At 48.4% G+C, this 143,790-nt stretch overlaps 4 protein-coding genes and 1 long non-coding RNA gene across 51 annotated transcripts; all 5 read left to right on the forward strand.

Moving 5' to 3' along the window:
* The first annotated feature begins 30,166 nt into the window (after positions 1-30,166).
* LOC122391813 (28 kDa heat- and acid-stable phosphoprotein-like) lies at positions 30,167-39,967 on the forward strand. 3 transcript variants are annotated; one of them, XR_006258412.1, is made up of 5 exons: positions 30,167-30,254; positions 35,554-35,726; positions 35,979-36,109; positions 37,079-37,230; positions 39,719-39,967. XR_006258412.1 is itself a non-coding variant. In XM_043386107.1 (5 exons), exons 1-5 carry the CDS (start codon positions 35,188-35,190, stop codon positions 39,757-39,759), a joined length of 507 nt encoding a protein of 168 aa, XP_043242042.1. In that variant the 5' UTR covers positions 34,850-35,187; the 3' UTR covers positions 39,760-39,967. The 3 variants fall into 3 exon arrangements, 2 of the variants coding, with proteins under 2 accessions (XP_043242042.1, XP_043242043.1); XM_043386107.1 differs by lacking the exon at positions 30,167-30,254 and adding an exon at positions 34,850-35,197; XM_043386108.1 differs by lacking the exon at positions 30,167-30,254 and adding an exon at positions 34,885-35,197 and having other exon boundaries at positions 35,982-36,109.
* Positions 31,276-33,193, forward strand: LOC122391812 (PTS-dependent dihydroxyacetone kinase 1, dihydroxyacetone-binding subunit DhaK-like). Its single transcript, XM_043386106.1, has one exon. The coding sequence runs from the start codon at positions 31,380-31,382 to the stop codon at positions 33,108-33,110; it is 1,731 nt and encodes a 576-aa protein (XP_043242041.1). The 5' UTR covers positions 31,276-31,379; the 3' UTR covers positions 33,111-33,193.
* A 9,365-nt stretch (positions 39,968-49,332) lies between the features above and the next one.
* Positions 49,333-66,873, forward strand: LOC122391804 (transient receptor potential cation channel protein painless-like). Of its 2 annotated transcripts, XM_043386056.1 has the most exons (3): positions 49,333-49,441; positions 50,024-50,126; positions 63,211-66,873. In XM_043386056.1, exon 3 carries the CDS (start codon positions 63,216-63,218, stop codon positions 65,853-65,855), a length of 2,640 nt encoding a protein of 879 aa, XP_043241991.1. In that variant the 5' UTR covers positions 49,333-49,441; positions 50,024-50,126; positions 63,211-63,215; the 3' UTR covers positions 65,856-66,873. The 2 variants fall into 2 exon arrangements, with proteins under 2 accessions (XP_043241991.1, XP_043241992.1); XM_043386057.1 differs by lacking the exon at positions 49,333-49,441 and having other exon boundaries at positions 49,780-50,126.
* Positions 66,874-74,246: 7,373 nt separating this feature from the next.
* Positions 74,247-80,354, forward strand: LOC122391805. The gene is made up of 3 exons (XR_006258410.1): positions 74,247-74,519; positions 78,625-78,746; positions 79,479-80,354. It is a non-coding gene; the product is annotated as an uncharacterized LOC122391805 (long non-coding RNA).
* Positions 80,355-92,666: 12,312 nt separating this feature from the next.
* Positions 92,667-136,105, forward strand: LOC122391806 (zinc finger protein 454-like). 44 transcript variants are annotated; one of them, XM_043386059.1, is made up of 14 exons: positions 92,767-92,879; positions 96,862-96,984; positions 97,349-98,009; positions 105,759-105,913; positions 107,994-108,089; positions 113,202-113,297; positions 113,826-113,921; positions 114,986-115,081; positions 125,402-125,497; positions 130,116-130,250; positions 131,563-131,664; positions 131,960-132,169; positions 132,783-132,961; positions 133,343-136,105. In XM_043386059.1, exons 1-14 carry the CDS (start codon positions 92,840-92,842, stop codon positions 133,808-133,810), a joined length of 2,553 nt encoding a protein of 850 aa, XP_043241994.1. In that variant the 5' UTR covers positions 92,767-92,839; the 3' UTR covers positions 133,811-136,105. The 44 variants fall into 44 exon arrangements, with proteins under 44 accessions (XP_043242017.1, XP_043242028.1, XP_043242008.1 ...); XM_043386058.1 differs by having other exon boundaries at positions 131,960-132,168; positions 132,779-132,961; XM_043386061.1 differs by having other exon boundaries at positions 105,786-105,913.
* The last annotated feature ends 7,685 nt before the right edge of the window (positions 136,106-143,790 follow it).

Consider the following 143,790-nt stretch of genomic DNA (forward strand, 5'->3'; position numbering starts at 1 on the left):
ATTATCAAAGACAGAAAGATTCCGGAAGAATGCAGCAGAGGGATGCAAAAGCGCAAAGCGCTTGAGTTTGAGCATCACTCTGGAAGAAGAAAATACAAACAAACAGACAAAAACATACCAGATGAGATCCTAAACTTAAGATACAGAAAACATTTGATAGGCAAAACTCAAAGTATACGAGTTGGCTGTCGCCGCCACGACAGACACCGAGCAGTAAAGCAGTGTGCGCGAGCCACCGCACGGTCAGCCCGGAGCGCCACGTCCAACCGCAGCCTGACAACCTAGATCAAGGTGGTATCTTGGTGTTGAATTTAGTGTTCTGTAAACCGGTTTGATGATAAAATGAATTTTTGAAAGAGATGTGCGACCACGCAGCCGCTCTCATCGTCCAGAGTTTCACCGTGAATAAGGAAGTCAAGTTTTTGCTTAGGAGAAATTTCATTTAGCTCAATACCTATTTGATAAGAAATAGTTTGAAACATTTCTAGCCTTAGTGGTTCGTAGAGTGCACAGTCAAGGATATAATGCCGAACGTTCTCGTTTGGAAAGCCACAAGCACACATTGATGTTTCACTTTTTTGAATTTGGAAGAGATGAGAGTTCAGGTGACTCATTCCGGTTCTTAGTCTTGTGTGTAAAATATTTCCCAATTTAGACCCAGTTTCATAAAATTTTGGAGGCTTGGTCACCCCCAGCCGCTCAGAAATGGTCTTTTTGAAGGATGTTCGTGGCAGGGATCGGATGGTTTCGGGGAGATCATTCCAGTGTTTAGCCGTTAATGGAAAAAATGAATTATGGTACGAAGTGGTCCGGCTAGGTGTCGTTGTATGTATACTGGCATTCCTTAAGACTCGTCCGGTGTTTTCAGCGCGTGTGTGAGGCATTGTATTTTTAATATATTGTGGTGTGTACTCTTCGTGGCTGTTGAATGTGTGATAAAGTGTTATTCTATGCATGCGTCTTCTCGTCGATAGTCTATCCCACCCTAAGTCGAGTAAAAGCTTGTCAGTCGGTGTTCTAAATAAGGTTGCTGTCACGAGTCTTGCCGCTCTGTTTTGTAGTCTCTCGAGTCGCATGGCGTCGTGTGTCGTGATATGTCCGTCGTATACTGTGTCGCAATAGTCGAAGTGTGGTCTGATATACGTCTTATAAATTTGGTCGAGAATGGGCCTGGGTACGTACTGTGCAATTGGATATAGTGGGCTTAGTGATTGGTTGACCTTTTTACAAATTTTGTTGATGTGATGGTGAAAATGTAGGTCATTGGAGAATGTTAATCCCAGATGAGTATGGTTTTCATGAATGGGTATGGGATTCCTACCAAATGTGAGACGTGGTGCTGTGAAATTATTTCTACGTGAAAATGTTTGCTGGACTGTCTTTGTTGTGTTGAATGTAATTGCCCATTTTCTGCCATATTTATATATTTCGTCAAGGTCGCGTTGAAGTGAAAGTTCTACACTGAAAACTAAAATGATTCCGCGGGGGTGATATTAGGAGAATGGTCTAAAACGAAACCCCAATTATTCCCGTAATATACTTCAAGTAGCACCTTTTTGGCCTTAGATACCCCCAATATCCCAACATTATTACCCTAATATGCCTGTTGGATGGCTAAGTGGAATCAAAATGATTATCTGGTTATGCCTCCATTATTCTTACGAAATGCCTAGTGTATTCCCCCTGATTCTCCTCTATGCCCCTTTGATGCCCCCTAGCATAGTTCGGATGCTCCGTCTAAGCCCGATCTATGCTCCTTTGATGCTATCTATATACCCCATTGATGCTCCTTTGATGCTTGCTATAAACCCCATTGATGCTCCTTTGATGCTCTCTATATACCCCATTGATGCTCCTTTGATGCTCTCTACATACCCCATTGATGCTCTCTATATATCCCATCGATGCTAATTTGATGCTCTCTATACACCACATTGATGCTCCTTTGATGCTCTCTATATACCCCATTGATGCTTCGTTCCGCAGTGGCGGATCAAGGGATGGGCTCGCGGGGTCATGCTATTCCTCGTGAGATCCCCATGAGATACATAGCGCACTGATTTCTTTACCCACACAAAGGTAAGAGACGCCATTTATGTAACCACCTTCGCCCTTCCTCTGAATTTCCTGGATCCGCCCATGCCATCGACGCTCAGCCACACCAACAGCAACCACGATACGCTTGTGTGTATAAGAAAAACGTACTGTATTGATTGGAAAGACAACTGCCTCTGCATTCATTTCAAAATCACAGCTTAGTTGCCAAGAGACATTCAATTTGTACTATCCATATTAAACATACGTCACGCACACGCCTCATATAACAAATGCCATATCACATGTTGAGATCCAGGCTGTAAAAAACACATGACACACGAGAAGCGCCACTGGCTCTTCTACGATGACCGTTCCCTCTTACGAAGGAGTCGCAAAACAACCGGTGCCCCTTCAAATGGCGTGGTTTTCCCACCTTTGCTACGCAACGAAAGTTGAGCGTGTGGCTCCTACGAGTTCCCCCTCCCTGACCTCAAGAAAGTCCGACAACGTAGCCCAGGGGCTGCCACACTGCCACAGGATGTCAACAGGCCCGCCCATGCCGCTTGTGACCCCTTTCCCTGTGGGGCGGGCCATCACGTCCGTCTCCATCATCTCCGTCCATCACTCCGTCTCCACTCCGCCCCTGGGCTTACCTCACTGCGCGGGCACACTATGCTATCAGCACCGACAGATTTTTCAGCGCGTCCGCCGTGGCTGTTGACTCTGCCGGCAGCCCCATGATGTCGTGGACGATGAACCACATCGTGGAGCGCGATGCACGGGACACTTTCTGGTTGAAGACGTAGTGGGCGACCCCGAAGAGAAGGAGTGCCTCTTCAAGGCACTGGGCGCTGGCCACCACTGTTTCTTCGACCACGATGTCGAAACTCGTCTCCCGCTCGTGTATCAGGGGACGTGTCATCGTCGCCGCTGGCACCTCCATGACGACCGTTCCCACCCTCAATAAGGCTCAATTCCAGCCTAAAAATGGCACCACTCGCAACCACACAGCACCCAACACCGCTCTTCACTGATCACCGGAAATGGCGGAGAAAAATGGCGGACCTTTGGCGCGTTCCTGATGCTTCCAACGAAGAATCATTGAGGAATAATATGGTTCTACTCGGGTAATATCAAGAGTATTTTGAAAGAATCAGGCAAAGGAAGCATAACAGAAGAATATGAAAGCATCTCAAGGGAATATGAGCCTCCGTGTGATTCCGGCAAGATACCCTCTGGGCAATGAAAGGGTATATTGCAAGAATAGATAGAGAATCATAAAGGCGTAACTACCAGTATAACGCCTTTTGGGGCGACTAACGGAGCGAGCGAGAGGGTGGGCCTTGCACGTGCGAAATTGCGAGGGGGTACCTCCAACTGACTTGTGCACGGCACCCTACTAACTGGTCTCTAGCGATGTGCCAAATTTGGGCACAATCGGCCCAGCCGTTCTCGAGATCTGGAAGCGGCACCCTGCACGTGCGCACGTGCAAGATGGGTCCCAACTGACTTGTGCACGGCACCCTACTAACCGGTCCCTAACCGTGTACCAAATTTGAGCGCAATCGGTCCAGCCGTTCTCGAGATCTGGAAACGACCCCTGCACGTGCGCACGTGCAGCAGCACCCCAACTCTGGCACATGTATATGCAGTGCCTAGTGGGTGCCTACCTACATGCCAACTTTCAGCGCAATCGGCCAAGTAGTTACCGAGATATTGCAACAATTACAAAACTGACACCTCTTCGTTTTGCACGTGGCACGTGCATAAGGGGTCACCCACATGCATCGGGAATAGTCCAATACTTGGTAGAAGGAATGAAGCTACCCTACAAAAATTACCGCGTGTAAATCGGTCAAGTGGTTGCTGAGATATAAGCCTCGCAAAAGCGTGACCACGGCCGGCCGCTCATACTCAGAAATTTCCGTTAATCTAAGGAAAGACTACGCTCGCTTCGCTCGCTCCGTAATCAGCGACTGGGGTATCAACAGCATCTTATACGCACGGAATCATGCAGACTCATTTGGGGTATCAATGGCATAATATGGTTCTCACAGGGTGATATCAAGAGCTTATTAAGAGAATCAATAATTCATGGAGGACGAGGGAATATCATGGGAATATGAAGCCAATTGCGATTCCATGAATATACCCCACAGGTATAATGAAGAGATCAAAAGGGAATAATTGGGGTATAGACTTCAATGATCAGGGCATCAGGAGATTCATTTTGGTTTTCAGTGTACGTCGTGGAGGTCTGTCGTTGAGTGGGATGCGTGAAGAGATGTGTCGTCTGCGAAAAGTAAAATTTCATTGTCGATGTTTTGTTGAATTCCGTTAAGATGCATTAAGGCTAAGAGAGGTCCGAGTACAGAGCCTTGAGGACAGCCAGCGTTAACAATTTGTTGGTTCGAAAAGGTGTTGTTTATTTGCACTCGTTGTCGTCTGTCACTGAGGTAGGAAGTCAACCATTTTAACAGTGAGTCAGTTATGCCAAAGTCATGTTTGCATTTGTATAATAGTCCTTGGTGCCAGATCTTGTCAAAATATTTTGATATGTCTAGGTAAATTACTGTGAAGTCATGTCCTGAGTCGAGTGATTTGTGCATGTTATGGGTCAAATAAAGTAATTGTTGTTCCGTGCTGTGCTTTTTCCGGTATCCACTCTGTTTGTCAGTCAATAATAAGTGTTCTGTTAAATGATCATAAATGCGTTTGTGGACAATTTTTTCAAAAACTTTTGAAAGGGAAGATAAAAGACTGATGGGTCGGTAACAGGTATAATCAGATGGTGATCCATTATTTTTATATATGGGTTTCACACCTACTCTAAAAATTTCATGATCCTGACCCAAAAGACCTTTGACCTGTGACCTGATTCTCGAGACCATGTTCGGCCGGAATCGCGATTTGGCGTATGTCAGCTCACATTATCCGCGCGTTTCCAGTCTTTTTGTGATTGTAGACGTCCAAACATGTGAAATGATGTTCTTCCCATGCATCACGGTGGGTGTGAACTGTGAAGATAACCTGAAGATCAGGTCAGGTCATGGACCTTTTATGACCTCGGTTCACTTTTTCGAGTTTTACATGTTTCTAGGGTAGTTTATAGGGCTGATTTCGAATTTAGCATCCATTTGAACGTTTACGAAGTAGTTTTAGTGCTTTCGTGACATGCTACGACGCCGTCAGTGGTAGTTGACACCTAGGTACTATGGATAGCCGGTAGGATGCCTAATGGTTGACCTGACCTGACCTGACCCGATCTGGCCTAAATGCATGAAGAAATCATCTGTGATCAAAACTAACATCAGATATTTGTTATCAGCACCCCGAAAAACCCGATAACACCTTCACTTTACGCAGTTCTAGCAGGTCCCGATTTTTCCGACTTTTGGAATATTGACCTGACCTGGAAGGTCAACCAATGAAGTAGGATCTTAAAATTGGGTATCATCGGCTTCCTCTCGTCACGGGCAACACCCTCGTTTTTTCCGCGAAGCTCTAGCTCGATCAGGGGCCGAACGGCAGGGGGTCCGACCGACCCCCTCCCCCTCCCCCTAGACATTAGAAGCTGGAAAACGCTGCACACATTCGAGGGCTAATATTGTCAATATTGACTACCGCAAAAAGTATAAGCGGCCAACTTAGCCATTTTCTAAGATATCGGGCTAAAATTTTTGACAGTGGGTCATCGGTTCGGTATGTGTTCAATCACATGCTCCATTTCCCTTTTTTAGCACAAATGTAAGTTTTGAAGACCATCACTGATCACAGTAGCAAATGCTTCGAAAGATGGATAGTAGGCAACATATCCTGAATTTGCCGTGCTGCATGGGAAGTAGGGTTGATGAAAAAGGGGTTTTTGGTTCAGATTATTGTGGGTGCAGAATACATTGTCTGCACCCACTGGATAAATATTGTGGGTGCAGCTGCACCCTTGCACCCATGGTTCCTACGCTTATGAGGAGCGCGATGTAAAGACGGAACCGTTCCGCCCCGGCACAGTCTACAATTCAGGCGGCGCGTAACGGCTAGCGCCGGCCGCCGCGCCGCCGCGCCGCCGCCGCGGCAGGATGTTTGACTTTACACCGCTATTTCTAGAAAAGTTGTGAGCCGATTTTCTTATTTCTGGCACGGTAAGATCCGCAATTCAATTCTGGACAAGTAGCCAAAATTTCACATTAATATTATGTTTGCGGCGCGAGTTATTGGCGAAAAACAGGAGGGGTGGGCGAAATCCGCCCCCCCCCCCCTTCCACTGCGCGTGTTAACCCTCGCCCGCACATGGGGGGTGGTTGCCACCCCCACCCCCCAGGTAGTCTTTCTGCTCTGCACTCAACATTTTTAGAGCTAGAAGGCTGATTTTTCGTATAGCTGCTCCTTTATCCTTTCTTGATGTCCACTGAAAATTTCAAGTTTCTGTGATTTTTGGTTTCGGAGATATGACCTTGTTTGTCAGGTCATGTCATGACCCAAATGGCCAATTCTCAACATATTGCGTTTGCCATGGGCCTTATGAGCTTTTGACACCCTGATTTCGGCCTTTTTTGCCAGTCTTACCTCCCACCTATCATGGAACATGTTGTTCGACGATGTACAGGGGTCAAGGTCAGGGTCAAGGTCAACCTAGGTCATCTAAGATAATTGCGTTTTAGGCAAGCTGAATTTACTTTTTTGAAGTTTTTTGGCTGCATTTTTGGTAAAAGCTTCTCAGATCATGATTTCATGTAATATGGACCCAAAAACAATCGGTGCATACATCAGTATACACACAGACACACACAGACATACAAACACATATAATTGACCTTGACCTAACTTGACCTGAAATGACCTCAGCAGCAAAATTCTGGTCGGATAGTGTGACAAAGAGGTTCTAGCTGGCTTGGCACCAGAAAACAGCATCGTCATCGGTATTTGATAAGCAGCACACTTGATATCCAACGGTGACCCAAAACAGCAACATTTTTTAGTTTGACCTTTTGACCTGACCTGGAAGGTCAATGACTGACCTGAGAAGGTAAAACTGGGTATCATTGGATTCGTCTCTTCCCAAAGAATCTTTTTGGTCTTTACCGCTAAGCTCTATCTCCAACAGGAACGAAATGGCGCGGGGGGGGGGTGGCAACCCCCCCCCCATGTGCGTTCTAGGATGGGAAAATGGCATGTGCGGGCGATGGTTAAATGATATTTTGCTTGACAGTCGGGAAACTGCATATCCTGCGATGCTGAGTCACAGTAAACCCTCGCGGGCCCGGGGGTGTTTTTCGCCCCCACCCCCTGGGGAACATTTGCCTAGCCCCCTTGATGACGTCACAGGGTCGATTTTACTAGACCCCTTCGGCAAACTTCGGCGTCACAGACGCAAACTTCAAATAGCTGTTAAAAATAGAGTTTTAGAGATAAAGACAAATTACGAACACGGTTGTGTAGCATTTGACCTAGAGAAAAATAGAAAAATAGTTCTGGTAACCTGAGGACAGAGGTCAGGTCAACGACCCCGAAATGTGGTTTTAGTTTTTTGTAAATAACTTCGACAAAAATGGACGTAGAGTTTCGGCAGTGGTACCATCGCATTCGTCTTGTCAAGCCGCGTCGAATGATATATATTTTGTTTGGAAAAGGTCAAGTTTTATGTTGACCTCATGTGACCTCGAATGACCTTTGGTTGACCTTGACACATGAAAGGTCGCCTATGATGGATTTGTACCCGTTGATCACGAATCTGGCATCTATTTTCCTCTAAGCCTTCATTTAGAGCTTCCGGATGACAAAATTGTCTTATTTATTATTACTAACTTGAATCAGTGAAATCTTCTGTGACCTTGACCTTTGAGTAGCCTTGTATCGTAAGATGAACCACAAATAGGGAACTGATAAGCCTCAAAACATTTCAAAACATCTTGGAAGCTAGCACGCAAGATATACGAAAAAGTGCAAAATTTGAGGTGAATTTTGAGCGTGACCTTAACATTGACTTTTGATTTTGAGCACGGTTTCGGAATTCTAAGATTCTCTTCTGTCGTTTGACACACCAATTTTGCCGGTTTGATGCATCCTGCCGTCCTCTAGAACGCTTACTTTGAGATCACTACACATGTGCCGGTTTTTGCCTTTGACCTTGACCTCTGACCTTGAAAATTGACCTGAGGTCAAAAATTGTAGGTGCTTTAGAATCTTCTCGTAAGGACCTTTCGTTTAGTATCGCTTTTGTTTCCGTAACTCCCTTATTTACGGAGTTAGACAGGGGGGGGGGGCGAAAAACGCCCTCCCCGGGCTGCGTAGGTTGGGATTATATTGGGATGTATAGGTATAAGATATGTATACCTATTGTTTACTAACGTTATTTGTGTGCCATATGAATATGGTGTTTGCCTTATGTAATTAAGGCGGTGTTTGTTTGGTGCTTCTTAACCAGGATTTCCTGGAACAGCTGAGCGTTCGACCCTGAACTCTCGCTTACATAAATATTCGTCATATCAAGGGAATTTTTCGCTAGCAATCTTGTCATCAATTCACGTTTGTGGGATTACAGCATGTGTGATAAGTTGTAAAACATTTCGCTCTTAATTTACGAAAGCTCTTCTAGCATCGAGGGAGTGGTGAAAAGTAAATATAAGACATACTTCATCATAATAATATGATGCTTTGCCCAGACATCAGGCTAATATCGCTATAATTCGACACGATGCGTCGCCATGATTGATCAGTGGTCTTTGATCAGAGTTCATAAGCGTAACTGGCTTTATCCGGAGTAAGCTAGCACAGTCCGGATTTATCTGGCTTCATACTCTCTCCGATCTTTGGTCCCAGCGGCATAGACTGACATCATCCGCCATTGAATTCGCTCAAGTGGGCCCTGTGAACAAGATACGATTATGAAGTGTCTCCCGAAGTGTCAAGATCAACTACCAGCATGGCTACTCACACTCATCTTCTCGAGAAGCTCAGATTTCCCGTTTCGAATCCGACAACCACCAGAGAATAGCCATTAGGTAACTGTGTTACTGGGTTTATTCGTAAGGAAGTCTCAATGTTTGGGCTGTAGCCTTTTTCCCCAAAATAAATCATTCACTTACAAATGTGGCATTGATTAGTTGATAATGACTCTGATATAAAAGATGGCAATTTTTTTTTTCTTTTAGCTGGAAACGATAATGGAGCTGGTTATCTGACCTAGCTTTGTCATTATTTCCCACAATTTGAAATGAAGGTATATACGTAAATGGACAATGGTGACCAGTTTCATCATATATGAGCGATAATTTTGCTTTCATGCCTTCCGAAAGTGAAAACTAAAAAGTTAGCTGGGAGCGTTAACTACTAGGCACCCAAACGTTATGCACCTGTTGTCGGATGGACAGATCTAATCTGCGTAAACAGCTGCTCCGGCTCGGAACTGCCACGGGCACGGCGCGGCGGTGCAACCACCTGCGAGGTCGCACTAGGCTATAGCACGTCGGGATATAGGAGTGGCAAGGAAACAGCCCCTGTCACTGCGCTGAAATGTTTGATGAGCCACTGAATACAATTGACGGAAATCGTATGCGTATTACGTACGTGATTCAGGCAAGTTGAATCAACTTTAGCAAGATATGTATCACCTCTCTTACCGGACACATCGGTTTTCTCTTGACGCACCGGCCGAGTGTCAAGACGGGGGTGCGACAGCCCTCCTCGCCGTTACGCTCATATATGAACTTCGCAGAAACTAAAAAGCGAGTGCGCCCTCATGCAGAGACGCAGCGATGGTAGATACTCTTCTGAAAGGTCACACCGATGACCTGTGAGGTCGGGTCAAAGGTCATGAGGCAAGTGTCCTGTTTTGGTCAAAAGGTGGAATGCTGTATGCCCATTTATTTTAGCAATTTAGCATTGATAAGAGCAATTCGAGACTGTAGTTATTTTAGCCAATGCCACATACAGCGTATCCACCAGTATGTATGGTGGTGGACGGTGGTAACTACTTACTGTCGGAATAGCCGGCGATACGCCTACTCGCTGACCTGACCTGACCTGACCTGACCTGACCTGACCTGACCCAACCTACCCAGACGTACAAATACATCACTTTGTCATAAAGATGTACAATGCGATATAAGCACCCAAGGCCAAAATACACTGCAAACCTCACTTCAAATAAGGTTCTGGTATAGTCATTGTCATGACATGGAAGGTCGAGAAAGACGTAGGATCATTAAATGGATAGCATCGACTTAGTTTCATTTTGAAAAGTACGGTCGTTTTTTTTTTTTAGAGACTCTGCGGAGTCAATCAGTGGCCGAATAGCTTGGGGGTCTGATCAACCCTCCCATAGATTACCGCTGTGAAATGGTCAATACGGGCGGGTAAGTACTATGTAGATTTGCCTCGTTAGTTATGCCTTTTTCATTGTTCTTTTTATGTTTTCCTCAACATTAACCCTCGCACCGACGGGGGGGCGGATATCCGCCCCCCTCCTGAGGTTTTTCGCGAATAGCGGGAAAACCGCGGCGCGTAGCGCCGCGAAATTTAGTATGACTATAACCTCATCAATTTTACACATGGTGTGCAAGTTTGAACCTCCTACCTTTTAAGGTCAGGTCCCCAGGTCACTTTGAATGACCCAACCTCAAGTCACTATTTTGCAACTTTGTCACCGTGCCAGAGCTACAGTAGATGTCGGAGGCCTTTGAAAGTCGCAGGATATTATTAGGTCCTTAGTAGCTACAATTTGTATATCTCGGAATTTTGATATCGGTGACCTAAGGTCAGGTCAATTTCGCGACCTCCCCATTTTAAGTCAATGGGGGGAAAATCAACTCCCTGTTTTTACCACTAAAACGGGTCGGAATGGCCCCATATACCATACATGACTTCATATACGATCAACCTTCACTACCTTGAGGTCTGTTTTGCTGTTGGGCAGCTGTGAGGTCATGTGACGTCATCAAAGGTCACCAAAGGTTTTTGGCCAATAACTCCGTACAGGAACAAGATACAGACGCGTGGATGGTCTCATTGTGTTCAGCTCGTCAAGACGCATCGAATGATATACATGATGACCTCGAGGTCACGTGACCTGAGGTCAACCTTTGACCTTGACCTTTCGAGGTCAACATATATATCATTCGATGCGGATTGACGAGAGGATCACGATGATGCCCTTAGTTTGTTCCTATCTTGACTAATTCGAAAGTTATTCGAGAAAAACTCTCCATATCTAGCGCCGCCATTTTGACTTTTTTTACCCCTGTGACGTCATCTTTGACCTGACCTGAAAATGACCTTAGTAAAAATTGTAGATCTTGGCCGTGCGTATCCGATGCCGTTTACCGCTTGTCGCTATCTTGCTTCGTTCTCGAAATCTCAGGGGGGGCGGTCATCCGCCCCCCCCCCCCGTCGGTGCGAAGTTGGCGCAGACCCCCGTCGCACTATGGGGATTTTGTCGTTCCTAGCACGAATTTATTCATATCGCGCCCTACACTGCTCTTGATAACTTTATTTCACCTTCAAATGGTTCGACTAATGGTGCCTGCTCCCCGACAGCTTGGTTGTCTCCCCTGCTCCACCCCATCCCCTCCCCCGCCCCGCCCCATTGACTTAGCGTAGAGGCGTTTCCGGCTAGCAATACAGCGTGGGCATGGAAGCGTTTAGAAGAAGTTAATCGGGCTACAATTGTTTTAGAAACATATATTTGTCATGCCTACAGCCTATAACCAATGCTCATGGTCAGTCATCATAGAAGGAGATCTCGGGCTCCACCCTTGCATCTAGGTAAAGGGGGTTGTTATGTTGGATGGACCCCTAGGTCTTTGCGAATATCTCACATAAAAACGGTAGATCGCAACGAACCTTTTTGTACCCTCAAGTTAATCAGTTTTAAACCTAACTTCAAAATTGCATGACCCTGACCCAAATAGCCTTTGATCTGGACCTGTTTCTCGAGACCATTTGAGGCTAGAATGGTGATAAAGCGGGGTATATGCGCACAGCATACGGATGCTTCTAAAAAAATCAGATTGGAAACGCAGCAATACGTGAAATGCGTTTCGGTTTGTGCAATGGATTTTGGTGGGTGTTAAAGTCATGTGAAGGTCAGGTCAAGATCTTTGACCTTAGATGATCGCGGTGGACTTTTTTTTAGTGATACGACTTGCATGACAATTTTGGGAGACTATTACGAACTAAGCATTTAATTGAACATTTGGGATGGGAGCCAGTTCTGGTGCTAATGCAACTGTTGCGTATCTGTCAGTGGTGTTTATCGCCTTCTTAGGATAGACGGCGGAACACCTGATATTAACCTGGCCTGCTAACCGTTACCCTTTTAGCTTAAATCAAAACTTTTCAATAGTTGGCGCTCGATAAGGTGAATTTCGAAGGCAGGAACCAGTAAAGACAGGATTGTGCGGCATCGTCGTATTATTTAAAAACAACCTTCATGGATAAAATCAAAACAAACGTAACTTAAATACAAACTAAAATCAAACAAATGTACTTAGCAGACATTTTTGGAACCATACATACACTTATAAAATGCGTGAGTCGCCAGGTCGGCAGTCCACGGTGCTCGCTCAGTGCAGAATGTTCCGTCGTTGACTGGCCGATGAACGACGCCCCTGGCTTGTGGCACTGCGATGCTTTAGTCACTGCTGTCACTGTCGCTGTCAGTGCAGTCCTCGCTGTTGCTGCTGCTGCTGCTGCTTCTGCTGCTGCTGCTGCTGCTGCTGCTTCTGCTGCTGCTGCTGCTCACTGCCGTCACTGCCCCGCCTTGACCGGGCCCAGGTGGCCGTGGTTCAGAGAGCAGTGCACGGGTCTCCGGCAGAAGCCGTCCTTGTTTGGCTGCATGTTTGCGCCGCCTGCTGCTGAGCTCCAGGCTACTCATCAGCGGGTCACTGCTCACGAGCATGAATCCGAAGAGGTCGGACATGCTGTGGAGGCGGCTGTCCTTGCGAGTGTGCTTCAAGCGAAACTTCCGTAGCTGCTTGTGGCTCGACTCCAGCGCCTCCTCCGACATGCACCCGATGGGCAGGAGACACCAGCTGGTGACCGTGGCCGAGTGGATCAGGAGCTTGTGCAGCGTGACAGGCATGCTGTACCAGCTGTACAGCTCCACGTACATCAGGGCGGTCTGCCTGCAGAAGCTGGCCAGTGCGTCTGGGTTGACTGCGTGTCGACCGCTCACGGCCTGCAATATCACATGCAGCCGCCGAATCAGGTCCCGATCGAGGCCCGTGCAGGCAGCGACGTCCTCGGCAGCTTGAAAGAAGCGCCGGGCGGTGTTCCCGTCGTTTGAATTGCCTACACCGCCGCCCCTTGGCTCGTCCACTCGAAGGCCAGTCTTTTCCCTCAAGCTGTCGTGGACTCGTTGTTTGGCTTCCTTCAGCTGCTGTTTTTCTTCCGGGGATGCCGCTGTCTTCTTTCTCAGCTGGAGACGGTATGCGATCCGTAGCAGCGCCTCCATGATCCGAATCCAACAGTGGAGGCTGCTGATGCCGTACTCTATGTTTGTCTCAGGTCGGGCTGATACAACGTCCAGATCGTTCATGATGCTGGGCGTGGCGGCGCAGATGCTGCAGGCCTGCGTTGATGAAGTGCTGGTGACAGCGTTGATGCATTTGCCGTCAACCATCATCATGTGCAGAACGTACTTCACGACAGCTGAGGCAGTCCGCAGCGGTTGTAGCCCAGCGATCTCCTCCCTCATGCGGCTTGTCGTCTCCGTGATCACTGCCGGCGTCTCCTTGCTGAAGCTGATAGAGATGGGCCGGCAGAAACGAGGAGAACCTGGCGTCAAGTTCTCCCACACGATTGTGCCGCTCTCCGTCTCCAGCCGTAGCGGCACCACGCAGACAACAAACATATTGCTGTCGTGTTGGACGCCGCTCTGCTTGTACTGGCTGTGGGAGGAGGAGCCGTCCATTCCCCACTTGCAGGTCAGCTTTAGATCGGGGCGGCTCTCCTCTTCGACCGAGCTGAGTTGGGAGACCACCACCTCCTGTAGCTGTAACAGTCGGTTTGCTGTGTGGTCCAGCAGCGCCTGCAGATCGACGCTGGCTCGGTCCGGTACCACGGTGATAGCAGCAGCGGGTGGCAGGCAAACGGACTTGGCTCTGGCAACCGCTTTGTAGGGCGGGTACAGCTTACTTCCTTTTTTCTTGGCCGACTGTTGCAGCTGAGTGTATTGCGCTTTTGTAAGGTCCAAATCTACGACGAGCGACAGGGCCTCTTGAACGGTGTATGGCTCCGGAGATGTGGACTGTGACGCGAGCTGCGCTGCCAGTTGTGGGCCCCGGCTGGGAGAGCCGGCCTCCGCAACGAGCTTGGCCGCCTTCCGGCGTCCCTCCTGATGGAGAACGGAGGCCGCGGAGAACACCAGCTCCCGGCTACTGTGCCGCTTCCGCAGCACGGCTGTGGCTTTCAGCTTCGCGCGGTGCTTCTGCGCAGAAAATGGGAGACTGGGCCGTCCCGTGCCGCGCGACGTGGCTGCCTCTGCCTGGCATACGGGCCGTGACAGGCACACCGTCTCTTCTAGCCAGTCAGCATTCTCCTTCATGAACCACCTCTTGGTGCGATTGCAGCTGACCCAGCGCCGCCTGATCGCATTGGCTACCTGGCTCACATCTCGCACCGAATCCTCTGGCGCCTCCTGGCCAGTCAACGCAACCAACTGGTCACAAAAGCGTCGAACATCTTGAGGACAACATTTACCAATGCCTCTGCCCTCCAGTAAGGCTCTGGAAAGGGTCAGCCGTTTAAAACACATGCTGAACGCCTCACTAAGCTCGTCGGGTCACATCACGTTGTTTACAACATGGCGGTGGATAGTGGTGGGCGGGTCAGGTCAGGTCAGGTCAGGTCACGTTGTCAAGTAGCCACTTAAATATGGATACGAAGTATGTACAATTTATAAAAAAATATCTTAACATGTAAAAACTATTTGTGTTATGTAAAAACTATTTGTGTTATGTAAAAACTATTTGGAGCTTATCTCTAAAGGTCAACACATGATGTCACCCCTCCCCTCCCTCCCCCCAGCCCGTACTGACCGGGAACCCGCCGCAATCAGCTGACCGCCGCGCCGCGGCGCTGGGCAGCGGGGCGCTGGGAGCTACGCGACATCTTCTGCTTTGATGTCTTGTAGTAAAGGTTTCGGCAAATTTCGGCAAAAAATGAAAGTTGATTCCAATGCAGAATTTATTGGATAATATTTTGGTATGTGTTTCCACACGTACCACCGCGTATCAAACTTTGTAAGACTATGATTTGCTGAGTCAAGTCTCTGAGACAAGAAGCATGTGAACATTCTCCGTATTTCATTCAAAATTCATATCTTCATATTATTTTTCGAGCTTGTCATGCATATGACCATATTCCTTACGAAGCACCGATGATAAAGACATATCGCAACATGAAGATGGTGCTCGACAAGACGAATGACCGAGCGTTTCGTTGTCATGTAATTTTTCGCCTTATTCGGGGAGCACGGTGCTTGTCAGAGCAACCCTTCACTTTGTGATGCATTTTGAGATATAAGTAATAATTTTTAAAGCGATTTAAGGTCGAATTCGGATCCGCTGGACAATTCTACGTACAAAAGGTATGAAGAAAGTCGAAATTAAAATACTTGTTTTTGCCACTTAATTCGTGCTAGGATCGCATAAGTCCCTACGGTGCGTCGGTGCGCGGGTTAACCTGACTAAAACTTTTTTCCATTTTCATAACAACATCAACGCATCGAACCCACAATTAAATTGGACGCACTGAATTAATATAATATGTGAAACTCCAGTGACAGTTCCCTCTTCAACTGTCACTAGCAGTTGGTCGTCGTTCCACACTGTGGGTCAGCCAGAAGGGGACGCCGCGGGCTGCGGTGGGGCTGGACCGGCAGAGGTAATCGCCGTGCTCTGCTCTGGTTGGATGGTATATTACCTACTACACAATACACACACAAAACACGCGCTGGTCACAGGCGGGTGGTCTCCGGAGCGGTGGTGACGCCACTGTATTTACTGCCGGGCGCGTGATTGGGCAGCGGGCTGGAACTGAGGTTGGTGTCGTCCTGTGTGGTGTGTGTTACCTGCACTGTTCACTCGACTGTGATAAAGTATTGAACTGTGTACCTACATTTCCATTTACAATGAATGAGACAAACTTGACCGCGAATTACAATGGCACAGCATAGACCCTAAAAAATATGAAATATGCGTGACTTAGTACGTCACTAGCAACATCACAGTAAATGCAGTAACAACTAACAATGCAGCGCGCATGTATGACAAGTTGTCTGTTGTTTTGATGTCGAGAGAGTGAAGGGCACCGTGGCTGCATCGTGGCTCGGGCATGTCAGTCTCGTGTTGAGGTAGCTTCGTGAGGCATTTTCCGTGATGCAATCTCGACGCCTCGTGACTTTGTCCGTGGTTTGGTCCCGTAGTGAGGAATGATATGATGAGAAAACAATCAGATCACGGAGCGGTTGTTGTCTTGACGACAGAAAAATGATGGAGCGTGGATTTGTTTATCGTGAGTGCAAGCACACAAACAACGGAAGATGGTAACAGTGACTGGGGAGTGAAAATATGCACCACGGCACACACTCACTCTGGAATGATGTCATCTACGTCATCGTGCCACGTCATACACGTCATCGTGCCACGTCAGTATCAGCGGCCAGGCGGTCTGCTCCGCATGACGGGAGGGTCCGACCGAGCTCGTCACGTGGGGTCACCAGTCCAACACGGGTCCGCTGGGTGCACGATCACGTGATCAGACCCATGGGAGTTCTGAATCGCTGCCTTCATTGTGAGAACACGTCAACAAGACAAGTGAGCAAATAAGTTGACGAGTTTCTTTTATGGCATAGACCTCATGGAAAATTATTTATTACACTATTGTGTCACAGAATTTTGTTGTGGCTGAGTGTCTGTTGGCCAGATCTGGTTATCTAGGTAATCTTAGAAAGCACTGATACGCTACACACTTTACACCATTCCTACATGCCGGGGTATGACTTAAGCACAGCACGAGCCGGGCAGTAAAACTATGACCAAGAAACTGTCGGTGTCAAAATGCCATGTTATTTGATAGGCCGGGCAGGAAACAAAAGTTTACTGCCCGGGTTTACTGCCCAGGGCAATGACCTCTAAACTACAGTTTATCACATTAGCCCAGAGGTATAATTGACAGGGAATGTATAATTGACATAATTATTGCATGATATTTGCCGCGCAAAATAAGAAAACTAACATTTTTTGGTAAAAAAATATCTGCTCTGCTTATCAAGGGTTTTGAAATATTTTGTATTGGTTACAAAGTCGAAATTATGGTAAGATATGCGCCTATCGAAATCCGTTATCGCTTGTTGTCTTATCTTCGTTTGATATGTCCACTGATACCTTGGGCCTAAGTTATTGCGTTATTATTTGAAAGTTGTAGTCCTTTCCTCGAAACAAACATAAAATATGGATAATATAATGTATTTCACGAAAGTTTAGCCATAGAGCATCAACAAAGTACGATTACATAAATAAAGAAGATTCTTACAAGAGCACTGGAAAATTCACGTTTAATCACTAGGAATATTATACCTTCTTCTTGTTTTTATGTCGTGGCAAATTATTCATGTATTATGTTCTTCGGATATCCAGTTGTTGTGCTATTCTGAGTTGATATTTTCAGACGCGATTCTTTTTGAAGTAGGGTATTTTGATGCATTTTCTTCTATAAATTTCCTTTAAAGCTTTATCCACAGCAGTAGCGCAATCACTGTTAGGAAATTATAGACAAAACAATTGCATAAAAGTGTCACTAAAACCAGTCGAAACTACTTAGCACGTATGCGGCATGTAGGAAAAATCTTACTGACCTCAGCCGACCTCAGCCGTACGAAATTATTTGGAAACTCGGCTTGCAAAATTTGACTCCGGCCCTCGTGCTTCGCACTCGGGCCTACGTCAATTTTGCAAACCTCGTTTCCAAATAATTTCGCCGGCCCGGTCAGTAATATATAATCTTACATCTCGCTTGGTTTTACAATCTCTATGCCAAGACCTGCTGTCGCTTTTGACCAGTTTGTTGCAGCATTTCCTGTTTTCTGGCATTTTCAAGGCCACTTCACTTAGGCATGTTGTCTTCCCAAGATAAGCGTTTTACATGACAATATCCGCTGTATGATGGAGAGTTTCCAGACAGACGTGTATCATCTCGAATCTCATGAAATGTGAAACAGTGTTATGTCATGTCACATAATGTTACGACACAGGGGAATTAGCTCAGCTCTGCATTTCCAATCATCATTTTTGCCTGATATTTCGGAGACAGACACACCTAGCATACGGTATGTCTTATAATCGTGGCTCATGAGATAAACAAAGAGGGTGTGCCTAACTCATATGCGACGTACCCACGGTTTACTGACGTCTCTGACATGTTGCACTAAAGATCCGATGTTTATGTCCACAAAGGCAGTCACTGTCACTGTCAGTTCAGGTCAGTAAGTGAATTGCTGAAGCTTTGAATGAGCCGCTAGATCGAGTTATACATTGCCAACACTATTTTGGGTATGTAAGTGTGATATTATGGTGAGCTTGCCACAAAAGCACAAGATAAACCAACGGGCCATCCTGTAACGTTTTTTTTTTTTTACACTTCACATCAATTCCGCGCTCCAGCGTTGAAGGCATGCCGACAGCGGCGAATGACGTGCGGCAGAAACTGCGGCAGGTCAGGCAGAACGATGCAAAAAGCCGCTCCTCGACTCTGAGACCGTCTCTTCCCCTTCCTTCCTAGTTCCTGAGTGTCACAGCCGCACGTGCAACAGATGGTCCCGTGCATCGCGTGACCCGGTCACACACTCGGCACCAGACACAGTGGTAAGGTTGACCGCAAGCTTCTCAGGTTCCCCATCACACTGTATCTTCTGTAGTTGTTTGAGTTTGTGGGTGTAACGACACAGGATGGGCTGTTTGTGTGCTTGGTGGCGTTTAATGTGTGGCGTAAAATGAGAAAGAATCTGAATCCGTGTGTAAAATCGATGGACAGGACCGACCTGGTCCGCCTAGAATTGATCGTTATCAATTCTGGGAACAGGGTTAGTCCAGTTGTAATGAACATGTCACGGTCTGTTTCGATGATTATTGATGAACTTTGCTAATATTGGTAATAAGTTTGCGATGTTTCCCATTCACCGGAAGCACATCAGTGACATATTTTAGTGGTTGATAACCAGCTTGCTCGTTCAAGCTCTTTTGTACGGATTCAATTCATCACCTTTACCTCTAGGTAACCATAGGTATATTTTCTTCTACATACATGTATAGGCGTTCAATAGGTCTGTACAAGTATAGTATAAAATACATGATCATTGGAAGAATTTAGGCTAATGTAGGCAAAGGGCACCACTTATGTTGCAATCATTCTCTAAGCACGTTACTGACACATGCACGTCCATTAACCCGCGAGTTGCTGGGGGGGGGGGCGTTAAACGCCCCCACTTTTTTCGCCGGGCCATAGCATAAAAATGGCGCGCCGCAGGCGCGCCAAATTTTGGGTACCTGTAGGGAATTGATTGAAGTTTATTGTGACAAAGTTTCAAAAAAATCGGTCGGAAAATTTTTGAGATATCGAGGTTTTAGTGACGTCATGATTTCTGAGTTTTCGACCAAAAACGGCATATGTTCAAAAAATCATATAAAATCACAGAATAGACATACAGACATGCCGTAAACGCCATTAGACTGCCAATACCATGATCAATCAAATGGCTATCTTCGATTATTGATTATTGTTCCGCATTTTCCAAAATCTTGAACTGAATCTTGGCAATTTTTCGTGACTACTTCACGACCATGATACATGAATTTCTTAAATTGAAGTGTTTGAGCCAAACACGTACACATATGATAAAATGAATGTCACCATCGTGTTCTACGCCCCAAATTACCTATAAAACATGTGTCACAGGCTGCGAATATCAGTTTTGATTTTCAGGGATATGTGCCTACCCGGTTGACCTGACCTTGACCCTGACCTATGCTTGACTGACCCCTATATGGAGCTGACACTCTTGTAGGCTTTATAGGGTGGATTGTGCACCGTTTTGACAGAGTTTATGGCGAGAGGCGCCCATTGCGAAGTCCTGAAGTCCATGCTACTGAAAGCCCGATTTCAGGTGTTTGACCTGACCTTGACCCGACCTGTGACCTCAAAATTCAACTTTAAAGTACTCATCTGAAGCGTCTCGTCGCGCTCTTTCGTTTGCCGCCTCGTGCGTTTCGCTGCGCCTATTGGTTCTCGAGTTATCGGCTGGGGGCGTTTAACGCCCCCCCCCCCAGCAAACGGTGGGTGGCGAAATACCCCAGCAACTGCCGGGTTAAACATGCCTTGGGTTCAATGGCTGTTGAACTCCTGAACCGAATGACCTTCTGAACCTTGCTAGTCGCATGTGCGTGTCAGATACCCGCCCTATTACGTGACGTATTGTTTTCACACTTCATTGAGCAGCTGGCAATCTATTGCACTTTGGACTTTGCACATTGCGATGCGCATGTGCCGCGCTACTTCCGTCAAATTATTGACTCAGACACTCTTGATCTCCGTATTAGATTCCTCGAGATGATGTGATCATCTCACGTGTTGGTGTGTGCCCTGCGGTGCCCTGGTGACCCGCGGGTCACCGGGAGTGTCACGCACGTGGCGATAGGCCCTGAGGTGTGAAGGTGAAGTGTCTGTTGACAGTCGTGGTCGCTCTCAAATCTGAGCACAGGTCAGGGCGATCAGAGGTGAGTCAGACGTGAGTACGATTGTGTTTGTGTGCACAATGCACGTGGCCACTTCAGCGAGAAGTGAGAATGGTCTCAGCAACAGGTTTAGGTACGGTAGCAAACACGTATATTTAGATTCAATGATTAGTGACGTCAACTTGGGAAAACCAGAATTCTGAGCTTGGGATCAGCTCAAAGCCAGCGTTTTTAATGAATTCATGTACGGAATACTTTTCTTAAAACGCTGTATAGGCAAACAAGGTAATCTAGTTCAATTGCCTTATTCGTAATTACTTGACGCATGATAAATCAATGTGACAAATTGTCGTCGCCGTACGTGTCTTTGTATGCTGCCATCACCATGCCCCGTGCGATAGGTGTTTTCCCGATAGTGATCGATCTAACCAAGAAGAATGGCTATTGTCCGTCCACCCCGCGTCGATCAATCTCTATCACCTATTGCTATTTACTAGTGATGTCAATTACGGAAAATCGGAATAGTTACCTACCGATACCAAACCAAATACCAAACAAAACCACGGGAAAATACCGAAACCAAACCAACTTGGCAAAATGAGGAAAATACCAACTTTTTACCGATTTCTTAACTTCTTATACATTCGTGAGGGTTTATGATACCAACAAAATACCAAACACATTACGATTGAAATACCAAATACCAAGTTGGTATCGGTTTGGTATCGGTATGTACAGTGGGTCTATTTAAGATCTCCAGAGCCACCACGTGGCGCTACGGTCGGGGTAGGGCGAGTCCAAATCCCGAGGGAAGTGAGGTCACCGGTCATTGTGGGGGAAGGAGGGAGGGGGAGTGACGCGGTATCACGGCGCATGGGGCGTGCGTAGCGCCGGGAGTGGGCCGCCCAGGGCCGCCCGCCACTGCACTGCGCCGAGGCTGAGGGGAGGGGATGATGGTTGCGGGTGCGTTTACTCCGGTATGGTGGTATCCTGTTCATGTGGAACCAGCAAGAATGCGACTGAAGGGAATCATTATCTCAAACAAACGGGCAAGCCTGAGGCAGCGTCAGTTCCAGCCAAAATGTTGAACAATGATAAGCAATTGAAATCTAGGACGCATTCATAGCATGCAACTATTCAGTCGATAGTTGCATGATGCTTTTCATGATGAATGATGAGGCTGTTCTAAACTGTTATTTGAGTTAGATATTTTTCATTTGGCACGATAGTTTTGGCGGGTTTTATCGGGCCGAAAAGAATCAGAAAAGAAAAGATTTGAAATGACTCCAGAAAAATGTCCAAAAATATTTTCTTAATAATGAAACATTGCTAAACATTTATAAGCGATAATTTTGCCTTTTTTTAGAGGATATTGGGGAAAGATATTCGGGAAAGATGTCATCGTGCTTATCTGTGTTGCAGTAGAAGGAAAGGTTTTGGTTCGTGTCTAGATAAAACCAGACCCGGGAGTGGAGCTCGAACTCACGACATCGCATTCAGCTTACAGGTTACCCAACCTCAACGCTACGAGCACCTTCGCCCTGCGCACTGCGCAGCTTGCTCAGTGTTTCGGCTAGAGTTCGGCCATAAGTGTATGACGTCTGTCAATGTCAAGAGGCGAAACCGTAAGGTAAATGTCCGTCCCGGTAGCTCGGTCGGTAGAGCGTTGGACTCCATATGCCATGTGGTGAGAGCGCACGTCCCGGTTGCAAAAGTCCGGGTTCGAAACGCGACGTGTGTTTGACGTTTTTGAGCCTCCTGACGGGTATGGTTGTGGTTGGTGGCAGGCCGCTGCCAGGCGAAGTCAGTGAGGGGACCCGCGGCCGTGCGCGGCTATGTGCGCACGTTAAAATTTGGACTCTAATTCTGCCATAGACCAGGAATTGTTTGATCGGAGGGTAGAGGGCAGGGTCAACGCAACAAGCTCAGCTTAGCGGGGACCCTGTCCTTGTGATTCCTTTCATTCAACAGGTTCGGGCCAAATTTAATATTAAAAAGGGGGAGCCGAACCAGGTTGGGCCGGGTTGAACCCTGTTGGACCGGTGTCTTACACGCAATCATGGTCAGACAAAACAGAGGTTAATTTCGGTTCAAATATTTTCATTAACTGATCTGATTGTTTTTAGCTTACACGTATATTAACTTTTAGCTTTTTTAACTCGAGACTTCATGCACAAAAATGTGGCATTCGTCTACTTTTCCTCATTTTCTCTTAGCGATTTGATTTGACCAAGGCCCATCTTACCAGTAAAAAAATCACCTGCGATCTTGCGAACGATACGATCTTTCTATTGCTTGAATTATATTCAATGAAAATTTCAGGAGACATAAATAATATAAATCCTTATAGCAACTGGGCTCCCGGAGCATTCGCTAGCATTGCATTGCCAGCTGCATAACCAACATCACATTTGCATTACTTTGGGTTCACCATAGTTGACAGTAGATAAACCGGCCACAGCAAACCCATGCCTCATTACCCTTTCCTTCCAAGCAGCCAACTGCCAAGCTAACCGGCCGCCCGGCCCACCACCGCGATATGGAACAACGCTGGAGTGCGCCATTTGCCTGCGGCAGTGCCCCACCGCGCCGGGGCTGTTTGACAGGTCACCCGCACCGTGACCTCGCTACCCGCCCCGCCCCCCCCCCCCGCCCCTCCCCACCTCCCCACCGGGCTCAGCTCGGTAGTGACCTCTCCTTGAATCTCACATGGACTCGACTGAGGCTCAACGCCATCTAGTTTCGTCTGGAGATCCTTACTAGATCCACTGTACCTATACCAAAAAGTTAGTATCCGATTGACATCTCTACTATTTACCAACGTCCTGTCTTCTGCTCTGTCAACATTCTCCAAATAACAAGTATCGGCAGGCCGGCACAGGGATGGCCGGTGGTGGCTCCGCTACACATCACGACTGTCCGACGTGATACAGCCGTGTCGCCCGGCTGCTCACCCCTCCCTCTACCCCCTTCCTCCGGTCGTGACCCTGCGCAAAAACAGCCCCCACCCAGACCGGCGGACGGGCGGGAGGCGGGTAGCAACAGGACCTGACCGACACAGGGGCGGGGAGGAGGGGATAGCTCCACGGTCGGTCGATTGAGCCCCAGACAGGGCTATAGATCGGTCCCTATATCGGAGCAATGCCTATGTAAGGATGATAGGTATAAATATGTTTGAGCGTGCTTGTGCAGTTGTGCGGTTTGGTATGTTGGAAAGACATCGTCTGGTCATCTGCCAGTGATGACGCTAGAGCCAGTGCAACGGCGCAAAGAGCACGGCCCACTGACTAAGACTCAAGAGATGCAAATGTGATCGATTTCATTTTATATCATTTAATATTTAGTTTTTCTATTCATCGTTTATCGATCTCAATTATTTTTGTTTTCTTATCTTATTTCAACCATATTAGCAAAGGTCGTTTTTTTTTCTATCCAGAGTCCACGCTCCCGCTCTGTAACAGGTTCTTTTTTCTATATGAACGTCCGCACACGATTGCCGACAGTCCCACTTGGCCTGACTGGGAGCGCATCCGGCTGAAGATTGGCCCTGGGGCTCCGGCTACAGAATTACCAAGTGCAATCTACAGAGGTGATTTTAGACCCCTATCGCCTGTCCTTTCCATTCGGTTTCTCCAAAAGTATGGCTGAACGAGCCATCAAATTTTGCAAGCCCCCAAAGGTATTATTTTTTGACATTACGCAGCGAATTGTGGAAGCGGCTAAGAGGAAAGGCGGAATGGCGTCTCAAATGTGCGTAGTGTGGTGTAGTGACAAAAACTGTCACCTCTCGTGTTTTTTCTGAATCCGGAGGCAGGGGGGTTTCTGGAAAGTCAATTATGATCCATGTATCATTACAGACCCGGTCACGGATCTAGTTAACCGCAGTGAAGATCCGACATCCTTATTGCTTCTCAGCTCTCCCAATACAATACCTATATCAGTGTCTGGAGTCCCAATGTGACCCGAAAACACGGATGTCTAGCGCCAAAGAAAGACTAAAGTCATCCGCCGCCTGAACAGGTATCAGCGCTTGAACGCTTTCCGGCTCAATCAATGGTTGCAGAAGCTGTAGGTTTTGTATCGCATCTGTTCACCACACCGACAGTTCATTAGCGGTAAAACTCACACCACCGAGCAGGTATTGGTTTCAGTAGCAATAGTCGTTACGTAACAGTCCATCGGATACAGCCTGCCTGTCTAAACAGGGAGACATGTTTAGCTTTTTACGACACTGACAGCTGTTGTCGACTGTGTCTGTGTCATGGTTCTTTTCGCTGCCTGTGCCCAACGACAGAAGAAAGTGACTAAAGTTAGCAACAGCTCGCCTGGCTGCATAAATGCTGATGATGGAGCGGTTTCATATGGTTAGGTATAGTTTAGCTTTGATGTAAAACGTTGTGCCCGCAACTTTCAAATATATGAATAGTGTAACATGTCACATGAAATAGACTTGCTCTATATGAAGTGCCGTGGTTTGGGAAGGAGATACTAATGGCACTGATGTGTTAGTGTCAAAATGCTGGCAGTCATGCTATAATGCTAATATCTGGTTTTATCTTGTATTGCTGCTATTCTGCCCACTGCGCTCAGTGTCCGGTCGGAGAAGTGATAAGGCAGTGTAGAAATGCGTAGAAGTCAAGAGGTCAAAATTCAAACAGTATTCCTTATGAGAAGTATCTGAGTCCTGAGATGACTCATTCGACTTGATTCCGTTCAAAGTGACGTGGTCGGCGCTGGACGGCAGACAGATTATCCTAATTCATACAAACATTAAAAACGACAAACCTACATATGTTACAGCGGCCTATACATTTCAAATCTCCAAACAACAGGAAACGAAGTATTCGTGGGGATTTGGGATTTATGAGGTGGGACAATTTACTCGGAAAGCACGCCCTCTTTGAGCAGCGTCTAATGTAGTCAGTGATAGGGATCTGACACACGTATTTTCTGGGACGATTCGGGAGTGCCAGCCCACAGATACGCTTGTGAGAATTTCAAGCGTAAGCCATGGATTTTCGCTTACGAGTATGCGGTAACCGTGATATCCGTGAAATAAGTCAACAATTTATGTAAATGTTCTGAGAACAAAGTCATCATAAGGGAAACTTTTCAATTTTTCAATGGCGTTAAAAACTCGTATAAGCATAGGAAAGAACCCAACAACCTGATGTCTGATCTAATGATGCAACTTCGCTGATGCAATGGGTAGGTAGCTACCCATTGCATGAAGTGCTACAGTGCTGGAGCGCAGTGCTGCAGTGCTATGGGTATATAAGAAACATTAGGGTACAAATTTAAGTTCCGGGATTCTTATTGCACCGATTGTGATACGGGAGTGTTGGGTTGCAGATTTTTAATGCCAGCTATTTACCATAGTTGTCACTATGGTAAATGGATGAAAACGCAGTCTCTGGCTTGACCTCTGTGACGTCACCAGCTGCATCTAGGTCAATGAACTTGGGGTCACCTAGCAGTTCCCAGGTGGAGCGGAGCTATTTCGAAAATCGGTCGGCAGCTCTACAAGATCTTAGCAGGGCCGAAACGCCCCCCCCCCCCCCTCCTTACGGATTACAGGGTTCGGCAATAGCCGCCTATACGTAGACGGAACACGAATAAAGAATCGGTATAGGCGCACGTCGCACCGTTAGGGGCTACTGTTCGCTACTCAGTGCAGAGGGGCGCCAAAACTGGCACGAGGGGCGCCATCAAAAGCCCATGGGGTATAGCCTGCGGCTAGGGTCTATAGCAACAGTGAGAGATAGGTATTGGCTAGAGTGGCGCTTCAACTACCTCAAGGGTCACGTTGATACACGGATTGGGCGCCGCCCTATCGTGCGAGGGTCGGTCGCCATTATTAGCAAAAGAGAAGATATAAGACATAAGCGGTTAATAGTTATAGTCAGAGTCCAGAGAGGTGTCAACTTTGGTTTCAAGGGTGTTTTTGAGGTACCAAAGGGGAACCCTAATTAGCTAAGTGTGTCGCTTTTACAACAAGGTTGATATAAGGCTCGAAAGTTGCCTTTATAAATCGGTGGGTTTCTTTGCCCCTGTGCGTGTTTCAGGCCCTGAGGCGCCTACCAAAAGTTGGGTTGGGTTGGGGTGGGGGTGGGAGGGGGGGCAAACGGGAGTGTTAGGGTGGTAGTTTCATAAATATGCAAGATATTACAACAAAAATTACCCGACGTTTCGTTTATTATAACTTTTTCAAGGGTAATGGCGCCCCTCGTGCCAGTTAGGGTGGTAGATTGTTTTAGATGGGAGGGGCAGTGGGCACCACCTACCCAAAAAGTATACAAAGTTACGCCCCTCTAGAAGAAGGTCACGACTGGCCGATCCGTCCAGGATGCCCGAAATTCACCGCCCGAAATCTACGAATATTTACCTTTTTCTAGAAAAAAATAGCAATTCGAAGAATGACAAGTTTGATTTCAACTGCTTAAGGGTGCGTAATGAATCGAAATCTGAGGAGTTTTGTCCCTTTGGAGAAACTTTTCGGGGTCCTCAGTCCTCCCTCAGCATCCAACACCGCCTTTCTGAATCCGGCAGCAAATCGCCAGTCTGCTTTGAGCTCTTGAAAAAGTTTCCCGTGTTCTCCCGTCAGCTTCTGCAGGCTCGGTCAATGGCTCCGTTCCTTGACGGTTGGCTTGGCGAATGGCGGCCCATCGATTCCGACGTGGAACTGTTCATAAACCGTCAGGCGTCAGAATGTGATTCCTCCACGGCGGCGGTATAGATAGAAAGTGGCGGTATTCTGGGGCGCTCCAGTCGCTCAAAGTAGGGAGAAGGTGACAGGTGTAGGTGCTTTTTTATTGGTCGGGGGTCCCAGTCCCACCATACTCAGTGGGCACTGGGCGTCCGACGGTCCCGTATATGTAGCAGCTCTGCAGCTCCCACTTCCCAGTCTCCGGCCGTGCCCAATCGTGGCGTCAGCCTCAGCCCTGACACCAGATAGCAGACATGTTACCAATTTGCGAGAGCGGCGGGCAGTGGAAAGAGGCATTGCGTTGCTGTTGCAGCTTGCAAGGGTAGGGGGCATTGCGTAGCAAGAGTAGGGCCAACTCGTCAGCTCCACTCCTGAATCTAATGCATGTTGAAGATTCTAAAGGCCTTCCTTCAGACCCCTGATTTGCCCTTCCTAGTTTAGACTAAAGAGTAAAGGAAGGGCAAATCCCCTGAAAATCTGTTCATCCAAGGTCATGTTCGTAACTTCCTGGCTCTCTGCGTACTTTAAAATGTAGGAAAATACTTCACGTGAAAAGAAAATCCTTCACGTGTATTCAATATGCCCATTGCCCGCGATGCCTGCTGGCGATGCCTGCTTGCCTGCTGGCTTATTCCATGGAGGCCAAAACCGATCGTTTTATGCATGCCTTTTCTGGGCCTCGTTCTCCTCTAAATGCGTGTAGGTAGCAATTTTATTCAAGGGACGATTGAAAGTGCCTCCGATTGGTTTTCAGCGCAGGTGGGATATGGCCGTTGAATGTGAAGCAGTCGATAAGGAACGTCGAGGGAACGGTCATTGGGTACGTCTGTCTACGTATGTGAAAGGCAGCAGTAGAAAACAAGGAAGGGAGGCGTTTGGTGAGAGGTTTCAAATGCTCTATGCATAAGAAAAGTTCATTTGATTATATGACACCGTTCTTTTTATCGCGATACGTGAGCAACGCATGAGACGATCACTGTTCAGAGTTGTAGCGTTACAGAATGGGCCGACAGGCTGAGAAGGGCTACTTCCGCGAAAGGATATTCTGGAATTTGAATTGAAAGGCATTTAGTTTTGAAAGCATCCGTACTTATTAGCACGATACTGACTCATTTAAAATTTCACCTTTTCCCACCGTACGCAGGATTCTGGAGACTGTCGGGCGGAAGTTAGTGGCTAAAAGCTTTAGTTCTTAATTATATAGAGAACAATCATTTCTTTTAAGACTTTGTAACATCTAACTCACTAGAAACAATCTGTACCTACGCCTGTACGGGCATCAAAAAAAATGTTATATTTAACATGTTAGATCCACTACAATATTTTAGCTGCCCTAACTTGTAAATATAACGTATGCGTCATTATTGAAAAAGTGCAAAAGCATAGTATTCTATAGCTGACAAATATTCTGCGTCTGTCAGCCAAAACTGGCCAATCAGAGGCCTTGTTTGTTATTCCTGGGTGGGATTAAAAAGGGACCCTCCCACCTTCAAAAAAGTTTATGAATTGGCATGAAAGTGATGTCGCTCGGTTCAGAAAGAGCGAAAACGAATATCTACCAAATTTCACCGAAAAATATTCACCGGTTTTCAAGATATTAGACTTTTACTTTTGTTTACTTTTTGGGATCTCTGCTGTTCCTAACGACTTTATTTGAAAGTGCAGCGGCATTTGTTGCGCGCAAAGCAGCATATACCACCGCGTGCTGCAAAACGTTTTAGTCAAACATTTAAAAATCGTTAGATATCTGCGCTGACGTCACACATTCAGAGGGGTATTCCTATGCATTAGCCCCTCTGAATCAAAATGCTGCAATTTTGAAATTCAATATTTCCGATTTAAGGCATTTCTCGATGTTGTGAGTGCCGAAACCGGTAATTGTGAGCCAGGGACCCCATTTTGGCTATCTCAACTCAAATCTAATGTTAAGGTGGGAGGGTCCCTTTAATAAACATGTGTTCACGACGTCGGTTTATGTGGTTTACATAAACTGCCCTCGGGGCACGTTCCCGGCTGTGACGTCACACGGCGTTTACGTTTACGAAACACGAGTGTTTACTTAAACAGTGACAACTAATAAGCAGTTGAGAAGACACTGTAAAAGGTGCAAAGAAAGGATAATCTGATGGAAATATGTCCCATAACATGACATATTGCAAGAATAAGGACAGTTTTCATCACAGAATACCCACGACGCTAGACGCTGGTTAGCAGAGAACGATGCTCAAAATAGGTCTTAATTACAATGAAATAATAAAACCTCCCATTCCAGTCCTCTGCAACCCATGCAGGGTTATGTTGAAACTCATTTACCCACCTACCAGACCCCTGAGGCCTGAACTGTCCGAATTCAATTTTCCTAACTCACAAAACTCGCCTCACGAGTTTGCCGCACATCGCCATCATTGTCACATAAACGCGTTTACGCGCCATGTTGATGCTCTAAAGCATCAACCGCATAAACGGTTTACGGCGGAGGTCTGACGTCATTGACAAGATTTGACGTCAGGATCAGGTCGACGCTGATTGGTCCTTCAAAAAATAAACATGTTTACGGTTTATTAAACGGGATAAACCGACGTCGTGAACAGCCCTCGCTGCCCGCAACGCCCGCAAAAGTAATTGACAAAAACGGCGCTACTGCGACAAAATCACTGAAGCGTTTTTTTTCTATGGGGGTATACGTGTTATGAATTTTTTTACTGTTTTTATATTATTCGATAGTTTTGTACGAAAAAAGGTAAATTTACTCAGAGATACGAGATTCCTAGAGAACAAGAGCCAATGTAGGTACCCAATATTTTTCATGCCTAATGTAGGTAAGCTAATCTTGCCCTAGTCAACTGATGAGAAAATGATCAGAACATAACCAAACCTTACCTAACCTGACCTACTGATGTTTGCCTACTGGGGGAAAAGGAAAAAGTGACTTGCATGAATAGATTGCAAGCAATGGTAAGTCAAATATTTTTAGGTTAAGTGGTTATGCATCAGGCTTCAGGCCTTCGGCCTGAAGCCAGATACACAACCACTTAACCTAAAAATATTTGACTTACCATTGCCTGTAATCTCTCCTATGGCATTGCCTTCGGCACTGCACCGCTCCACCTCAATTATTTTGACATCACTTTCTTTACAATTTATTATCATCCGTAATTTCGCTCAACCTTGGTTGGACCATTTGCAGCGGGTGCGCCGCGTAGACACGTGCAGTTCCGGTCGGAGGTGGGGCCGTTGGTGGTGATACTGGTGATACTAGTGTACTGGTGCTTTTAAATTGGTTTCTAGAAGGAATAAGTATCAGAAATGAAATCAGGAGGTCTTAGAGTATCGTGTGAATGACTTATTTACCCCACTGTTTTGCGGGCCTAAAGTAAATAAATACCAAGAATGTCCTCTTTCCTTTGATGTATTTATTTTGTGAATTTCTCCAGTTTTTAGGGGTTGCAACTGCAAAAGGTAGTTCAAGTTTACCCCTGAAGTCGGTAGTAAGCTGGTTTTAAAACTGATTATTTTTTGGCACGTCCACCACCTGAATAGTGGCTACTGGCTCCAGCTGAAGATGTCAAGTTTCGGATAAGCTATGCATGTTGATTTTATTTAAATGAGATAATTAGTCAATTGGTGATGTGATTTGTCATTAAAATTCACACAAAAATGGAATTATGCTTGAGGAGAGGGTGGAGTTAGGCTTGGATTTGTAGGAAAGCTTACTATTTCTATTTAAAACAAGATTCACTGTTACCTTGGTTATTCAGTGTCTAACAATTGTTGGGATGCATTGATCGCTACTGCATTGGATTTGCTTGAAGCTTTTGTTATGTACTTATTGTAAGCCTGCTTGCCTTGAGTCATGTGATCATTTTCTCCCATTTTATGTTTCCACAGCTGTGTTGATCCGCAGTGTCACCATGGCCACTGTTCAGCTGCTGAACTCCCCATCCCAGTGTGTGGATGATGCACTGGAGGGCCTGCTGGCCACCCAGCCAGGCCTTGCGTGGCTCCGCGGCCACCGTGTCATCGTGCGCCGTGACCTGGCGCGGTGGCGAGCCGGCTGCGCGCACCCACACCGCTTCTCGGTGGTGTCCGGCGGCGGATCGGGCCACGAGCCCGCGCACGCCGGTCTGGTGGGACCCGGCCTGCTGACGGCCGCCGTCTGCGGGGATGTGTTCGCCTCACCGCCCGTGTCCGCCATCCTGGCGACTCTGCGCGCCGTGGCGGCCCCTGCCGGAGTGTTGCTCATCGTCATGAACTACACCGGCGATCGGCTCAACTTTGGACTGGCGGCGGAGCGGGCGCGCGCAGAGGGCGTGCCGGTGGAGATGGTGGTGGTGGGTGAGGACAGCGCGCTCACCGGACGCGACCGCTCGGCCGGACGGCGCGGCCTGGCCGGCACCATCTTCATCGAGAAACTGGCCGGCGCGTGTGCCGAGGAGGGCCGCCGGCCGCTGGCGGAGGTGGCCGCGCTGCTGCGCGCGGTGGTTCACCAGGTGGCCACCATCTCCGTCAGTCTGTCTGCGTGTGTGAAGCCGGGCGTCGGGCCGTCGTTTGACCTTCCGTCTGGCTCCATGGAGATCGGTGTGGGGATCCACGGGGAGGCGGGCGTGGGCCGCGTGCCGGCCGTCACCGCCGACCGCGCCGTCGCCATGATGCTGGATCACCTGACCAGCGCAGAGTCCCCGGTCTCTCTCCGGCTCTCCGGCAAGGTAGCGCTGCTGGTCAACAGTCTGGGCGGCCTCTCGGACGTCGAGCTGCGCGTGGTGACGACTGCCGCGGTGACGGAGCTGCGGCGGCGCGGCGTGGAGGTGGTCCGCTGCCGCGCCGGCCGCCTCATCACCTCCCTGGCTATGTCCGGTGTGTCGCTGACCGTGCTGAACGTCTGTGACCCGGAACTGGGGGACAGCGTCCCTCCTGTCACCGCTGAGCAGCTGCTCGAGTGGCTGGATGCGTCCGCCTCGGCGCCTGGGTGGAGGTATTCTGCCGCTCCCCGAGACTTTCACCATCTGCCGCGTGTGGTGTTCCCACGAGCGCCGCAGTCGACAGAAGGAGACGGTGGTAGTGCTCAGGACGACTGCGTCGCTCGCCGACTCTCGCGGTGCGTCGAGTTTGCCGCACGTGCGTTGCTGGCCTGCTCCGGCCAGATGGAGCGTCTGGAGTCGGGTGGTGGGGACTCCAGTGACAGCAGCGCCCTATACGGCGGTCAGATGGCAGCTCTGTGCCGCTCCGTGCTGGACGCGCTCCCCGATCTACCTTTATCACGACCGAGTGATCTGCTGTCCTCCCTCAGCGAACTCTGTGAGCGCTCCGCAGGTCTGCCTGGAGAGGAATACTCGCTGGCGCTGGCGGCCGCAGCAGCCGCCATCTCCGAGACCCCAGACGACTGGGTGGGGGCGCTGCGGCGCGGTACAGAGGCCCTGAGGAACTGGTCACCGGTACCACCAGGTCAGCGGTGGACTCTGGACGCCCTGCAGCCGGCACTAGACGCCGCTGAGCGGACCGGCACCGCGGAGGCTGCGGCAGAGGCGGCGCAGCTGGCCGCGGAGCAGACGGCCGCTCGGACTGCCTCCGGCCGACCGGCGCCGGCCGCTCATGCGGTGGGTGTGTGGGTGCGCGCGGTGGCCGAGGCGCTCAAACTGCACTGAGGAACTGCACGGGAGGGGCACGTTTATGGAAAACATAAAGAGAATCAGTAGCATAGAGAGAATCATTATCAGAATGGCATGTGGATTGTGGAATATAGGTGCCAAGGGGAGTTTGATAGTGGCTTATCGGGACATCGTTAATGCGCAAGTACACTTGCGCATTTGCGCAACTTTGCGCAACGGGACATCGTTAACGCGCAATTTTAGTTGCGCACTTGCGCAACTAAAATATATTTTAGTTGCTGCTAGTCGCTGTGGCCAGTCAAGGTGTCCGTAATGAATCTGCGATTCATTTCCAAATGTGCCTTGCGTTGCGGTCGGGAATTGCGAGAAGTTCTGTCACAATTTGAACTCGCTGTGCCAAACTATCGATGAGCTAATGCCATCAGCCTGATATGGGCTGTGAATTGTGATGAGGGTCGATGTGGGACAATGTCGATGCATGTTTGAACAGTAGCATCGTCCATCGAACGAGGCTCCCGGCTAGCGAAAGGTCTGGGAATGGAAATATGTCACGGTAATGCTACATCGCTGGTTCGCTTGTATGCCAATGTCGACGAATGCGTAAGACGCAGGCCTACGCATTCGGTGATGCTGTAGTTGCTAGTAATGAGCACGGCTGTACGGTCTTCAATGATGGTCTGCCTTGGGTACAGTCTGTCTTAAAAGTACCGCGCAAAGTGACGGTGGATCCATCAACCCTAACCGAGGAAGGGCCTGTGTTAATTTGAAAGTCACCGAATCAATTGACCTGGGGAATGGACGAGGATATCCATTGTTTCGGTGACTCAAATCCAGCAGTCCTTCCTCGGTCAGGCTTGATGGATCCACTGTTACTTTGCGCGGTACTTTTAAGACAGACTGTACATTCGTGGTAGGTCCTTGTGCTGAAATATCAGTAGTCGGGTGATGCACCTGTACCTATGTTCATGCTTGGCTAGCAAAACGCGTAAGGGGGCCACCTTCGAACGAAGCCACCCGCAAAAGTGGGATCTACGTTGTAAAGATGTGCGGCTCACCGGTTTCACCTTTCGGTTAGGTTTGCTGAGAACTGACAACTGAATAAATGTATGTCGAATGAGCAGCACTGTCTGGCTCAATGGAAGGCACTGCAGCGAAAGAATCACCAGTCGATGCGCTATGTCGGTGCTAACTGTTGCATGGCTGAGGCAGGCTGAAGGAAGTTTACCTGTTGATGTGCTGATTGCTTATAAGTGTGATGCTATTTTAGGGCGCCAGGACGTCGGAGTTACACGATTGCACCTCTGAGGCTGATGTTTCCAGTCGGTTACGTAATATACGATCGAACGGGGTCATTATTCATCGTATTTTTGATATTATGAGGTCAAAGTAATCAATTAACCGCAGCCATAAGTATTTAGCTGCCTCGATCCCAACTGGACCTTGAAAGTCGTGTTCACGTAAAAGAAAGAAAGCTTCCATATTTGTGCTTGTGGCTCCCTAGTCTATCCGCTCTTTTGGCAGACATGCCTTTTAGTTCGCCAAGAAACCAATATTTGTTTTGGTATTTACTTTTTTAATTTTGGTTTGAGCATTTGGGTAACTCGTCGACTATACCTAACTATTTTTTACCCTCAAGAGTACGTTGAAGCCAGATGGCATTCTAATCATCCATAAATTCTTGCAAAAATTGGGGAAAAGTTGGCCGAAAGTTGCGAAATGTGCGCAGATCCTGGCTACAGCCATGTTACAGCTCTGGGCTATTTGGCAGCCATTGACGTCACAGTTTATTATCTTCATCCTTGAGTGAGTGGTGTGATCATTCTTTAGACGATCTTTGACGATTATTGTTATTCCGCGATTCCTTGCATTGTATTTGCCACATTTGCATTGCATGCTAAAATATACCTATCTATCGCATTGGTTGTGTTATTTTGTGAATTTTCCTTTGAACCATTTGTTTATGGTCAAAGCAAGGCAATAATAATTAGACTTATTTTTGCGACATCATATAGTAGCTTGTGTGAACTGATAGTGGCCAAACTGTTCACATCAACATATTGCTCAGTGGTGGAAAAGTCACATAATCAGACTATTTTTAAGAAATAATTTCGTCATGCCTAAGGGTTAGTAAAATACGAAAAGCATTGAGATTTAAAGCAGTAATTGGATGGCCACACATCTGACTGATACGCTATCATACTATCGGATTCTTTACCCATAATCTGTATGTTGATGTTGTTCTAGAATGCTTGATTTTTGATATCAGGGTGCATGTTTTTTCAGCTGGTACACCCAGATTTTATGTAATTTTGGTGCTCGAGGTGATCATGATGTGGTTTTAAGCGAGACCTTTCCAGTTATGAGTTATCTATGCTCACCAGTGAACTATACCTGCATTCCCTGTTCCCATTATTGTTCCGTACAAATAAGACACTCTCAGTGAGACATTCTGACTAATGAGACACTGTCCTCCCCACAGGAAAGCATAAGGGGAAGCACCGGGTGTTCACCAATCCTGAGCAGCTGGCAGAGGAGCAGAAGAGGGAGGAGCGAGAGCGGGAGTGGCGCCAGAAGAGGGGAGAGGAGTCGGAGTCAGAGTCCGGCTCAGGCTCTGGCTCAGAGTCAGACTCATCTAGTGAGGAGGAGCAGAAGGTAGACATCACCAATAATGTCTCTTCAGTATTTATATTGATTGATCAAAATTGTCTTGCATCACATCTGTATTAACCAAATCATAATCTCATTCCAGATGTTGTTCACGGTCATGTCATGACTAATCATGACACCATGGCCAAACGTTGTGTAAATGTATCCTATTGGCAATCTCTCCAGCCGTTTACAGTATTTCCTTCCAACTTATCAGTTTCTTCTGACTTGTTAGCTAACAGAGGACCATTTTTTCAGCAGCAGGCAGCCAAGCCAAAAGGTCCTGCAGTCTCAGTTGAGAACCCAAACCGTGTGCAGCAGCGTAACAAAAAGCTCTCACAGCTGAATGTAGAAGAGAAGGCGCCCCAGCAACTGTCACGCCGCGAGAGGTGAGCACAGGGACAGTGATCTGGAAGGCATGGGGGGGGGGGAGTTATGGACAGGTCACCTAACTGTGACCTGCTGGAGCTAAAGCAAGCAGGATGCCCACATGCTGTGAGACTTACTGAGGTAACGTGTGATGGAACCATTTGCAGTGATATGTCCTGTACATTTTCTGCGATTTTTTTAGTGAAAATAATAGCCTGCTCCAGTGTTCATGTCAAGTGATGGAGATTTGCCCCCGGATTCGGAGTCTCCCGGACGAAAACATTCTACGTCGTCCGGCCAATGCCGTTTAAAGTCGGCGGGGGCTGGGCTGTGGTTATCGAACGGGATTGGCCGGACGTAACGTCCGATTTCCTGCAGACATGAACATACAATTTCACGTCCGATTTCCCGCAGACATGGACATACAATTTCATCCCTCGCTGGCGCATTACGAAACGCCGGTGACTGACAAAGGCATACAAAATTCACTCCATTGTGCTTGAAATTCGTGAAGAAATGCACTAACTTTTGCAAGCTTCAGGTCGTCATCTGCCAAGGGACCGTGGACACAGGCGTGTGGAGTTGTAAAACGCCGAATTTCCCGAAAGTTTGTCTCTGAAATGCGAATACTCTGTCGAATATTGGCCTAAAATGAACTACCCATGTGCCGTTTGCTTGCTCATGTTGATACCAAGGCTTGTGTCGTGTTTTTATGTGAGTCGTTACACTTGACATTGAAGTGTTGCATCGCCTGACGTGGAGGCGACGACTCGGAAGCGATTGTTCCAGGCGTTTCAGAGTCTGGCTGCGACATGTTCGTAACTTCTCTGTCTTGGTTTGATTCTCCACTGTGGACTTTTCCCTCATCGTGCACGTATCAGATGTCATGTGCGGCTAGTCCAAGGCTCTGTAAAGTCCGTTTCAGCTGGAATACCCTTGTGTACGCCCGGTGCCCGCTCTCTTACCCCCCGACCCCACGCCATCGACAGGGAAGCCATTGAAAAGGAGAAGGCGCGGCAGCACTATCAGAAACTGCACGCCCAGGGTAAGACGGCCGAGGCGCAGGCCGACCTGGCACGGTTGGCTATCATCCGAAAACAGAGGGAGGAGGCGGCCAAAAAGCGCGAGGAAGAGAAGAAAGGTGAGTGTTTATTTAGGTTATGATGGGATGGTGTATTAAAGGTAGTGTGCCACCTTTGAAAGATTTCCCATTTTATTTTTCCTAGGATAAGAAGCTTCTGTTTTTACCTAATATCGCAAAAAAAAATCAAAAATGGGCCTGGAATAGTGCCTTTTTCGCCTAAAAGTTTTTCGGTTTTTAGATATGTATAACAACTGTAGTGGGCTCACCTGCAAACAGGCGTCGGGCAACAATCGCGAATGCGGCGCTTTTGTGACAATAAGCAAAGGTCATTATAGTGTTACGACCATACGACGTACGGGAATGAGTTATCAGCTGTCTAATCGTAGACAACACAATGTCGAGCCTTAAACTGTAAGCCCGTATTGGTATTGTTTCTTTTATTTGGCTGTCGAACATTATTTATGGTTTGAAATATGATTTTATGTAAAATAATTGATATGAAAAAGCCGTCTTATAAGTTATGACCCCATTTCACCACACGCAAGTGGCAGAAATGACAATGATCAGCTGACGCATTTTTCTTGGCCGAAGTCAGAGCGCGCGGCCCGACGCACCACGCGTATTTGGAAATTCCGACCTCGACGAGCATCAGAAGCCACCTTACAGGCGTGTTCGAAACCGCAGGAGATGATGATGAACGGGTTTATCGAAACTTGATTGGATGAGCATATCGGTAATAGCGATTTCAGTGTGTGCATTTATTGTTCATAGTGGTGTGAAATGTGGTTGGGGTACGACCGACAACCCGTCGGGGCGAATTTCGCACTGGGGTACTCAAAATTTGAAGAATTTAAGACGTTTCCATGAGTTTTGAAGGTAGGGATAAGTTCTAAAAATCCGGTTCTCCTTATCTGGGCCATTAACTCCATACGGTCCAAGAAAGCTGGCACACTACCTTTAAATAGGGAGATTGGAGCTGCGGTCTGAGATTGATTGTTGTGTTTCAAGGGACGAAACTATTATGAAATGTGCTGCTGTGACCTGATGTTTATGCTTTTTTAGGGACCTATGGCTGTTTCGGGCTGTGTTACATGGACTGGACTGCTCCTAGCTTCAACCGATAGCATTAAAGGGACCCTCCCACCAGGGTTGTGCCTGACTCATGAGTCGAGTCAGAAATTTGACTCAACTCTGACTCAAATGAGTCAGATTTGAGTCGAGTCGGATAAATTGTTGAGCTGTTGAGTTGAGTCAGAGTTGAGTCGGACAAAAATATTAAGGCGTTGAGTTGAGTCAGAGTTGAGTCAGTAAAATGACTTTTGACATTGAGTTGAGTCAAACATTTAGAAACATGAGTCAGCTGACTCAACTTTCCAGAAACAAGCTTTTCATCCCCCCCCCCGCTTAACAACTTCGCCCTGGCTCTGCTGCCGGACTTTTTCACCCCCCCCCCCCCCGCTCAACAGCTTTTTTATCTGAGTCAATTTTGAGTCAACTCACTTGACTCAACAAAAAAATTTGAGTCAAGTTTGAGTCGACTCATATTTTCATTGAGCCGCTTGAGTCATGAGTCGAGTCAAGGGAAAAAATCAGCTCCTTGTTTGAGTCAGAGTTGAGTCAGGGCTTTCTGAAGTTGAATGATGAGTCAAGTCGGCAAATTTTTTTGAGTCGAGCACAACCCTGCCTCCCACCTTCAAAAAAGTTTATGAATTGGCATGAAAGTGATGTCGCTCGGTTCAGAAAGAGCGAAAACGAATATCTACCAAATTTCACCGAAAAATATTCACCAGTTTTCAAGATATTAGACTTATACTTTTGTTTACTTTTTTGAGATCTCCGCTGTTTCTAGCGACTTTATTTTAGAAGTGCGGCGTTTGCGGCAGATGTTGCGCGCAAATAGCATATACCACCGCGTGCTAGAAAACGTTTTAGTCAAACATTTAAAAATCGTTAGATATATGCGCTGACGTCACACATTCAGAGGAGTATTCCTAAGCATTAGCCCCTCTGAATCAAAATGCTGCAATTTTGAAATTCAATATTTCTGATTTAAGGCATTTCTCGATGTTGTGAGTGCCGAAACCGGTAATTGTGAGCCAGGGACCCCATTTTGGCTATCTCAACTCAAATCTAATGTTAAGCTGGGAGGGTCCCTTTAACTAGCTTTCGCCGATGTCTTACTTTATGTGACGCTTTACTTTAAAGGTTTCCGGGCTTTTTCCTCTTTCAGTATCTGGGCGCAATGTCATCATAGTATGCTCATTTTTAAGACAATTTTTCCAGGTGCTTACCGAGCACAATATGAAATACAATATTTTTGCGGTAAGAAATTATTGGCCAGACGCTGGAGCTGCCAAAATTCGCGTGACAACTTCGATAATGAACTTGGAGCCAGAGTCCTTTTAAAGGAAAAAAAACTATAGCTGTATCTCAGCCCATGAATCCCCATCTCATTCATATCACCGGAATTCGAGCACGATGGACAATGACCCCGCATTTCTCTTCTACGACCGTGACGCTCACGCCCGCTTCCTTCCACCCACAGCCAAGGAGGCAGCTAAGGAGGCCGGCAGGTCCAAGCGGTAGCCGGCGGCTCGGCGTGCGCCCCGCCGTTCCCGTTCGGTCCTTCGTTATGTCGTTGGATCGTGTCGCTTCATCAGGCGAGGCCGCCGGGCGCCCCGCTGCATTCGCTCTCGCCCTTTCGCTCGCGTTTCTGATGGTTTCACATTATTAATACTAGGCCGTGATGGCGTTTAAGCGTTTCGAGCGATAATACACGAGTTTGAACCGGTGAGTTTTGTGTTTTGCGCTAGTGATATGTGAGGTATTTGTGATGCTAAGCGAGTTCATTTGTATTGCTTCGATGTTCGAATTCAACTATGGATTATTTTTTAGCTTAGGATGATTGCCGGAGTATCTATTTAGCAAAGGATGAGAATGTGCAATAAGCATTAGAAATTAGCCGTTGATCGTATCGCATTTTATATAGTGAGTGCCACGCAATGGCGAGCAAATAATTGTGGTGAGCCAGTAGCCATTTATTGAAGGATGCAGGTATCTGAGATCAGTTTCGTGGATTGAAGGAATGCAGTGAGACCACTGAACATTTGAGCATCACTTCTTTTACGATCTTCCAGCATGGTTGGTGGACTGAGCACATTGTAGAGGGCAGCAGTGCACGGTCGCCGCCGGTTATTATGTAGGTGACGCTCCAGCACTTCAACTTGGGGCATTGGCTGAGGAGAATACCCCTCGGTCAACATTACGGCGGTTATAGGTTTGCAGGATTTCAATATGTAGTGTCTTTATCTGAGGTCACTGGTGCTGGAATTTGAAAGGAAATGTATCAAAGGGATCCCAAATGGGGCGTGCCAACTTCGGCGGTGCTTCATGCCTCTGTTCTTTACGCGACCAGTTTCTTCAGACACGTCTGCTACGGTACCTGCTCACTAAACGGGCAAACCATTCACTGAGAAACTGAGAAAACCAACATGCGACACACAGCTGACCCGGCCGACTCCCCAGCACCCTCCCCCGCCCCCAGCCCCTTTTTGGGTCAACCGTACAGGGCTGGGCCGGGCGCACCAAACCGCGCGACCAACTTCCGTTCAGTCCGTCCCGCCGCATGACACTACAACGAACCGACCGAGCCGACAAAATCAGCCGAATGAAACGGCGAATCGCTACTGAATGAGCGACCGCGCCGTGAGAACGAACAGTCGAATCTGAATGACACGCTCCGCACCGCTGAAAGCTCTCGACAGGAGAGGCCTTGTCAGCGTCTTTCGGCGCTGATTTTCGTTCCTCAGGACGGTGAGCCGATGTCAGGTAGGTCACGGGACTGTTGTGAGAAGTGAGTAGTGAGTGGTGTCGTGACTGAGGTCTTTCTTCCGAGTGGAGGATGCATTGTTGGTGGTTGGCTGGCCGGGGCTGAGCGAGGGAGAGCATGGCGAAAGAGGAAAGAAGGCAGTAGGAGGACGGTGGACGGTGGGCGGTGGTTGGTAGATTGGACGGTGGACGGTGGTTGGTAGGTTGGAATGTGGACGGTGTACGGTGAACGGTGGACAGTGGTTGGTGGATTGGACGGTGGACGGTGGACGGTAGTTGGTAGATTGGAATGTGGGCGATGGACGGTGGACGGTGGTTGGTAGGTTGGAATGTGGGCGGTGGACGGTGGTTGGTAGATTGGAATGTGGGCGATGGACGGTGGACGGTGGTTGGTAGATTGGAATGTGGGCGATGGACGGTGGACGGAGGACGGCTAGTAGACGGTGGATGGTATCATGGTGGGCGATGGACTGTGAACGGTGGATTGTGGACTGGATGGTGCGCGGTGCGCACTGGACGGTAGACCTGGGCGGTGGGCAAAGGGTGGTGGATTGCTGGGAACAAGAGAAAGATGCTATTTTGACTACCTGGCCGTTGAGTCAAAATCTACTTTTTGGCACTTGACCCGACTCATTTTCGTTTACTTTGTAATTATTTCAGTCACGTCACAGCGCTTTCATATCCAAGGTACGTACCTACTTCCCAGCATAGACCGTCGTGATTCATCACACATCATCCAGGAATGCGTTTCACGCGTAAACAGCCATTTAGTCGAATTCGTAACGCCTGACCGAATACATCCCGAAATGATGAGCAATTATCACTCACTCGCTCGTCCTTGGTCTTACGAAGGCCCATGACGTGGGCACGGGAAAATTAGTTATATTCATTGTTCACCGAGGAACGATGATTCTCGCCGTAGCGTTAGGTATTACCGACTTCGATCATGTCTTGCGGAACTATTCGTCAAAAGCAAAACTCGATTATTTGGTTACTAACCTTACCTGTAAGGTTACCGATTGTCGTGAGTGTGACCCTCGCCGGACTTATCGGTCTTCCACATATGTGCCGGCCGCAGGAAGCCTAGCGGCCCGTACCCGAGCCATTTCATTTCGACCCTGATTATTCTAGCCCGCGACCTGGTGGGGGGGGGGCTATTTTTTGCCCCCCCCCCTCTCCAGACTTTTCGATATATCTCCAGAACCGCTGCGCCGATCGTCATCAAACTTTCAGTACCCTCCCGGACATCAATTCTACACATTGTGACCAATTTTTTTCCAAAAGCTATGATAGGTTGGCCGGAAATGACGTCAGAGTGACGTCATGCTCTGCCGTTTTCGACCCAAAAAAGGGTTTCGCAGGAAGAGCTGTCAGGCCTATAGCTTTGCAAATACAGAAAAATGATAAGAACATAAAAGCTGTAGAATTGACAGGGCTACAAAATTGCTATCTCGGATTTCTGAATGTTTTTGATTTTTACCCCCAAAATCAAAAAATAGATTTTTGTGATATAATAGTCGAAAAATCCCAAAAGTTTTTGAATTTCGCAAAACCGGAGTATATGTGATAGTCCTTACCACCTTCCATCCGCATACCAAATTTTAGATTGATACCTCTTTTTTTAGAAGTTATAGCGAAAAAAACTGTTCAAAATTGATGACGTCAAATTTTCAAACTCAATTTTTAGCAATTCTAGACCCCGTAGCGCAAAACAAAGACCACCATTAGACTCCCCGTGACGAGCTGCATCGAATCAATACTCATTTTATGCAAAACTATCAACTTTAAAATTTGACCTTTTTTGGCCTGACCTTGACCTGATGTTGACCTGACCTTCACCAGAAAGTAACCTAAGCCGTACCTGATAGTCTTATAACCAACACCATTGAGTTGAAAATGAAAAATTGGCCATAAAACATGCATCACACAACCTAAGTAAAGTTGGGTTCATGTGACCTGACCTGTGACCCTTGGTGACCTGACCTGTGACCTGACCTGGTATTGTCAGTGACCTCTAATAGCAACATATCTACTAGGCAACTGACGCCCTATCGCTGATTCTCGACAAAATGCGTTTTCCTCGGTGTTGTAGCGCATTCCCTAGTAGACCCGTGAACGGTGAAACATTTCATCTTTGACCTGACCTGTGACGTCATCGGTGACCCCGAGGTCAATGAAATTTGCTTTCCTTCGACAAATTTGACAGGCCTTTCGAACCCCGTTTGAATTTTGCGGATCCGTCCAGTAGTTTCGGAGATAGAAGGGGGGCAAAAAATAGCCCCCCCCCCCACCAGGTCGCGTTATAAACAGACCCCACCAGGGCGCGGGCTAGAGGCCAGAAAAAAAAAAACGATCGTGAGCGCCGTTATAAGGCGTAGCGACTGGTATATCCTACCCGATTTTATTATCTCGGCTCAACCGTCTTCAATAGCCTATGAAATCAGGTCAAAGAACCTAAGGTAACTAGAGTCCGGTTTTGACTAAATAACTTTGCAAAACTATGGTCGAAATACCTCGATTTTGGTACCGATATGTTCATCATACTTATCCACGTCAATTAATAAACGTTTAACCCTCGCCGGACCTATTAGCCCGCGTCCCATGCGGGGGTGGCCAAAACGTAATATAGGTAATAAAAAGGATCCTATCATAAATTTTTCAAATCAATTTTACAGTACGTAGGTAGGTATTTGAGATCGCACAGCAATATGAATAGAACCATCGTGTTCCTGAGCTCCAACTGCATCTAATTCGATATACATCTTTCTGGTTGAGAAATGTTAACTTTAAAATTTAACCTTTTTGACCTGAAAGTGACCTGACCTTAGCTATATTAACCCGCGCCGGGCCGGTGCTCTGAGATTCCGCGCCGGGCCGCGGGGGGGTGTTTGAACACCCCCCCCCCCCTTCTAACTCGGCTCCTGGGCCACGTAGCGACACGCGGTAAGCGGCAGTCGAAAGAACGTCAAAAATAAGGACGGAAAGACTTCGGTCATTTTTTGGGTCAGGTCAAAGGTCAGGTCACCAGAGGTCACCAAAGATAAAAAGTTGACTATTTCAACATTTTGGAAACTGCCAACGGCTATCTCGGGAACCGATAGAGCTACAGCGCCGCAAAAAAGCGCATTCGATAGCCCTTTTACAGACCTTTCTGATTAATGTTCCAGATTTGACCTCAGGTCAACGGTTTAGCCTCCAGAGGGCAAAAACTCCAAAAATAGCCGTTTTTACGAAAAACGTTTTTTCGGCAATAACTTTTGATTCAAAAGAGTTATGAGATTACTTTTGCCAGCATCGTGTTCCTCTTGTCGAGACGCGTCGAATGAACTATAATTTGACCTTGAAAGGGCAACTTGAAAATTTGACCTCAGGTCAAGGTCATGACCTGACCGGAAAAGGTCATGTTGCATATCAGTCGATCTGCAACGTCGAGCCGAACACATCTAAGGCATTTTCAGCGCTCTAGCACGCCTCTATCAGAAATTATCATAGAAAAACTGTTAGATTCTGTTCGTGACCTGAGATGACCTCGGGGACATAACGAGGGGTCACAGTTGCCATTTTCTGGTTCAGTGTGTCTATTTTACCTACATCTCGATGTTTGAGAGTGTCTAGAATAGCGTTCGTGCAAAACAGACGCTTTTCAATTTTCTCCCATTGACTTATAATGGAGAGGCCGCAAAATTGACCTGACCTTAGGTCACCGATATCAAAATTCCGAGATAAACATTTTATAGATATTTACTTTAATGAAAAACAATATTAAATTATTATCTGTATTCAATGTAAACGCGTTTCGATTATTTCTTTATCAATACATTGATACAATACAGATAATGAAAACACACGATTCAATGTCAATGTCTTTTTCATTATCTGTATTGTATCAATGTATTGATAAAGAAATAATCGAAACGCGTTTACATTGAATACAGATAAGAATTTAATATTGTTTTTCATTAAAGTAAACATTTGTCAAAATGAACAATATACAATTTTATAGATAGTGTTGCTTTTATCAATCGCTGAAAGTTTCAAGGCAATCGTTCAGTCGGTGTAGCTATGACGAGCATTCTTATTTTTTTCTGAGGTGAGGTCACTTGGCGTGACCTGGTGACCTGACCTAAGGTGACCTGGGTCTGAAATTTTCACAACATGTGCGGAAAAGATGCACGAACCGGTGTGCCAAAAACGGCGGCGCTCCGCGCCGCCGTTTTTGAGATATCTGCGAAAAACCGCAAGGGGGGTGTTCAAACACCCCCCCCGGCCCGGCGCGGGTTAAGTTAAAAATGGCCTCAAATGACACGAGTGACACCGGATTCGAAATATATGGCCTAAATGGATCATAAAACATGTGTCACGTGACCGATGCATGATATAAGATTTCCGTGACCTGTGATGACCTGACCCTGACCTGAAAATCAAAGCACAAGTTTCGTACCCTCAGGGTATCTAAAGCATCTATTAACGAGTGTGTAAACCAAGATTGAGTCTGATTTGACTTGTAAGCCGGCGGCCAGAGCCCAAAATGTGAACAAGCCAAACATCGTTAATTTTTACTTTGACCTGACCTGTGACGGCATCGATGGCCTCGAGATCGATGAAATTAAGTTTCAACTGGCAGTTTTCCGGGGCTATCAGACACCGTTTGAATTTTGACAATCGGTCAGTAGTTTCGGGGTTAGGAGGGGGCTATGAATAGCCCCCCCCCGTGAGGCGCGTTATACTCAGACCCCAGTGGGGCGCGGGTTAGTTCCAAGGGACTGGGAACGACCCCCCTAGCTGTTTCGCCCCCCAATTTAGCTACAGAGCCTTGCAGAAAAAGAGCGTGTGGGCCGTTACGAGGCGCCAAAACTGGTACCTACCCGATTTTAAGCTCGAGTTAGCCGGTGACCTCTGAGGTCAGGTCAAGTACCAAAAGGTATGGAATCGGTTTTTCGATGACAACTTATCAAAAATAAATATCGCAGAGCAGCGATTTTGGCACCATCATCGTCTTCTCTATGTCAGGCGCGTCGAATGATTTACTTATTGCTTAGGTGAGGTCAACTTAGGGTGTTGACCTCGGTTCAAGGTCAGGTCAGACCCACCCAGGTCACAAAAATGGTCGAGGCCTCTGCAGGTGTTATCGAGTTCATTAGTGGGCTCATTGGTGTCGAGTTTTCGCTAGTTCAATTTTATCGGGAGTTATTAGCCGTTTTCACGACGGGCTATCCGGCGAATGCACCTAATTTGACCAAATCTGCACCTAATCTCTTTTACAGCGAATATCTTTATTTTATGAATTTATTTCAGTGTTTTAATCGATGACACTCTCTGATAGTATGACAAAGCAGGCATATACGCAATTAGCGCGACCCTAGCTGATAGCTACTAAGAGATACACTGAACCTAATTTCACCAAATCTGCACCTAATCTGCACAAAATGTGCGCCAAATGTGTACCAGATGACCGTCGTGAAAACGGCTAATAACGAGGTCACGCGACTGACCTGACCTAAGGTGAAGTTAATTAAGGAAGAAATGAAATGGGTATACCTACAAGCTATGAGGTCTCTGAAGGATAACAGGTCCTGTAAGTTCATCTTCCTGTGAAAGCTCCTCTGACTTTGAGGAATGAGGGCATTGCGAAGCAGCGACATTTTAGAACCGTGCAGACCGTGCACTATGACCGTGCACTTATGACGTCGTAGGTTAGTGACCTGACCGCAAACTTCGACAATTTTCGACAAACCGGCGCATAGCTCAGGAAGGGACAGAACAACAGCGCCGTAGAAAAGCGCATTGGATAGCTCTTTTAGCGCTCTTTCGCTAACACGGTGTCAGATTTGACCTTAGATCAACGGTTTAGCCTTCAGGAGCATAAGCTACCAAAACAGACGTTTTTTTTACGGAAAAGGTTTTTCTGTCATAGCTTTTGATTCAAATCTTGTACAATGTTACTTTTACTAGCATATTGTTCCTCTCGTGGTGACGCATCGAATGAACTATAATTTGACCTCTGGTCGAGGTCATGACCTGACCGTGAAAGGTCGTGCTGCATATCAGTCGATCCGTATCGTCGAGTTGAACACAATTGCGGTGTTTGCATCGCCTAGCATGCCTCTATCAAAAGTATTAGCGAAAAACTGTTACATGTTTTTCGTAATCTGAGTGTCCTCAGGAACATTGCCATTTTCTGGCTCAGTGTGTCATGTTTACTTGCAACTCGATGTCTCCTAGTATTTAGAATGACTTTCGTCCGAAAAGCCGCCTTTCAATTTTCTCCCATTGACTTACAATGGAGAGGTCACAAAGTTGACCTGACACTAGGTCACCAAAACCCCAATTATGTGAAATACATACATGTTTTACGCATTCTCGCCCTTATGAATTGCTTAAAGTTTTAAAGCGATCCGTCACTCGGTGTAGCTTTAGCAAGCATTGGAACTCATTGTTAGGTGAGGTCACTTGAACTGACCTGATAAGTGATTACCTGACTTTGAGAGATCTTGGTCAAGATAATAACGAAATGTGCAGAAAAGAGGTATGATAACCCGCGAGTTGCTGGGGGGGGCGTTAAACGCCCCCACTTTTTTCGCCGGGCCATAGCATAAAAACGGCGCGCCGCAGGCGCGCCAAATTTTGGGTACCTGTAGGGAATTGATTGAAGTTTATTGTGACAAAGTTTCAAAAAAATCGGTCGGAACATTTTTGAGATATCGAGGTTTTAGTGACGTCATGATTTTTGAATTTTCGACCAAAAACGGCGTATGTTCAAAAAATCATATAAAATCACAGAATAGACATACAGACATGCCGTGAACGCCATTAGACTGCCAATACCATGAACAATCAAATGGCTATCTTCGATTATTGATTATCGTTCCGCATTTTCCAAAATCTTGAACTGAATCTTGACAATTTCTCGTGACTACTTCACGACTATGATACATGCATTTCTTAAATTAAACTTTTTTAGCTAAACACGTACACATATGATAAAATGAATGTCACCATCGTGTTCTACGCCCCAAATTACCCATAAAACATGTGTCACGGGCTGCGAATATCAGTTTTGATTTTCGGGGATATGTGCCTACCCGGTTGACCTGACCTTGACCCTGACCTATGCTTGACTGACCCCTACATGGAGCTGACACTCTTGTAGGCCTTATACGATGGATTGTGTACCATTTTGACAGAGTTTATGACGAGAGGCGCCCATTGCGAAGTCCTGAAGTCCATGCTACTGAAAGGCCGATTTCAGGTGTTTGACCTGACCTTGACCCGACCTGTGACCTCAAAACTCAACTTTAAAGTACTCATCTGAAGCGTCTCGTCGCGCTCTTTCGTTTGCCGCCTCGTGCGTTTCGCTGCGCCTATTGGTTCTCGAGTTATCGGCTGGGGGCGTTTAACGCCCCCCCCCCCCCCCCCCAGCAAACGGTGGGTGGCGAAATACCCCAGCAACTGCCGGGATAAGGTTTACCAAAAACAGCCACCGATTTTTAGATATTCCCGAGAAAGCGCGGCGCGAGTTAACGCTCTTTCTTAATTCTGGATATATTTTCTGTATAGGTACTGATCTCAGATATGACCTAAGATCTACGGTTTAGCCTCTAGAACGCAGAAACTGCCAATTTTGGCGTTTTTACGAAAAACGTTTTTTTCAATAAGACTCAAACCACGCATATTTATTTTACGAGTGCAGTGTTCCTCTCATCGAGACACATCGAACGAACCGTGATGTGACCTAAAAAGGTCAACTTTAAAATGTGACCCTAAGGTCAAGGTCATGACCTGAATGGAGAAGGTCATGTCTGATATCAGTCGATCTGTGCCGTCGAGCTGAACCCAGCTAGGGTGTTTTCACAGTCTAGCATCGGTCTCTATTGTTTTGCTAGAAGCTGTGGAGACCCATGACCTCTGGGGCATAAAGAAAGGTCACGGGTGTAGTTTTCCGATTCAATGTGTCATTTTTATCTGCTACCGGATGTTTGATCAAGAGTGTTTAGCGTGACGTTCCTCCAAAAGAGACGCATTTCCATTATCTCCCGTTGACTTAGAGGTCGCAAAATTGACCTGACCTTAGGTCTGCAATATCGAAATTCAGAGATGAATTTTCGCTGCTATAGTTACTCTCATCAATCGCAGAAAGCGTTCACAATCAAAAGTGGATCACCCGCATCTCACACTTCTCCCCACCCATGTACGGAGTCCATCCTGGACCTCCGACAGGCTGTCCCACGTCCCCGGTCCCAGTTCCCACCGTCCCACCGCCGGGTCGGCCGTCCCCGACCCGGGCGGCTGGGTTCCCAGCGGTTCGCGCCCTCCGCTGGCCTCCGCCCGACCGTCTGCTGCCGCGGCGCGGCGGCCGCCGGCCGAGAGCGGTGCAGTGATTGCGGTGAGCTGGCGGCGAGCGGATCTGTGAGAGAGGGCCGGCGAGAGGACAGAGAACCAGGTGAGAATTGGAGGACAGTGGTCGGTTAGGACAGTGGGGTTGTTAGGTCGTAGGATAGAGGACTGTCTCGTTCAATGGGGGCAGATGGAGAGGAGAGGGTCACACCTCGGTTGTGCGCACTCACAGGTGGTTTTGGAGGCGTGGGAGCGGTCCCACGGTCGGAGCCATAACTGGGTTACCTCCACCTCTGTGTGTGCGTGTGTGGGTCTCCCCCTGTCAGGCACTGTCGATTCGCCGTGCTGTGCGACAGAGGGTGTCAGTCGGTGCCAGGGGCGGCGGCCCGCGCCGGCGCACAGTGGCGCATTGATTTCCAGTGCGGGCGGAGCCAACATGGCGGCCAGTTGGTGAGCTCAGCTGGACAGCGTGGCCACGCCGCCGGTCACCGCTGATCGGGCCAGCTGTCCGGGTATTTTGGACTTTTCTGGAGGCCCCGGGGACCCCTGTCACCCCTGGGGACCGCCTGAGGGGCCTCAGGGTCCAAAAAGTGCTGCTAGAGGCGTTTTCTAAGGAAAAGCTGGTCTTTAATGGCCTTGGAGTTGGGTTTAAATGCCCGGATTGACCGGAGGCTATTTGTGACGTCAGCATCTGGAGAGGCGGGACCAGTCCGGGGCGCGCCAAAAGACGGCTCGGCGGCGCGGGAAGCGACGACGGCGACGCCTGGTGGAAGACGTCTGATTTTGAGCACGTGAGTTCGGTTGGGAGGGGTTTTTGAGGTCGGGTGTTTTGAAAATTTGTACCGCCGAGATGAAACATTGACTCTCTGCACTCAGCGAGCTTTACATTAGTCATGTCAAACGGCTCTGTGTGTGGTTCTTTGACGTCTTCTCGTGTGTAATGTGATTTTGTACGAAGCTATCGTGATGTGTAAATGCAATTTATTTTCGGAGCTTAGAATATTTTGAGCGTTTTGACCATTTGAAGTGATTTTCAGTCAAATCTCTTCAAATAACATGATTATCTACACTTAAAACGGCACTTCTTTTACTAGTTTCCCTGAGACATCAACGGGCCCTGCGTGTTTCAATCAGCTTGACGGCTCTTTTCTTCAATCTGGAGTGAATTTTAAGCTTTTTAAGCACAAGGCAGCGTTCCAGCTTGTCAAACAGTCCAAATTTGATCGACTTCTGTTAGTTTTTGTCCTAGAAATTGCACTTTTCCCACGCCTGTCGCGCGATTCTCACGAGTCCGATTGGCGTGTTTTGCGGCACAGTCTATCTCATTCTCCGCAGGCGGCTGCTGGTAAGATTGGCCGACCAGGCGGCGGCAGGGAACTCGGCAGAAACGGCGGCATGTGCTCAAACACAGGCATCGTTAGGGGGTTTAGAGGCTAAAATTAAAGACTTTGATTCTCATTGAACGACGTATTTGTTGAAATGATACGAATTTATCGAACAACGACTTCCTTTGCTGTTTTAGTTGACCCAGTATGAAGTTCTGGTGCTGTCACTTAGAGCATTTCCCTGAAGAGATGCAATGTAGCAAGAGCTTCCAGCAACGATAGAGGTCAGACGTATCTTTGAATGCATTGATATAGCAATGATACCTGCTTCTTTTCCTTTATAAAACATTTTGAGCCTCCTATATGTTATTTTAGGTATGTTTTTTGTGACTTAAATTCTTCATTATTTGGAAACACTATCCCACCAAGTTACAATTATTATGGCATCAAAAGTGCACTTAATTTCTAGCTTTTACATATTTCATTACTCGTAAGGACGATTGTATGTGTTTGGTGCTAAAGAAGTCATAGGCACATTGCTGAGATAGGTTTATTAATAAATTTCCGTTGTTTCTAGTTCCATTTGACCGTCTTTTCTGATTTCCTCGCTTGTTTGATGGATGTATTAATTCATGAATTGGATTTTTATGGCATGACGCTCTTACGTTTATCGCAAGGAAGAATCGCTTGCGCTATTTACCTATTTATCAACATAATTCCGAGCGTGAGGTGATTCCGCTTTAATTCCGCTCATAATTCCGCTTTAACAGCGATTAACAAGTTTAAATATGCAGTTCCAGTACATTAGAGGGACTGTGTGAGTTAGAACGTCAACAGAAAACAGGAAGACTTTTTTAACCCCACCTACCATTTGTTTTAGCTATTTATCAAACATTTTTACGCAAATGTACTTTAGGCGAAAGCTGCTGTTGAAATATGTAGATTCTCTGCAGACAGAGTGAATGTTATTTCTAGAATGCGGCTGAGAGACACAACCCCTTTTGGGTGATGAACTTTATTGTTATCTTTTTTAGCTTATCATGCACTGAATCTAATTGCTTTCTTTTTTAGTTAATCATGCAAGGAACTACCATGTGGTCCATTTAGCTAGTACCTACCTACAAATAGATACATGTGCCTTTTATCGTTGTCTTGCTTTGGTACCTTCGATGGATTCATCATCATAGCTCTGGCGTGAGATAACGTTTTAAAGTAGCTCATCTGATGAAGTAACGAAAGCGGATCACGAACTATTGATTCTCTGTTTATTTATCGCTTTCTTGTAGGCACGAATATTGCGTGCGTTAATGAGACGTTTTAATAATAAACTAGGGGAGAGTGGGGTAATTTGGCCGTTTTTTTTTAGGAAACGATGTAACTAAAAATCGACAACATATTTCTGCATTTTCTCAACGCTGACAGGTGTGGCATACATTTTACTTTCTTGGACAGTAAACTTGACATGATAGAGTAACTACTTATATTGAAATTGTGACGCATTACAAAGGTCTGCAAAGCGGCCAAATTGCCCCACTAGCAGGGTTATTTGGCCGGGGGTGTGGGGCAATTTGGCCGGTGTTAGTTTGAGGCCATGATTTTTGTTATAGGCCAGTCAGCTTCACATTCAGCAATGACGCGTGTCCTACGACGCATTTGAAGCATTTTGGAGGTTGACTCAGCCGTCACAGGGGTCGAAAATAGTCAAAATAGCGGCTCTATATGCGATGACAGTTTTTTTACGAATAGCTTTTGAAGTAATCAAGCTAGGCCAAAACTAAAAGTACCATCGTAATTCTCTCGTCATTCCGCATCGAAACATGTATGTGTTGACCTCGAGAGGTCAAGGTCAAAGGTTGGCTTCAGGTCACGTTACCTCAGGTCGCTTGACCTCAAGGTTACGTGAGTTCAAGGTCATCATGTATATCATTCGATGCGCCTTGACGAGCTGAACACAATGAGACCATTTGCGCGGCTGTATCTTTTTTCTGTAAGTATTTATTAGCAAAAAGCGTTAGGTAACCTTTGATGACGTCACATGCCCCTACAGCTGTCCAATAGGAAATATGGCATCAAGGTAGTCAAAGTTGGTCATGAATTATGCCCTTTATGGTATAATTGACCATGACAACTCGGCCGTCCCAGCATAGTGACTCTGAGCGCACCGGCCAAGTTGCCCCGCTTGTCCCGGCCAAATAACCCCACATTGCCATTCTGAAAATTTTTGTCTATAAAGCAGGGATGCGGAGCCGTGGAAATTTCAGACGGCTCCGGCTCCGGCTCCGGCTCCGGAGAAAAAAATCGGCTCCGGCTCCGGCTCCGGCTCCGGGTGAAATGTCATTGCGGCTCCGGCTCCGGCTCCGGCTCCGAGTAAAATGATCCGGCTCCGGCGGCTCCGGCTCCGGCTTCTACTCAGTACATCTCCTATGCGATCAATTAAATACGGGTGGAAGAAAAAAGGCGATGGGATTGGTACACGTTGCTTCTGTATTTGTATAAACAGCTATTTTGAATACCACATTGTTTTGCGCCTTGTACTGTCAAACCGAACTAGGTAAATAATTGTTTCCTCGTAAGAAAAGGAGCCGGAGTCGCCCCCTTTTTTTGACGGCTCCGGCTCCGGCTCCGGCTCCGGGCTATATTGTTTCACGGCTCCGGCTCCGGCTCCGGCTCCGGGCAAAATATGCCGGCTCCGGCGGCTCCGGCTCCGGCTCCGGCTCCGGCTCCGCATCCCTGCTATAAAGTCGTCATGGCTGTACAGAACTAGATGAAATTGCTCTTGGAACCGCTGAACACCCTAAAAATGGCGCTATAATGTTGGAATTCGTTTACAGCCCAAATACTATATGTTATACAAATTTTTAAATGGAAGTAAAAGTTACCATTTTCTAACGAAATTCACCTTTTATTAATTTTGAATAAAACTAAGAGGGGGAAAATTTTGACATTTGTTCTCGAGTTAGTTCTGCCGATGACAAATGAATAGAGACTAAAGTTATTTCATTCACTTTTATCAGCTTTCGTACAGGTGGGGGCGGCCAATTTACACCACCGGCCAAATTACCCCACTCTCCCCTACATAGACGTACATATTATTTACGTTCCAAACAAGTCATATACTGGTAAGCATAAACATAAATCGATGTATTGATTTTATTTATGAATGTCGATGACCTCAGAGCAGAACATTATGCTAAGGAGTAAAGAGGAATTGAGTAAGTCCCAACTGGGATCCTTCGTCGCAATCTGCGCCACTCATTTGAGGCGGTGGACTCTCAGTTCTATCTAACCTTTCTTCTGCTGCTAAGGTCAACAGTTCGCTGCAAATTAAAATTTCGTTCATCATTACGAAGGTTAATGAAATGACAAATACATCAACCACAAATGTTGAAAGATTGGTGACCGGGTCTGATATGCTCATTGGTGTCCTATTTTCTCGTTACTTTGGAGTCCAGGGACGCACTCGTCGATATTTTTACCTCCCTAGGGTTGAGAAAATGTAGCATTTGAACGGTTATTCAAATTTCCAGCACATCTCGGTATCGACATTATCCGATCGGGCCTCAGCGGTCGAGTTGTCATTCTACTGACCTCGGCACAATGCCTCTCTATAACAACAAACGATGGTCCGTCGGGCACTCCGCGTCCGCCGGTCACACCGGTCACCGCTCGCCGGTGGGGGACCGCGCGGTGGGCGGGTCCCGCTCGGTGTTGAGTCGAACGTCCGAAACTTCCGGCGTGCGGCCTCTGCCACCTGGCGTCATATACACAAACTACATCCAAAGGACGCCGTGACGTCATGTAGTGACGTCACTACGGTGATAGAAAGCGCTCGTGAGCCGTGGTGCCTCAGCGGCGCGAGCGCTGTTGCGGTGGGCGAGCGTTGTAGGTAGCAGCCGCTCCGTCCCGTTCTGTCCCTGGCCTGTACCGTCCTGTCCGTCCCAAGTTTTGTCCCATCCAGAGACCAGTGCACACGTTCTGATCCCAACCGAGCTTCAGTAGCTAACTGTTGCAGTACCTATCATGTCATGTTAACCGCAGTTATCATTACTCAAATAGTTAGGCATTGCACACATCCGAGCGCGGTATCAGGAACTGGATGAGTGTTTTGACAGCCAACCGCGCGAAACACAGAGCACCACGCCCTTATCCTGCGCCTCAACCCAAATCAGCTCACCCAGCATGCCCTCTGCACGACTCGATTCAGCAACCAACGCCCTCCTCCAGACCCGAACCCACACAGTCCCTTTCACTCTTCCCATCGCTGCTAGTGCTGACACCGTCAAATAATATCCATGATCAATAGCTTCACGACCTCTGAATTCAGGTGACTTAGTGACCTGACCCCTGATGACCTCGAATACGGCTTGAGACCTCTTGGTGACTTATGATCCAGCTCATCTTGACTTCTGGGTGCCCTCTGAAGTATTTGATGCGTCATGCCCTGGTCCAGGGACCGACTTTGTGGTCCAAGGCAGGCCGTGCATTCAGCAAACCGTTATCAGTAAGCATCCGCCAGCCGCCACCGTCCGTGTCCGGTGTCCTAGCGTGTCCGGTGTCCTAGCGTGTCAAGCGTGTCCGGTGTCCAGCGTGTCCGGTGTCCGCCGCTGCAGTATTTGTCGCTCGATACGGCTGAGCTGGCAGCGGTGGAGGGGAAGAGGGGAGGGTCACGTGCCTGTGACACATGGTGATGTGCGTCCGACGCGGTCGTCGTGTGGTGTGGGCCGTGGGGGATGACACATTCCGCTCTGATGCGTTGTCTCGTTGATGGAAAATCTGATTTAGGTACCACATAACTTTGTCTAGCCAGTCGCCATTTATGACACAATTGAAATGTCTCAGGCTTTAGCGACAGCTTTCCGAAATAGCTGATTGGTACTGGTCCTAGCTGTCGATTATATTATTGTAATCGCAAATTTGCTCAATGCTTCCCTGTTCTGGACTTTGTCTCTCTATCCTTGTCTACCCTTTATTTACCTCGTCTTTCCCAGGTCTGTTTTAGTTCACTAACTAACTCTATGTAGACAGAACAGGCCAGGTCGGTCGCTATCAGATATATGTACACATACATACATTAATGCACAAGATCTTCGTGCCGCAGATGACTCAGTGGGTTGGGTTCTGCTCGCTGCTCATGCAGGGATATCGCCCATCGCGAGGTCCCGAAGCGCGATGCAGGCAGCGAAGTGCTTCTGTACGTGGTTGCACACCCGCATGCACACCATAGGCGTGATCCGATCGACGCAACGGTCGATTGTGGCCTCGAGATGCTGGAGGCGGTGCTCCGTCTGGGTCAGTCCTTCCGGCACTGGCTCCCTGAGAAGGCGAGGCATGGCTGCGGCAAGCTGACGCTTCATCTCGGCCTTCATGACACTCCAAACTTCCTCGATTGGGTTCAGTGGAGCCGAATACGGAGCCAAGCGTAGAAGCTGGGCCCCTCTGAACTCTTCCTCCAGGAAGACATCCTCCAGTCCGGAGTGACACGGTGCATTGTCGCACACCACCAAGATGTTTTCGTACGGCTCGTGAGCGGCTCGCAGCATCTGTCGGGTCCACTCGCGGCTCTCTTCTTTGGTGTACGAGCCCCGCCGTCTCTGTAGGTACACCAGGCCCCTTTGGCTGATAGCGCCGATCACGTGCACGTTTTTCCCTTTGGAGGCCGGTAGCTTAGTGGAGCAGCGAGCACCTTTCTTCGCACGTCCTGCACACCGCCTGAGGAACAAATTTACATTGCACTCGTCAATGTAAATGACGTACTTGCCGTCCCCAGTAGCCTCCATCAGGCTGGTTACGTACGCCGCTCTTCTGCGACGATTGTCATCCGAGTTCATTGTACATGGTTCAGCGCGGACTTTTTTAGAGTGTACAGCTGACCTTCCAAGTGGGCGTGGACCGTAATGGTGCTCACCCTCAGTCCCGGGTCTGCGTACAGTTTTTCTGCCAGTTCTTTCAGTGTTATCACTGGGTTGGCTTCGACGTAGCTAATGACGTGCTCATCCGTCATCTTGCGGTGTCGAGCGCCTCCTCTGTTCTTCGGTGGCTGGCCATCCCTCTTCAGCCAGCCATACGCTGTGCTCGGGCTGACGCCATTAGCCAATGCTATTGCTCGCCAGTCACCGCTGCCGTTATCGGCTGCAGCAGCGGCGACCACCCGGCTCCGTTCGGCCGCCGTTGATCGGCGATATTTGCCTCGTCTGTTGGTGACTCTGGCCGGCTGGTTCACTTCACGTGTAGCAGAACCGTCTGACAGCTCATATTCGCTGTCATCCGTGACGGTGTCCAAGAGCAGGCTCTTGGACAGGCTCTGTCCATTGCTTCGAGTCAATATATTCACTATGCCTAGGTACCGTGCAATTACTTTTACTCTAATTGTTAAAGGAAATAGTTCACTTTCACGAAATTATTTTTTTTGCAACGGATTTATGATTTTTTATGTTCAAAATAATCAGCAAAGAAAATAAAACCTTTTTATAACAAAATATTATTTTCTATATTTTGATTTAGGAAGAACTTTTCAGTTTCTGTAAGGCACACGCGATCCAGTATGAAAAGAGCATGGGTCCCGAAAATTCTTCAGAAACAGAGAAATTATCGCAGCCACCGGCATTTGGGCGATCTGCTCGATCTGATAATGTTCCCCTGAATGTCCTAATTGATCAGTACCAGAATTTCTCTAGAGTTCTCGTAGATAATTTCTCTAGTTTCTGAAGAATTTTCGGGACCCATGCTCTTTTCATACTGGATGGAAATATATGCAAGGCACACATCCTCAACGCAAGACACCTTTTTCGGGACGAGAAATAGAATATCTTTGCCTAGGGTGATCGTTGGGCTGTAAAAGCTCCTGATTTATGCTCGTCTCAGCCCAAGCTACGGAACTGCTATTCCAGTTCAAAACCCATGTTAAAAAGTGAACTATTTCCTTTAAGCTTATTCGTTTCTTTTAGACAGCATTATATATTCCCGACCGGGGCTGGGAATATATAATACTGAACGAGGCCGGTGTAAATAAATTTTCAAGACCGAGGTCCTTACTGGATTTTTGAACGAGGCCGAAGGCCGAGTTCAAAAATCAGTAAGGACTGAGGTCTTGAAAATTTATCACCGGCCGAGTTTGGTATGTATAAAATGCGTTTTATTCACCGAGGTTTTTGTGCGGAGGACCGAGTGCCGGTAGGCACGAGGTCCGTAGCAAAAAACCGAGGTGAATAAAACTGCATTTTCACAGCCCAAGGTTGGGAAGAGATTTACCACATGCCGTACCCGCGTAACAGTCAATATCATATTTATTTGATATTATATATTATATTCTTATTATTGGGTTAATATTATATTAATACTATGTTCATATTTATAGTCACCGTGATTATTTTTTGTTTTTATTACTGGGCGACGCTGAGTATGAAAGATGAAATTTCCTACTTCCCAGTTCCCCCTTATTTAGGGTTTGAAAAAAAATGAGGATGAAGATGGTGAAGCGCCAGAAGTTAGGACAAACTATAAAGATATGGAGTCCAGCAGGAGTGAGGAAACCGTGAAGAATACTGAAAATTGGGTGAGACGCTGAATCAAACGCGTCTTAGATCCCAGCTGGAACAATACCAAATGTTTATTGTGGCCCGTTAAGATGCTCCGCGCATTTAAAATGTTCGTTTTTTGCGTGCATTATGTTGTAATAATGAGTATTCTGACCATGTTCTGCAGCAATAAATACATTGGCATTGGAACGATACCTAATACCTATCCTTGTTTAGTTGAATTACGTTGACAGCAAAAGTAAGTGAAAACGCCATCACTTAATTTTGCTCACTTCTGCTGTTGCTGTTAGTGAACACATAATCCGTAAATATCTTCTTTGGAATTGGTTCTTCCACTCAGAATATTCAGTAAAACTTTGTCTGGGAAAATCAAAAAGCCCTAGGGCCGAATCGTTTCCCAAATACCTTCAACATTAGCCGAGGCGGGCCGAAGTCATTTCCCAAATGCACGTGCTAATGTTAAAGGGATATCTCGGCATGTGGTAAATGCTTCATATTAACCCTGGACCTGTTTAGCGCAACAATATGTATGCACATATTTCTTGTCATTTTATTTTTCACGCGCTCGTAAAAAGGACGCATGCGTGCATGGGCGTAGGAACGGCTGGAACATTGTGGGTGCATGGGTGCAGAAATCCAGCCATGGCCGGTGAAGCAGGGGGGGGGGGGGGAGCGACACCCGAGCGAAGGCTCGTTGCGAGCTTTGAGGGTGTACCATGTCGAAAAGGTACCGACCTATAAGTGCATTTGGAAGCATTGACCCTCGCATGTGTAGGGGTGTTGGATGACCCCCCCCCCCCCATGGTTTTCGCAAATAACTCGCGCAAAAAGCGACCGATCGCGACAAAACTTTTAGTACCCTCGGGTTGATCAGTTTTACACCTACTTTGAAAATTTCATGACCCTGAATCAAAAGACCTTTGACCTGTGACCTGATTCTCGAGACCATGTTCGGCCTGAATCGCGATTTGGCGTATGTCAGCTCACATTATCCGCGCGTTTCCAGTCTTTTTGTGATTGTAGACGTCCAAACATGTGAAATGATGTTCTTCCCATGCATCACAGTGGGTGTGAAGGTCACCTGAAGGTCAGGTCATGTCATTTGCCTTTGATGACCTCGGTTCACTTTTTCGAGTTTTACTTGTTTCTAGGGTAGTTTATCGGGCTGATTTCGAATTTAGCATCCATTTGAACGTTTACGAAGTAGTTTTAGTGCCTTCGTAACAGGGCTGCGGAGTCGATGGATTTTAGAGTGACTCCGACTCCGACTCTGGCTTCAAAAATCGACTCCGACTCCGACTCCAACTCCGACTCCGACTCCGGACGGTTCTATTTAAAAATCCAATCATGGTATTGAAGTTCATAATGGGGATGTTTTTATCTTGCCTGAAACGATCCCTTGTGCTGCCTTCCAAGACTTTGCGTTGCAAATATGTATTAAAAATAGCACGCATAATTAAAAAGCAGGTTCTGGGGTATTCACCCTCTTCTACTTCTTTCGCTGAAAACGTTCGTCCAATACAGCAAAATTGCCTTTTTTCGACAAAATCTAATTTCGAGCGCTGTATCGTCAACCAAATAGGTGCAGTACATGACGTCGACCCATGCGGCGTTAACTCCGACTCCGACTCTGGGCAGAACTGTCGACTCCGACCGACTCCAACTCCGACTCCTACTCCGACTCCGCAGCCCTGCTAGTTCGTAACATGCTACGACGCCGTCAGTGGTAGTTGACACCTACTATGGATAGCCGGTAGGACGCCTAATGGTTGACCTGACCTGACCTGACCCGATCTGGCCTAAATGCATGAAGAAATCATCTGTGATCAAAACTAACATCAAATATTCGTGATCAGCACCCCGAAAAACCCGATAACAGCTTCACTTTACGCAGTTCTAGCAGGTCCCGATTTTCCCGACTTTTGGAATACCTATTGACCTGACCTGGAAGGTCAACAAATGACCTAGGACCTTAAAATTGGGTATCATCGGCTTCCTCTTGTCACGGGTAATACCCTCGTTTTTTTTTCCGCGAAGCTCTAGCTCGATCAGGGGCCGAACGGCAGGGGGGTCCGACCGACCCCCCCCCCCCTCCCCCTACACATTAGAAGCTGGAAAACGCCGCACACATGCGAGGGTTGATATTGTCAATATTGACTACCGCAAAAAGTAAAAGCGGCCAACTTAGCCATTTTCGAAGATATCGGGCTAAAATTTTGACAGTGGGTCATCGGGTCGATATGTGTTCAATCACATGCTCCATTTCCCTTTTTTCCAGCACAAATGTAAGTTTTGAAGACCATCACAGTAGCAAATGCTTCGAAAGATGGATAGTAGGCAACATATCCTGAATTTGCCGTGCTGCATGGGAATTGGGAAGTAGTGTTGATGAGAAAAGGGGTTTTTGGTTCAGATTATTGTGGGTGCAGAATACATTGTCTGCACCCACTGGAGAAATATTGTGGGTGCAGCTGCACCCTTGCACCCATGGTTCCTACGCTTATGCATGCGTGCATTATAAAAGTACTTGCATTGTGACTCACGTTGTCATGCATTCGTTGACGAAGAAATCATTTACAGTGACAAAAGAATGACAAAAAACTGTACTACTAATACCAGTAAAACGCCTTTTGGGCGAAGCACGAGCGAGCGAGATAGTGAGCCCTGCACGTGCGGAAGGGCGAGAGGGTGCTTCCAACGGGCTTGTGCAAAGCATCCTTCTAACCGGTCGCTAGCGGTGTGCCAAATTTGAACGCAATCGGCCCAGCCGTTCCTGAGATCTGGAAGCGGCATTCTGCACGTGCGCACGTGCAAACGGGGTCCAAAATGACTTTTGCACGGCACCCTACTAACTAGTCCCCAACCGTGTACCAAATTTGAGCGCAATCGGCCCAGCCGTTCTCGAGATCTGGAAACGCCCCCTGCACGTGCGCACGTGCAGTAGCACCCTAACCGCAACACATGGGAATGCATTGCCTGGTGGGTGCCTACCTGTATGCCAAGTTTCAGCGAAATCGCCCCAGTAATTACCGAGTTACTGAAATGGGAACAAATTTGGCACCTCTTATTGTTGTATTTTGCACGTGCACTGGGGGTGACCCACATACATCGAAAGTATCCTATTTTGGGTAGAAGGGATGCTGCTACCCTACAAAAATTACCGCAAGTCAATCGCCCAAGCGGCTGCTGAGATATGAGCCTCTCAAAATCACTACTTTTGCAAAACAGCTTGAACACCCTTGACTTTTCACGTGGCACGTGCCACGACGGTCACTGAGATGTATCAAAAGTAGTCAATTACGGGGTAGAAGGGATGGGGCTACCCAACAAAAAAGACCGCAGGCCAATCGGTCCAGCGGTTGCTGAGATATAAGCCTCTCAAAAGCGTTACAGGCCGGGCCGGGCCGGGCCGGGCCGCTCATACTGAGATTTTTCCGTTATATTGAAAAGACTCACTTCGCTCGCTGCGCTCGCTCGCTCGTAACAAAACGAAATTGATCTTGTCTTATCTTAATTTGAATTTGACGTATTCGAATTTGATCTTGAGTAATTCGAAATTGCGTTTGACTTCTTCCAATTTGATGTTGGCATATCTCAATTTGAACTTGAGGTATTCGATTTTGCATTTGGCATCTTCCAATATGAATTTGACTTATTCGAATTTGAACTTGACGTATTCGAACTTGAGCCTAAAAAGGTGTACAGTTAGTTAGTGACTAGATTTAACCTTCCAGGCGGTGGGGGGGGGCATTTCCCCCTTTAGTTTTTTCGATATATCTCGAGAACCGCTGCGCCGATCGTCACTAAACTTTCAGTACCCTCCCGGGAGTCGCTAGCGCACATGGTGACCAAAAGTTTTTCCAAAGGCTATGATAGGCTGCCCGCTAATGACGTCAGAGTGACGTCATTTCTGCCATTTTCGACCCAAAAAAAGGTTTCGCGAGAAGAGCTGTCAGGCCTACAGCTTTAGAGATACAGAAAAAATGTTTCAGACATAAAAGGTGTGGAATTAAAAGGGCTACAAAAATGCTGTTTCGAATTTTCGATTTTTTTGGATCTTGGCCCCCAAAAATAAAAAAATAGGTTTTTTGAATATAATAGCCAAAAAAATAAAAAAAATTAATTTCGAAAAAACCGGAATGTATGTGATAGTCCCTACCGCCTTCTATCCACACACCAAATTTGAGATCGATACCTTCTGTTTTGGCCAAGTTATAGCGAAAAAACTGCTCAAAATTGATGACGTCAAATTTTCAAACTCAATTTTTAGCAATTCTAGACCTCGTAGCGCAAAAACAAAGACCACCATTAGACTCCCCGTGACGAGTTGCATCGAATAAATACCCATTTTATGCAAAAATATCAACTTTGAAATTTGACCTTTTTTGACCTGACCTTGACCTGACCTCCACCAGAAGGTGACCTTAACCGTGCCTGATGGTCTTATAACCAACACCATTGAGTTGGAAATGAAAAACTGGCCATAAAACATGCATCGCACAACCTTAGTAAAGTTGGGTTCATGTGGTGACCCTTGGTGACCTTTGGTGACCTGACCTGTGACCTGACCTGGTATGACCAGTGACCTCTAATAGCAACATATGTACTAGACAACTGACGCCCTATCGCTGATTTTCGACAAAATGCGTTTTACTCGGTGTTATAGCGCTTTCCCTAGAAGCCCGTGAACGGTGAAACATTTTATCTTTGACCTGGCCTGTGACGTCATCGGTGACCCCGAGGTCAATGAAATTTTGTTTCCCTCGACAAATTTGACAGGGCTATCGAACGCCGTTTAAATTTTCCAGATCCGTCCAGTAGTTTCGGAGATACGAGGGGTGGGGCAAAAAAATGCCCCCTCCTGGAAGGTGGCCGGGAGGCCCACCGCCTGCCGGGTTAAGCTTTTGTCCTGTCTTCCCCGTATCTGATGATCTCACGATAGGTCTGCGCCCAGGTCTGAGCTCCCTCTTCATAAACTCATGTTCTTACACTACCCCTCCACTGTCTGTCCCCAGATCTGATGCGTGGTGAGCTGCACGTGCCAATCATGTCTGCCGAGGAGGCACCGGACCCGCAGCTCGACCTGCTGACAGCTCTTACGGAGAATGTGGACGCGCTCCGCCAGAGCCTGGCGCGACCTGGCGTCGACCTGAACCATGTGTACAAACCGCCATACAGTGGCACGGCGCTACACTACGCCGTGCGTCACGGTCAGGCGGCTGCCGTAGCTGCGCTGCTCGCCGCTGGGGCTCGCACTGATGTTCGCGATCGAGCGCGTCTAGTGCCGCTTCACCTCGCCGTGAAGGGTGGACACGATGCCATCGTGCGCGCGCTGCTGGAGCACGGCGCGGACGTGAACTCGCAGGATGAGGAGGAGCGAGGCGTGCTGCACCTTCTGGCGCTGCAGTGGGGCGACTCGCCGGCCCAGTGTGAGCGCGTGCTGGAGACGCTGCTGGCCGCGCCGGGACTGGACGTGGACGGACGCGACTGCAGCGGATGCTCTCCGCTGCTTCTGGCAGCGCGCCGTGGAGCTGCCGAGCTGTGCCGCCGACTGGTGGAGCGTGGCGCCGACCTCGACTGCCGCGTGGGACCGCACTGCGCGCGCGACCTGCTCCAGAAGAAGTTTCCCTGGCTGCTGGAGGTGACGCCCACACCGGTAGAGGTGGTGGAGCGGGAGCCCGGTCGACGGCTTTACGAGGCTCTGCGAGCCGGTGATAAGGCCGAGTTCTCCGCCGCGCTGGCCCGTGTTCGCGCGCTGGACGATGATGCGCGTGCAGAGGCGTTGGAACGCGCTCACGGCAACTTCACGTGTCTGCAGTTCGCGGCTGATAACGGCCTGGAGGAGGAGATTGGCGAATTGCTGGAGGCGGGCGCGGACGTCGGTTCCTCCAGCTCCGGCTCCGGATCGCCAGTTGAAGTGGTCACCGGAGACCGGCGTCCCAGCGCGTTCTACTACGCCTGCTACCACGGCTACCACCAGGTGCTGGAGAAGCTGCTGGAGGCGGCGCGCTCCAGCGGCCGCGAGGTGGACCTACTGCAACCGGACGCCACTGGCGCTACGCTGCTTCACCAGCTCACCCGGCGCGCTCCACAGCAGCGCGCGGCCGACCCACGCGTGGACCCAGCCCGCTGTCTGAGAATGCTGCTCGGCTGTGGTCTACCGGTGGGCGTCAACACCCAGGACAGGCGCGGCAACACGCCCCTCCACTTCGCTGCGCTGCACGAGGACCAGAGTCTGGTGGCGCCGTTGCTGATAAACGGCGCCAACATCGGTATCGCCAACCAGTTCGGCACCATGCCCGTGGAGCGCATCCAGCCGGCGGCCATGGAAGCGGCGCTCGACCTGTCGGTGCGTGGCAGCGACGTGGCTCCTGCAGACCACGACTTCTGCATCAGTTTCCACTACGACTGCCTGGTGCCGCCGGGCACGGGCGACTCGCTGCCGGCCGCCTCCGAGACCGCGCCGCTGTTCTTCGTGGGCCAGTCGCGGCGCCACCAGCGACTGCTGCATCATCCGGTCCTCTCCAGCTTCCTCACCGTCAAGTGGCTGAAGATACAGCCACTCTATCTGTTGGCTGTGGCGCTGTACGCAGTGTTCGTGGCCATTCTCACGGCGTATGTGTACCTCGAGTTTGACGTGCAGCCGGAGACTGGAGAGCTGCGCCCGTCTCCGCTCGTCTCCGCCGCTGGCCTAATCGCCATGGAGGTCGTTCTCTGTCTCGTACTTGTGCTGCTTGTGGTGCGCGAGTTGTGGCAACTGGCACTCTCTTGGCGCGCGTACGTGTCACACCGGGAGAACATCCTGCAGGTGGGACTGATTGTGCTACTGGCGGTGATGTTGGTAGGTTCGATGTCGCGGCTGACGCGACTCCACATTGCCGTCTGGGTCATCATCCTCGCCTGGCTCGAGTTCGTCCTGCTGCTGGGACGCCACCCCAAGCTCTCGACCTACATCATGATGTTCAAGACCGTTTCGGAGAACTTCATCAAGTTCATCTTCCTCTATTCATTCCTCATCATCGCCTTCTCGATCGCGTTCAACCTGCTATTCCGCACGGACGAGCACTTCAACACGTACTGGCGTGCGCTGCTGAAGACGGTCGTCATGTCCACGGGTGAGATGGAGTACACGTCGCTCGAGTTCACCCGGTCCGCCTACTCAGGCCACATCGCCTTCTTTGGCTTCCTCTTCCTGATCGCGCTGGTGTTGATGAACCTGTTGAACGGTCTCGCAGTCTCGGACACTGCTGCCATCCAGGCAGACGCCGAGCTGTACAGCCTGATCGCTAGGGTCAGCCTCATCCACTACACCGAAGCGGCTGTGATCGGCTCTGCTGCGGCCACCGGTGGCGGCTGCTGCGGCGGCAAGGCAGCCTCCGCCTGCCTGGAGAGGGCGCGTCACTGGCTGGCACACCGCGTCCTACTCTTCCCGCGCTGCGCCAAGGGCCGCCGGATGACCGTGCGTCCCAACGCCGACCGGTCGCGGCTCTCCTGCTGCCAGAGCCACACCTTCGGCATCGACAAGAAGGTGGTGGAGGCTGCGCACGCGCTGCTGGCGCGCGGAGAGCACGTGCTCGATGACCGGATGGCCGCTATGGAGCGTAAGCTGGACGTCCTGATGAAGCTGGTGCAGGACCTCAAGGGCCCCGAGAAGGCCTAAAGAGGTGAAACTTGAGTGCCACGAGGCGAAGCGGGATGTGGATAGCGAACAGATTTCCAACTGAATGCTAGCAGGGCAGAGGTGTTGGGCTCCATTTAGTTGCTCTGTACTCACAGCTTGGGCAGTCGGCTTCCCTAGATGCGGAATGCCTAGGAGAAAGCTTTGGCGACGTCGCTTCAGTTGGGGTGCAACTAAAACAAGGCTGTTGTGCAACTAGAATCCCTGCTGCTCTCCACGGTTTGTGATGCAAAGTGCCAGACGGTGATAAAATCAATGAACCGAAGTGACGTCCCAATTGCTTTATTGGGCTCCAATTGATCGTGATTGGACGGTGGTTGGGGCTTGGGTTGTGACGGAAAATTGCGTTGTGCAGTTGTGTTGGAGTGCAAGGGGTTTGTTCAGGCTCACCTAACCCGTGGAGGGACTGTGGAGAGGCTAGAGTCGGAGTCCTCCAATGTAACCGCACTAGACTGATGATATCCACGCATAGCTGTGCCTCGTTGTCTAGTACCCATTGTTGCCTTATTTCGGTCATAAGGAGGCTTGGAAATGAGGTTGCTAAATTATTGTGTCGGAAAGCTAAGCAGTCGCCGGTGGACATGCAATTACGACATCGCATTGCAGGAAACGAATGTGCCTTCCGTACCTATTTGTTTTGTAGTAGGTAAGTAGTTACCTTGTATTGTCTGTTGATGCACTCTACGATAGTGTTAGATTTATTCGCAATCTCTTGTAGTGCTTTTTGGAGGACCGTTATTCGCGATCTCGCTTTCTGAGGCTCCAGGCGTTGCCTTGCTATCTTTTAGTGTTGAATCGGGCCCTATTGACGATCTTTTTGTATGTAGATTGCAGCTCGGTACCGCTTTTACCTACTGACATTGAGCGGGTGATTTATCACTCTCGACATTCCTTTGAGCGTTCCGTCGTCTGCGATCTGTTTCTGTCGATGGACACTTCGTTCATCGCAAAGATTGAGAACGGTGCAACATGACGTTGGAATACAAGCAGTATTTTAATAGCAATGTGTGTCACAGTCATAGGCGTCGCTAGATATTTTCGGTTGGGGGGGGGGGGCAACATCCGTTTTTGTGTTAGATCTTGCCTTTCTCCTGTCGTTACTCACTCGTTTTACATATCATTCGACGCGCAATGGTGCGAAGAATGCCGTGGTGACATGTGTATCCTTTTAGCTATGACATGTATTTTTTTCTTTACAAAAAAAAATCCAAAATTTCTATAAGCTTGGATAAAAAACGACGGGTAGAATTATTGTACAATGGTTGCAATTGCCGACCAACTCCAGAGGGCCCCTGTGCAGACGCTCGTCGCTCATGATCATCACCCAGAAAAAGTAAAAACGCTCCATTTAAAGATCACCTTGCTGAAACATACATTCACAAATGCAGAGGTTCTACGTAAAATGCATAGAGCTTATTCCAGCCGCCGATTGTAGCTAAGCTGGACATTCGGCGGAGAGTGAATGTGGGAAGTGTGAATCGGAAGTGCTTCATGTTTGCTCCAGTGACAGCAAGTGTTTTGTTCACACTCTCTCGTTTTTCGTGTGTAGGGAAGCGCTGCAAACGCGAACAAAAGAAAAAAACGTTTAAGGAACCAAAAAATGCACACGGCATAGTGGCAAGGGATCCCTTAGAGGCGGGCAGCGAGCTGGGATAGTCCGACCATTGTGGACCGCTCAGGGTCAGTGTAGACTTTTAGAAGCCTGCTTAGGATCCTGGAGATTGCGGCGTGGATCGCCCCAAACATTGACATGTAGGCATGTGAGGTTTTAGAACTTCCCGAGCCCAATGTGGCCGGTGGGGCCCTTAGAAGCCCGTGTGGGCGGCGGGCGCTAGGAGACCAAGCCCAGGGTGAGCCTGGAGCCCTCAGACAACAGTATGAACCCGGCTTGGGGTCTGTGTCGAATCCCTAAACACGCTACGAAGGGACATAAAAAGCATGTGTTGGGACCTTCACATGAGTCGTGACGCCTCAAATGCCGGCTTGGGGTCAGCAAAATCTTTCGTCTCAAGAGCTCGGCTGAACTATCAGAGGTCACTTAAGGTTCTAAGAAATTTTCGAAGGCATTCTAAAAGATCCGCGTGGCCCTTCACGAGGTATATGTACGCATGCATGAGGTCCTCAAAGATCCCTGTATGGGCTCCTAGAGAATACGGGCACCAGTGGGACTCTCAGAGACCGGTTTGGGCACTCTGAAGGCTTCTTAGAGCTCAAGTGGAGCTCCTTAGGAACCTGCATGAAAAGCAAGCTCATGAACCCTGCGACACTTGAACGGTACTTTAATCCTCGCCCCGTTGGGGGAGGGCAATTTGGTCCCCTGTGGTTTTTCCTGAATAGCAAGAAGACGGCGACGTGCAGCGCCGCCAAATTTTTAGCAACTTCCCTGGCATCAATTTAACACTTTCACACATATTTCAAGTCTTAGGTCACCTTAGGTCAGGATTTATTGAGGTCAAACTGAGGTCATGTTCGAGTACACAAGAGCAAAAAACATGAAATCTTGAAACGCTCACAAAAGCTACAGTTAACAAACAATTTTTCAAAGTTCATGTAGAGAAAAGACGGCGCTACAAAACTGCCATTTTTGATTTTCAAAGTTTTGGGATTTTGACTTCCAAAAAATGAAGGTTGATTTTTTAGCAAAAAAAAATCCCAAACGTTTTTCGAATTTCGGAAAAATTGGAACATATGTAAGTCCCTGCGCTCTTGTATCTACTTAACAAATTTTAGATCGATGCCTCCTTTTGTGACCAAATATAGCGAAAAAAAAACTGTTGAAAATTGATGACGTCAAATTTTTAACTCATTTTTTTTGCAATTCTAGAATCTAGACCACCAGCGCAAAACAAAGACCACCATTGAACTCCCCGTGACGCGAACTGCGTCTGCATCAAATCGATACCCATTTTATGCAAAAATATTAAATTTGAAATTTGACCTAATTTGACCTGACCTGACCTTGACCTGACCTTCACCAGAACATAATCTTAAATGGCCCAAAGGCTGCCTGACCCACACAATCGCACTTGGCATGTAAAACGGACCATTAAACAGGCATCACATGATATTTTCATATTGTGACCCTCAGTGACCTGACCTCTGTGAGCTGACCTGGTATCAGTGACCTCAAATAGCAAAATATGTGTTTGACGAACAATTCCCCATCGACGATTTTCAATGAAATGCATTTTGCTCGATTTTCCAACTGTGAACTTTGAAAATTCGACATTTGATCTGACCTGTGACGTCATCGGTTTGACTGAGATCAATGAAATTAGGTCACAAGGTAGTTCCCCGTTGGGGCTATCCAACACCGTTTGCTGCTTGTCGCTATGTTGCGCATGGTTCTCGAGATCTTAGGGGGGGGGGGAATGCCCCCTCCCCTCCAACAGTTGCTCCGCAGACCCCAACGGGGTGCGGGGTAACGTGTCGCAGACATTTGACCAGATTTGAGAAAGGCCCCGAACCATGACACCGAAGATTTTGCGTCACGCTTTGCACGAAAATTTTGTGTCGGCACTTCAAAACTTATGTGAAGCACTACGTGAAAGTACCTAGGTAGGTTCAAAGCTCTCCAGTGCCTATGGATGAGTTGCGTCTAGCCGTAGCATTTCTTCAATTAAACCGACTACTTTTCATTTTATTCAATAAGCGGATTGTTTTCATTTTACCACTTCTTCCAGTCTTTGGCATAGGGCATCATGCGAACTCTTCTTTGGTGAAAAATTGTTAAATTTTCCTTTGAATAGCTCGCGAATTAGCTGGGCCACAGACTTCTCTATATATGGACTGTGCGTTGATCCGAGGAAATCAGCATTGGAGGCCCAAAAATAAGTGCACTTTTATCCATCTTTTTACAATGAAAAGGGTGTCAGAATATTTACAAATATGGACATAGGATAGCCCATACTTTTATCTACCTGTCGAATTACATTTTTTTGTTGAATTCAAAATAAATAAGAAATAAATGTATATAAATGAGAACATGTTTTCTCGTTCAGTTAGCCATTTGTTCACGCTGGAGGTATATACTTCACAAATGCAGCCGTACTTTGCGCGCATTTTCTTGCTTTTGAATGTTGGTTGCATTGTTGGTTGTCGTTGCTAATTTGTCGGAACTAGTCATTTACGTTGGTTTTGAAAAGGGTTTTGAGAAATAACGATACATTATATAGGGCCACAAGAAGCAGTAAAAATAAGTAAGAAATAGCTCGAAAAAATGGTCAAAAAAGGAAAGAATATTATCGATCACTACCTCATCACGACCGGATCAGAAAACGTGTGGTGCGAAGATGTCATTCCGGGTATCAAGCCAGAGTCAGGGCAAGAAAAATGTGAAACATAACATAATTTCTAGCAAAAAGGCAACTTTTTAGCCTCCCGTATAACTAAAAGGAAAAAATGTTCACAAACGAAACCATCAATCGAGATAAGAGATAACGCTGAGGACAATCAGATTTGCAAGTTTACTTTTGCAAACACCGACTCCTGTGAGACTCACACAGCAAGAAGAAAAACAGGACGCTATCGACGGCGCCAGTCTCAGCATACTTCCTATAATGCCTAGTGCCTTATTTCATTCTGGAGAAAAAAAAGACTCACTGAAAGGAGCTACAAAGACTTAACTTGACCAGCAGTTAATGTGAAAAGAACAACTCGCATCGCAGTTCGAAGCTACGCCGCGCTAAATAATGCCATACCCACGGCAGTGATACGCCACTACATCCAAAAGAAGTAAGCTTATTCAATCAAACAATGAAGTTTATCCAGTGTGTCGTATGGGGTTGTAGTTCATTATGGTCTGGATCAAATCATCTCGGAAGAATGCTCGATGAAATGATGGAATTCGTACCCTTCGCATCAATGTTAAACGATGAAGGTTGCCGCTCTTAAATGTTACCGCAAAACTTGCATCGGGATCGGGAAGCTCAAGAATACGCCAGTCTGCGAAGAGCGGACGGAAAAATAGCGGTGGAGCAGAAACAAGATGCATAGGACTGATTGGAGTATAAGTAGCTGGGACAAACATCTGTGCCGGTGGTGGCCTGTTATTACAGGAACTTCTACTTTGGATGTCTCAGGAAACTGGCAGGTCACCATTTCTAGGCCAGCTGTGGACATTTTTGATGGAGAAGCCAAGAAATGTCCCAAGGGCGAAGAGCATACTGTAACTAACGAGCTACAGAATATGACGGAGGCGCCGGGGGAACTAATCGTTTGGCCGAACGGGGAAGAGCACTCGATCCGCGCCCCGGCAGGTTACCTGTGCTCCAGCTTCCGAGCTGAGATGGTCGCCCTCCGAGCTGCTCTCTCCTAGCTGCTGGAGAACCCGCCGCACGCCGAAGACACCATCGTAGCCTGCACCGACTCGCAGTCCGCCCTCGCCGCCATCCGAGGTGGCTGGGCCGCCCAGCACTCCTCGCTCGGAGTGGACATCTGGAGAGCCCTCTGGGGACTGACAGCTGGAGGCCTGTTGGTCTACCTACAGTGGGTGCCCTCACAATGCAGGTTGGAAGGCAACGAGAGGGCCGACACCATCGCCAAGAAGGCAAACATACTCGACTAAAAACAAATCCTTATAGACGTCCAGAAGGCCCACTGGGCCGCCGCCAGAGTGGCGAGGGCTCGCACCGTCGGGGCCTGGCCAGCCGGCTGGTTCCACCAGCTGACGGGGATCGACTCCCGCCTACCGTTGCCGGCGGCGACCGGCCAGCGGCGGTGGACATCCACCAGCTCCGCGCCGGCCACTGGACAAGCTCCTCCCAATGGCGCCACAGAGTCGGGTTGGCGCCCTCCTGGCTGTCGGGGTGCAACCAGTGCGACGACCGACAATGCAGAGCCGCACTCTACCCGTCTGCTGAGAGGAGGCGGACAGCCCAAGCATGTCCTCCTGCGGTGCCCGGCTCTGATGGGCACCCGACATCGCCTGATGGCGACCATCAACCCCAACATGGAGGAGGTGCGGAGCGGCAGCATCGTGGTGGCCCTGGGGGCCGCCCACAGGTCCCTTCAGAGCTGCTCGGCTACGTCTCCATGGGACGAAGGGACACAATAAAAGCAACAATAGCTACAGCATGACAACGTGATGGGAACGACCGTCACAAGAGCTATCGCCTTATCATTCAGCAGCGAGTGGAAAACGAGCAGACGGAGGGATACGTTGCAATTGGTGATGCGCATGTGCGAATGTGTGAAAGTGCGACTATGTGTAGATGCGTGGTGCAAAAAGTGGGTAGCAGAGAAGAACAGTGAAGACACCGTTGCAGCAGACACACATTTTCCCGTTAAGTCCCCCATCGGCATTACCGCCAACCTTTACCACCAGCGCGGTCGGTGCACTGTCGCGCGAGTTTGTAGCCAGCCATGTCAGAGATGTGAACAATCCAGCACACGGGGGAAGAAGAAAGGGATGATAGCCACCCTTTCTCGCTGGATCCCGCTGTGAAAATGGACTAACGCCATTTTCAAGCCCACTGGTGCAATGTGAGATGAACTTGACATGAGGACATCAATGGGTGTCGATGAACGTGAAATGATGTTCCAATACAGATTCATATCGACCAGAAGCCTTTCTTATTCTGAGCTACGAGCAATAGATAGTACAAAAACAAAATATATTACATAAAATTCAGCCTGTCGACAGGAAACAATAAAAGGGTATTGTGTTACAACATATGGGTTCATATTACGGCTTCAGAAATTTGGGCCTCCAATGCTGATTTCCCAAATCAGCGCACAGTCCATGTATAGAGAAGTCTGTGGCTGGGCAAATAATGATGCGTTTAATATCTCTCTTCAGAGTCTTCAGACCACTGACCAGGACTTTTCATAACGCAGACGGGCGGGAGCGGGGGTACGACTCCTGGCGATTGGCTCCTATTGGAACAATAGAAACGCCAGCTTTGCGCGATATAGGTATGTCCGACAACGCAGACGTAAAATTCAAACAGCAGTCAAAAATAGAATTATGGAGATAAGGAAAATAATAAGCACGTATATGAACTAGAAAAAATGCTTGCATAATTCTGGTGATTTGAGGTCAAAGGTCAGGTCAGATCCCGACATGACATTTTTCATAATCAATATAGGTGGTCCTTGAAATAATAACCACCAATGGCAATGTGATAACCCACGAATAGGGGATCCGAAACGGCCCCTCTCCTTCTCTGTCTACGGTTTTAGAAATAAAGTCACCAAATTTTTAGGACCCCTCCGAGCATAAATTTTACACTTTGTTACCGAAAGATTTTCCAGAGGCTGTTTTACCTATGTTGACCAGAAATGAAGTCAGAGTAACGCAAAATTATGGTAAAACTTATGTCAACTGAATTATGGTAAACGTATGGTAAACTTATGGCAAGCATATATGATAAAAAGTAATCAAAACTGATCATTTCAAATTTTTAAACTTAATTTTTAGACGCTCTAGACCACGTAACGTAAAACTAGGACCACCATTGGGTGCCTGTGACGAGCTGCAGTGAATCATTGCGTTCCCTTTTTATGCAACCAGACATCAACTTTGAAATTTGATTTTTTACCTGACCTTGACCTAAGTTACGTCCTAACCTCCACCGGAACGAAACCTTAACTGGCCGCAATGGTCACCTGATTCATATGACCACACCATTAAATTGGATATGTAAAATGGACCGTATAAAACATGCATAGCACGTCCCTATTATAGTTCGGTTAACCCGCGCCCCGCTGAGCCCCTAACTTCCAAACCGATGGTCGTAAAAAGACGGGGAAAACGGCAATCGAAAGCTCTCAACAAGGCGGATCTTAAGAGCCCAATTTTTTTTGCTTAAATAGGTCAGAGGTCAGGGCAAGGTCAGGTCAAGGGTACAAAATGCAAGTTACTACGTTGCCGAAGAATGGACTGAGGCTGATTACCCAAAACGTGTTCTTAGGCTACCAAGACAATATTCGTTGCATACAATATCATTCAAAGGTCAAGATCAAGGTCAGGTCAGGTCAGGTCACCAAAAACAAAATATAGAAAAGGGCGTGTGCGACACATGTTTTATGGGTCATTTTAATAATAGAATTCAAAAGACACACTCAATAAGTGATATGGACCACCTCTGGATGAATTTCAGGTCGAGGTCAGGTCAAGGTCAGGTCAAGTGAGGTCAAATTTTGAAGTTGGTTGTTAAGGCCTAAAAAGGTGTCTATCTGATGCAGTTTTTCACGGTGAATCTAATGGTGCTATTCATGGTGTGTCAAAAGCACTGAACTCTAATATATACTGGAAGGAGCATTGGTGACTTGTTTTTGTTTATTTATCAACTGTCGGCCAAATGTCACGTGACATTTGACCTTGACTCGGCACCAAAATTTGATGACAAATACTGCGTGGTTGATACATTTGATGGCGTCAACAAACTGCTTGCTCCAAATCTTATACAATTTTAAGCTTGTATCAGATTTGCAATCTTTTCTCTTGTATTTTGCTGTGACCTGCCTAGTATTTTATTGCAGATTGCAGAGCTCTTACTCTGATTCAGTTTTGTGTTAGCAAGCAGCATGCCAGGGTGTTTTGCATCTGGGTGCAGCCACCACAACAGCGCTGCAAGATGTAGGTACATTTAGAAGGTTTCCAAGAGAGGAGAAGATGAGGGTCGCTTGGGTGAGGGCTGTCAGGTAAGATCCAGATGTGTCCTTGTTAGCTGTATTGATAAATGCAATACATTATGTAGTAATGATAAATGTAATAAATGTTATGTAATGACAAGCACAAACCAGGAGCTTTTACAGCCCAATGATCACCATAGGCAAAGATTCCATTTCTCGTCCTGAAAAGTGCCTTCTTGAGGAATATGTGCTTTGCTGAGGAATGCAGCCATGTCATCGTCAGCTAATCAGCATGCTGCTAACAGCCAATGGGTTTGAATTTTACAACATGATTAATCAATGCAAGCTTCCGCGTCAAACAATATTTTCTATAGAATATTGGGTAGTTGTAAAGCAGGCGTCACACTACTTTTTGCAATGAAGGAGAGGTGCTATACCCAGAGATGCTTTCTGATTGAACCAAGCCAAAACAAACCTAACTAAACCTGACCTAGCCATACCTACAACCTAAACTCTACAACCTAGGTACCTACAACTTAGAACCTACAACCTAACCTACAGCACCTCTCCTTGGTTGCAAAAAGAAGTGTGACGCCTGCTTTACTACTACCAAATATAGTTATTCTTTTATTAAAATACAGAAAATATTGTTTATATATAGGTTTTATTTTTGTGCTGATCATAATGAGCATAACAAATCAAATCCATTGCATAAAACTAATTACAGGAAAGAGAACATGAAATCCATTAAAAGCTTATCATGTTTATCACAAGTTACCTAATGAAGGTAATGCTTTGACCTGGTAATCCCTTGAGTGTAATGCCGCAGGCAGCTCTAAGGGATGTGTTGGGATGGGTAAGGAAAATATTTTTGGTTGAAGAGGTGTGTTATAGGCTACAGGCCAAATGCATACCTCTTTAACAAAAAAAAGAAAAGATGTAGGTACTCTTACCCAGCATATATTCCAGTTACTATGTACAAAAAAGACGTGCTACGAATGTTGCTAGCGAACCACTGTAGGTTGGGTTAGTTAGGGTTTGACCAGGGGTGTCGTTTTCCGAAAATGATTGGTAGGGCCCAAAGGCGGCGGCCGGACATATGTGACGGGGATTACAAGGTAGGGTACCCCCAAATCTGTCTTTTTCATCGGATTTCGGCCACTTATTTTTTTCGCCTTGGTCATTGACACGACAAACCAAAATCTAAAAAAAATGCGAAGTCTGAGTCCTTACCGAGCCCCATGCACAAAACGTGCACTGTGCAGTTATACAGGCAATAGTGTCGGAGGGATATACGTCATACTGAAAGAGGCCCACGCCGACGGCTGTGCTGAAAGGGCCAAGGGGCCAGGAACGGCTTTGATGGCCCGCCCCAAGCCGAATGAAAAAGACGGCTGCGGGGCTTTGAAGACCCACGCCAATTGCAGGATTCGACAACTAACGAGGTCTCGAGACACCACGATAGTTGGAAAGACCTGCTTGCCAAATTAAAAGGATGACAGTACGAGCCAGCGTTCAGCAAGTTACATGCCCGACCATGAAGAAGCAGAGATACAGCATCGACTTATTAGAACAAAAAGCGGTTTCTTATTATCATTTAATTTACAATGAGCCTCAAAAAAGCGCTTGCCAACATTAGAATACTGTTTTTATTATGATAGTTTATTGTGCATGTTTTTTTTCGTATTTTATCTTTTGACTTCACCTATCATAGGGATCATGCCTGTTGGTGATATTATGCAATACAAGAATACAAGAATACAAGAAAAAGCTCATTTATTCAAATAACCACCGCTAAGACAAACACATTTCGCGCAGCGCTTCGGGAGAGCCCTCAAGGTCTCCATAATCAAATGGGTTTTGGACCCATCTCACGTCTAAGACGGCTGCTTTCGTCTCCCTGCAGTCAGCGAAGTTGCCACTGCTAATTTCCTTATGTTGGGGAAGAGGTGTCAACCAGAGAGTGCAGGGTGCGGAGAATAAAGAAGAAGCGCCAACAACTCGAAGCCACATTTTATCGCTTCACTGATCGTCACCCCGCGCATGTACGCAGGACGCAGGTGCGTGATCGTGGATCAGGTGCACACTTTATGTCAGCTTTCCTATAGCCTCTCCTCGATGTATATCGAATGGACGCACATCATCAATTGTGCGAATGTGCGCCCCTGTTTTAGAAAGTTGACAAGCAGAGCCCCGCAGGCATCCCAAAATGCAACCACTATCGCCTTGCCGACTAACTTCAACTCGTAAACTCATTTGGTGGCCGTTACTCGGTGTGCTTCCACTTGCGCAACTCGGCACGGTGTCCCTTAGTGTCAACGTGTGACACCCACAATTCATTTACGGTAACAAGTTGTTCAATGACATCTTCTAGATCTTCGATAAAGGGGCCAAAACTCCGCGCTAAGCCTCCTTTCGAGCTAGCCTTTTCTCTGCAGAGTCAGCCAAGGGGGGAAACATCTTGCAGAGATCTTAAACATACTAAGACGCTGATGAATTTCTTTGAGGAACCCGATAGACACCTCCGCTTCTATGTACACTGCGTGCTTCTAGACAAGAGCATTTGTCATTTTCAACAAAAAGTGCTCATTTTTCATATTTCCTTGAGTCATAGATAACATGAGAGATTCCAGTGGCGTATCCAAGGGGGGGCAGGGGGCACGTGCCCCTCCTATCGGGTCAAGGGGGACCTTCGGGTCCTTGCGGCGCCAATCGGCCGCTGAGTGTCCACGCTGGTCATATTTCGCCTCAAAGGGACCCCACAGCGGCTCGTCAGAGCATCTCATGGGCCCCTAAGTGGCGTATTAAGATCTCCGTAAGTGCCCCACGCCGGCTTCTTAGAGCCCTTGTCACCAGTTAGGGCCTTAAGAGGCCGCCAAGGGGCCCTTACCAGCCTGCCCTTCACGATCTCTGAGAATCTCTTGCTGGCTTCTGAGGGCCCATCGGTGGCCTCTGAGGGCCCTTACTGGCCTATTAGGAGCCGGCTCTACGAGCCGCATGCCCGCCTGTGATGGTCCAACACCAATTCTCTTAGGGCCCCAATAACTGTGAGGACCCTCACCGGCGCCTCTGATAGCCCACGCCGGCGTTTCTGAGGCCCCTTCTCCCCCAATTCTGAGGGTCTTCATCAGAGGCTCCTAACTACTAAGGCTCTACACCAGCGACTCTGACGGCTCCACTGAGTCCACACTGGTGACTCGGAGGGTCCCAATGGCTTCTGAGAATACTATTCAGGTCTAAAGGGACCACTCGACGCTCCTGAAGGCACCACCGACCTCTCGAGGTCCCCTTGTCGGCCTAGGCCCGCACCAGCACTCAGCTCAGCAGCTCTCAGGGTCCCACGCATATCTGTGATGGCCATAAACCAGTGTATCTGAGGGCCCCGAAACGGCGCTTAAGAGGGCCCTCACCGGCGACTGTGCAGGTCCCACTCCGGCGCCTCTGAAAGCCCCATGCACGCATGTGCATCTGACGGACACCCACCGGTGACTTTGGCGTGGCCCCCACCGGCAATTCTGAGGATCCCACCTGAGTCTGAGAGTACCGTGCCTTTCTCTAAGGACCCCACTGAACTTCTGAAGGTGCTGCCGGCCTCTGAGGACCCCTTGCCGGCCTGAGGAGTGAGGACACCTTGCCTTTCCCTAAGAACCCCCTGCCGGCTTGCGAAGGGTTCGCGTCAGCAGCTCCTGCAGCCCACAGGCTACACACATCTGTGACGACTGTACATATATGCTTATTTTCTTATCGGTTTATTTTGATTTTTTACCAACTGATAAGTGACAAAATATTGGTAGGGCTCAGCGAACATTGGTAGGGCCCAAATAAACATTGGTAGTGCTCGGGCCCTACCAGGCCTATACAAAACGACGCCCCTGGGTTTGACCATGTTCTGAAGCATTGTAAATAATCATAATTGTTCACTCTTAGCACCTCACATTGATATAAAGCCAATTAGCTACATTTTGATTGCTAGGTGAGGATGTCAACCTTCTGATTCTGGATTCTGGAGCCAAAATAACATGATACAGTGTCAGTGATACCATCTTGTTTAGAAGCTGTGGCTGTGCTGTCTGAGTCAATATCTTACCTCTTAACACAAGGCATTTTGTATGTAAAAGTCCACTTGCAAGAACAGTATGCCAGTTGTTACATTTGTTGCATCTGTCATTTACAGACGTGCAGATGCAGTTCCCAGGAGCACTTCCCAGCTCTGTTCCTGTCATTTTGAGGAGGGCAGCTGCATCCCAACACTCTTCCAGTACAACGGGACATCGGGTACCAGATTGCTCGTTTCCGGTAAGCACTAGCCACTTAACTTCATTGTTTGAGTCCAACTCATATGCCAGGTTGCTTACCATACCAGTATATGCATAGTAATGATGCAAGTCTTGAGCCTACGGGCCCGGGCGGTGTTTCACGGGACGCTGCTACCACGCTGCTATCAAATTGCGCGAGCTGACGTCACACTTGTGGTAGTGTTGGAGCAATGGGCCTGTTCATGTCTCCATGGAAACCCAATTTGACACGTGTAAAAGCATCGTGCTGCTATCACCGGTGAAACAGGGCCCCGGTGTCGGGCTTAAAATCGGACCCGCCGGACTTTTGCCGGGCCTAAGCTCGAGGAGGCCGGGCATATGCCGGGCTCGGCAAGGGCTTGCCTGTGTTAAAGGGACAATGCCACCTTCCAAAAAGTTAATAAATTGGCATAAAAGTGATGTACCTACCATAAATCAGAAAAAGCGAAATTTTTAGGTTTACATTTTGCACGAAGCCATCAAAGCGATGCAGCAGGCTAGTCATATGTATTACTTGTTGCACACTCATATCTTGGGCAAAATGTATTGATGACAAGTGGAAGAAGTGGAAAAACGGTTTTAGCCTTTATTTGTGTATTATGTGTATACCTGTCAGCGCAGTGTGGAAGTTGAAATTGTTGGTTTGGTAAATCTTCATAAAAAACATAATAGTTGTGGTTCAGTTCAAAGTTGATTCAAATTCACAAACTCAGTTTTTGTGATGTGGTTGCAGGTCGCCTGTGCTACACCAAGCTCAGAAAGGGAAAGCGGATCACACAGCCACCATCAGCGCGCTAGAACTCCAAGGAGGATCTGCGAGCGGCGCGCCAGGCGCCGTCGGAGCAGCCCCTGGTAGCGACAGCCGCCGCGCCGTCGGAGCAGTCCCTGGGAGCCACGGCCAGCCGCTGTCGGAGCAGCCTCTGGGAGCCGGCCGGCCGCCGTCGGAGAGGCCTCTGGGAGCTTACCTGTAACTGACTGCGGCTGACGTGTGTGTCCGTGTGCGCGCGTGTGTGTGTGCGTTTCCACTGGCAGTGATAGTGACAGGTGAACGGTGTTCATGACCGATGGCCGGCGGTCTTTGTTGTTATTCTGATAATACGTATGAGACATTGTTTTAATATGTTTTGTTCTGAAACGTTTCCAAAAACTGAATCACTTCATTATCATTCTACTTTCAAGCATGTTTACCAGATAAAAGGATTTGCAAATCAAAGGAAGTAAAATTGTGTGAAAATTTACTCAGTTGCGCAGCTAGCCAACACACATTTGCTACTGTCAGGCCGCTATGGGACATGTTCAAAGTAGCTCAACGTATTGAATGACTCACTGCTCCCCCCCCCCCCCCCCGCCAACGTTGGCGCGCATTGGGCGCAGGCACAAGAGTGGTATCAACGACCGCCGTCTTGAGCTGCACCAGGGTCTGCTGGCTCTTCGTCATGTATGGTGCATTGTTCAGACATCCCCGCTGCACGCTGTACGCTGTACGCCGCTGTTTCGTTATAATATTGTCTGCTCGATTTGTTTGAAATATGGAAATATGTATAGACACTGGATGTGCAAAGCGTCCGTGTAGGACATCTACTTGTTTCAAACTGTCCCGGAGCATCCATGTTTCGGAAGTGCACGGCGTCGATGATGGCGAAAACGAGAGGTGCAATAATGTTGTAGCGGAACACCGGGACTGCACACAACTCACTGCAGTTGTAGACGTTTACACCGAATTATCTTGCTCAGCTCAGGTTGGCTTTGAAAACGGCAGGGTCATCGGGCGGGCTTAAGCCTTAAAGGCGGTTAATACAGAGGACGGGATGGAGTGAAGGTTCCCGTTCAGGCGGTAAAGGGGGGGGGGGCGTCAAAATACCGGACTGTGACCCCTCAACGTGCGGCCGCCTCCCCCCTCCCCCAACTTTCATGACAACCATGTTAAGGACGGGCGTACAACTGTAAGCACATGTTGCATTTCGGATGTTGTGCCTGTAACAAATGCAAAGTTTTGCATTTTTTGACAATCAAAGCTCATTTCCTCCCAGCGAAGTAGATATTGAAACAATTTTTGAAGAGTTGATCTACCATTTGCCTATTCCGGCGACCGCCATAAAAGCCTGAAAAGCGTGTGAAATTCAATGGGCCTGAGCTGGGCTGGGTTCGGCGCCCATGGGCCCCGCTTGGGCTGGGCTGTGCTCTGTGGGTTGGCTGGCCCGTGACGAACACTGCACCCTCGAGCCCGGCATAAACTAAACATGGCCGGTTCATAGTATAAAAGTCCGGCTGAGCCTTCTTTCAGCTTAGCAGCAGCATTCTAGTATTTGCAGATACCGTGCATGTTTCATACAAGACACAATTATACCTATAGATTCGCCCATGACAACCCCGATTCGTTGTTTGCCCGCATCAATAGAACGGAACACCTATCAACTACTAGCTCCAGCATAAACGTATCAACATGGATGCTCGCATAGTCCTATTTACCTTCGTATCCATATTTGATCTAACTGCTCTTTCTGGGCCTGGCACAGTTCAACACAAAACCTTAGTTTGTAGTCTGGAATAGATCAGAACAATACCTATGGGTGTTGTTGGTAGGTAGTTAAAAAGTAATACCTAACGGTAACGGGTGACCTAATACACCGATCACTTCCACTCATCGGTTGTAGTGACTGAAAATGGCTTTAGTGTAATTCAAAACTGCATTTATACTCCGGTTTCCAACACTTGCTCGTTGTATTTATAATTAGTGGTGGCTTCTCTTCCGTCATAAGCGCGAATCGAACCTAAAATGGGCCTGTACTTATTCAATTTTGCCGATAAAAATATATTTTTGGTACCGTTAGAAAGCTTACACACGACTGCATGTGGTGCTAGTTGTATCTTTGAAAAATTCGTCCTAGTTTAGTCAGGAGAGCTAATCAAAAAGTAGGTCCCATTGTATCCCTATGGGGGCCGAGAGCGAGTCGGCACCACAGTTACCGGGAGGTGCCCCCGCCACAACCGCACGTGCGGATCCCTCGAAAAACAGCGAGTCCGCCGGTCACGTGACCAGGCTCATTTGCCGACACTGTTATTTATATACACTGTGGTTTTTGTCTATCGATTTCCGCCATGTTGTGTATACCAGAAATGTAAATTGCATGTACGGTAGCAGAGGTGCAGTTTAGTGAGAGGTACACTACTCAAAAGTGCTGCTGCTTCATGCTTGCAGTTTGATTGCAGTGATCAACTTTTCAAGACTTTGGTATACACAACATGGCGGAAATCGTTAGACATTCTGGCCCATATACGGCCAAGGCGAGTGCCTCCCCCTGGTCAAAAGTGGAAATAGCCGGTGCGCCGTCTGGCAACCCGGCAGCCCGCCGCCATAGGGAAATTCATGCTTTTTGTCGCTTTTTCGCTCCTTATGAGTCACTTGATCTAATTAGAGCTTAACTAGGAACGAAGCGGGTCACTTGGACGTATTCGGGAGCGGAATACGGTGTTTTGAAGGCAATACCTGGGAAACCCTACCCGCCCAATGCGAGTTTAAAAGTCTGCATGCCCAAATTAACGTTGAGCGCGGTCGTTTTCGGTCGGTTTTTCGCGACCTTGTGGCGAAATCGCCTAATTTATTCAACCAGGATGGGCTAATTCGCTTAACTAGGAATGAGGCGTTGAAGAGAATTATTCAAGGAATAGAGCTGTGCAAAAATATGTTTTGTATTCCTTAAACTGTATCCGCCCTCGAACGATAAACATTCTTGACCCATCAGAAACACATCCCTTGGAATGCGTTTGGACTTGGCTGAATCTAATATTAGCGAGTATCTGCTAGCCCGGCAGGTGCTGGGGTATTTCGCCACCCACCGTTTGCTGGGGGGGGGGGCGTTAAACGCCCCCAGCCGATAACTCGAGAACCAATAGGCGCAGCGAAACGCACGAGGCGGCAAACGAAAGAACGCGACGAGACGCTTCAGATGAGTACTTTTAAGTTGAATTTTGAGGTCACAGGTCGGGTCAAGGTCAGGTCAAACACCTGAAATCGGGCTTTCAGTAGCATGGATTTTAGGACTTCGCAATGGGCGCCTCTCGTCATAAACTCTGTTAAAACGGTGCACAATCCATCATACAGGGTGTTTCACTAAAAGTGTCAAAAAGTAAATGCCTATTAAAGTTTTATAAAATATGCAAATCACGTGGTTGCGCACGTGGCTTGGTTGCAAATTTTTGGACATTTTTGCTTTGTCCATTTAAGATATATTTTACACTCATACGGAGCGAGGGCAGGAGGCCAAAGCTACTAAGTCGGTTTTTTTTCCTTATGCAGAACAAGAACAGGTTATTTACACCGCAACAGGAGGGGTGAATTACACTTACCTTTGGTGCCATCAGAAACATTGAAACCGTATGCCGACTTTTCAGGAAACGTTTTATTCTCTCACCTCGCTACGTTCCAGATTATAAAAGGTTCAAAGGGCTTCTTGAGAGGTTTAAAAGGGTTCCTTCGATGCCCGTCGCAGTCCATAAAAGACGGGGTCCCCCACCTCTCGGCGGAAACCGTTGAAAAGGTCAGGGTCTTTTTGAGGGTCTTTGAAGATAACAAGAAGCTAATTTCAACATCAGAAATAGCCAAGGCCTTACAAGTTATCAAAAACAGCCACTATAATGGCTGTAACCACCAGGAACTGGCTGGATTAGAAGTTCCTGCACCGAAAAATCAGCTGCCTCGCCGCCCGCCTCCGGCCAGCGCAAAGCCTCGATCTGTCACCGTTTTACTTCTGGTTTTGGTCAGTAGCTCTCGCAGAGCTGAGGAAGACTCAAGTCGCATCACTTCGGGAGCTGAAGAGCACCATTCAAGGCTTTGCCGACAGTCTGGACGCTGAAGATGAAAACGGGCTGTGAGGCACCTCCGGACACGTGCCGAAACGGTGCATCAAAAGAAGGGGCGGATATGTGGAATAGGTTTGAGTGACGGTGCTATCGTTTTTATATATTCAAATGTCCAACAATTGCGGATGAAATGGTATGCAAATTTCCGTAGAAAACATTATTATTATGTGCATTATGACCTTTTACTTTTTGACACTTTTAGTGAAACACCCTGTATAAGGCCTACAAGAGTGTCAGCTCCATGTAGGGGTCAATCAAGCATAGGTCAGGGTCAAGGTCAGGTCAACCGGGTAGGCACATATCCCCGAAAATCAAAACTGATATTCGCAGCCTGTGACACATGTTTTATGGGTAATTTGGGGCGTAGAACACGATGGTCACATTCATTTTATCATATGTGTACGTGTTTGGCTCAAAAACCTCAATTTAAGAAATGCATGTATCATGGTCGTGAAGTAGTCACGAGAAATTGCCAAGATTCAGTTCAAGATTTTGGAAAATGCGGAACGATAATCAATAATCCAAGATAGCCATTTGATTGTTCATGGTATTGGCAGTCTAATGGCGTTTACGGCATGTCTGTATGTCTATTCTGTGATTTTATATGATTTTTTGAACATATGCCGTTTTTGGTCGAAAACTCAGAAATCATGACGTCACTAAAACCTCCATATCTCAAAAATTTTCCGACCGATTTTTTGGAAACTTTGTCACAATAAACTTCAATTAATTTCCTACAGGTACCCAGAATTTGGCGCGCCTGCGGCGCCCCGTTTTTATGCTATGGCCCGGCGAAAAAAGTGGGGGCGTTTAACGCCCCCCCCCCCCTCAGCAACTCGCGGGCTAGTGCAGTTTCTTGGCTTACACAGTACGCACACAAGCATACATACTTCCTGCCCATGATTATTCCTCACTTGAATGAAAATTTTGCTATAATAACTATTCCAAGCGAAGCAGTTAACAGGTTTTAGTGCGGTGCCAATTCGGAACCATTCAGCGCCGCCAGTCTCCCAGGCGGCGCATACTACGGCCGCCGCCGGCCGCCGCACCGCCGCTCTGGCAGGGTGTTTGACTTCATATCTCTGTTGCTAGAAAAGCTTTGGACCGATTTACTTGATTTTTGCATGAAAAGATCCGCCATTCAATTCCTAGCAGATAACGAAAATTTGACGTCAATTGCACGATCTGCTGCCCATATTGTGGTACTGCCATCTATTGACAAGGCTGGCGAACTAAAGCCGGGCGGCTATTTCCACTTTTAACACACCATGTTTTGTTTCCATACGAGTTCTAGAACTACCCAAAAAATCATTTTTTACAAATTTGGTGTGCCGTGACGTCATAAAATTTTGAATAACTTCTACATTTTTTGATTAACTTAACTTCCACATGATTCTTCTAACAATTGGTATGTAGGTGCACAAAGACCACTTCTCTGACATATATTCTGATTTTTTCGATACACTGAAAATTTTGGATTTTATAATTATTTTCCTCAAAAACTCAGTTTTTTAAAACATTTGGGCCAAAATCCAAAATTCTCAAAAAATCGAGATAGCCATTTGATAGACAAAGTAGAATCACGTATAAACTTTTTGGTACCTCTTGATTCCTTTAACCCGCGCCCGGCTGGGGGTCCTGGATTTCCACGCCCTGCTGGGGGGGGGGTGTTTGAACACCCCCCCTTCTAACTCGGCTCCTGGGCCACGTAGCGATACGCGGAAGGCGGCGTTCGAAAGAGCGTCAAAAATAATGAGGAAATCACTTCAGTCAATTTTTTGGTCAGGTCAAAGGTCAGGTCACCAGAGGTCATTGAAGGCAAAATTTCGCCGATTTCCAGGTCGAATGTCGACAATTTCCAAGAAGCCAACGCATAACTCGGGAACCAATAGAGCTACAGCGCCGCGGAAAAGCGCATTCGATAGCCCTATTAACGCCCTTTCTGAGTAATTCTCTCAGATTTGACCTAACGTCAACGGTTTTGCCTGCAGGGGGCAAAAACTGCAAAAATAGCCGATTTTTTCGGAAACAGTTTTTCTGCAATAACTTTTGACCCAAGCCTTGTACGAGCTTACTTTTACCGGCATCGTGTTCCTCTCGTCAAGACGCATCGAATGAACTATAATTTGACCTTGAAAGGTCAACTTGAAAATTTGACCTCAGGTCAAGGTCATGACCTGACCGGAAAGGGTCATGTTGCATATCAGTCGATCCGTATCGTCGAGCTGAACACATCTAAGGCGTTTTCATCGCTCTAGCATGCCTCTATCAAAAGTTATTTGCGATAAACTGTTAGATACCATTCGTGACCTAAGATGACCTCAGGGCATAAATAGGGGTCACGGACACCATTTTCATGTTCAGTGTGTCTAAACCACTTGTAATTCAGTGTTTGGGAGTGTTTATAATGTCTTTCGTCCAAAAGAAGCGCATTTCAATTTTCTCCCATTGACTTATAATGGGGAGGTCGCAAAATTGACCTGACCTTAGGTCATCGATATCAAAATTCTGAGATATACCTTTTGTACATGCTATTGCTCTTAGCAATCGCTGAAAGTTTCAAAGCGATCGGTCACTCGGTGTAGCTATGACAGACATTGAAACTTTTTATGAGGTGAGGTCACTTCAAGTGACCTGGTGACCTGACCTTGAATGACCTTGGTCTGAAATTTTCACAACATGTGTAGAATTGATGTATGATAAGGTGTACCAAAAACGGCGGCGCTCCGCGCCGCCGTTTTTTAGATATTCGCGAAAAACCACAAGGGGGGGTGTTCAAACACCCCCCCCAGCAGGGCGCGGGTTAAAAATGAAGATGTTAGCGGCGTTTGAAATTTTGCCGTTTTTGAGGCGAAAATGGCGAACATGACGTCACTAAAACGTTATTTTCTCAAAAAAAAAATCCGACGGATTTCGCTCAAATTTTCAGGAATTCCTAAATTAATGTATGATAAGGTACTAAGGGTTTGACGTCGCTGGTGTAACGCGTTTAGAAGTTGCTGGCGAAAAACGGGAGGGGAGAGGGGGCAGATTCTGTCCCCCCCCCCCCCCAGCGGGGCGCGGGCTAATCTTGTGACTCATAAGTGACCTGACCTCTGTGACGACCTGGACCTGCACAGTTATCTCATTTATAAAAATGTGTATCGGAAAAATAATACTCTATCATTTATTTACGACAGCATGCCTTGTACTCGGTGTAATCACGCATTTCTTAGAAGGTCTATGAATGGTCAAAATGCGACCTTTTACCTGACCTGTGACGTCATCGGTTGCGTTTAGGTCAATGACATTGGGTCATGCAGGGTACATAGTTCCACGGTGGAATTATCGAGCGTCGTTTGAATTTTTAAAATCAGCCGGCTACTTTTCGACATCTTCAGGGGGTGGGGACGGTCCCATCAATCCTGCTTCGTAATCCTAATAAGCTGCTGTGCAGTTTAAACAAACTTTCCCGATAAAATTTCTTAAGTTTTCGTTTTATTCTCGAAAAAAAAACACAAATTTACATCAATGCTCGTGGGGGGTCACCTTTATGCCCCCCTAGATTAGATCCTCCAGTGCTACGTGGTGCGGATAAGACCTATAGTTATATGACCTATAGTAAGACATTGGTACAGCCCCAGGTGCAGGTTGATCTAAATTATAAAGGGACACTCTTTCCACCGGTCGCCAAGGATCGCACTCCTTTTTGGGACCTGGTTGATAACATAAAGCATTCGCCAGTGCATAAAAAGTGAACGCTTGATGGCTGTCTTTCACCCTCGGTTTTTAGATCTTCATGTCATAGTATTCTGAGAAAGTTGTGTGTCGGTAGATTTGGATATACCTCGAGAAAGGGGTGGGGGCCAGGTGGCGAATATATACATTACGAGCCCCCCCCCCCCCCCCCCCCCCGGCCGGTAAGTCGGAGGGGCTCAGCACCCGATTGCCTCCTTCCCTAGTTCCTGCACCTATGCACACACCAAACTAGGCGTCTTTTTTGGGTTCTACTTTGCATACGGCCTGCGGGCCTCAAAGCTCGTCTGAAGGCTGCAACTTAGTTTTTTTTTTCTCAATCCAATCTGAGTCATTCTCAGCAGCATGCCTCCCATATTTCTAATGAGGCTGGTTAACGCTGATTGATTTCTTTTTTATTCTTTACATTCTCTAAAAAATCATTGACTTGTTGAATTCATTCGGGAATTAGGGTGTCTTTTGAATGTTTGAGAAGGTCCTCTCCGTGGCCGAGTGGATAAAAGCGCCGGAATTCGACGCTTAGCCGGAAGTGAGAGCCCGGTTCAAGCCCCGGTGCGGGCGGCCACATTTAGCTCCTACGTGTAATGGCGTGCGTGTCTGTGGCAGGGGCCGCACAGAAGCCAGGAAGCGTGAGTGAGCGGAGGGGACCGTGTCCAGTCGTGAGGGCACGTTAAAGGGACCCTCCCACCTTCAAAAAAGTTTATGAATTGGCATGAAAGTGATGTCGCTGGGTTCAGAAAGAGCGAAAACGAATATCTACCAAATTTCACCGAAAAATATTCACCGGTTTTCAAGATATTAGACTTTTACTTTTGTTTACTTTTTTGGGATCTCCGCTGTTTCTAGCGACTTTATTTTAGAAGTGCGACGTTTGCGGCAGATGTTGCGCGCAAATAGCATATACCACCGCGTGCTACAAAACGTTTTAGTCAAACATTTAAAAATCGTTAGATATCTGCGCTGACGTCACACATTCAGAGGGGTATTCCTAAGCATTAGCCCCTCTGAATCAAAATGATGCAATTTTGAAATTCAATATTTCCGATTTAAGGCATTTCTCGATGTTGTGAGTGCCGAAACCGGTAATTGTGAGCCAGGGACCCCATTTTGGCTATCTCAACTCAAATCTAATGTTAACCCATTTATGCCCAGGAATATTGACCATCATGAAAATCGATGAAATCAAAATATGTTATGCTCCTACCAGGGCCTTGTGTGGAATCGAAAATAATTTTTGCCTGCAGCAAAAGTTTTTCGAGAAAAACGTAAAAAACGTGCGTTGCGAAATCGCAACGAAGGGCACACCAGGCGCCATCTGCGTTGCGAAAACGCAACGACGGGCACACCAGGCGGCCATAAAGTACACTGAACTGTCGTATATATGCTAATTTGTTTTGAAAACATTAATCAACTGTGGACAGCTATTGCTTGAAAATGCGGAACCCATCCCTCATGCTCTATAACCCGCCTAAAAGCCTCAGTGGGGGAGCATAACTTCAGGATTCGCGAACGGGGAGGTGACAACAAACGGTCATTATCAACAACAGTTGTCCATTTAAAGTTGTGGTCGACACGTACCCAGGGTGACGCTTTCTTCTTGGATGCTAGACAGAGCCATTATCCCCACCTATCAGACCTCACACTGAAAACAATCAAACGGAGGTTGGGAGTAAACCAGTGCCTCACGTATACGCGTATCCGCAATGATCGTTAAGCACCCTCCTAGGAGTAAAATTAAATTCCATTGCAGGTTAGTCGTACCCACTCTCAGCAAAAAAGAGAAAAAAAATGAACCGATCCGGCTTTCACAAATTACCCGCGCAAGGCGTAGCGCATCATAACAAATCGCCTCCCAGTTTACCACGTTTACACCTGATCCAAAATTTTCATGGCCCCACTCTCAGCGACCTTCACGTGTAACCTCTTTCTCGAGGCAATACCAGGACAGAATGGTGGTTCGACGCAGCGGCACACTTTTCAACTGTTTCGTGAATCCGTCCTTTCCATCTTCAGGATAGTTGAATCCTTCTTCTCCACGCCTCAACCCCCTTTCCGGGCTGGACGGGCAACTATAGATGTATTGCATTCGGGCAGATCACAAAGGAGCACGCCTGTAGCCGGGTGCAGTGAGTGCTTGGGAGGGGGAGGGGGGCTGGGTCATGGGTGGCCTGCCCACTGGCTGGGCTCAGTCTCGACGATTAAACGTGCCCGCTCAGACAAATGTCTCCGCTAATTCCAGTAATACTGCTAGCTCTAAAATGGTCTGATTCGATAAAAGGCTTATCCCAAGTGTGAAAACAAGCGTATACTCCACATCAAGTAGCTTATTAATCTATGCAAGTTATGAATCCTAAAAAATGACTATTTTCCCAGACGCCCTCATTACCCCTGCCGAAGGGCTCTGCTACCCACAGAGGGGGCCTATCCCACTATTTGCCGACCCTGAGTTATCTTTTCTAACGTAAAGGTTGGTAGTCAGCAGATTGTATCCAGAGAATGGCAATGCCTATCTGTCGTCTGATACCAGACTACATCCCCGTTATTTATCATATATGACCTATCCGTGCTTCTATCCTCAGGATACTGAAATCCCTCTCCTCCACGCCACAACCCCCTCCGGGCTGGACAGGCAACTTTATCTCATGCGGGCTGCTCCCTTGGAACGGCACCGCTGCTCCCAAGGGAGCGCACCCCGTAGCCGGGTGCAGTGAGTGCCTTGGGGCTGGGTGGCCTGTCCTCTGGACGGGCTCAGCCCCGGCGACTCACTAGGGTGCCTGCCCAGACCAATGTCTCCCCCTAACTCCTATCATCCTTCCGGCTCTGCAATGGTCTTGTCAGACCGAAGGGGCCTAACCCAACAAAACAAAAAAAAAACAAAAAAATTTATCATATACATATGTACAATGTATGTACATAGTCGATCCAATTTCCAAAGGACCCTCTCAGGTCCGTTAGCATCGCCGACCGTTTGATGCAGGTCCTCTTCCTATCATGCGATTTTCAGATGTATGGGAACACATTGCTTAGTGAACGAACATCCCGATAATCTGTGAGAGAAAAAGAAAGGAGTGTTTGTAGCTGTTTGAGGCAGTAAATGTGAAATATGTCGCAACATTTTAAGCGCAAACGCACCTTGCACTTAACATACCTATACACGTCCCTCATGACTACAAAACGGGAGAGAGAAAGAGAGAGAGAGAGAGAGAGAGAGAGAGAGAGAGAGAGAGAGAGAGAGAGAGAGAGAGGGAGGGAGGAAGAGAGGTGGGGGAACGAGGAAGAGATGGAGGAAGATGGGAGAGAGAAAGAAAGAACCCACAGCGTATCACGAGTGAAGTCTATTGTTGATATTCATACTTTCCCTACCCTACCAATGTGCCCCTCGTTGCGTTTTCGCAACACCGCTGTCTTTCCGATGTGCCCTTCGTTGCGTTTCCGCAACGCCACCGTAGTCACATTTGAAAATAGTCACAAACCCTTTTTGCAGCGTGATTTCTTAACAAAATGCATATCTAAGCTATTGTAGGGACTCTGCAGAATATGTTTACACAATCTTCATTACGATATCATTAAGCACTTAGCCTATTTATCTTGTTTTTTCGTGACGTCATCACTCACAAGACCTTCGACTTCCCTCTGGGAGCTCTAGGCAGTAACTTACCGGCCGCACAGACTTGTAACTGCGTAGCATCATGCGCACAACCATGCTACACACGCTGAAACTTGTCTCATCGGTTAGCCGCCATTACACACTTCTCAAGCTTCGATTACGTCGACGCTTACTTGCGTTGCGAAAACGCAACGAAGGGCGTAAATGGGTTAAGGTGGGAGGGTCCCTTTAAACCAGCGGTCGGCAGGCCCTCCGGGGTCGTGCCCCCTTTTCGGGTGCCAGGCAGGGCCATTACCCCCACCCTACCAGACACCATTGCATACACAACCGAGCTCACTGAAATGTCATACCTTTCCGTGACTCTTTGGGTATTTTTGGTATTATTATGTAAAAACGTCGGATCACGACACAATTTTACCCTCGAGCCGATCATTTTTTTATCTGCCATAAAACATGTCATACATTGACAGAAATAACTGTTGACTTGTTAGGCAGTTGTTTCTTGAGGTCATGGAATGTCATAAAATTTCAATTCTAGAAGGTACAGCGGGTTCTGATCTACTACACAATTGTCATTGACCCTTTGAAAGTCTTAAGTCACCCAATGGCCAAGGAAGTTAACCGTCATCCGTATTGGTGTTTTGCCAGCCGCTAATTTATGGGGGGAGAAATTCGTTGGACCCCTCTTTGTCGTTCGGCCCCTGATCAAGCATGAGCTTCGCGGAAAAAAACGAGCGTGTGCCCGTGACGAGAGGAAGCTGATGATACGCGATTTTAAGGTCTTAGGTCATCGATTGACCTTCCAGGTCGGCTCAATGACCCAAAAAGTCGGAAAATCGAGACCTGTCAGAACTTCGTAAAGTGAGGATGTTGTGGAGTTTGTCGGGGTACTGATCACGAATTTTATCTAAGTTTTGATCACAGATGTCTTCGTGCATTTAGGCCAGGTCGGGTCAGGTCAGGTCAACCAATAGGCGTCCTGCCGGGTATTTATAGTAATAGGCAATAGGCATCAACAACCACTGACAGCTTCGTAACATGTTACGAAGGCACCAAAATTACTTGGTATATGTTCAAATGGTTGCGAAATTCTAGCTACAATGTATAAAATTGATAAACCTGTACTGAAAATGTCATCGCGATCGGCCGCTTTTTGCGCGAGTTATTCGCGAAAACCCGAGGAAAAGGGGGGGGGTCCCCTATAAGTGCGAAGGTTAAAATTGGGTAGCAGCGTCTTCCTATCGTCACGGGTTGCACGTTCATTTTTCTACCGCAAAGCTCCAGTTCAGATTTCAGAGGCCGAGAGGCTGGGGTCCGACCGGCCCCTCCCCGTTTACGTTAGCTGTTATGAAAACGCCAATAGAGGGGCGACGGTTAGTGTTCGATCTTTGAACCCTGAGACCAAACATGGCGTGATGTCTGTCCCATCAAGGGAGACATTAATTCTAAGATAAGGCTTTCTCAGAGGCCCCCATTACCCCCGCCGAGGGGCTCCATTACCCCCAAAGGGGGCATGCCCCACCATTTGCCGACCCCTGCTTTAAACGTTCGGACAAAATTCTGTCATACAACTGGAATTGCGCGATCGGGTGGTGGGATCAGGGTCAGCACAACAAGCTATGCTTAGTGCGGGCTCTGATTCCTCAAATCCGCCCATTCAGCCATTCGGACTAAATTTATAAAAAAAAGGTTTTCAATGATTTAGTAGCTGTGTTCTAGAGCAGCATATGCTTTATTTATCTGTATATTTTTTGTTTAAAATTTAGGAAAAGAATTTTGGATAACCACACAATAAAATTTTTCCTAGTCGACTATGCAAACTGTATTTCAAAGTTGCTAATTGATGCAATTCAGGTTCGCAAATTTTTAGTCGATCGTCACCTCTATGCAATATGGCCGTTGACAAAGAAGGAAGCAAACGAAAGGAGGCGGGTAAATATTGCAAATAAATTCGAGTTTAGGGTTCCTGGTGGTGGGAAGTGTAATCTAACAGGAAGATGGTATACTAGCAACCTCCTTTCAATCGGTTCTGCTTCGCAGGTAAAGGTGATTGGTCTTGTTTGATGCATTTTGAGTCTGGTTGCGTATGGCGTCGTTTTCTGTGCCGCGGGTACGCCCTTTCACTTTCATGCCATCCCTCTGTTGATATTCCATGTCTTTGTATGGTAGACGTCTTTGTTCATTCTGTTTTGCATGCTGAATTTCGTATTCACCTTTTCACACCGTCTATTTACTCGTGTTTTCACTTTTGCTAGCAAGCCATATTTGTCTCACCAGCTTGCAAAGCATGTCAAGGCCATTGGCTGCCTGAAATCGAAAGTTGTTGTTCTTTGCTTGGGCTGCGACTCTGTTGATCAAATGTTTGTACATATCCTCAGTAGTTTGTGGCTGCATGTGTTCTGCTCATCTGCATTGAAAAGTGCCTAATGCCTGCATTCTACACACTTTCCTGCGTTGTATTAGTTGTGTATTGATGTTGAGTGCATTTCAGTTCGGGACTCGGGTGCCCCATGCCAGTGCATTATGTCATCTTTATTTTGGTTTGCTTCTGTTTGGTTTGTCAGAAGCTCATGCTTGCTTAATTGCATCATATTTTGACTAAGATATGCTCTTGTCTTTGTTTGACTGGGTCCATTAATTGCGAAATTAACTTAAGATAAATTAAATTTGTACTTATTAAAGCTGGCATTACCCATGTCTCACTATCAAGATTTGCCATTTTATAAAGGGTGTTGTATTTGGCTGCTTCAGATTACTAATTTGCAATGGGAAATGAAAATATAATTTATAAGCATGTAGCTGTAAAGTAATAGCCTAAAAAATCAACCTGGCTGAAGGTAGACTGGATAGTTGCTCATACCGCTCCTCTAAGGATTCTGAACAACTAAAATTACATTTTAGATGGCCAATTGGTGAAAAAATTGGCAGAGGTTGAATAACAAACAATAGGAAGTGACAAATGATATGATACAATATCACCAAAAGATAACATAACATTCTTTACACTCCAAATCTAACCTAACCCATAATAGATAGTCACTAGGTAGTCACCAGATAAGTAGTCACTGGGTGAAGGTCGCATTCAGAAGGGCACTGTCATAAGTCATTTAATTAGGCTGGGGTCTGGACCAGTACTGGGCCCTGTCTCACCGATGATAGCAGCACGCTGCTATCACACTTGTCAAATTGGGTTTTCATGGAAGCATCTACAAACCATGGCGTCGTCAAACTGTGTGATGTCATCAAATATTGCTGCTAACATATTCACGGCCGTGCGAATGTATCAAACGCATTCAACGAGACAGCAACTCTGTTCCAAACGTAGCTATGAAAAGGCTCACAGATTATACGAAACGTCATCAGTGTGAGGTCATCACATTATGTCAGCTCGCGCAATTTGATAGTAGCGTGCTGCTATCACCAGTGAAACACGGCCCAGGCGAACACCTTCAATTAAGGGGGGCATTGCCAACTTTTGGTCCCATCCTTTCCATGCAACGCCCATAGGGCTAATGTTAAAATAACAAAACCAAGGGGGCACGGTGCCCCCGTTACGCTGCCTATGGTCTGGACTAAAGTTTAATTGTCCAATGCAATGGCAAAGTTAGTAGATGATTTATGATGAAACTGCATGCTTATGACAAGATGAATGATGTGTCAAAGACCAGAGCTGATCCTAACTTTCTCAAGTGAAATGATGTTAATCGTCATGCTACTTGACGGAAAACCACAGTAGTGATTTGTGCAATGCCTATTGCCTTTTGTGTTATTTGTCGCAAAGGAAGATAAGAAATTTCATCCATTTGTTAAGTGAGTCAAAGATTAGTTTTGTACACCGCACATCTTACCTTGTGGTGGATCTGGACAACTGGACAATGTAGGAAAAAAATGCCATTACTCTTTATGGGGTCTGAAGTCTCACACTTCATCAATTGTGTTAGTGATTGGAAATTTAACAATGGAAACAGCTATTTCGTCCAATGCTAATATAATGCTCTCTATAACATGCATTGATGGATGCAGTGTCATACTGCACGTAATGGTGTTGATATTTTATGTTTGTTTGTCTCATATGGCCTGGGTCTTGGTCTGTTGGTTCATCGCTCATGTGCACAAACAAATAAGCTATTAAATGTGCATCAATAATATGCTTCCGTGCAATGTAGTTGCTATCAGCAGTGCGCGAGCTGTAAGTGTACGCCCAGCTGCATACCTACACAAATAATTGACCATGATGCGAAAAGTGTCCCCGAAAGTCTGTGTGTGAAACCAGCTGGTATGTATTGGTTCTGTGGTGAAATATGTATTTGGCCCTCGGCGTCTGTAGTTGGGACGTGCTCCTGCGTCCTTGATTGCGTGGCGATTTCACTTCATAATCCGTTTTTCTACATCGATCATACGTACTCTCACCTTGAGTTTTATTGCCTTTTGTAAGTCCAGTTATCTGTCAATAATCTGAAGCAACAGTCAATGAACCCGCCTTCGTCGACTGTCCCAAAATGGCATATCCATTGTTGCGATCTGTTGATACGAAATGGTCTATATGGGTCCGAATTCCGATATCCAGTCAATCTGCGGGCCAGCCCGTGGTCTGCCATGGCTGTCACCCACTTCTGCTCTGCTCCACGGAGCTGATACTTGCCGGGAGCTCGGGGAGTGGGGGGGGGGACACTGTAAGCGGATTAGTCGCCAGTGATCGGCGCTGCTCCGTTACGCGGCCCGACCGGTCACCGGCCGTGGGGGCAGGTGCCGTCAAGGCTGTCCACTGGTCCTGTGTGCACTGTCACCGCCGGGATGTGGTCGATCCGAGTGGCGTGCGCGACATGGCGCGGCCCACCTGTGTGTGATACGGGCGGTCTTGGAGCGGGGGCGGCGGAGGGAAGACGGTGCACTCGCCGTGGAGCTGTGCTAGTGCGTGTGCTGGTAGGTCGGTGTGTTTTAGGATAGTAGTGCGCGCGCGAGGGTGTTGATTAGCTCGAGAGTCGGGACAGCGGTCAAGTACGTCGTTAAAAAGCGGAACTTCTTTCTGCTCGCCCAGACCAGACGAGTGAGACAGCTGACTGAATGTGAGCCTTGGGATCGACGTTTTTTATCGATGAACTGCAGCTGGTGTCAGTTTTCCAGCGGCGTTTTTTGCTGCTGCACTAGACTTTCATACCCATGTTCAATGTTCTCTAAGACCTCAGTAGAGCGACTGGAGGCGACAGACTGAAGTAAGCCCTAGCCGCTAGGGGTCCACTAAATGCGCTACGGTATAGCGTAGGTTGCATGGACTCTTGTGCAACAACAATCTCATAACTAGCGTATTGGGATATGTTTCAAGGCGTTGGGAAAAGAACGAAAATGTTGATAAGTCTTATCCACGAAGGAAATCAATGGAGCTTAATTCAATTACCATAGTGTAGTGGTCAGGCCTTAGACGTGTAAACTAAAGACATCTAACGAACCAACATGCTGCGTTAATGATCTCTTGCATGCCTATTTTTTAGTGTTTGCTTTGCACCGCTGCAGTGATATATTGCCACCGCTTCTCCTGACTTTTTTCTCTTTTTTTTTTTAAGTGTACAATGTTCGATGAAGTGTTAAAACTAAGTGCAATTTTAAGATATTATATTGCCATCTCATCTTATTAAACGTGATTTCAAAAACAATGCTATTGCCATATTTTACTATGCATTATGATATCATGCATGGCTTCAAGGCAATCGCGTTGTTTATGTATTAGTACATGCATATTACATGCGTTAATGTTTGAGTAAAATATCTTATGTATAATTCGACGTTCCTATACTCAAATCACCACCAAGGACAGCTCTGTCGTCCGCTGTATCGCTCTCTGCAGTTCCATTGTCAGTGGGTACTGCCCCCATCAGCGTCCCTCTCGTCTCACCGCCGCTATCCGTCCGTGTTTCAGCCATGTTCGCGCCGGCCACGAGCATGTCGCACGGGGACCTGCACGGCGCGGCGCACGTGACACAGGCGGAGGCGAGCAGCGCGGGACGCGGCGCGCCGCACGGTGCGCCCGCCTACGTGACAGGTTAGAAAAAGAACCAAATAGAGGAGAGAGGAGTAGAGCGGTTTCGGGAAGAGGAGTAGTTGGATGGGATATAAGATACTGTTGGAGTTGGGGCAGTCTGTTAGAATAAGGAACAGAGGTACTCAAGATGAACATTGATAATGGACACCTTACTTGTCAGGAATGGGAGTCGGTTTTATTTCAATTGCTGAGCTGCTTTTTCGCCCATTTTGTGAATGATCTCCCTGAAAGAAAGACAGTTTCGCGCAGTGATATGTTACGGTTTCGCGGTACAGGTGTTTTGCTATGCTGGGAAGAGTTGATAATCGTTCTGTATGTTGTACCGCCGGCTGTGACCTGACCTGACCTCCGCTCCGGCCCGCAGCGGCAACCCACTCTGCACCGGAGGAGGAGAGCATCGCCATGCTGTCCCAGATGCTGCAGAACGAGGCGCAGCGCCACCAGCGCGAACAGCGCGTCACCTACGCGCCGGCCGCCGGCGTCTCGGCCAAGCCCGTCACCTCCAGCGCCGACATGATGTCTGAGCTGATGGACGGCTCGGCGGCCGGCGGTGGCCCGCGCGTAGACGCCGGCCGCTCGGGCGGTGGCGCCGAGCCGGCGCCCCCCGCCCAGCAGGTGTATCTCGAGCCGACGGGCGGCGCACCGGCCGGAGCCGCGCCGCGTATCAGCATCGACCACCTGCTCGGTCTGCCGGGCTTCAGCGGCCCGATCGCGCCGCACTTTCTGGCGCCCCGTCCGGCGGTGTTTGTGCCCCACCCGGCGCACCGCGGACAGGCGCCGCCCGCCTCGGTGGCCGGCGTGCCCGTCAGCGCGGCGGCGTCGGCAGCGGCCGCGGCCGCGGTGGCGGCGGCGGCCGGAAAACAGGACGAGGCCGAGAAGGAGAACGGCTGGCAGCGCACCGAGATCAAGCGCGAGCCGGGCGGCGGGCCGGAGGAGGCTGCGCGCGGCCTGCTGGCGCTCCACAAGCAGCACTACCACAGACTGGGGACGGAGGCAGGACAGCCGGGAGCCGCCGACAGCGACGAGTAAGTACCGAGGGCACGCCGCACCGGCCGCCAACGGTCCGGGCTCCGCGTGATGTCCGAATGAATGGGTCGCTTTGGTTGCCTTGCGTGTAGAATTGCTTCATGTGATGTTGCCTGCACAGTGCACGGCTGTTCACGCGCACCCTACTTGCCATTTTCATTCCTAATTCGCCTATGTTAGCTGTTTCGTTAACAACTTTTCTTCCGAAGCAGCCAGGTTATGTGGTGCTCCTCATAAAGTCCCCCTTGCTTTGTGACCATCACCTTTGTGACTATCACCCTCCACTACTTAGCACCCTCTGTGAAGACCGGTGGTGCGCTGACCCGCTCGCCCACCCCGCCATGACTCGCGTGCACAGCTGGTGTTGCACAACGGCTGCGCGATCGGACACACCGATACGGGTTGGCCGTGACCGCCCAGCGCGCGGCCGGTCTCCGCAGGTCGTGCCGCCGCGTTGATGGCCGGGCCGCTGCGCCGGGGCGGTGGCTTTTTTGGGGCGAGGCTAGGAGATGGTGTCGCCGTCTGGTGAGCGCTGATGATAGGCTGTAGTGGTGGCGACGGCCACGGGGGCAGTGCCGTCGTGGCGAGGAAGATTTTCCTATTGAAGGTGCGTTTGCTGAAACCGTTACCCGGCTGTATTAGACTTTGGGAAGTCGGGTAATCGTATGCGAGAGCGTATCCAAACAGTAAGATCTCCTTTCCATCAGTCACGAGCAATAGGTGAGTGTGATGGATGCGAGCGATCCTGATTACCGTCTATTTAAGAGTCAGGATCACTCAGTTTAGAGTCTTTCATATTTCAGCCTCCATATTGTAGAAGAGCATCAACTCAAGGAGTTCTCACTTTTATTATATCCAGGTCATTTAGCTACGCGGTTACAAGATACCTTCCCTGTTTTTATTTCCTTAAATTGACAAATATATTTATTCACATTTTCTTATCCATAAGGCGATATGCAAGGTAGTATCATATGTCCTTTCCAGGGAACTTAACACTCTTAACTTTTTCCGCCAAGTTTTTTCCTTTCAAGGTTGTGCAACAAACTTTCTAACTTAAATTATGCCTTCCCCATCCCACACTGTCTTCCATTTCCCATTTTAGTGTAGAGTAAGCTCGATGTTGGCGAGATAATTCAATTAAAGAAACGACAAAGGCTGTTTAGTGTTTACTACCCGCGGAAGTTTCCGCGACACTGCCAAGTGCAGCTTGAGGCATAGTTTGTTGAAAGGGAATGTCCATTTAAACAGGAAATTAGGCTTTTCATGTAGGTCGCTAAAATGAGGCTTAGACTAATTTATATGCGCTAAAGTCTTGAAGTACATCTGAGAATTGGCTCTCGTTACTAATTGGACCTGCAGCCATATTCAGTTCCCGTGCAATAACAGGCAGCTTGAGGGTCCTTGCCCACCTTTGCCGTTGCAACGGTGTACCACTAACGTCATGCCATCACTGAGCCGCTGTAATTCCTTGCCATGTTATTGGACCCTCCCCTCAGGCTGCGAAAGGCTCGCGTGCTGTTGCATCTGCTCAAATCCGTCCCCAAATGGGCGGTTCAACAGGACGTGTGCCAGGTTTTTCCGGTCGTCACCAACAGTGGATTCTCCCAGTAACAACGGTACCCGTTGTTGTCATCTGTGGGGTCAGTTACGTTAGTTACGTTAGTTACGTTAGTTACGTCACTTACGGTGTGACATGAGCGGGCCGCGGATGGTGGATTCAGTCTCCGCGTGGTGTTCCCCGATCGATACCCGCGGGTGGGCCTCATGGCCGCTGCTGAGCCCCCGTGCCGCGACACAGCCAGCACGCCTATATGAACAGTAGGGGCGCGGAGAAAAGCGACAGAGTGAGAAAAGAGAGGGAGGGAGGGAGAGATGGGATAGGTTTGGATAATTTTGGAACCGTTCGATGTTTTGATAAAAGCGGCTCCAGGTGTGCAGTAGCCATAAATAAATTGGTACTGATTAGTTGTTGCACGGAAGACTTTCGATTTTCGCTAGACGTAGAGTCTGTTTTCTAGCACTGACTACCAAAAAGTTTGGCTTTTGCTGGGCAAAACAAAACACATTGTCCAAGGGCGAGGTGACTGAACTTCAAATACGTATTAAAGATCTATCCCCGAAAAAGTGGACCCATTTCGTGGACCCGTTCCACCCATCGGTCTACATAAGCAATAAGCATACCGGTGCCTTTTCGATCCTCTCAATGGATTTCTTCACACGACTGCTCCGGGGCGGTCCGCAACTGCGCACAACTGCTTTTATCGCGTCATTTTCTCGAGCTTTTCTGTAAAGCCTCTCCGCCAGCCGTTTCCTAGCTGGGCGCTTTGTAATTGTTTTTCGCCTAATCCTTGCCTTTCAACGACAAAGCTTTTGGTAAAAAAAAAAAAACTATCCTCCCGGTTATATTAATTGTCCACACTAGATTTCAAGAGTCCTCAAATATTGTAGGGATGACCGTACTTCGCACGATACCAGTTAGGGCCAGAAAAGGATAAAGTCTTTCCGTTGGTTCTAGTTTCATAACAGCGCTGCGAAAGTGTTATAACCCTGTGGTTCATGATACGATAAACACTCACGGTAGATGCAGCCCATCTTCATAACCAACTTTGCCCATTTGGCCGTTCCCTAACAGCTCCATAATTTTGCTGCCATCCGGCTATTCAGATGTAGTTGGTTTTACCCACCTTTTGTCTGCTGTTTGGACTTTGCTTTTAATATGTCACCACCCTCATTCAGCTGTTAAATTTTGCATACCGACGATACTCGCGTATCATGTTCAGTGAAGTACAAGACACCTGAATGTTCTAGCTGAGCTAAGATTGTCTAAAAGTAAACTAAGTTATATAGAGCTAAGATTGTCTAAAAGTAAACTAAGTTATATAGTGACACCGTATCTCTTCAATTGTGGTATCACCTTTATGTATTGTTATAATGAAAGAGAACATTGACCAATTATCCTCAACGTTAGAAAAATGTGAAATAATAATGAAATAGTCTTATTTTTATTTAAATCAGCAAGTATGTCGATATATTTCGGGTACAACCCTTTATCAATCGTTTTTGGTAGCAATTGATAAAGGGTTGTACCCGAAATATAACGACATACTTGCTGATTTAAATAAAAATAAAACTATTTCATTTTTATTTCACATTTTTTCTAACGTTGAGGATAATTGGCCAATGTTCTCTTTCATTATAACAATGTTATTCCTCACAACGCTCAAACACCTTTATATATTGTCCGCTCTTAGGAGACAGATTGACATCTCGCAGGAAGGCGTTATGTAATGTGGACGGGCGCTGTGCGATCCCTGCACGGTGCGGGGGCTTTGAGAGCACCTTACAGGGAAGTGCGGCTGTGCCGGGGTGCCGCCAGGTGGACTCCCAGCGGCAACTGCCACGAGTTTGAAGTAGCAATACTGCTTCAGTCTACCAGGCCCCTAGAGGTCATATCCATCCATGACACTGTAACCATGTGGGCGGGCGGGCAGGAGGCCGCCTTTGGAGTTTTGTCTCCGTTCTGAGTTAGTCGGGCGATTGTTCTCCGGTTGGCGGTGTTTTGGTGATACGGTTAGGGGTGACGGCCGCGGCCAGCCGCCGGTGGAGCGCGGTTATTGGTGTTGCCGTGTTATTACACGGGCGGCCGCGGCCGATGTGTGACCACCGATAAGGACTGCGCGGTCCGCCGCCGTCCCTGCCCCCGCTCGCCGACGGTACTGGACAGGGCTGCGGTGCCGGAGAGCGGGGAGGGAAGGATGACGGTCGGCTGTGGGCTGGGTGGCCATAATCACTGGAGCCATACGGTGCCAGGCGGATTCGACAAGATAAAGTAGGCAGTAGGCACCTCCTCAACCAATCATGGTAATTTTTTTTTAAACAATTCGCAATTAGTTGACTTGCGCCATGTGTATAGTGTATACTGTATAGCTCTAGCACACGTCAAGGCGATGGTCTATCACATGAAGCCGGGGGCGGGGAGTTTGCTCCCTATTTCGGCTATTGACTCGCTTATGCGAGGTAAGCGTTGTCCTAAAGCGCGTTGAAGATATAATTATAAAAGCACTTCGTTTATTTTTATGCAATTTCTGTCCAGGGCTTCAGCTGTCAATTGGTTGCTATTGAGGTGATAAGTCGGATGCCATGTAATTCCATTGTATCCTCTGTTCCACAGGTGACGACGAACCCGGTCCTGGCTCCTATCCTCTCCTCCACCGTCCGCTGCCGCCTCCTGACTGTCCTGACCAGGTGAGCCATCCGTCCGTGACGGTCCCGCCAGTATCCATTATCCCTCCCCGTATCCGTAACGGTAGGCATTCCTACCTCCCCCCCCGTGACGGTCCCGTCAGTATCCATTATCCCTCCCCGTACTCGTGATGGTCGGTATCCATTATCCCTCTCGGTATCCGTGACGGCTGGTATCCATTATCCCTGATACTGTGACGGACCCGGCGGTATTTATTATCCCTTTCCGTATCCGTGACGATCCGGCCTGTATTCATAACCCCCGGTACCTGTGACAATTCGGCCGGTATTCCTCGCCCTTCATCCCATTACTTTTAATCCAACTATCACTCTGAATACTTTGTGTAGGTTACAAGTAAACAAGCGGGTTTTATTTCCACCTCGCAATAGGGGAGTTCCAATCCTAGCTCACCACTGTTTTGACAAAAAAGGCAGTCGACTTCCCCGTCATTATCGCTGGCGCTAATGTGGTGAGACCAGGAAATGACCCCGTTTAGACTAGCGACATCACGTTGGTGTCGGATGTCCGTCTGGGCCAGTCACCGCAACGCAAACATAACTGAACTGTTGGTGTCGGCCGCGCGTAGCCTTGAAGGCAGCTCGGGTTTCCAGTTGCCGGCCGATTCGACGAGCGGCGGCGGTACCCGCCTGGGAAATTGGTTCATAACGTATTAGGAGGGAGGAGATAACTGGGAACTCTCTCTTCAAAGTTCAGATAATGGTTTTGATATCCGCAGTCGCTCATTGGCCTGGAGGGGAGAGAGGAGGGTTTCTGCTGTCTGCCGTGATGGGGCTAAACCTCGGTATTTTTATTTATCACGCGGATAAGTGGAAAACTCATGACTATCAGAGCGCTGAGTGGTGTATATCCATTACCATAATGTGTGATGGAAGCTGGCACGGCTGGGCGACGGGCTCTATGCTGGCGTCAGCACCCGGCGCCGCTCATTACCCCGTGTCGGTCGGAGGGGGCGCTCCGCCGTGCGCGCTCCTCCGGGGCCGCGCGGTGGCGGGCCGACCGCCGGGGAGCTGGACCATCTCCGACCGACCGATACTCATCAGCCAGGACCGCCGGCTGTCGATCACTGTGCGTGAGCAGGGACCCTTCTGCCAATCCGGCACCATTACGGCCGCGATGGAGCTGCGATGGGCCGGCTGGCTAGTGGGTATTGGGGCGGAATAGGCGGTAGATATATGCCCAAAGGAGATTTCGCGCAGAGGTTAGATGTGCTGAATGGGGTGGAGTGGATAAATGAAGGCAGAAGAGAGGAAGAAGGGGATGTCTTTAATAGGAGCTAGAAAAGTTGGAAGAGGAGAAATCAGAAGGATCGACTTGTAGCGTCCTTGCCGGCCTGCGGCTCGCGGTGTGCTGGCCACGCGACCGCAGCATCTGGGGTATGTGCCGTCGGCAGGACCAAGCAGATGATTTGCTTGATCTTGAATTGTGGGGAATAAAACCTTTTTCTGGTCTCAGGCAGGTACAAAAGATCCTGCTATCCCTTACATATTCACACTATCACCTAGCACCTGGAAAATAACCCTCTGTATTTTCCAGCGTTTGTGATAAAACTGTTAAACACGCGCAGTGGAAGGGGGGGGGGCGGATTTCGCCCACCCCTCCTGTTTTTCGCCAATAACTCGCGCCGCAAGCATAATATCAATGTGAAATTTCGGCTACCTGTCCAGAATTGAACTGCGGATCTTCCCGTGCAAAAAGTAAGAAAATCGGTTCACAACTTTTCTAGTAATAGCGGTGTAAAGTCAAACATCCTGCCGCCGCGGCGGCGCGGCGGCCGGCGCTGGCCGTTACGCGCCGCCTGAATTGTAGACTGTGCCGGGGCGGGACGGTTCCGTCTTTACATCGCGCTCCTTACCGCTGATTATATTGGATTCGCGTCAAATTCGATGAGAAGACTGAGAAATGTACAGGCAATCATATGGTCAAAGAATTTTGAAAATCGGCCGGTAACAACTTGAGTTATGCGTGTGTAAACACAAAATTGTGATTGCCGCGTTTCCCGCGTCGGCCGATCCCGCTTCAGCCGGCGACATCTTACCCTTAGCAGGCTTCTAACTGCCATATTTATTGTTGGATTATCTAGAAATTCACCATACTTACTCACAAATGTTTGTTCTTTCGTATAGTGAAAGATTTAAGAAAATCGGCCGGAAACTCTTTGAGTTATCGGCGTGTAAACGCAAAAAAGTCGCTAATATGGCAGATTTGACCACATTTGACCTCATTTGACCTTGAAGATATTGACCTAGGGTCATGAAATTCACACACAACAGAGTTCCCCATAGCCCCCACCTACCCTCCAAATTTCGTCTTTCTAGCTCCAGTGGGAGCTGAGATCTTGGGGGGGGGGGCGACATCCGCCCCCCCCCCTTCCACTGGGCGTAGTACTCGCAACCCTTCCACTGCGCGTGTTAAAAAAGAAATCAGGACCGATATTGGCAATGCCAGCAGGCAGCACTGGTCGTGGGTAGAGGGAAATGGTGCAGAGTTCCGGCAGTGAGATTTAATATGAACGTTAGCTACGCCAACACACCAGTGATGAGCGAATTATATCTTATTTTGCCGATTTCTGGAAGCTTATGGGCAATATTGAGGCAGGACGAATCATCCGGCTCGCGAGTTATGGCCGATTTAGTTGGAATTATCCCAGCTACGCTCGGATGCACAACCACGCGCCCACGCGTATGCCTTTGATCAGCGTACGAGTGTTGAGCTGGAAGGCATGCGTTCTTTGCTGACCGGGGCCAATGATTGTTTTTCCCTGCTTTGTTTGAGACCTGCCTGACGCCTGTTATTTGCTTGATCAGGCTGCTTTTGAAGAAACGCGCGCATTCAATGTGAGCACTGGTGCCGACGGCATCAATGTTGGCATATTTTGCTGGCGTCAACTGCAAACCAATATGCCCCGCGCCTCTGCTTTCTGTTTGGTGTGGTGTCAATGTCTGGCCTATAACTGCTTGGAACTGAGCGAAGTTGTGTGTTAGTGTGGAACTCCACCTTTGAAATTGCTAGTTTTGTTACCACTGCCTGTTACGGTCTGTTTGCTTCTATGATTGTTTTACTCTTTGCTCGAGGTTGGGTTATTCAGTTTTATCGGCGGTTGTTTTACTTCTTATATCCTTCATTAATTTATTATTAACTAGATTTATACGAGGCTCTTATTTACACGCACTGACTTTGGAGCACTCATTTCTATAATGCAAAAGCTCCTAAATTGTAACTTGTGTAAATTTACCGCAGATATTTCTGAGTTGTCCATAATTCAGATTCCGACTATCTTTTGGGAACCTTTCCGACGTAAAGTTACTCTCAAAGTTACTCCCAGTATATTTCATTCAGTCCAGATTCTAACTCCCTCCCTCGAGCTCCCCTGTGCAGCTCCCCCGTGCAGCAGCTGCGCTGCCCCCCCCCCCCCCGCCCCCGCTCCCGGGCCGCTCGTGCCGCGGAGTGCCACTGCACCCGTTCGCCGGGGCTGTGCCTGCCGCAGATTCAAATGTGACCTGTGTGACGTCAGGCTCAAGAGGAAGGCGCACATGGCCCGCCACCGGCGCATCCACACCAACGAGCGGCCGCACGTCTGCACCGTCTGCTTCAAGGGATTCATCCGGCGCGAGCATCTGCAGCGGCACCTCAAGATTCACGGTCAGTGCCGGCCCGGCCCGGACGGGGGAGGGGTGCCGCAGGGGGCGTGGGGTGCGGGTAGGGGGGGCGTTCCACGACAAATCGACAAGTGCCCTGCACCCTCATATTTTATTTTTTGCTTAGAATTGGTCTAATGGGTTGTGATGGGCGAGGAAGCCAGCTGTGGCAAGGATTTTTTTCTTCGAACAACGGTTTCCGAGATATAGCCTCGGGCAATTCTTGGAGTTCGCGCTGCAGCCCTATGTTTGGCGGCCTATAACTCAGAAACTATTGGTTTTTTACGATAAAAACTGCATATGGTTCAACTCGCAATCAACCAACAAACATTTTGGCTATCTCGGATTTTCAATTTTTGAAAATTTTAATCACGTGACCTTTTGTCCTATTTTTCGAAGAGTGACCTTGATATTTTCCCCACTGAAAGTTGCAATTTTGTCTGATGACGATTAAAGCCTTATCAATTGTCATTCATATACGATAATAAAAAAGTGGTTATCGCCCTGCGTTGACCTCAGATCAGGTCATTTTTATGACCTGTCTATTATTACGAGCGGGATCGACAGCGAGATCTCAAGAATAAAGCAAGATAGCGACAAGCGGTAAACGGTAAAGGGTACACACGGATAAGGTCTATAATTTTTACTGAGGTCATTTTCAGGTTAGGTCAAAGATGACGTCACAGGAGCTAAAAGGAAGTCAAAATAGCGGCACTATACATATATATGAAGTTTTTCTCGAATAACTTTCAAGGTATCCCAGCTAGGAACAAACTAATAGCACCATCGTGATCCTCTCGTCGATCCGCATCGAAGCATATGTTTGTTGACCTCGAAAGGTCGAAAGGTCAAAAGTTGACCTTAGGTCACGTGATCTAAGGCCAACTTTTGACCTTTCGACCTTTCGAGGTCAACATACATATGTTTCGATGCGGATCGACGAGAGGATCACGATGGTGCTATTAGTTTGTTCCTAGCTGGGATACCTTGAAAGTTATTTGAGAAAAACTTCATATATATGTAAAGTGCCGCTATTTTGAGTTCCTTTTAGCTCCTGTGACGTCATCTTTGACCTTACCTGAAAATGACCTCAGTAAAAATTATAGACCCTATCCGTGTGTACCCTTTACCGTTTACCGCTTGTCGATATCTTGCTTTATTCTCGAGATCTCGCTGTCGCTCCCGCTCGTAATAATAAACAGGTCATAAAAATGATCTGACCTGAGGTCAACGCAGGGCGATAACCACTTTTTTTATTATCGCATATGAATGACAATCGATAAGGCTTTAATTGTCATCAGACAAAATTGCAACTTTCAGTGGGGAAAATATCAAGATCACTCTTCGAAAAATAGGACAAAAGGTCACGTGATCAAAATTTTCAAAAATTGAGAATCCGAGATAGCCAAAATGTTTGTTGGTTGATTGTGAGTTGAACCATATGCAGTTTTTATCGTAAAAACCCAATAGTTTCTGAGTTATAGGCCGCCAAACATAGGGCTGCAGCGCGAAATCCAGGAATTGCCCGAGGCTATATCTCGGAAACCGTTGTTCGAAGAAAAAAATCCTTGCCACAGCTGGCTTCCCCGCCCATCACAACCCCTTACACCAGTTTTCAACGAAGAATAAAATATGAGGGTGCAAATTTAATTTTTTATTTGTCGATTTGTCGTGGAACGCCCCAGGGGCGGGTAGGGTGTAGTTGACTTGGTTTGGTGGGGTTTGCTGGGCTTGTTATGCGGGATAGTGGTCAGGTGTTTGTAATGGAACCATTCTTGGAGTATCTAGTGAGTAGTGTTGATGGCGCTGCCTTTCTCCTGAGTGTTACGGTGAGGGGTGTGCTCGTATGAGTAGATAACGTCGTAGTCACCTGTGGGAACCCACGGCGCGAGTTGGGTACTGTAGCGATGCCGCACAGCACTCGTCCACCGCTGATTGGCGTCGCTGAGCGCCGTCCTGAGCCGGCGCCGGTGTCTGGGAGGGTCCCGTAGTCGGGGGCGCTGGGTGGGTAGGCGGGGGTGGGTCGGGCAGGCGCCCGCGGCTGGGGACCCAGCGCCCTCACCGGGCTGCTGGGCCGCTCGCAGGCACCCGGGAGCCCAGCGAGCGCACCCACGTCTGTACCGTCTGCTACAAGGCCTTCATCCGGAAAGAGCATCTCCAGAGACACCTCAAGATCCACGGTCAGTACCGACCGCCGCCGCCAGCCGCCCGCCGCCCGCCGCCCGCTGCCGTCCCCTCCGCTCCCGTCCCCTCCGCTCCCGTCCCCGCCCCCCCCCCCCCGGGTCAGAGGTCAGGTCAAGGTCACGCGCTGGGCCGCCGGGGCGGGGTGGGTGCCAGTTTGGGATTGGGAGGGGTGGTGCCTGGTAGTGGGTCGTATGGGCTCGGCTGTAGTGCGGGAGGAAACTGGGATGTGACAGTGCATTGCTAGTGGTTATTGGCTCGATAGATTCGGCTGCCAATAATGGAAAGCGAGACCGGTGAGAAGGGCACCTGTGGTTGGGTCTCAGTCTTATCACTGAAAATAGTAGTCGTACGGAAATTGCCATCTTGCTGTATTTTTCTTGTAACTTAACTTTGTGGGAATTGGACTGCTTCTCATCCTTGTTATTTTATTGGTGACATAGGTACCTCACAAAAGCGTCGCGACTGGTAAGCAGATATGTTTTATCAGAACATCCTATATGTATTTCGCAAACTGGCTCAGCAGTCACATGCCTTTATGAGAACATTTCAAAGCGAAAAATTAAGTTTTGTTTTATGCATTCGAGCGAAGGTAACTACAAAATAATAATAAAAATACCAGCGGTCTCGGTGGCAAGGAGCCTTTGGTGGAAGATAGGTACGGTTCTACTGTTATCTATGGTAGGTATTATGCAAGTATTATGAAGAAGAAAATAAAGTTGCGCAGGTTGTCATAACGCAACATATTACTAATGTGATCGGTGAATAATTTGATCTAATTAGTAAGTCGTACATTGTTACAACAATGCACTAATGAATTAGATCGTCGTAATTTATTTCAGGTTTTGATATAGATACGTAACTTTTTCATTTTACCTACCTATCCACTGATGAAAGCACGCTGTTGCGGTCTCGTATTTTAGGTTTATTTAGACATTACCTGCAATCGAATGCACCCAACCAGTCAAATATTGCACAATGGTTCTTATGCTTCAGGTTTTCCATACAATATGTTGAGTTCCAGCTTAACCCTACCAGTATAACGCCTTTTGGGGCGACTAACGGAGCGAGCGAAAGGGTGGGCCTTGCACGTGCGAAATTGTGAGGGGGTACCTCCAACTGACTTGTGCACGGCACCCTACTAAACGGTCTCTAGCGATGTGCCAAATTTGGGCACAATCGGCCCAGCCGTTCTCGAGATCTGGAAGCGGCACCCTGCACGTGCGCACGTGCAAAATGGGTCCCAACTGACTTGTGCACGGCACCCTACTAACCGGTCCCTAACTGTGTACCAAATTTGAGCGTAATCGGTCGAGCCGTTCTCGAGATCTGGAAACGACCCCTGCACGTGCGCACGTGCAGCAGCACCCCAACTCTGGCACATGGATATGCAGTGTCTAGTGGGTGCCTACCTACATGCCAACTTTCAGCGCAATCGGCCAAGTAGTTACCGAGATATTGCAACAATTACAAAACTGACACCTCTTCGTTTTGCACGTGGCACGTGCATAAGGGGTCACCCACATGCATCGGGAATAGTCCAATACTTGGTAGAAGGAATGAAGCTACCCTACAAAATTTACCGCATGTAAATCGGTCAAGTGGTTGCTGAGATATAAGCCTCGCAAAAGCGTGACCACGGCCGGCCGGCCGGCCGGCCGGCCGCTCATACTCAGAAATTTCCGTTAATCTAAGGAAAGACTACGCTCGCTTCGCTCGCTCCGTAATTAGTGGCAGGGGGGGGGGGGTTGTTTTTATCCACCCCTCAGGTTTTTCGGGAATATCTCCGAAACCGCTGAAGCTACGATGCTGAAATTTTCTGACTTTTCCTAAAACTAAATTGGGCACATTCCCTGAAAATTTCAAGTTCATAACTTTACCAGGGGCGGCTCCAGAGCACTGGGAATTGGGGGGTCCTATTCGTGAAGCGAGTCATTTGGGCGAAGATCACGATGCTGCACCAGTTTTACGAACAGCGAATGAAAGGTATCATGTGATGACATATACAAAGTTATTGTGCATCCTCTTTTGACACGTTTTTGCTATAATAGGCGGATCCAGGCGTCCAAAAAGGGGGGTTATTTTTTACCTCCCAACATAGGTGCCCTGACACCGCCTATGCATGACCAATACAATTTTAGTCGTTCTCTCATAAGAAAATTGTAACATAACAAGACCATTGCCACCCTTTTTAGAAACAGTATCAACAAAAACCTTATTTACTATACTTTTTGTGTACCCCCAATCTCAATGATCTGTATCCGCCTATGATTTCTGAAAATGCATATTTTTAGGATCCATGTGAATTCCTGGTTCATTCTCTATCGATCGGCAAAAGTTGCGTTAAGATTGGTTCAGAAACCTGGACCTCGTTTCATAAAGCGAGTCCGTAACTTACGCCGGTTTTTGGTCTTGTATTGCAAGTGCATGTGAAGTAATGACGATAGTTTGAATCGTTGAATTTATTTATCTTGCAAGCAAGAACAGAAGGGAGAAGGGGAAATAGATTCATCACTTCACATGCACTTGCAATACAAGACCAAAAACCGGCGTAAGTTACGGACTCGCTTTATGAAACGAGGCCCTGGCCGTGATAAACAGTCTAAAATGTATCTGCAATTTGCCCATTTTTATCCCCCTCTACCCCCCTATTGACATTTTTTAATTTTATATTTTTTAGAAATGTAGATCTCGTTGAGCCAAATCGAATGCCGTTTGAATTTTGAAAATCGGCCGGTTAGATCTCGAGATATCAAGGGGGGGTCGTAAACAGCCCCCCCCCCCTGCCACTAATATGGGGTAGCCAGGAGCCTGCCACTAATAGGGTTAAGCAATCGACAATATTTCCTGGGTTATTTTACTTGCTGAAATATTGTCAATACACTATTTTTTGGCTGTTTATTTTTTCTGTTTGCCTTTCTTTCTTTCTTTCTTTCTTTCTTTCTTTATTTCTTTCTTTCGTTATTTCTTTCTTTTTCTTCGAACCGATAACTAGACAGAGTAGATTAGTTTTCTATTTGCGTCAGCTGCATTGACTCAGAGTTTGTCGTTTAGATGATTTCCAATAGGATAAACCAGTCCAGTGCAATGCTCTTGTATACGGATACGTGCGCTCGACAAGTCGACATTGAGGAGCGCCATACGAGCCGTAGCTCGCTTTGAGAAGTGATTGTTGGCCTTTTTAGCAGAAGAGGCCTTTTTCTCCTGCTTTTGCGTTGTTGCTAGTTGCATTCCACCCTGGCAATATCCGTCCCACGATATAGGGTGCCTTACAATAATGCACCACATTTCAAGAAGAGGCCGCTTAAATAATTTTATTGAGATATTTGGAAGCAGCCGCCGCCAATAGAAAACAGCTTCATGCTACTTATTGCCCTGCCAGAGGAAAAATAGTAAGCACCTGTCACCTGTCACTTGTCCCCTACATGTCTACGGCATGAAGGGGACAACCTACTCGATAAACATTTTTTTACCTCACGCGCACCCTGAGCATTGCTCTCAGTGCCAAACGACCACACATCTCAGCCTGTGAGGCCGATGACGGCAGCGCTGATCTTATTCTTCATATCCTCCAGAGTCTCGGGCACGGCGCCATAAACCTTTTGATGTCTGTTCGGTCATAAAGATAAATCTAAGTTTGTTGAGTTTGGTGAGTGGGTGGTTAACGACCTCCTTTTGGAGATGATGTGACCCTCGAGGTGCTCCGACAACCACTCAGTTGACTGACGAGATGTTCGGAATGCTGCTTCGTTTTATCGCAGCCACTGCTGGTACAGATTGCAGCTCTGCGTGTGTGCAGAGCACACTGAAAGGTTGTAACACCTTGGGACCGCTTTATCTCCAAAATGAAAGCCGTCAACCTACCTGCACTGTCACCAGACCTAACATCCTTGGATTTCTTTCAAGTGAGAGTTGATGTCGAAAGGTGCGTGGAGCGGTGCTGGAGAGTGGAAGATCTGAAGAATAGAATCAGGGTTACCATTTACAGCGTCAAAGGAAGGTCTGTGGCCGGTGGGTGCAGAAGGCCGGAAGTGCCTGGTGCTGACCATTTTACTATGGCGTGACAAACATGCTAGCATGAAACGTGCTTTCTTTTGTTTAGCTAGCTTCAAAATGCTTTAATTAATATTGAAGATATGACCTTTTAAATTTTTGTAGATGTTTGATTTGGTATTTCTATTAGACACCCGGGCGTCTGCAGTTCAGGGTAAACAGTCCCGCGAAATTTGTTTACTCTTGCATAAGATGGTGTATGTTTTGTCGTCATATAAAATTTAAAAGTTTATTGCCGCAAAAGTAAGACAACTATCGTTTTCAACCTCCCAACGCCTTTGTTAAGATTGTTATTTTCTGCATCATCTTTTGTTGGGTATTGCTGACATTAGGGCTATAACCTTGGTAACTTTCCGGGCTCTGTATGTACGTCATCCATTATATTGTCAGCAGTAGACATATACAATTATCCCGGCTAAGAAATCCCTGGAGTCTCCACTCAAACACTGAGTGTTTATCTGCTAGCTCAATTACGCCCAAGGTAAACGCACCTGCCAGCCCGCGAGGGACCCGAATTATTGCATTCCCGTGTACATACATGTCGAGAGCAGCCGAGAGGATAGTAGTCCGCACGAGGCCCCGGGGAGGACAGGCGCCAGGCGGGCCCAGCGACCACCCCTCTGATCTTTGGGGCGTCCTTTTCGCTCCCTTCCATTGCAGCTGCTAAGGCTCCCTCCATCGGCCCCATTCAGATCGTGTCATAACAAATTGTCTGAAAGCGGGAGTCGGTCTTGGCAATTTGTTAGTGAAATGCCATTCCTTTCTGATCAGCTAAGTAGCTGATCAGAAGTTGTGTTCACTCTATTTACTGAGCTAGCATTAGCAAGCATCGTGGCGCGGTGCAAGTCAGCTGTCGGGCGAAGGTTCGCCGGCGTCTAGTCGATTGGTGTGGTTTACCGTTCCCCCGTGGTCGTGCCCGCCGAACTAGACTCGATGGCGGCCCTTACTTGGTGACCAGGCGTTAGGCGCCGCGCCCCACCCCATGGCACTGGTCGGAGGGGAAGGGGGGACACCCGGGAATGGCCAGCGCCCTTACCGGGCTGGCGGGCCGCCGGCAGGCACCCGGGAGCCGGGAGAACGCACGCACGTCTGCAACATCTGCTACAAGGCCTTCATCAGGCGCGATTACCTGCAGCGACATATGAAGATTCACGGTTAGTGTTGCCGGTCGCCGTTCGAACGTCGAGCGCCGCGTCCCGAGTCCTTGGTGGATTCCCGAGTCCTGGATGGATTCCCGAGTCCTTTGAGTTCGTGTCCGCGGCACTACGGTTTCCGTTCCGTCCATCCGATCTGTCATGGATCGTCCTTACGGCCTGTCCTCGCTGTCCTGACTGGGTACCACAGGGACAGAAGTCGGTACAGATGTAGGCGATAGTTGGACGCAGGGGTGTGGTATCATCGACCGTGTTATCAGCCTCGAGGTGATTCCAGGCCAGGCTAGCCTCGCCAGTCAAAGGATTCTACACTTCACATCCATTGGCGGCATGGGGACCGCTAGGACTAGGCTAGTTTTATGGGCTGGATAAAAAATTGCAATGCAATAAGCTGCGCTTTTGTTATTGGGAAACGCTGAGTAAGTGTTGTTTGTCTACTTTTTATGGGCAGTAAGGGTGGCTGTATTGTGTTATTGTTGAAATCTGGGGACTGCCGTCGCCCTTACCGGGCTGCTGGGCCGCTCGCAGGCACCCGGGAGCCCAGCGAGCGCACCCACGTCTGTACCGTCTGCTACAAGGCCTTCATCCGGAAAGAGCATCTCCAGAGACACATGAAAATTCACGGTACGTGACGCGTCGTGGTGCCGGGGCGGCCGCCCGTCCGCCGGCCGGGACTTGGGGAGGTGTCGCCGGCCTCTGCGCGCTAGAGCCGCCCGCCGCCCGTCCCACGTCCTCGGCTTGTCCTGTCTGTACCAGGATCCTGCTTCTGTGATCCTGCTGGTGATTATCGGCTTTTGCCGAGACTCCGTGCCGCCGAGCCGAACTGTGGCCCGCCCTCGCCTGTCTGGCCGTTTCGCGATTGGTCTCTGTCGCTCGGGTTTGTCCCGTGGTTCTGCCGCAACCCTAGACCCTGGCCGTGTATGTGACTTACTTGGCAGTCAGTCGCCGTCATTGATGACCTTTATCACGCTTCTGGACGTCATTCGGCCGGTCATGGTCGTGCCTCTTCCCTGATCATGGTAATCACCGTCTTCCGCCATTGGACCATCCTCTCAGAAGCACCGCTACTTTTTCGCCCACCGCTAGTCCTTTTACCAGACAAAGCTAGTCCCCCACTGGATTTGACGTCGAGTCACCGGGTCTATTTACTAGCTGACAGACCACACACTCACAAATCCGGCCGGACTGTGGAAGCGCTGCGCTTTAGGGCGCCCAGAGAGGCGGCGGCAGTCCTCGGAGGCCGGCGCGGGCAGCGAGCTCGCTGTAGACAGCTCGTGGGGCGCGGTTGGGTAGGATAGAGTCCCAACCGAAATCTCGGGCCGGCGGACAGGCAAAGGCATTGACGTTAGGATAGTATTTTTCATGATCCTTGATTATCCCCAATGGTGATTACCTCTGATGCCCTGCCCAACTTTTTCATGAATGTTATGAAAGAAATACTAAAATCCGGGGTTGGTGTACGCACAGACCGCGTTTAGTGTGGTTGAAGGATAAATAAGCAAAGAAACTGGTTACATTGAGCTTAGGAGTAGACAAAGTTAAAGCTTCAGATGTGGCAGTGGTGTAGGGGGTTGGTTAGTCGCTGTGTGTTGGTGTAGTGCCGGGCGGGGCAGAGGGGGCGGCAGGCCACTTGTTTCTCCCCTAACCTACCTCTCCTGTTTCGGGGCTGGCTGGCGGGCCGCCGGCAGGCACTCGAGAGCCGGGAGAACGCACGCACGTCTGCAACATCTGCTACAAGGCGTTCGTCAGGCGCGATTACCTGCAGCGACACATGAAGATTCACGGTTAGTGCTGTTGGTGTCTGCGCGCGCGCCGCTCCCGGTCACTAACTCTGTCTCTGGGCCCGCCGCGCCGCGCCGCCCCGCCAGCGCTAGCGTCCTGCCCCGGAGCTGCCAGGACGCTCTGGGTCGGAGGCACAGATCAGATACACCCCGCCGAAGGACGGCTCGGCGCGAGTGTGACTCTCAGTCGGAGAAAGGTGCTGCTGCTGCCTGTGGTGCCCTGTCGGCCAGTCAGGTCCCGATCCTCTGTTCCGGTGGTGGGCCTCTAACGCTCGCGACGGTCTCTCCTGGCGGTCCTTACAGTTCCCGCGGTCAGAACCAGGCCCACCATATCAGCGGTACAGTAGGTCTACTAAAAAAGTCCCCCGCTCCAGAGGCGGCCGGCCGGCCGAACCCCCGGATTCCAGCCCCGACTCTATTACGCAGGCCGCGGCAGTGACACGGGTCAGGTCGCGGCGCCCGGCGAGTGGGTCAGTTGGCGGCGGCCGGCCGTGGAGTGAGGACGCCGTGTGTGGGGCGCAGAGATGCCGCAGTGCAGAGGAGGGGAAGATAATGACTCTGCACGATGCCGGAAATGATGCCTTTGTGATCGAAGTTAAACACCTGCAGTGCATATCGTCCCTTGCCCCATTCCAATTTTATCATAATCCTTCAATAATCCGTAATGGCCACTCAACGCAAGCAAGCAAACAAAACAACCCGTTTAGCGGCGACATCATCTCGGATAAAAAAGCGACAGTGATGATTATAATAGACTTAGCGCGAGGGCAAATCGAGGGGTATAACTATATGTATCACATACCGATTATTTTATTCCCATCTAGCGAATTAAGATTGGGGATCTTGTCCAATAAGTCAGCGGCCGTTCTAGACACAGATTTTTGTTTTCGCTTTGTTTTCGGTCGCATACAGAGCTTTGTTTTCGGTCGCATAATCATCTGCAGTAATTCGAAGCGAGGTTTAACCCTCGCCGGCCGAGAAGTGGCGGCCATGTATTTTTTGCGGTAGCTCAAAGCACACTGATGATAGAAGGCTGACATTTCACATGCCTTACATTTGATTCAAGCCGGATCACTTGACATCAACCACGTTTTCAGGTCAGGTCACTTAACTATGACGTCTTAAGTAAACCTCTGCACGGTTGTCGGTTATAAAATGATGCAATCCGCGATGCACTTAGTGTCATATAAGCATAATCGGGAATTGTGGAAACTGTTAATTTGGCGTCGGAAATGATCTGAAACTATACCTCAACCACATGAAATCGTGACTTTATTCATTCTTGGCGAGGTCTTATGCTTCACTTTTGCATTGTTCACCTTGCGTGACGTCATTTATGGCGTCACTAGGGTCATAGGAGTGCTTCGTCAATAACTCCTGATCAAAATGAGCTAGCCGGTCTGGACAGCCATCAATGGACTTTTCAAGACTTGCCGAATCAAATGTTAAGCAACATGTCATCCTTTCAACAGCTTCGTGACCTGCGTTGCCCTAACATGGCATTGACCTGAGGTAAACATCCTAAATTGCTTCACCTAAACAAAATAGCATATAAATCGACGTGTCTGAGAACAGAAAACACGATTGTATCGTAATGACGATACTCGTAATGCGACCATTTTTGCGAAGTTATTTACCAAAAACCGATCGAGTGCCTTGGGACCCTTGACCTGCCCTAACTTCTAAGAGATCACTGATATTTTATAATCGGGTACCAGTCGCTGCGTCACGTAACGACGCAAGCGCTCATTTTTTTCCGCGAGGCTCTAGCAGTTATATATTATATTAGGTACCTATATTATAGGAGCTAAACATGGGGTCGGGGAATCGCTCCCTTCTCACTCACTATTTGGCCGGGATAGTGTTTGCAATTATTGTTAAAATCTAGCATTTTAAGATTTCAAATGACCCATTTTTTTCCCGCCCAAGTCTTTCAATTCAGGGTCATAACACCAGGTCACGTCAAGTGACCTGACCTCAAAGAAAGTTCCTGTGCTCATCATATCTAAATACATCGACTAACCGATCGCTTCAGAACTTTCAGCGATTTTAATGGGCCACAGTATATGTATTTGAAACGTGTACTTTGCAAGTTTGACATTGTTGACAGAAAGGCCGGGTCAATTTTGAGATCACTCAAGTCAATGGGAGAAAATTGAACTGCGCTTTTTTGGACGGAACGCATAATAAACACTCTGAAAACATGTGGTGCTTGATGAGATACAATACCGAATGAGAAAATTGTTTGTTTTGTTGGGGGCCATCTTTTTCGGTCTGAAAAGGCCCTTGCAGAGAGCTATGACATAACTATGCTCTGGTGTAGTAACTGGGTTGTGCGAACCAGCGACAGTGATCTGCGGAAGCGTGACTGTTCCCCTGGGACGACTGCCCTGTCGGGACGCTCCAGCCGTCTCCCAAACGGCCACCCGAAGAGGATTATGTGTCCTGGAATGGATCCGACATCAACTACACGTTGGCTGGTGGGGTAACCTCCAGTTCAGAGAGGGAAGCATGAAGACTAGGGGCGATGCGGATTGGTTTTTCCTGAGGATAGCGAGGACGGAAGGAATCTAGCACCCTTGAACCTTCCTTATACTGAATGTATCTTTTTTCTATACTGAATGTATAGAAAAAAAACGCTTAGGAGATTTAACAGCCTGCAGGCTGTTAAATCTCCTAAGCGTTTTTTCTCGACATCGTCAAGGTGTCATTAACAAAAATATGAAATCCGGGAGGATAAATTAAATATAGAAATTGTGGCCAACAGAACATTATCAGTTGCGTTCAACATACTCATAAGCATGTTCACGCACCTAGCTTACATATGAGCCATATAATAATTATTTTTGATAGACATGCTTAAGTTATGAAATCATCTGAAGTGTCTGTAAAGTTCCACGATACAGATCTAATATCCTGCTATGCATTATGACCATTTCTGACAGGTCATGTCTTTGAACATAGGCCAAATTTTTAAATGACCTTTAACCCGCGCGGGGCTGGGGGGGGTAAATTTTACCCCCCCCCTCGCGAATTTTTGCGATATCTCAAAAACGGCGGCGCGCAGCGCCGCCAAACTTTCAGTACCTTTTCTTACATCAATTTGACACGTTCCCTTAAAATTTGAGCGAAATCCGTTGGAAAATTTTTGAGAAATTGACGTTTTAGTGACGTCATGTTCGCCATTTTCGCCTCAAAAACGGCAAAAGTTCAAACGCCGCTAACATCTTCATTTTTAAAGGAATCAAGACGTAACAAAAAAGGTTATACGTAATTTTACTTTGTCTATCAAATGGCTATCTCGGTTTTTTTGAAAATTTTGGATTTTGGCCTAAATTTTTTTTCAAAAAACTAACTTTTTTGGGAAAATCATTATAAAATCCAAAATTTTGAGTCTATCGAAAAAACCGGAATATATGTCATAGAAGTGGTCTATGTGCACCTACATACCAAATTTTAGAAGAATCGGTTCAAAAATGTGGGAGTTATTCAAAATTTTATGACGTCACGACACACAAAATTTTTGAAAAATGACTTTTTTGGAAGTTCTAGACCTCGTACGGAAACAAAAATAGCACCATTCGATTCGCCGTGAAAAACTGCATCAGATAGACACCTTTTTAGGCCTTAAAAACCAACTTCAAAATTTGACCTCACTTGACCTGACCTTGACCTGACCTCGACCTGAAATTCATCCAGAGGTGGTCCATATCACTTATTGAGTGTGCCTATTGAATTCTATGAGTAAAATGACCCATAAAACATGTGTCGCACATGCCCTTTTCTATATTTTGTTTTTTTGGTGACCTGACCTGACCTGACCTGACCTTGACCTTGACCTCTGAATGATATTGTATGCAACGAATATTGTCTTGGTAGCCTAAGAACACGTTTTGGGCGATCAGTCTCAGTCCATGACTCCATTCTTCGGTAACTACGGTGCAAGGCCGATACTGTAAAAACTTGCAATTTGTACCCTTGACCTGACCTTGACCTTGACCTCAAACTTTAAATTAAGTACATGTTAATAGTAGTTCGTGATGAGAGCTTTCGATTGGCGTTTGAATTTTCCAAATCGGACCATTAGTTCGGGAGATAACAGGGGGGGTAAAATTTACCCCCCCCCCCCCCCAGCCCCGCGCGTTCGGCTGGAGACCCCAGCCCCGCGCGGGTTAACCCGGCACCGCCTGGGCTATTTCCGTACCCACGACAGCCTGGGGGGGGGGGTCGGATCCGACCCCCCCCTGTTATCTCGAGAACCAATGGTCGTATCGAGCCCCGCGAGGCGGCGTTCGAAAGGTCTCTACGAGACCTTCCCAAAGCACTCTTAAGATTTTAAGATTGAGGTCAACTTTCGGGTCAAGGTCAGGTCAAAGGTCAAATTCAGGAGTTTTGCATGATTAGGCTTACGGACAGCAGAATCGATAGCTGCTGCTCGAAACTCACCAAAAATGACCTCAAAGGCCTAGTGAAGGTACCATGTGCGTATAGGGGTCATACTAAGTACGGGTCAAGGTCAGGTCAGGTCACGAAAGGTCACGGTTTTCACTTTCTGCTACGTAGGCGTGCGACACATGTTTTATTGCTTATTTTTCACGCCGAATCCGATGATAATGGTTATATGTGACCCCAAGTCACTGTGCTGGTGATAAGTGTGCATTGAAAGCATAAAAAATCGTTTATACCATACATCACTAAACGAGGGCTGAGAAAAAAGGTCAATTTTTCAACTTTTTATTTTTGACATAAAAATGCACTTTTCTAGACGAGCTTTGTCCCAGGAATCTAGTGGTGCCATTTGTTTTCACATGCGATGTTCAGAAGTGCCTCTAATTCACGAAAATGCTTATGACGTCACCATGTCCTATGCATGTTGGAGCTATTTTTTACAATTTGGGGGTCAAAAATCAAGATAGAAAGTTTAAATTTGGGGCATCTAATCTTCTAATAGAGCTCTACAACATATATTCCGGTTTTTTGGAAATTCCCAAAATTTTGGATTTTATTAGCTGTTTTTCAAAAAATATAGTTTTTTGAATTTATAGGGGTGAAAAACGCATTTTATGGAAAATCTGAGATAGCCATTTTAAAGAACTCGTTGAGCTGCGTCTTTTCATGTCCTTAATTAGCAATTTGCTTTAAACCCTGATTTGTGGCGATTTTTAAACATTTACCACTTTTTGACTAAAAACGCCATGTAGTAGCATCACTAAAATCGATATATCTTTAAAAAAAATTGGAAATTTTTTCTTAAAAATTGCACAGGAGACGTCAAATTGATGGGGGAGAAGGTATGCCAAGTTTCAAGTAGATAGCGAAAGTGGTTCATGAGTTATTCAAGAAAAACGGAAGGGGGGTCGGATCCGACCCCCCCCCCCCCCAGGCGGTCGCGGGTTAAAGATCAACTTTTGATTCATTCGAAGCGTTTTGATAAGAGAAACACGAGGCTGGTAAAATTAATTTCATGCAAATTTTAAGCTAAAAACTTTTAAGTATTTGTGGAAAAGCAATTGGTTTTCTCATAATACCGATGGTTGCAGTTGTTGTTATTTACATACTAAGCCATTGACCTTAATCAAGTCTGGCAATATATTCAGACATAGCGGTAAACGAGCTGATTGTTGTGTTAGGTTAGGCTCTTTCGGTCGATTTCAGAGTGGGAAGGATGATAGGAATTAGGGGGAGACAGGGGGCCTGGGCGGGAGTCCTGGACCTCATCCTCCGCTGGGGCCGAGCCCATCACGTGGGTTGGATTGCCCCGACACCTGGATAGCCCTGGGCGGTGTTTCACGGCCCCGCGCTGCAGCACGCTGCGCTGCGCTGCTGCATTGTTGCGGCGGTTGATATGAATTCGGCTCCGCGTTGCGAGCTTCCGAGTCTATTGATGTTCCCATGGAAATTGGAAACCTAATGCACCGGTGCGCGCAACGCACCCTGTCTAAGCAAAATTTTATCGTCGATGACCTCTAGTGACATGACCTCTGGCTGGGGCATTCCACGATAGATCGACCAAAATTTTATCAGATTTACACCCGACCATTTTTGATTTTGATGAAATCTTGTCTACAGGGTTCTCTTATGCCCTGAAGTCAATGGTGACAACGCCAGACCCCTACGGTCAGCGGTTTAGGAGATATAGCCCCGGGCATTTTGACGAGGTCACTCTGCAGAGTGATTTTTGAAGTGCTATATCTCCTAAAGGAATGAAGGAAATGCATTAAACCTTTGCATCGTTGTGATCGTGGTGAAATGGGCAATTAATTGGCCATCTCGGATTTTCAAAAAAATGATTTTGATTTTTAGCTGTGACGTCATCAATTTTTAAACTTTCTGGCTACCCCCCTAGTACATTAAAATTTGCCATTATTTTTGCTCAGAAATAAAGTTCCGTCAATTTCCTTTCGACTGGGAAAAAACAAAAATGGTAATCTTTCTACAAATATTTTATTTTATTTTTTGAAAATCGCACTACAAACTCTGATTTACAGAATCGGGTTATTAAGCAATATAAGACACATCTGCGAGGACCAGTTACTTCCAAAAAGAGGTTATCTGGGTTTCGGCATATAATATTCTTCTCTTTAACCCGCGCCCGGCTGGGGGTCCTGGATTTCCACGCCCTGCTGGGGGGGGGGTGTTTGAACACCCCCCCCCTTCTAACTCGGCTCCTGGGCCACGTTTTTCTGCAATAACTTTTGATACGCGGAAGGCGGCGTTCGAAAGAGCGTCAAAAATAATGAGGAAATCACTCCGGTCAATTTTTTGGTCAGGTCAAAGGTCAGGTCACCAGAGGTCATTGAAGGCAAAATTTCGCCGATTTCCAGGTCGAATGTCGACAATTTCCAAGAAGCCAACGCATAACTCGGGAACCAATAGAGCTACAGCGCCGCGGAAAAGCGCATTCGATAGCCCTATTAACGCCCTTTCTGAGTAATTTTCTCAGATTTAACCTAACGTCAACGGTTTTGCCTGCAGGGGGCAAAAACTGCAAAAATAACCGATTTTTTCGGAAACAGTTTTTCTGCAATAACTTTTGACCCAAGCCTTGTACGAGCTTACTTTTACCGGCATCGTGTTCCTCTCGTCAAGACGCATCGAATGAACTATAACTTGACCTTGAAAGGTCAACTTGAAAATTTGACCTCAGGTCAAGGTCATGACCTGACCGGAAAGGGTCATGTTGCATATCAGTCGATCCGTATCGTCGAGCTGAACACATCTAAGGCGTTTTCATCGCTCTAGCATGCCTCTATCAAAAGTTATTTGCGAAAAACTGTTAGATACCATTCGTGACCTAAGATGACCTCAGGGCATAAACAGGGGTCACGGACACCATTTTCATGTTCAGTGTGTCTAAACCACTTGTAATTCAGTATTTGGGAGTGTTTATAATGTCTTTCGTCCAAAAGAGGCGCATTTCAGTTTTCTCCCATTGACTTATAATGGGGAGGTCGCAAAATTGACCTGACCTTAGGTCATCGATATCAAAATTCTGAGATATACATTTTGTACATGCTATTGCTCTTAGCAATCGCTGAAAGTTTCAAAGCAATCGGTCACTCGGTGTAGCTATGACAGACATCGAAACTTTTTATGAGGTGAGGTCACTTCAAGTGACCTGGTGACCTGACCTTGAATGACCTTGGTCTGAAATTTTCACAACATGTGTAGAATTGATGTATGATAAGGTGTACCAAAAACGGCGGCGCGGAGCGCCGCCGTTTTTGAGATATTCGCGAAAAACCACAAGGGGGGTGTTCAAACACCTCCCCCCCCAGCAGGGCGCGGGTTAACTTCACTTTTGATAACAAAAAAAAAAAGAACTTTAATATTACTTGCACAGGAGTCAATATAATGGCAAAATTATACATACTTTTGAGCTGCCACAGCTGCCTTGTTTATCAACGTAGCTCAAATGACCAACCGACAGTCGATTTGCAAAGCATATTTACGAACCGACTAATTATAAACGAACAAAATAATTGGTAGTTTCAGGAAGGCGAAAGGTGGTGTAATGTGACTAGGTATTTCATCAGCGAATCATCATTTTCAACGCTGGATGCAATAAAAGCCATAAACAACGGAGTGCATTTCTATTGCAGTTGCAATAACAGACGGCAAAGCACCAAGACAGGAACGAGATCACGGCCACACAAACACACTTTTTACTTGGAACGTTTCGTCCGAGCATGCATGCTCACGACACGACCCTCATCCGTTGAGAGTTCGTGAACTCTAAGAGATGATACAGTCACAGGTGTGCAAGTAATATTAAAGTTCTTTTTTTTGTTATCAAAAGTGAAGTTAAAGAGAAGAATATTATATGCCGAAACCCAGATAACCTCTTTTTGGAAGTAACTGGTCCTCGCAGATGTGTCTTATATTGCTTAATAACCCGATTCTGTAAATCAGAGTTTGTAGTGCGATTTTCAAAAAATAAAATAAAATATTTGTAGAAAGATTACCATTTTTGTTTTTTCCCAGTCGAAAGGAAATTGACGGAACTTTATTTCTGAGCAAAAATAATGGCAAATTTTAATGTACTAGGGGGGTAGCCAGAAAGTTTAAAAATTGATGACGTCACAGCTAAAAATCAAAATCATTTTTTTGAAAATCCGAGATGGCCAATTAATTGCCCATTTCACCGCCATCGCAACGATGTACAGGTTTAATGCATTTCCTTCATTACTTTAGGAGATATAGCACCTCAAAAATCACTCTGCAGAGTGACCTCGTCAAAATGCCCGGGGCTATATCTCCTAAACCGCTGACCGTAGGGGCCTGGCGTTGTCACCATTGACTTCAGGGCATAAGAGAACCCTATAGACAAGATTTCATCAAAATCAAAAATGGTCGGGTGTTAGGCCTTGGTCGATCTATCGTGGAATGCCCCGGCTATGACCCGATCCAAAATTGGCTGAAGTATTTTTCTTCTTTTTGCTTCTTTTGACGCTACTTCGAATACCAATTAAATGCCCAAAGCTGAGTTATAAGAATGATGCTCAATCCCCATTTCCCCTAGAACAGGGCGTGAGAGTCTAGGCATTCCTGTGGGGCACGGGCTAACAATGACTATCTCATAATCATTGTGGCTATGAACGTCTACTGCCATTCTTTAACACCGGTTTCGCTGCGCTGAGCGGTGGCCGTCCCGTTTGTTAAATTCTACAGCTGGCTGGCGGAAAGCGTTACCGGCCGCCCGTCCACCGCCCGCGGGCCGGACCGAGCGGTCCCGCTGACCCTACCTGACCTGAGCGCAGCGCGATATGGGACAGGCAGACGGGGGTTCGGCTCAGCGAAGGCAGCGCCCACTGGTGCTGGGGACTTTTTTAATAGACCTACTGTACACATTAGTTCCCTGGAACTCAAACTTGCCCTGCCACATCTGTACCTGGCGCTGCTTCCTTAATTAGCACTTCCCTCACTTATTCATCACCGTAGTACATCAAGTACCTTGATGTTTCTATGTTATACATGTGCTGCCATTTTGCTGTTTTCTTGTGATGCTTGTAACAGCAGTCAAGAACACTTGGCGTCAACACAAATTGCGCTTGCATATACGGTCGTTTGTCACAAGGATTTCCTTTCAATGGGCTGCGCAATGAAATTAGTTCCGCTGGGAAGGGGTTTCGGGACAAAAAATAGCTGGTATGTCTTGATGAGTTGTACAGTAGAAATTTGTGATAGGCTGGGTATAAAATGGGAGGGTGATTCTAGCTGTGGTTTTAAAGGGACTATCCCACCTTTAACATGGGGTTTGAGTTGAGATAGCCAAGTTTGCGGCGAGGTTCAGAAACCACTATCTATCTAGGTTGCAACCCCCGCGGCCTCTTGGTGTTGAAGAAATTCGTTCCCTTCATTTGAAAATGGGCCTTGTACAAGGCCCTATCTTCAACATGGAGCGACCGTTAGTGTGACGTCACTTCGTTTAGTCATTCTGATTTAAATGGGTTTGTTCGTTGAAAAATCGCTTAAAACTTGGTCTGAACTTTGTTGTGGTGCCTACAGAGTAAAAAGAATCAGCTTTATGACAGTAATGTGGCCTGGAGAAGGAGGTAATTTTGGGCTGTGACGTCACATATTTGAAAGTTTGTGTTTGGAATATGGGAAGCCTAAGATGTTTAATGAAAAATAAATGCCAGAACCGTGTTCCTGGTCATCCAATCTATAAAGTCGGGCACAATTTAACTGGTTTTAACAACATTTTAGAAGGTGGGATAATCCCTTTAATGTTCATGTCTGGGTATGGGTTTTGGGCGCGCGGGCCGGCTGCTCCTCCCTAACCTTGCCTCTCCTTTCTCGGGGCTGCTGGGCCGCTCGCAGGCACCCGGGAGCCCAGCGAGCGCACCCACGTCTGTACCGTCTGCTACAAGGCCTTCATCCGGAAAGAGCATCTCCAGAGACACATGAAAATTCACGGTACGTGACGCGCCGACTGCCGTCGCGCCGGTCGCCGCCACCGTTAGTCCGACAGCCGCGCTCTGGGCGATCTTTGTACCAAATCATCAGCTATTTTCCGAATTGATGTCACGCTCCTCGGCCGCCAGCCGTCCGCTCCGCAGCGCCACTTCTTTTGCCCACCGCCGCCGGCTGCTCCGTTCCGTTCCGTTCCTCCCGTTCTGTTCCGTTTTATCCGTCGTCCTTTCCCGTTCTATCATATTCATATCAGCGGGCGACTCCTGTGGACAGCTCACACGCATACCCTGGGTCATGTCACGCCACAACAGGCGCGCCTCGTCACTAGCTTAGAACCAGCCCGCTCCCCGGCTTTATCGGACTCTGCTAGCACAGAAGCGACCCTGGGTGCTCTCAGATGCACAGAAAGTCGAGCTATTACAGACCGACAGCGCCTCGGCTCCAGTGATCAGCGGTCGCCGGCATGCTGCTCTCGGCAGAGATCGGAGAGTGATCGCTCTCTATCGCGGCTAACCTATGAATATTTGAGGGCAGCCCGGCGATAACCGTCCGTAGAATGCCACCCGGGAGTCGCTGCCCTGTCGTCGCCGACACGACTCTTACTGAAAGTAGAACGCTGCTGCTAGCGTCGTTATCTGTCGCCAGTAGTAGAAAATGTCCTGCCAGAGACTATGTAGGAACCTGAGAACGCAGCTTTGGCCGATACACATCAGTCGTCTGGGTATTCCCCTCTGGGCTGCCCCCCCCCCCCCTCTGATGGCCCCCGGCCCGCCACGATGTCCCGCTAATGAGAAATCAGTCCCTCCGGCCGCGGCCGGCCGCGGTCAGAGCCGCCCAGGGGTTTTTGCCGCTCAACCGTCGCCGCGCCGGAGAGATTCCTCCTAATTGGGACGGGGATCCCCCGAACAACGCGTGCCGGGCTGGATGACGCGCAGTGGCAGGGCTATTTCCGGTCCGAGTGGCCACCGGAAGTGTTTGGGTTTCGGTCCATTTCCGCCAGCGGGTCAAGGGCAAGGTTGGGCCGCGGCGGATGGTGGCGTGCAAGCAGATGGCAGGCGGGCGGTGCTCTGACGCGTGAGTGATTCTGATTCGATCTGTGCTCGGTTTGAGCCACCTGAACAGCTACAACTGAGCTACAAAGGCGAGACTTTGGACGGATTCTTGAGAATCAGTGTGCCAAAGTCCCGTGGTTTATTATTTTTTGCATATTTAACGATAAAATGAGTATCTAGAAGCAGCGGGACCGTGTGATGCGTTTTGAAACGTTACCATATATCACAGCCGCTGCGGTGCTGAAGTCCATTTTGTTCGTCGTTAGTAGCCGAGCGTGTATGTGAAAAATGGCCCGAGGGAAGCGGCGGGAAACGGAGAGCGCTGATGATGCCTGACATTTTGTCCGCTCCGACGCCGTCCCCTCCTCCCTCCCCGGCGTCTGTGGTCTCTGCGGGCCGCCGACAGTCTGCGCCCACCCCCCGGGGCCGCCCCTCCCTTCCGGACGCCGCCGCCGCCCTGCGCGATATCTGTCGGGCCATAACGAGGAGCGGCGGCTGATGGCACCGTCGCAGACCATCGCACGGTAGGCGATCGGGCCGGTCTAGCCTCGCGAAACCTCAAAGACATTTTTTCCGAAAATTGGAAAACAACGCATACTAGTCGACAGAAAATTCATCAAAGATTACGATTAGTGCATTTGCATGGCTCAGGAGACATTTTTTCGTAGACAAAAGTATCGTTAAAGACAGCGTTCCGTAACACTTCATAAGGGGGATAATCACAGCCGATTTTTACGCTCTTTGAATATTTTGCGGAACGATGAAATTGCTAGGTGTTGAGCATCCATTTCGCATGGAAAGTGAAATTTAGGTGTTAAGACAATTCCGCCATAGAAAGCAAGTAGACAAAATCAGTTCAAAATGTCTTATAATTAGGTTAACTTTTTATATTTTTTTCTACCACTGAACATTACGTTCACTGAATTAACCAAGCCCAGCAAAAAAAGTTTTACGAGGATGAACTGAAAATACTGCTGTATCGCATGCACTAAGACACTATCTATTAGGGGAGCCAGTGAAAATTTGCAGCAACTTGCAGCCCTAGCATCCAGACACTTTTTTCTTCTAAGGGTTGGCCGTGGCTTGGTGCACTTGAGCACAAGTGGTAAATGCCCCAAAGGGTGTTTTCGCGATAGCTCAAAACACCCAGGCAATAGAGAGCTGCAACCTGGCATACCTGACCTTTGATGCACGCTGGATCTTGTGACACCAGCCGCACTTTCAAGTCAGGTCAGGTCACTGACCTATGACGTCATAAATGAACCTCTGCACGATCCTCAGATGTCGCAACCTTGCAACGCTCTCAGTGCCAGAGTAACTTTCACAGGGAGGTGAGACTTGCAGGACTTGTTGTTCTTCAGAGGTCTTCCAACTTGCATATCTCAGATTTTTCCTAAATGTCACATAAAGTCAGGTTGGTCACGTGACCTCACCTATAAGTCAATGGGGAAATATGAAAACTGTTATTTTGGCGCCAGGAATGATATTCAATTGTCTCAAATACATGGAATCGTTACTTCATGCACTCCTTGCAAGATCTGATGCTGCATTTTTGCATTGTTGACCTTGCATGACGTCATTTATGACGTCACTAGGGTCATACGAGTTTTTCGTCAATAACTCCCAATCAAATTGAGCTAGAGAGTCGACAAGGTCACCAATGGACTCCGGAAGACCTGCCGAATCGAATGATATGCGATATGACCTCCTTCGACCAACTTCGTGATTTGAAGACCTCTGACCTGACCTTGACTCGAGGTCAAGGCCAGGTTGACCTTACGGTGGCCTCACCCAAACAAAAGTATACCATTCGACACGCCTGAGCAAGGCGAACACGACGATGTCAAAATCGTGGTTCTGCGGCCATTTTTTGCGAAGCTATTTACCAAAAACCAAACCCGCTGCTTGGGTCATGTTATGAAATGGGGCCTTGCCGGGCGAGATTTACGCTGTTTCATGATATGTATAAATTGGTAGGGCATTATCGTATGAATAAAAATTGGTTTGGAAGCAATTTTCTATGGAGGTACACACCATTTCAATGTCCTACCCAGCTCATATCGTCATAAATTTCGACCTACCCTCAAAAGTATTCATGCGTTATTCGAACAGCAATTAGGCAAATTGCAAGCTCGCCACAGAGCACAAATCCTATAAGAGATAGTCCTTATTTAAAACATATGCTCATTGGATATACAAGAAGGTTGCTCCTAAATATTGTGGTTCTAGCTTCAAAAACATGGATGTTATGAATGCCGATAGGTTTCGCGAGGCTACACCGGCCGGATCGCCCACTGTGCATCGGTCTCACTCGCTCACGGGATATGATTGCTCACCCCCCCCCCCCTCCTCCCGGGGTCGTGCCGGGGGTGGGGTCAGCGGTACGGTAATGCTCCCGTGTGGGCGGACGCGGGCCGATGTTGACTGCGGTTAAATCTTGTTGACTCGCCGCCCGGGAGCAAGCAGAGCAGGGTGAAAAAACGACGCGAATGTTCGCGGCGGGTCGCTCTGTGCCGGCGCCATTGGAGTCTGAGGAGAAAGGAAGGCAGACAGAGGCGGGCCGGGATGTCAGAAAGGTCAAGTCGTCAACACCATAAGTCGCCATAATCTGCCATGGCAGTCCACTGAGTCGGGTCTGCGAGTCATGGGGCCATTTCTGGAGTTCGGCAGTGGTGTCGTCTTTTTCCGACAGGATGTCATATGTCGTAGAGTTCCGCTGCAGAGTTCCCGGGACGTGTTATTTGTTGTGCTGAATTTTCAGAAGCAATTAGCTATGATCTATGGGCAGGCCAACGATGTGTTCCGGTCAGTTTGTTTGGCTTTGTTGCCCGGACGGCCAATGTCGCTTGTTATTTGTAAAGCATGGCCGCGAGTTTGGCTGGCCCGAGTCTGGCCTCTGTCCTCTGTCCAGACCTAACCACCCCAGCTCTGTATCCGTTCTGTGATGTCCGCTCTCTGAACTGTGTTCGAGACCTGCTCTAGCTCGGCTCCCACTGCCATTACCCAGCTTCTCACCGCCTCACGATCCCAGTTTCAACCATCCGAAGGCGGCTACTGACCAGGCACTGGCAACACTAGTGACACACACTGGTACACCACTTACCACGGATACAGTGCGAAGCGTGAACTTGTTGGCAGCAGTTCAAATGCTTAGACACAGACACGGCCTCTCAGCCGCCAAGAATGGGCTCACAAGAATCACCGCGACGTGGCGGTCACTGGATACGTGTTTCTCGCCTTATTGAGGCGGCTTATTGGCGTCCAAGCCAAAGGGCAGTCACCAGTAGTCTGCGCAGTTCCAACTGGTAGCAGCAGAAGACACTTCAGCTGAGTGTGCGAACACGGTAGGGGACCCTAGGGGACCCTCGAGTCGGGGATGAGAGGGACGTTGCCGGACGGGCGGTGGCTCAGAGCGGGTCACAGGCGGACGGACACTGGTGTCTGACCCTCGGTCGGGGCGGGGATTGCGGCCAGCGGACGGCGGGCAGGGCGAGGGCCGCGGCGCTCCGCCGAGCAGTGCCCCCTCGGCGCACTGTGCCTACATGTGCCCGTGTGTGTGTGTGCCGCAGAGCCCGGGTACGTGCCGGCCTCTGCGCGGCCGCCGCCGGCCGATCTGGACAGCCGCGAGCGGCCCCACGTCTGCCAGTTCTGCGGCCACTCGTTCCTCCGACGCTACCACCTTCAGCGCCACTTGCACACTCATGGTGAGTGGCCTGCGCGCGCGCACACACACACGGCCACTAGATAAACCAGGGGTGGTGAATTTCCGAAATTCGCAGCTTTCCCACACTAGCGCTGGAGGTTGTGCCACTCTTACCGCCCGCGGTGGAACCGGAATCGCATCCTGCTTCTATTGCTCCGCCGGCCACCGCTTACGCAGATCCTGTGTTCCGCACTGCCAGTCCTGACTCCTGCGTGGTCCTGCCGTTCCCCCGACCCCTCCAGTTGATGGGTCCATGCTCTGTCGGGCGGCGGCCGGGCGGTGAAGACCTGAGACGTCGATCAGGTGCGGCGGAGACGGCCGCGCAGGCGCGGACATCCCACTCTTGCCCGTTTGGGTATTACGAGTGAACTGAGTGACCCTAAAATCAGGGGAACAGGGCCCGGAGGCCGCCGCTAGTAGAGAATGGGCGCTGGGCGCTCGTTCGACAGTGCCCGCTGGTGTCCTACTGGCACAGCGAGTGCCGAACGAGCCAGGACTAGGAGGGGCTGTGCTCTCCCTGTCTGCCTGACGCGGCGATAGACCTTTCTGAGGTGTGAGGCAGTGGTCGAGCCTGTGCGAAGCGGAACTGTTGGACCTGAGCCCGGTGGGTCGGGCTCCGCCGGAGACGCTTTGTACCGGCGCGGTTGTGTTGAGAGAGCCGGCCCGGGAGCAGACTGCGCCTCCCTGCCGCACCTCCCCGGGCCGGTGATGTGCCTCAGTGCCTGTGCCTGGCCGGAGTCTCCCTCGGTGCCTGTGCCTGGCCCGAGTCTCCCTCGGTGTCTGTGCCTGGAGTACCCCGGGAGCAGTCTGCGCCTGCCCGGGTCCGGAGTTTGTCACGTGCCTGGAGTACCTACCTCCGGGGGCGGCTCGGTCGGGCGCGGCGGACGGTGGAGACGGTGGACCGGGGGCGCACTGGGCTGGGACCGGGACGGGTGAGGGTGGGAACATTGAGTACAGTGGATGGGAGCATTGGGCACGGTGGTTGGGAGCATTGGGCACGGTGGTTGGGAGCATTGGGTGCAATAAATGGGTATCTTATCAATGGTGCTGAGTAGAAGGGCTTGTAGCTAGACTTACGAGACAATTAGCGCTGCCTTTTCTCTGAGCGTCTGTGAACGTTCGCTCCGCTTTATGCGTTGCTTTATGCCGCCCAATTCCAATTTATCTACATACATACCACGCGGAGTACTGGCTCTTCATAAAATGCAATTCGGATGCTTCATTTGCCCGGTTTTACGAGGCAGCCTCCTGCCGGCGATTCCCGGTGCGTCTGCTGACCGCTCCGTCCCCTCCCCCGACTGGTCTTTCGCCAGATCCGCCCCTGGACGAGCCCCAGCCTCGTCATCCGTGCGACCTCTGTGGCAGCACCTTTCTCCGACGCGAGCACATGAGACGTCACCGCAAGACACACACCGGTGGGTGCTTGGCGCGCGCGCGCGCGAACGGCGGGCCCAACTGACCGGGAGCGGCGCGCCGCCACGTGTGGCGGGTGCTTGTGATGTTTGCGATGCTTGCGATTTGTTTGTGATGTCTGATAATGCCTAGCCTTTAGATCACCGCACTTTTTGTTATATTGCTATGCTTTGTTAACTTAAAACGCTTGTGCAACCTGTGTTTTAATGGTAGAGGATTTCATTACGATTGCGATAGCCCATCTGCCGCGGCCCCTCCGACTAAACTCCCCCATCGTTACCCTCACCCTCCCCACAGGCAAGAAGGAGCACGTATGCTACCTGTGCGGCAAGGCCTTCTTCCGCCGTGAGCACGTGCGCAAACACGTCATGAGCCACACCAAGAGCGGCTCGGCGGCGCCGACTGGGCGTCCGGAGCGTCAGCCGCCGGCCACAGTGCAGCTGCAGGCTGGGACGGCCACCGCTCAGTCGCTGGGACTGGAGGGTACCGACCTCACTGTCGACTCAGGTGAGTGGGACGACGGGGCAGCGTCAGGTCAGTTAGAGGGACGGTGGACGGCGGGGCAGAATCAGGGGAGGGTCAACCAGACATGATAGGGTCAGGTCAGTCAGATGGATGGTCAGGGTCAGGTCAATGTCAGACTGGGGGCAGGAGAGGGCCAGTCAGATAACGGGGCATGGCCAGTCCAGTCCAGTTGGTTTGGTCAGGCCGGCCGCAACGAACCTCGCTAATGATAGCCGTGGCCGGCCGGTCCGGCAGCTCATGCCTCCCATCAGGGCGTCGTTAGTTGCAGCAGCGATGGGTCGGACCGTCCTCCCCCTCACCCCCGAATTGTAATGGGTGTACCCACCCAGTTGATGGTCAGAGTCGAGGGCGGTTCACGACGGGAGTCTAGTGTTTTTGTGTGGAGGTGGCTGCTGCATAAGGCTAGCTGCAGTTAAGTAGAGATGCGATATTACGTGATTTATACAGACACCGCTTTCCCGTCTTGATGCGATCGTGTGCGAGGTATGTCTGTAGCCTTTGTATTAACTCTCTTTATGCTGCCGTTGTACACACTGCTCTGCGCGTTCTGCCGTGTCTTTCTAAACGCTAACACCTCCCCTCTGCGTCTCCGCAGCCGGTGGCGGCCTGGAGCCCCAGCCGGGCCCGTCGCACCACGGCGCCGCGCCGGCCCACCAAGCCCACCACCTGGCTCAGCAGCAGCACCAGCCGCAGAGACGCACACCATCGGACGTGCCGCGCAACCACGTCTGCACTGAGTGCGGCCGCCGCTTCAGCCGCAAGGAGCACCTCCAGGTATGGACCGAGTGATCAATGCACGACTCGTGACGACTCGGTGTGACGGATGGCCGCACGGTCGAATGGCCCGGAATGGGTTATGCGGTAGGTGTAATGGTCTTCAGTCGACGAGCTTGGTGTGCGGTTAGTTTTGATTATGTGGTCCCGATATCGTTTATCTTCATAATTGCGGTAGCGGGTCGTTTTGCTGGCCATATTTACGTTAGTTAGTCGCCGAATGGGCCGGGCTTGTATTGATGTTTGCCGTTGAATGCGATTTATGGTGGTTTGGTGGTACCGTGGTTGGGGACAGGGTCCGTTCTGGCTCCATGGGACTGATCCTCGTCTCCGATTGACTGATCCGATTGACTCCGATTGACTGATCCTTGTCTCCGGCAGCGCCACGAGACCACCCACTCTGGCACACGTCCGTTCGCCTGTACCACGTGCCACCGCACCTTCAACCGCAAGGAGCATCTGAAGAAGCACCAGCAGGCGCCCAGCTGCAGCCGCGCTGCCTCCGCCTCCGGGGAGCCGCTCAAACGCGAGTCGGACGAGTCTTCACTGCAGGCGCCGCCGCCGCCGCCGCACGTGCAGCCGCCCACCTCGCTGCTCGGGTTTCAGCCGCAGCTGCCGCAGCACGTACTGCTGCCGCAGCATATGCTGGGCGCCGTGAGCACTTCACACGCGCTGGACATGTCCACCCAGGCCCAGCAGCAGCAGCAACAACAGCAGCAGCAGCCGGCGCACCAGCAGCAGCCGACGGCGGTGTCATCTGCTGCTGCGGCAGCTGCTGCAGCTGCCCACATGGCTGCCGTCTCAGCGGGATGTGAGCAGACGCGGCCCCTGCAGCTGTTGCTGAAGTGAACCGCCCCCGCCCCCGCTGCCCTGATGTAGGGACGGAGAGAGAGCGGGGATACGCCTGCAGAGCGGTGACGCGGGGAGAGAGAGAGACCGACCAGTGTCTCGGAGGAGGCACGGACGCAGCGCTGCCTGCCGTGAGACAGTGAGACACGCCGTGCCGAGACAGCAGTGACTCGTGAGCGCGTGTCGTGACTGCCCGGCCGTGTGACCGGGCGGCCAGTGCTGCCATATGCCGGGCGGCCAGTGCTGCCATACGCGGGCGTCGCCGAGCCGCCCGCTCGCCCGTCCTAGTCCGCCGTCGGCGCTAGTCGGCTGCGCCGCCGGACCGCCCGCCCGGAGGGAGGAGCCGGTCGAGTGGGATCACAGAGTGACGGCTACCGACTACCCACACCCTCTCCCTTATATGTGCGACACGCGACCGCGACTCGTCTAATTCCAGGGTTAGTTTTATGCAGTGTAACCTGACCGGTGCTGGCAGCCATGTGACTAACCGGCGGATGACAGGGGTGGTAGGCTTAGGTGATCGCGCCGCAGCGCGCCGCGAAATACGCGAGCTTCTTAGTTTCCGAGTAGTTGTTGGTCGCGGTGGTGCTGCGCGGCTCGACTGCCTGCTTTGTGTCCGGCGGCGCGGGACCGGGGCGTTTTGTGACCTCGCTCTCTATCGGCCTTCCTTCGGTAGACTTCCGTTATAAACAGCCTGTCTGCGACGACAAGTTTTTGTTATTATCGGCTCGATAGCTGACAATGGCCCACGGCCGGCCGCAGCAGGCGCTGAAAGGTGTTTTGCTGCGGCGAGTAATTTGTGGGAGGGTCGGCGGAACGTTCTTATTTCAGTTTGGGGTTATTCGTGACGGCGTGGGATAAATGTACCGGAAAGGAACGCTCCGGAACGATGGGACCTGAGCACTTTCCAGGTCAGGTGTTTAAAAACGGGCTGCTTGTTGTCACGGTTTCCATAGCAACCTCGCACAGCACCAGCACGCGCTGTTAATCTCGTTTTTTTTTCCTCTGGCCATCGAACCAGCCGCTGGTGACCCACTCTGTCTGACGGCTGACACCGATACCACCACTATATGCTCTCTACACTCGTCACCGTCGTCCGCGCGCGGCCCGCCGGCGTCTCTGTGACGGGCCGTGACGTCTCTGTCCGCCGCGTGACGCCCTCGCAGTGCCCGGCCCGGTGTCGGCTCCCACGCGGCGACCCATTGTCCCTCGTCCTCCTCTCCTCCCTCTGCGTCCGACAGTCGCCTCCATTGCTGTCCACTCCTTAGAATTGTCGCCAGTTAGGAGCACCTCGGCCACTGGGCCGCCATTGTAGCGGCCTCGTTTGTACCGGCGGCCGGCGCGCGCGAAGTGGACAGATCCGTTAGCGTTAGTGGCTTTTCTGAACGGTGGAGGCGGGCGTGTGTGTGCTTTGGGGTGGGGGGAATTCGGCGCCGGGCCTTGGCGGCAGTTTGGGCGCTATGGTGGGCCGTCCGCCGCCCGCCGCCGCCCGCTGCTCTAGTCAACAGACGGCCCCGGAGTGGAGGCCGGGCCCAGTCAGCCGCGTCGCCGGGGGTCGACCACGCGCTGCCGAGCGCCGCGCGCCAGCACATTTAGTGATAAGATCACCCGGCTGCCCGGAGCGTGTGCCTGCCTGTGTGTGTGTGCGCGCGTGCACATAGTATTTTGCCTCTCGCCTGTGTGTGCCAGTGTGTGTGCGTGCACCGAGAGGCGCCGGGCGGCCCCGCCCCCGCCCCCGCCCCCGCCCCCGCCGCGGCGCAGACGGCAGTACAAAACTGCGGCGGCCGGGCGGACGGGCGGCGTCACTTGGTGTGTAGTCTGGGCGGGCGCCGCTGTCCGGACCAGTGAACAGGGTGACCGCGCGGGGCAGACACAGGACCGTGTGGTAGGTAGTTTAGCCGCCGACTAGAGGTGCAGGCCCGCCGCGCCGCTCGCCTTTTCTGGTAACGTGTATCTGACGCGTGTGTGTGTGCCGCCCGGCAGGGTGTTCTGGCTATCTCTCTGTTTCTCTTGTTTCTGTCCGTTGAGTTTCGTGCGATTTTTCCTCTCCGGTCGGCCTTTGGTCACGTGACTGAGCTCGGCCAGTGTGTGGGGCCGCACGGTGGTGGTCATGTGACTTGCGGGGCCGGCCACACATACACACACATACACTGACTGTTAGCTGAGTATTGTCTGTGTACGTAGCGTCTTTGATTAAACCGTAGAGGATGTTTTGTCCCGAAAGTTCTGTGAGCTTTATATGCCATGCTGATATTTTGTAACTGTGCTGAGTGTTTGAATATAGTCACAGCCCAATGTTTTGTTTTAGCAAAGTGAAGTGGTGAGATTTGGGGTCGACGAATTGTTGAAGTCAATGCACGAGGCTTTTCCCAAACACAAGCTGACCTCAAGATGAATCGGTTTTAACCCTCGCCCATGTAGGGGGGGGGTTGGTGCAACCCCCCCCCCCTGAGGTTTTTCGGAAATAGTGCAAAAACGGCGGCGCGCAGCGCCGCCAAATTTTGGGTACCTTATGGGGCAAACCTTGCGCATCTTTTGATAAAAAAAATTTGACCGGGTCATGTCAGGTCAGGGAGTTATGACGTCACAAAGGGAACAGCCTCCGGCCGGATTTTCACAAACTGAGTGCCAACGCCCGAGGTTTCCCGCCGGTGGTACGGACATCGGTTGATGGATCGTGATGAAACTTCCCATGCATGTTGGGGCAAGTATTGGCTATCATATGGTATAAGAAACTTGACCGGGTCAGGTCAGGTCACGGAGCTATGACGTCACAAGAGGAACAGCGTCCGGTACTATTTTTGAAAAGCGCCCGAACCACTATTTTGCTAATTCTTGTCACCTCAATGGGAATATGCAGCAATATTAGCTTCTATAGGGAGCAAATGGACCTTCCAAATCCAAAAATACAATCAGATTTCAAAAATTTAAATTTTGATTTTTCGAATTTCTGCCGCCGACTGTGACCTTGCCGACTTCCGGCGCTCCCAACGCGCCATTTTTAGAGCTAGGGAAACGAAATACATACCAAACGATAGAGAATTGATCAAGGAACACGATAGTGAAGGTTTCAAGTCGATATCTCCCACCGTTTTGCCGCAATCGCCGCGGAAAGTTGAAAAAAGTCTATTTTTCCGAAAATTTGACCTTTGACCGGTCAAAAGTAGGTCAAATGTTGACCTAGGACCAAAAAATATACCACCAATCGCGAGATCTCGGCGAGAGCAATCCGTTGGTCTTTTCCGCTAAGCTCTACGACGCTCCGTTTTCAAACGCCAAGGGGGGGGTCGCACCAACCCCCCCCCTGCATGGGCGAAGGTGGCAGATCGCCGTTTACGGGCGAGGGTTAAGTAAAACAGTAGGTAATAATAATTCCTGGAGTGGTGCGTAATGCAGTTTTTTTAGTGTGTATTAGCACTACTCCAGCCCCTGCGCCACTGCGGTGTTGACGCAGGCTTCCCGGACACGCCCTGGGGAAATAAGAAAGGTCCTCATGTTACTCAGGAGAGCGATGCGCATGTGGCTAAAGCCTTTAGCTAAACAGTTAAACACGCAAGGTTCTGAAAAGGTAACTTTAATATTGTTACTTCGTGGATAAGAAAGGAAACTAATACAGATTACAGAGATTGTTGAATTTCTAGAACAGCGTCGGAACCCGACTCGTTCCGGGAACTTAATTGGGCCCGGGAGTCTAGCTTGTATGGTCAATTTCCCATCCGCCGGCGGGCCACTTCTGTTCAGAGTGGCCAATTTTGCACTGAAACCCACAGGGTCGGAGGTAGGAGGAGAGGTCTCGAAAGCCATCCAGAAAACATAAAACAATGCCATCCCCGAGTGTCTGTCTTATTCAGCTCTAGAAAATGTGTTGTTAGAAGCACCCAGGCGGCTTGGAAAACAATCACATTCTTCGGTCCGTGTGTCTAGAACCGAGCGCAGAAATCGGGCGCGGTTGGGCAGCCCGCGACTGGAGGTTAGACTGACCCGCAACACTCGACGGTACGGCGGCGCAGTATGGCGGAAAAGAGCCTTCGAGCCGATCGGCGCGGCGTCCGTGGACCTGCCGCAAGATACTTTTGGAATCGGGATTTTTCTACCCTGTGCAACAGCCAGGATGCGGATAATGGGCAGCAGCTCCTAATGTAGTAGCTAGGCACATAGATTTCGGTAGGTCGTACATGTCCGGAGAGATCGCCAGCAGTTTTTCTACGATGATGCTTGATCATGGCATGGTCGAGCTAGAGCGATGTGTTCGGCACAAAACATTTTATTGACTCCTACGCAGCTTGACCTGTCACAGGTGACGTCATGACCTTAACCTGAGGTCAAATTTTCAAGCTGTTCTTAACGCTCGCCGGTCGAGGGGCGTGTGCCGGCCCCTTCCTGACGGCTTATTTTTCGCAATTTCTCGGAACGCGCCGGCGATATAGAGGCTGACAGTCGGCGCACACCTGACTTTTGATTCAAGGCAAATTTTTTGGCACCAACTGCTTTTTAGATCAGGCCAGGTCACTGACTTATGACGTCATAAGTGAACTTCTGCACGCCGCACGGTCTTAAAATGTCGCAACTTCGCAACGCTATATACCGGCACTACCAGAGGAGATTTTGCAGGGAAATGAAACTTACAGGACTTGCATAACTTCCCGAGGCCTCGCAAATTGGATGTCTCAGATTTTTTCCTACGGGTCGCCTGAGGTCAGGTCGGTCATGTGACCTCCGTCTCACTATTATAATTCAATGAGGAGATATGGAATCTGTTATTTTGCCGACGGAAACGATCTAGGGACTAAGACTACCTCAAGCATATATGGAATCGCTGTTTCATACACTTTGTGCAAGGTCTGACGCTAAATTTAAACATTGCGTGACGTCATATTATGGCGTCTGGTGAAACTTCCGAAAAGATTATCCTTAAAAAAAGAGCTTGAAAGAGCAGTGCTTTTAGGAAAACAAACGCTCTATTTTATGTGAAGGTGATGTGCCAATCTCGACAGCGGCCGAAGTACCCGCCCCATTGCCTGTCTTGGCGAAGATGGAAAAGGCTCTAGATAGTTATATAGCTGGATAACTGGAAAGGAATGTTTGCGAGAGTTGAAAATTGATGCGGTAGCGCAACTCGCAAACAGAGAGCAACGCGCCGTGCGCCCTCGGTCTCCGATACGCGCTAGAAGATTATCAGCTGATCGCTAGGAGATCGCTATCGCCAGCGGATCGCTAGGAGATCGCTAGTGCCTCCGTTCAGCGCGATTTGTTTCACTCGACGCCGACTCATGTGAATCGTGGTGCCATCAGGCGGCGCTGAGCGACGCGGGCGTCACGACGCGGCCGCCGCCTGCCGCGCCATTGCGCCCATATGACGCTCTCGGCCGGCATCCTGTTGATCCAGCCGCCCGGCACCCTCATTCTGTGCCGGCATATGAAGCGGGCCGTTTGTCCCCTGATGTCGGCCGTTCAGCGGCCCCGTTGGGCCGGCGGCCGTGGGAGGGCAGCAGCTGGCCGGTTCCTCGGCCCTTCCGACGGCCCGTCCACGCCGACAGAGCGACCCTCCGCCGGCAGGGGGTCATGGCACAGCACGGGCGCAGCGCAGTGGGACGAAATCGACGCAGGCGAGCTTCAGTTATGTCGTTACCGCAGCGGAAATGGTCCAAATCTGGCGATGAAGACAAAAGTGTGCTGGGGTCAGAGCGGTGCTTCCCAACTACAATGAAGGAACTTTGCAGATGATAGCAATGCAATGACGGGTATCGAACCGTGTTCCCGAGGCAGAATGCGCTTCTGTGGTTAAAGTCTGCACATTGTTTTCAAACGTGAGTACAATCGGTGACATTTGAAGGTCGTGGTGGCTCAACGTTCTTATTTGCTATAAGTAGTTCAGCGGTGTTTGAAACCAACCACTAACGAGCAAAGTTTAGACGGCATATTCTTCCGCAGTCAACTGAAGCTGTTTGTTCCCAGAAAGTAGGACCTACCCAGACAGACTATACGAGGGGGAGGGCCACATTTTCTCTCAGTGTAAAACTTACGGGAACGCTCCCGCAACTGTTTGTATAAGACTGTTTACATGTTTTATGGGCGCTAAATGACCTTAGTAGTCGGCGCGCTCTAAAACCCCAATCAACAAACTGCTTACCTATACTATGCCCTATGGCTTTGTTGTATCACGAGTGCATCCGTAGGCTGTTAGCTATTCACTTGTATGTTCCACTTGTATGGTCTCATGTTGACTAATCACAGCGTGGTAGGTAACCATTCTATGTAGCAATTTGTTCCAGACTATGTATGATTTCCAGTCTATGGATTGGTGACTACAGCTTTGCGAGGAAACGGATTAATGCGAGAACAAAGTACCTATGGCTCGGTGAGCCTCTGCCAGTGAGTGTCCTTTGTTTGCGATTTGCTGTACTACTTTGTCGCGAAATTCAGCTGATGACCGCTCTCCGACACTCCGTGGGAGTGCATATGCTAAATAGAGTGTTCTCGAGCTTAGCCCAAGTTAAATGGATTATAGCGTAATGACTAGCCTCGCAATTCTGTGAGACAGTGGATTTAGTCAGCACCAGGCAACTCAAGAATGTAAGTTCTGTGATTATGCAAATGAAATGACGACATATTTCGTTACTTCTCGAATACACCTGTTTGCGATCTCTCTCTTTCTTTCTTTCTTTCTCTCTCTCTCTCTCTCTCTCTCTCTCTCTCTCTCTCTCTCTCTCTCTCTCTCTCTCTCTCTCTCTCTCTCTCTCTCTCTCTCTCTCTCTCTCTCTCTCTCTCTCTCCTCCTCTCTCTCTCTCTCTCTCTCTCTCTCTCTCTCTCTCTCTCTCTCTCTCTCTCTCTCTCTCTCTCTCTCTCTCTCTCTCCTTTTCTTCTCCAAAATTCACGAATAATGTTACATATTGATGAATGATTTCTTAGAATGCTGCAAGCGCTGTAAGGAATGCGTGACTAAGTGAAAATGGCACGGCATGCTACTCGAGATTTTTCATCTCAACTAGTGGATGCTGATGGTCGTCTTGTAACGGATCTTCTATGTCGTACTTCCTTCTTATTGGGTTTATTTGTTGTCAAGCTAAACATTATCGACCAAACAAAATGCCACTCATTCAAGCTCGCACAGAATAAAGAATCAGCTTTTATTGTGAGACAAGTTATGAAGACATGTTAAAACATCTTCGAACTATTACATCTTTTAAAAACTACGAAGAACTAATCATCCTCGAACGGGAATCGATCTATCAACGATTATGAGATGTCAGTTCGAGGCGGACAAAGGCTTTGAGGTTCGAAGCAGAAAACTGGTGAAAAAGATCTAACAAAGCTTCGTTTGCATGCAAAGTTCGTGGTAACCCGGAACACAGCTGGCTGAGGCCGATTATTGACCGTAGCTTGAGCCCTGTACCAGTAGGTATGGCCGACTTGATCGGCTTTTGGCACGGCTTTTGTACCGTATATACAGTACCTAGCTTTGTTTGGTTCACGCTCCACACTTAGATTCATTCGCGCCGTCATGTGTGCATGCACGATAGACGCATATTGCCCTGTATGCATGCAATTGTGGACACACAGTGTACAGTGTACACTGTACACTGTACACTGTACTGTACTTACATTGCACCTTCACTTCTCTCCGCCTGTCTGTCTACCGGTTTGACCCGCCAACGGTGTGGTGCCAGTCAAAAATACAACAAAAATAAAAAATACAAAAAATGCACACTGTCCTTTGTAGGTACAGTGTGCATCGCCATGGCACTGTATGCCCGTGTGTGCAATGTGCATGCATCCATAAAACACACAATGGCCATAGAGCCGTGCCCATGATACTGCCCGTGGACTAAGCACTCCAGTTAGCTGGCGCTACATGATATGCTAATGACATGCTAATGTGAGCCCGTTAACAACGGAGTGTCGCCCAGGAGTGTCCCAACTGTTGCAGCCAGTCGTCCAGCGGTATATTATACCCACGATGGTACTCTTTCGACGTTATTTTTCAGAGCGCGCTGGGTATTGCAAGAGGTCATGTGGGCCCTAGCTTTCCTTACACGCAGCTCGCCCGGAAGTGACGGTGCGATCGATTCACTTCGCTTTTTGCTAAACTCCAGGTGCAGACAGCTAATGGCCCCGTCGTTTACCGAGTCCTTTGTGCGCGATGTTTGTTTTGTGCATTGTCCAGCGATGCGTGCTGAATTTCATATCTTTTGTGATCTTGCCTGCTATGTTTCGTTGTAGAAACACGTTGTACATGTATGTTTTGTCACGAAAGATGCATAATGAATTGGTTGCTTGATTGATTACAGCTGGTCGGTTGGGACAGACGAGGGTCACCCTTGGCCTGTGATGTTATAACCACAGGTGGAGACGGGCCACTAACTTGTGCGCTGTGCAATGTGATAGATAGACTGTAGAGCTCAGTGGACACGGGGCATGTCTATTGGTTTGTGAGCAAAAGGCGGAGCCTGATAGGGATGGCAGTTTCGTCTTTCGGGACGATTCTACTGAAAACTAGCAGTGTCCACTATTCATTGCCAGTGTTGTGAGTGTACAGCCATGTGGCTTTGTGGATAATAGCCGTTTTCACGACGGCCATCTGGTGCACATTTGGTGCACATTTGATGCAGATTTGGTCAAATTAGGTTCAGTGTATCTCTTAATAGCTACCAGCTAGGGTTGCGCTAATTGCTTATATGTCTGCTTTGTCATATCATCAGAGAGCATCAACGATTAAAACACGGAAATAAATTCATAAAGGCCGTTTTCACGACGGAACTTTCGCAGAGGAACTTATTTGATACCTAAAAAGTACCTACCCTTAGAGGCCTTAGGGGAAGTTGGGGGAACGCCGAATACTTTTTTTCTGACGCCCGTAGCACGCAAGGTAGACAACATAAGCTATTCTTGTTGGCGTCATTCGAGAGGCCAGTCTTTTGCCTTTCAAACATACCAGGCGCATTTGATGAATTCGCATACCGTTAAGCGCACAAACTAAAAATATCAAAGAAGTGACTTTTTCGGCGTTGCCCCGGACTGCGGGGAAAGCCGAAAATGGGAGAAATGATCTACGGGGAATGCCGACATTGATGTTTTGCCACTTTATCTCAAACTTTATCCAGAATTTATCAAAGCTGACATGCGTTTTAAGAGCTTGAGGACGCTTGGTGCACACTGGAAGTTATAATTGTGTGATATAATAAGAAAATGCCAGGTAAATAATTCCTTATAGGTAACAGGCCGTTGTGTCGGTTGAAAGTGTAATTTGTGTGACTAAAAATTCGCGTTGCTATTCTACAGCAGTTAAGTCCACGTAGCGTGCTTTAACGTGCGTAATTGCACGTTTTCGGCATTACCCCAGCCAGCCATACTTTCATTTGCAGGCCCATAACTTTTCAACGTGCCGTATAAATTTCAAATAGGCAGCACACTTATGCAAAGACATGCTGAAGATTACTTGACCGAATTGGCCAGACAAACGGTAGCATAATGAGTAAGAAATGCAGCTTCAAAGGCGCATGTAGTACAAGGAACGCGTACCTTGAAAACGCTCTTGGCGCCCTCACAGCCGAAGTATTGCGAATCACGACTCGTAACAAACATGCGATAATTGTAGTCACTTAAGCTTCAGAGCATCACTGGCAGGTGGCATCCATGTCTTACGGTTTTCGAAATATCTCGAATTTCGGCTTTGCCCCAACTCCGGCATTGCCCCAACTTCCCCTAACATCCCTCAAACTGAAATATTTTATGTTCAAAATAATTTTAGAAGTTTAAATCCGGGCATTTTTTGCCCTCAAATCACTTATTTATTTACAAACACAGCAATTTTTGGTTCTAGTAGCCCACCTTTCGACTATGAGGTATTAAATCAGCGTGGCAACTTGCTCCCTCTTTGCTCCCTCAGGTATCTAATTCCGGAATTCTTAAAAACAAGGAAAGTATATATCGAGTTCTCTTATATACCTATTCAGTTATGTTTTAATGGTGATTAAAATATG

The sequence above is a fragment of the Amphibalanus amphitrite genome, unplaced genomic scaffold (assembly GCF_019059575.1).
Source record: "Amphibalanus amphitrite isolate SeventyFive unplaced genomic scaffold, NRLGWU_Aamphi_draft 000456F_arrow, whole genome shotgun sequence".
NCBI lineage: Eukaryota > Metazoa > Arthropoda > Thecostraca > Balanomorpha > Balanidae > Amphibalanus > Amphibalanus amphitrite.

Coding starts and splice junctions, on each gene's coding strand:
- LOC122391804 (XM_043386056.1), top strand. CDS start 63,216: ATGCGTGGTGAGCTGCACGTGCCAATCATGTCTGCCGAGGAGGCACCG.
- LOC122391813 (XM_043386107.1), top strand. Junction 35,727..35,978: donor CTAGTGAGGAGGAGCAGAAG/GTAGACATCACC, acceptor CCATTTTTTCAG/CAGCAGGCAGCCAAGCCAAA. Junction 37,231..39,718: donor GCGCGAGGAAGAGAAGAAAG/GTGAGTGTTTAT, acceptor TTCCACCCACAG/CCAAGGAGGCAGCTAAGGAG.
- LOC122391806 (XM_043386058.1), top strand. CDS start 92,840: ATGGCCGTTGACAAAGAAGGAAGCAAACGAAAGGAGGCGG. Junction 96,985..97,348: donor TGCGCCCGCCTACGTGACAG/GTTAGAAAAAGA, acceptor TCCGGCCCGCAG/CGGCAACCCACTCTGCACCG. Junction 113,922..114,985: donor GAGACACATGAAAATTCACG/GTACGTGACGCG, acceptor GGCCGCCGGCAG/GCACTCGAGAGCCGGGAGAA.
- LOC122391812 (XM_043386106.1), top strand. CDS start 31,380: ATGGCCACTGTTCAGCTGCTGAACTCCCCATCCCAGTGTGTGGATGAT.